We start from the raw sequence: 125,562 nt of genomic DNA, 5'->3' as shown, positions 1-125,562 counted from the left end.
GTCGATCCTTCCTGGCAAGTTCATATAATTCACTGATTATTTGCATTGCCATCATAATGAATTTTCGCTTCATGCACAACCAAGGAGGAAGGTCATAAATACATAGAGTCATGGGCCAGGTGCTATAATTGTTGCTCTGCTCCCTAAAAGGATTAATGCAATTTGCGCTTAACCCAAACCATATGTTCCTTGCGTCACCTGCAAAGTCCCCCTCCTTCTCTCAATTTTTCTCCACTGTGATCCGTCAGCGGATACTCTCAACTTTCCGTCTTTCTTACAGTCCTCCTTGTGCCATCGCATCAACTTGGCATGCTCTTTGTTTTTGAACAGACGTTTCAACCATGGTATTATAGAAGCATACCACATCACCTTGGCAGGAATACTCTTCCTGGGCCGCTCGCCGTCAACATCACCAGGATCATCTCATCTGATCTTATACTGCAATGCACCGTATACCGGACATGCGTTCAAATCCTCGTACGCACTGCAATAGAGGATGCAGTCATTAGGGCATGCATGTATCTTATGCACCTCCAATCCTAGAGGGCATAGCTAGAACCTTGTTTGCTTCATACGTACTGTCGGATAATTCGTTATCTTTTGAAAGCTTCTTCTTCATTATTTTCAATAACTTCTCAAATCCGTTGTCAGATACACCATTGTCTGCCTTCTGTTGCAGCAATTCCAGTGTGGTACCGAGCTTTGTGTTGCCATCTTCGCAATTTGGGTACAACCCTTTTTGTGATCCTCTAACATGCAATCGAACTTCAACGTCTTCCTTTCACTTTGGCATTGTCTCTTTGCATCAACAATGACCTGTGGAATGTCATCATCAGACACATCGTCTGATTTCTCTTGATCTTTAGCTTTCCATGTTGAAGTATCACCATATTCAAGGGGATAGTTATCATCTTCTTCTTCTTCTCCATTGTCTTCATCATAACCCCTCTTTATTCATACTTGGTGCAAACATTATAGTGTGGCATGAAATTCTTCTCAAGCAGGTGGACATGAAGGGTTTTCGAGTCAGAGTAATCCTTCGTATTCCCACAGATAATACATGGACAATACAAAAAACCATTCTGCTTGTTTGCATCAGCCACTTCAAGAAAATTATGCAGGCCCTTAATGTACTCGAAGATGCGTCTGTCACCGTACATCCATTGATGGTTAATCTGCATGCATTATATAATTAAATGTATCAAAAACCATTACAGAGAAGTGACCAAATTAATAGAAATTCATCATCACATTAAAACCAAAGTACAGTAGTGATCAAATGTTATTACTGAAAAAATAAATACATAAAGTCCATACATAGTTCTTATTGAACAACATATAGCTCTCTAGATCATCTAATTAAAACATACATTGAAACTATGTAAAACATTTAAATGCAACAACAAATGTGATCATAATCGCAACTAAGGTAACAATTGATCCAACGACATAATGATATCAAGCCTCGGTATGAATAACATATTTTCTAATCTTTCTCATTTTCAAGCGCATTGCATCCATCTTGATCTTGTGATCATCGACGACATCGGCAACATGCAACTCCAATTCCATCTTATCCTCCTTAATTCTTTTCAGTTTTTTCTTCTGGTAATTGTTTTCTTTTTCAACTAAATTTAACCTCTCGACAAGAGGGTCACTTGGAATTTCCGGTTCACATACCTCCTAGATAAAAATATCTATGTCACATTGGTCGGCATAATTTTCATAAACACCAAATGAAACAAATAGTTATAAAAGATAATATACCATATCCGAATCATAGACAGGACGAGGGCTGACGGGGGCAGATACCAAAACCATGGCACTATATAATAACAAACAATAATAAAAGTAAGAAAGTTATAGAAGTATTTATCTAAATTATACAAGATTTTTTTAATTTTAGAAAGAAGATAAGAACAAGAGGCTCATCATGGTGGTGCCGGCCACGAGATCGGCGCGGGCGATCGACGATGGTGAGGATAGGGACAGGAAAGGACGGACTGCCAAACATAGAAAAATCTTGAGGAAAATGGAGCTGGAGGTCGAGCTTGGAGAGGAGAAAACTTAAGTGTAGCTCGAGCATTTCATCGAACACGTCATGTGCATAGGAGGTGAGAGCAGAGCAACACACACCTGCACACGCTGGCCGGCCAAAAAACAGAGGAGTGAGCGGGCAGGGGCGGGGGTATATATAGGCATACCTTTAGACCCGGTTGGTGGCTAGAATCGGGACAGAAGATTGACCTTTGGTCCCGGTTCCAGCCACGAACCGGCACTAAAGGTGTTGGGCCAGAAGCGAGGCCCATTGGCCTCGGTTCGTGTCTGGCCCGGGTCAAACAAACCGGGACCAATGGCCCCCAAGGCCCGGCCGGCACCCTGGCCTCACGAATCGGGACTGATGCACCCTTTGGTCCTGGTTCATAAGTGAACCGGGATTAATACACTTATCCTGACCTTGACAAAAGCCTTGTTTTCTATTAGTGGTGTCCGCAGTACTTTTAGTTTGGTCCTGTGGTTTTGAGTTCCTAATACCTGATGGTTTCCTAATTGAAATTGAAGAGGGCAGCATCTCTTTTGCTCAAAAATTAAAAAAACTGATGCAGATTTATTTTTTCAATAATCAAAGTTCTCGCACAGATTAAATTGAGAGTAACAATGGAGATTGGAGAGAGAATGTTAGTTGGTGAGGCCGTACTAGCCAAGTCACGTGCTCTGCAACTGCATGGTGCACGCGCTGCTACTTTGTTGAATTTGTTTTCCCAGGGCTAACCAAGATCCAAGAAGGAAGCAAACTTGTCTTCCCAAATTGAGTTAATTAACCAGGAGGGATATGGGATCAGCAGGAGCCCAATGTTTGTTGTCGGTACTGAGGTTAATTTACTTTTTTAGTAAGTCTTTTCAGATATTCCAATGTAAACTACATACAAAGCAAAATGAGTGAATCTACATTCTAAAATATATTTATTATACATCTGTATGTAATCCCTATTGAAATCTCTAAAAAGACTTATATTTAGAAACGGAGGGAATACACTCGTCCCCATAAACACACAGATGCACACCATACTCCTATGAGCATCTCCGAAAAATTGAGCCAGCATATCATGAGATTGACGATGTCATTATAGACGCCTCATTGCCGACCGGAATGTCTCCTCCCACTGAACGCGCATCACCGAAAATCCTGAAATAAATCCAGAATAATGCGAGCACCAGTACTTGAACTCTGATGGGTTGGAAATACCACTCTTCTCTTAACCATCCAACCGCAGGTTGGTTCGCTGTTAATTTGCTATTTGGACTGTCTGTCGGGTGAATCATCCCCAATTAATGAAGTGAATACTTGCAGTGCTAGAAATTGTACGAAAACGCTAAAATCTGACATCAAATTTTTAGGCATGGCATATCAAATGTTATTCATGGTAATTTATATTGGGGCGATAGTTTGCAAGCACGGTAATTTTTCCCATGAAAAACACATGCACATCATATACCTGTGAGCATCTCCGAAAGCATATCGCCGAAAATCCTGAAATAAATTCAGAATAAAAATGCGAGCACCAGCACTTGAACCCTAATGAGTTAGGAATACCACTGTCCACCTAACCATCTCAACCACATATTCTTAATATAGTACTACTCATAGTACTAGAAATTATATATCTCTGCCATAGCATGATTTGGTTGACCATACGCCACCACATAACGTGCCAGGGATCACGCATCTTGCAGCAGTCTTGAATCTCGATCAGCAACCGATGGTGAGTTAATGAGGACGAGACTTGCCTGAGCCTCACGTGTGTGCCCATCCGTGCTCCCGCGTACGTGGCTTAATTTGATTGGAACAAAATAAGACCCGAGCCCACCCCGTTAAAATCAGGATGGGAGCATGTGAAGGGAGCAGGTAAGCCAGATCCAGGTAATGATAAATATTGTTGTTTAATCGATCAGTTGCATGCATCACAGGGGAAGAGACTACACCCATGCATACAGGATGGTTGGCTAGTTAATGGCACAAGGTCAAACCTTATCAACGGTAGTAATGTAATGTTGATATGCCACAGCGTGCGTCTTGATTTTCTTTTTCTTTCTTCTCTCCCGGCCGGCAGAAGAGAAGAAGATCATGTGAAATGGCTTCTGTATGTAGTATGATGCGCGCATCCAAGGTCCAGTTCACCGTCGTTTATATATAACACAAGTCCAGTTCGCCGGCCGGCGGCACAGTGTGTGCTCTCCACTCGCTGTGGATCGAGGATCCCCCAGTTCGTCATGTACGCGCTGAGACATATCCTCGGCTTCTTTGTGGGAGCGGCGATCACGGCGGCCTTTGTGGTGCTATTGCTGCCGCCTTCTCCTTCTCCGTGCCCATGCCCGTGCGGTGGCACGCCGCCGGCAGATCACAACCTGGCGTCCTCGGACCAAGCTGCTCTCAAGAAGCTCGATACGGTAAGTTTATGTTCCTTTTGCTTCTTCTTTCTCATTGTTGATTTGGTTCCCCCAAAATTAATCTGCATGCACCGTCAGAGCTCTGAACCTGCGCTAGCTAGCTGCAGGGGGTGAACAATGCTGCACGGGAACGGGAAGAAGAGGACGACGACGAGAAGCTGGCGGAGCTGCTGCGGAGCGCGGCCATGGACGACAACACCATCATAATGACCTTCACGAACGAGGCGTGGACGGCGCCGGGGTCGCTGCTCGACATCTTCCTAGAGAGCTTCCGCATCGGCGTGAGGACGGAGCCGCTGCTGAAGCACCTGGTGATCGTGGCGGTGGACGGCAAGGCGTTCGAGGGGTGCCAGCGCGTGCACCCGCTCTGCTACCGCCTGGCGGCCCCGGCGGCGGCGGCGGACTTCGCGGCGGAGAAGCCGTACAACACCCCGGGCTACCTGGACATGATGTGGGTGCGGAACAAGTTCCAGGCGCGGGTGCTGGCGCTGGGGTTCGGCTTCGTGTTCACCGACGTGGACATTGTGTGGTTCCGGAACCCGCTGCTGCGCATCCCGGTGGGCGCCGACATCGCACTCAACTGCGACTGGTTCTACGGCGACAACCCCTACGACCTCAACAAGACGGCCAACGGCGGGTTCCTCCACGCCAAGCCGCGGGCGCGGACGCTGGCCTTCTTCGCGGACTGGTACGCGGCGCGGACCCGGTACCCGGGGGAGCACGACCAGTTCGTGTTCGACCAGGTGAAGCACGAGCTGGCGGCGCGGCACGGCGTGACGGTGCAGTTCATCGACACCGAGTACCTCAGCGGGCGGTGCGAGCCCCGCATGGACTTCCGGAAGGTGTGCACGTTCCATGCCAACTGCATCATCGGGCTGCAGTACAAGCTCGAGTATCTCACCGGCGTGCTCGATGAGTGGAAGCGGTTCAAGGCCCAGGAGGAACTACTCGGCACCAACAGCACCACGCTCACCTACTGACATTCTCTCTTTGGTCGCTTGCCAATACTCTCGAAATAATCTGAGCGAGAACTAGTTGGCTGAAGAAAAAAATCGGCTTCAGTTGACTTTCTATACCGTTGGATTAAGATCCAATGGCCGCCCTACTTCTGATCTGGTCTTCCTCTCCCGGCCGTTAACCTCAGGCTTGCCTCTCTCCTTCGGGTGTGACGGTCCTGTCAAGCCTCCCCCTTGTCCCCGTCTGAGAGAGACTCGTTGTCTCCGGTTTCACCTCTTTTTTATCGTCACCGATTCCATTTTCAGGTTCTCAAGAGACCTTGCCCTTCGAAGAGCTTCCACACATCCGTTCTTTCGTGCTTGTCAAAGATGCATGAAAGCATATCAACTCTTTATACAAGGGAAGCTTGAGTATTTAACACTTTAACTTCGAAGTCATTCTTGATGAAGCCGATACTCTTGAAAAATAAATCCTATGCGACCTGGGTCGCACATCCTCATCATGAGACACTCTCCAGCGGAGGAAAGTTGACATAAACCACTCAAAGTAGGCAAACTTATTAATTCTTCAAATCCAGTAACAAATCACTAATCTTGTTCCTTCCATCTCTCCTGTCAGATCGGCTCCATGTGCAAGATGCGGCCTGAAGAATGTAGACGGCGGGGGAGTTGTACGGTTGCCATGGACGGAGTACCGGTGGGGAAGCGACGACGGAATGAGCAGACAAACTGCGCCTGAAGGACGAGCTGCCGGTGCACTGTACGGTGGGGGAGACCAGTGGCGAGCCGTGGCCGCTGCCGTGGCGAGCGAGCTCGAGAAGCACCTGAAGATCAAGTTGTCGGGGCGCAGAGGAACGTCGGGGAGAGCAGTCGAGGCGGCAGCGGCTGCAATGGCGAGCAGCGGATAAAAAAAAGGGATTTCGTAGGGCGGCTGGAAGTTTGGACTTCCGCAAGCTGTGCACGTTCCACGCCAACTGCATCATCGGGCTGCAGTACAAGCTCGAGTATCTCACCGGCGTGCTCGATGAGTGGAAGCGGTTCAAGGCCCAGGAGGAGCTGCTCGGCACCAACAGCACCACGCTCACTTACTGACATTCTCTCTTTGGTCGCTTGCCAATACTCTCGAAATAATCTGTGCGAGAACTAGTTGGCTGAAGAAAAAAATCGGCTTCACTTGACTTTCTATACCGTTGGATTAAGATCCAATGGCCGCCCTACTTTTGATCTGGTCTTCCTCTTCCGGCCGTTAACCTCAGGCTTGCCTCTCTCCTTCGGGTGTGACGGTCCTGTCAAGCCTCCCCCTTGTCCCCGTCTGAGAGAGACTCGTTGTCTCCGGCTTCACCTCTCTTTTATCATCACCGATTCCATTTTCAGGTTCTCAAGAGACCTTGCCCTTCGAAGAGCTTCCGCACATCCGTTCTTTCGTGCTTGTCAAAGATGCATGAAAGCATATCAACTCTTTATACAAGGGAAGCTTGAGTATTTAACACTTTAACTTCGAAGTCATTCTTGATGAAGCCGATGCTCTTGGAAAATAAATCCTATGCGACCTTGGTCACACATCCTCATCATGAGACACTCTCCAGCGGAGGACAGTTGACATAAACCACTCAAAGTAGGCAAGCTAATTAATTCTCCAAATCCAGTAACAAATCACTAATCCTGTTCCTTCCATCTCTCCTGTCAGATCGGCTCCATGTGCAAGATGCGGCCTGAAGGATGTAGACGGCGGGGGAGTTGTACGGTTTCCATGGATGGAGTACCGGTGGGGAAGCGACGACGCAATGAGCAGACAAGCTGCGCCTGAAGGACGAGCTGCCGGTGCACTGTACGGTGGGGGAGACCAGTGGCGAGCCGTGGCCACTGCCGTGGCGAGCGATCTCGAGAAGCACCTGAAGATCAAGTTGCCGGGGCGCAGAGGAACGTCGGGGAGAGCAGTCGAGGCGGCAGCGGCTGCAATGGCAAGCAGTGGATAAAGAAAAGGGATTTCATAGGGCGGCTGGAAGTTTGTACTTCCGGAAGCTGTGCACGTTCCACGCCAACTGCATCATCGGGCTGCAGTACAAGCTCGAGTATCTCACCGGCGTGCTCGATGAGTGGAAGCGGTTCAAGGCCCAGGAGGAGCTGCTCGGCACCAACAGCACCACGCTCACTTACTGACATTCTCTCTTTGGTCGCTTGCCAATACTCTCAAAATAATCTGTGCGAGAACTAGTTGGCTGAAGAAAAAAATCGGCTTCAGTTGACTTTATATACCGTTGGATTAAGATCCAATGGCCGCCCTACTTTTGATCTGGTCTTCCTCTTCCGGCCGTTAACCTCGGGCTTGCCTCTCTCCTTCGGGTGTGACGGTCCTGTCAAGCCTCCCCCTTGTCCCCGTCTGAGAGAGACTCGTTGTCTCCGGCTTCACCTCTCTTTTATCGTCACCGATTCCATTTTCAGGTTCTCAAGAGACCTTGCCCTTCGAAGAGCTTCCGCGCATCCGTACTTTCGTGCTTGTCAAAGATGCATGAAAGCATATCAACTCTTTATACAAGGGAAGCTTGAGTATTTAACACTTTAACTTCGAAGTCATTCTTGATGAAGCCGATGCTCTTGGAAAATAAATCCTATGCGACCTGGGTCGCACATTCTCATCATGAGACACTCTCCAGCGGAGGACAGTTGACATAAACCACTAAAAGTAGGCAAGCTAATTAATTCTCCAAATCCAGTAACAAATCACTAATCCTATTCCTTCCATCTCTCCTGTCAGATCGGCTCCATGTGCAAGATGTGGCCTGAAGGATGTAGACGGCGGGGGAGTTGTACGGTTGCCATGGACGGAGTACCGATGGGGAAGTGATGACGCAATGAGCAGACAAGTTGCGCCTAAAGGACGAGCTTCCGGTGCACTGTACGGTGGGGGAGACCAGTGGCGAGCCGTGGCCGCTGCCGTGGCGAGCGATCTCGAGAAGCACCTGAAGATCAAGTTGCCGGGGTGCAGAGGAACATCGGGGAGAGCAGTCGAGGCGGCAGCGGCTGCAATGGCGAGCAGTGGATAAAGAAAAGGGATTTCGTAGGGCGGCTGGAAGGTTGGACTTCCGGAAGTTGTGCACGTTCCACGCCAACTGCATCATCAGGCTGCAGTACAAGCTCGAGTATCTCACCGGCGTGTCGATGAGTGGAAGCGGTTTAAGGCCCAGGAGGAGCTGCTCGGCACCAACAGCACCACGCTCACTTACTGACATTCTCTCTTTGGTCGCTTGCCAATACTCTCGAAATAATCTGTGCGAGAACTAGTTGGCTGAAGAAAAAAATCGGCTTCAGTTGACTTTCTATACCGTTGGATTAAGATCCAATGGCCGCCCTACTTTTGATCTGGTCTTCCTCTTCCAGCCGTTAACCTCAGGCTTGCCTCTCTCCTTCGGGTGTGACGGTCTTGTCAAGCCTCCCCCTTGTCCCCGTCTGAGAGAGACTCGTTGTCTCCGGCTTCACCTCTCTTTTATCGTCACCGATTCCATTTTCAGGTTCTCAAGAGACCTTGCCCTTCGAAGAGCTTCCGCACATCCGTTCTTTCGTTCTTGTCAAAGATGCATGAAAGCATATCAACTCTTTATACAAGGGAAGCTTGAGTATTTAACACTTTAACTTCGAAGTCATTCTTGATGAAGCCGATGCTCTTGGAAAATAAATCCTATGCGACCTGGGTCGCACATCCTCATCATGAGACACTCTCTAGCGGAGGACAGTTGACATAAACCACTCAAAGTAGGGAAGCTAATTAATTCTCCAAATCCAGTAACAAATCACTAATCTTATTCCTTCCATCTCTCCTGTCAGATCGGCTCCATGTGCAAGATGTGGCCTGAAGGATGTAGACGGCGGGGGAGTTGTACGGTTGCCATGGACGGAGTACCGATGGGGAAGCGACGACGCAATGAGCAGACAAGCTGCGCCTGAAGGACGAGCTGCCGGTGCACTGTACGGTGGGGGAGACCAGTGGCGAGCCGTGGCCGCTGCCGTGGCGAGCGAGCTCGAGAAGCACCTGAAGATCAAGTTGCTGGGGCGCAGAGGAACGTCGGGGAGAGCAGTCGAGGCGGCAGCGGCTGCAATGGAGAGCAGTGGATAAAGAAAAGGGATTTCGTAGGGCGGCTGGAAGTTTGGCTTCCGGAAGCTGTGCACGTTCCACGCCAACTGCATCATCGGGCTGCAGTACAAGCTCGAGTATCTCACCGGCGTGCTCGATGAGTGGAAGCGGTTCAAGGCCCAGGAGGAGCTGCTCGGCACCAACAGCACCACGCTCACTTACTGACATTCTCTCTTTGGTTGCTTGCCAATACTCTCGAAATAATCTGTACGAGAACTAGTTGGCTGAAGAAAAAAATCGGCTTCAGTTGACTTTCTATACCGTTGGATTAAGATCCAATGTCCGCCCTACTTTTGATCTGGTCTTCCTCTTTCGGCCGTTAACCTCAGGCTTGCCTCTCTCCTTCGGGTGTGACGGTCATGTCAAGCCTCCCCCTTGTCCCCGTCTGAGAGAGACTCGTTGTCTCCGGTTTCACCTCTCTTTTATCGTCACCGATTCCATTTTCAGGTTCTCAAGAGACCTTGCCCTTTGAAGAGCTTCCGCACACCCGTTCTTTCGTGCTTGTCAAAGATGCATGAAAGCATATCAACTCTTTATACAAGGGAAGCTTGAGTATTTAACACTTTAACTTCGAAGTCATTCTTGATGAAGCCGATGCTCTTGGAAAATAAATCCTATGCGACCTGGGTCGCACATCCTCATCATGAGACACTCTCCAGCGGAGGAAAGTTGACATAAACCACTCAAAGTAGGCAAACTAATTAATTCTTCAAATCCAGTAACAAATCACTAATCTTGTTCCTTCCATCTCTCCTGTCAGATCGGCTCCATGTGCAAGATGCGGCCTGAAGGATGTAGACGGCGGGGGAGTTGTATGGTTGCCATGGACGGAGTACCGGTGGGGAAGCGACGACGCAATGAGCAGACAAGCTGCGCCTGAAGGACGAGCTGTCGGTGCACTGTACGGTGGGGGAGACCAGTGGCGAGCCGTGGCCACTACCGTGGTGAGCGAGCTCGAGAAGCACCTGAAGATCAAGTTGCCGAGGCGCAGAGGAACGTCGGGGAGAGCAGTCGAGGCGGCAGCGGCTGCAATGGCGAGCAGTGGATAAAAAAAGGGATTTCGTAGGGCGGCTGGAAATTTGGACTTCCGGAAGCTGTGCACGTTCCACGCCAACTGCATCATCGGGCTGCAGTACAAGCTCGAGTATCTCACCGGCGTGCTTGATGAGTGGAAGCGGTTAAAGGCCCAGGAGGAGCTGCTCGGTACCAACAGCACCACGCTCACTTACTGACATTCTCTCTTTGGTCGCTTGCCAATACTCTCGAAATAATCTGTGCGAGAACTAGTTGGCTGAAGAAAAAAATCGGCTTCAGTCGACTTTCTATACCGTTGGATTAAGATCCAATGGCCTCCCTACTTTTGATCTGGTCTTCCTCTTCCGGCCGTTAACCTCAGGCTTGCCTCTCTCCTTCGGGTGTGACGGTCCTGTCAAGCCTCCCCCTTGTCCCCGTCTGAGAGAGACTCGTTGTCTCCGGCTTCACCTCTCTTTTATCGTCACCGATTCCATTTTCAGGTTCTCAAGAGACCTTGACCTTCGAAGAGCTTCCGCACATCCGTTCTTTCATGCTTGTCAATGATGCATGAAAGCATATCAACTCTTTATACAAGGGAAGCTTGAGTATTTAACACTTTAACTTCGAAGTCATTCTTGATGAAGCCGATGCTCTTGGAAAATAAATCCTATGCGACGTGGGACACACATCCTCATCATGAGACACTCCCCAGCGGAGGACAGTTGACATAAACCACTCAAAGTAGGCAAGCTTATTAATTCTCCAAATCCAGTAACAAATCACTATCCTGTTCCTTCCATCTCTCCTGTCAGATCGGCTCCATGTGCAAGATGCGGCCTGAAGGATGTAGACGACGGGGGAGTTGTACGGTTGCCATGGACGGAGTACCGGTGGGGAAGCCACGACGCAATGAGCATACAAGCTGCGCCTGAAGGACGAGCTGCCGGTGCACTGTACGGTGGGGGAGACCAGTGGCGAGCCGTGGCCGCGGCCGTGGCGAGCGAGATCGAGAAGCACCTGAAGATCAAGTTGCCGGGGCGCAGAGGAACGTCGGGGAGAGCAATCGAGGCGGCAACGGCTGCAATGGCGAGCAGTGGATAAAGAAAAGGGATTTCGTAGGGCGGCTGGAAGTTTGGACTTCCGCAAGCTGTGCACGTTCCACGCCAACTGCACCATCGGGCTGCAGTACAAGCTCGATTATCTCACCGGCGTGCTCGATGAGTGGAAGCGGTTCAAGGCCCAGGAGGAGCTGCTCGGCACCAACTGCACCACGCTCACTTACTGACATTCTCTCTTTGGTCGCTTGCCAATACTCTCGAAATAATCTGTGCGAGAACTAGTTGACTGAAGAAAAAAATCGGCTTCAGTTGACTTTCTATACCGTTGGATTAAGATCCAATGGCCGCCCTACTTTTGATCTGGTCTTCCTCTTCCGGCCGTTAACCTCAGACTTGCCTCTCTCCTTCGGGTGTGACGGTCATGTCAAGCCTCCCCCTTGTCCCCGTCTGAGAGAGACTCGTTGTCTCCGGCTTCACCTCTCTTTTATCGTCACCGATTCCATTTTCAGGTTCTCAAGAGACCTTGCCCTTTGAAGAGCTTCCGCACATCCGTTCTTTCGTGCTTGTCAAAGATGCATGAAAGCATATCAACTCTTTATACAAGGGAAGCTTGAGTATTTAACACTTCAACTTCGAAGTCATTCTTGATGAAGCCGATGCTCTTGGAAAATAAATCCTATGCGACCTGGGTCGCACATTCTCATCATGAGACACTCTCCAGCGGAGGACAGTTGACATAAACCACTCAAAGTAGGCAAGCTAATTAATTCTCCAAATCCAGTAACAAATCACTAATCCTATTCCTTCCATCTCTCCTGTCAGATCGGCTCCTTGTGCAAGATGTGGCCTGAAGGATGTAGACGGCGGGGGAGTTGTACGGTTGCCATGGACGGAGTACCGATGGGGAAGCGACAACGCAATGAGCAGACAAGCTGCGCCTGAAGGACGAGCTGCCGGTGCACTGTACTATGGGGGAGACCAGTGGCGAGCCGTGGCCGCTGCCGTGGCGAGCGATCTCGAGAAGCACCTGAAGATCAAGTTGCCGGGGTGCAGAGGAACGTCGGGGAGAGCAGTCGAGGCGGCAGCGGCTGCAATGGCGAGCAGTGGATAAAGAAAAGGGATTTCGTTGGGCGGCTGGAAGTTTGGACTTCCGCAAGTTGTGCACGTTCCACGCCAACTGCATCATCAGGCTGCAGTACAAGCTCGAGTATCTCACCGGCGTGCTCGATGAGTGGAGGCGGTTCAAGGCCCAGGAGGAGCTGCTCGGCACCAACAGCACCATGCTCACTTACTGACATTCTCTCTTTGGTCGCTTGCCAATACTCTCGAAATAATCTGTGCGAGAACTAGTTGGCTGAAGAAAAAAATCGGCTTTAGTTGACTTTCTATACCGTTGGATTAAGATCCAATGGCCGCCCTACTTTTGATCTGGTCTTCCTCTTCCGGCCGTTAACCTCAGGCTTGCCTCTCTCCTTCGGGTGTGACGGTCCTGTCAAGCCTCCCCCTTGTCCCCGTCTGAGAGAGACTCGTTGTCTCCGGCTTCACCTCTCTTTTATCGTCACCGATTCCATTTTCAGGTTCTCAAGAGACCTTGCCCTTCGAAGAGCTTCCGCACATCCGTTCTTTCGTGCTTGTCAAAGATGCATGAAAGCATATCAACTCTTTATACAAGGGAAGCTTGAGTATTTAACACTTCAACTTCGAAGTCATTCTTGATGAAGCCGGTGCTCTTGGAAAATAAATCCTATGCGACCTGGGTCGCACATTCTCATCATGAGACACTCTCCAGCGGAGGACAGTTGACATAAACCACTCAAAGTAGGCAAGCTAATTAATTCTCCAAATCCAGTAACAAATCACTAATCCTATTCCTTCCATCTCTCCTGTCAGATCGGCTCCATGTGCAAGATGTGGCCTGAAGGATGTAGACGGCGGGGGAGTTGTACGGTTGCCATGGACGGAGTACCGATGGGGAAGCGACAACGCAATGAGCAGACAAGCTGCGCCTGAAGGACGAGCTGCCGGTGCACTGTACGGTGGGGGAGACCAGTGGCGAGCCGTGGCCGCTGCCGTGGCGAGCGATCTCGAGAAGCACCTGAAGATCAAGTTGCCGGGGTGCAGAGGAACGTCGGGGAGAGCAGTCGAGGCGGCAGCGGCTGCAATGGCGAGCAGTGGATAAAGAAAAGGGATTTCGTTGGGCGGCTGGAAGTTTGGACTTCCGGAAGTTGTGCACGTTCCACGCCAACTGCATCATCAGGCTGCAGTACAAGCTCGAGTATCTCACCGGCGTGCTCGATGAGTGGAGGCGGTTCAAGGCCCAGGAGGAGCTGCTCGGCACCAACAGCACCACGCTCACTTACTGACATTCTCTCTTTGGTCGCTTGCCAATACTCTCGAAATAATCTGTGCGAGAACTAGTTGGCTGAAGAAAAAAATCGGCTTCAGTTGACTTTCTATACCGTTGGATTAAGATCCAATGGCCGCCCTACTTTTGATCTGGTCTTCCTCTTCCGGCCGTTAACCTCAGGCTTGCCTCTCTCCTTCGGGTGTGACGGTCCTGTCAAGCCTCCCCCTTGTCCCCGTCTGACATAGACTCGTTGTCTCCGGCTTCACCTCTCTTTTATCGTCACCGATTCCATTTTCAGGTTCTCAAGAGACCTTGCCCTTCGAAGAGCTTCCGCACATCCGTTCTTTCGTGCTTGTCAAAGATGCATGAAAGCATATCAACTCTTTATACAAGGGAAGCTTGAGTATTTAACACTTTAACTTCGAAGTCATTCTTGATGAAGCCGATGCTCTTGGAAAATAAATCTTATGCGACCTGGGTCGCACATCCTCATCATGAGACACTCTCTAGCGGAGGACAGTTGACATAAACCACTCAAAGTAGGCAAACTAATTAATTCTTCAAATCCAGTAACAAATCACTAATCTTGTTCCTTCCATCTCTCCTATCAGATCGGCTCCATGTGCAAGATGCGGCCTGAAGGATGTAGACGGCGGGGGAGTTGTACGGTTGCCATGGAGAGAGTGCCGGTGGGGAAGCGACGACGCAATGAGCAGACAAGCTGCGCCTGAAGGACGAGCTGTCAGTGCACTGTACGGTGGGGGAGACCAGTGGCGAGCCGTGGCCACTACCGTGGCGAGCGAGCTCGAGAAGCACCTGAAGATCAAGTTGTCAGGGCGCAGAGGAACGTCGGGGAGAGCAGTCGAGGCGGCAGCGGCTGCAATGGCGAGCAGTGGATAAAAAAGGGATTTCGTAGGGCGGCTGGAAGTTTGGACTTCCGGAAGCTGTGCACGTTCCACGCCAACTGCATCATCGGGCTGCAGTACAAGCTCGAGTATCTCACCGGCGTGCTCGATGAGTGAAAGCGGTTCAAGGCCCAGGAGGAGCTGCTCGGCACCAACAGCACCACGCTCACTTACTGACATTCTCTCTTTGGTCGCTTGCCAATACTCTCGAAATAATCTGTGCGAGAACTAGTTGGCTGAAGAAAAAAATCGGCTTCAGTTGACTTTCTATACCGTTGGATTAAGATCCAATGTCCGCCCTACTTTTGATCTGGTCTTCCTCTTCCGGCCGTTAACCTCGGGCTTGCCTCTCTCCTTCGGGTGTGACGGTCCTGTCAAGCCTCCCCCTTGTCCCCGTCCAAGAGAGACTCGTTGTCTCCGGCTTCACCTCTCTTTTATCGTCACCGATTCCATTTTCAGGTTCTCAAGAGACCTTGCCCTTTGAAGAGCTTCCGCACATCCGTTCTTTCGTGCTTGTCAAAGATGCATGAAAGCATATCAACTCTTTATACAAGGGAAGCTTGAGTATTTAACACTTTAACTTCGAAGTCATTCTTGATGAAGCCGATGCTCTTGGAAAATAAATCCTATGCGACCTGGGTCGCACATCCTCATCATGAGACACTCTCCAGTGGAGGACAGTTGACATAAACCACTCAAAGTAGGCAAGCTAATTAATTCTCCAAATCCAGTAACAAATCACTAATCCTGTTCCTTCCATCTCTCCTGTCAGATCGGCTCCATGTGCAAGATGCGGCCTGAAGGATGTAGACGGCGGGGGAGTTGTACGGTTGCCATGGACGGAGTACCGGTGGGGAAGCGACGACACAATGAGCAGACAAGCTGCGCCTGAAGGACGAGCTGCCGGTGCACTGTACGGTGGGGGAGACCAGTGGCGAGCCGTGTCCGCTGCCGTGGGGAGCGAGCTCGAGAAGTACCTGAAGATCAAGTTGTCGGGGCGCAGAGGAACGTCGGGGAGAGCAGTCGAGGCGGCAGCGGCTGCAATGGCGAGCAGTGGATAAAGAAAAGGGATTTCATAGGGCGGCTGGAAGTTTGGACTTCCGGAAGCTGTGCACGTTCCACGCCAACTGCACCATCGGGCTGCAGTACAAGCTCGAGTATCTCACCGGCGTGCTCGATGAGTGGAAGCGGTTCAAGGCCCAGGAGGAGCTGCTCGGCACCAACAGCACCACGCTCACTTACTAACATTCTCTCTTTGGTCGCTTGCCAATACTCTCGAAATAATCTGTGCGAGAACTAGTTGGCTAAAGAAAAAAATCAGCTTCAGTTGACTGTCTATACCATTGGATTAAGATCCAATGGCCGCCCTACTTTTGATCTGGTCTTCCTCTTCCGGCCGTTAACCTCAGGCTTGCCTCTCTCCTTCGGTGTGACGGTCCTGTCAAGCCTCCCCCTTGTCCCCGTCTGAGAGAGACTCGTAGTCTCCGGCTTCACCTCTCTTTTATCGTCACCGATTCCATTTTCAGGTTCTCAAGAGACCTTGCCCTTCGAAGAGCTTTCGCACATCCGTTCTTTCGTGCTTGTCAAAGATGCATGAAAGCATATCAACTCTTTGTACAAGGGAAGCTTGAGTATTTAACACTTTAACTTCGAAGTCATTCTTGATGAAGCCGATGCTCTTGGAAAATAAATGCTATGCGACCTGGGTCGCACATCCTCATCATGAGACACTCTCCAGCAGAGGATAGATGACATAAACCACTCAAAGTAGGCAAGCTAATTAATTCTCCAAATCCAGTAACAAATCACTAATCCTGTTCCTTCCATCTTTCCTGTCAGATCGGCTCCATGTGCAAGAGCGGCCTGAAGGATGTAGACGGCGGGGGAGTTGTACGGTTGCCATGGATGGAGTACTGGTGGGGAAGCAACGACGCAATGAGCAGACAAGCTGCGCCTGAAGGACGAGCTGCCGGTGCACTGTACGGTGGGGGAGACCAATGGCGAGCCGTGGCCACTGCCGTGGCGAGCGAGCTCGAGAAGCACCTGAAGATCAAGTTGCCGGGGCGCAGAGGAACGTCGGGGAGAGCAGTCGAGGCGGCAGCGGCTGCAATGGCGAGCAGTGGATAAAGAAAAGGGATTTCGTAGGGCGGCTGGAAGTTTGGACTTCCGCGGGGTGTGCACGTTCCACGCCAACTGCATCATTAGGATGCAGTACAAGCTGGAGTATCTCAGCGGCGTGCTCGACGAGTGGAAGTGGTTCAAGGCCCAAGAGGAACTGATCGGCACCAACAGCACCGCGCTCACTTACTGACATTCTCTCTCTGGTCGCTTGGTGTTACTCTCGAAATAATCTGTGCGAGAACTATTAGTTGACTGGAAAAAATTGGCTTCAATTGACTTTCTGTACCGTTGGATTAAGATCCAATGGTCGACATTTTTTTGAGCAGGTCTTCCTCTTCTTGCCGTTAATCTCAGGCTTGCCTCTCTCTTCGGGTGTGACGGTCCTATCAAGCCCCCCCCCCTTGTCCTGGCCTGAGAGAGACTCGTTGTCTCCGGCTTCACCTCCCTTTTATCGTAACCAAATCAATTTTCAGGTTCTCAAGAGTCCTTGCCCTTCGAAGAGCTTCCACACATCCGTTCTTCCATGCTTGTCAAAGACGCATGAAAGAATGTCAACTCTTTATACAAGGGAAGCTTGAGAATTTAACGCTTGAATTTCGAAATCATTCTTGATGAAGCCGATGCCCCTGGAAAAAAATCCTATGCTACCTGGGTCGCACGTCCTCATCATGAGACACTTGACAGAAACCACTCAACACGGGCAAGCCAAAATGGCAAGCTAATTAATTCTCCAAATCCAGTAACAAATCACTAATCCCGTTCCTTCCATCTCTCCCATATGTCCGGCTTCATGTGGAAGATGCAGCCTGAGGGATGTAGATGGCGGGGGAGCTGTACGGTTGCCATGGACGGAGCGCCAGTGGGCAGCGACGATGCAACGAGCAGACAAATTGTGCCTAAAGGACGAGCTATCGGGGCACTATACAATGGGAGAGACCAATGGCGAGCCGTTGCCACGACCGTGGCGAGCGAGCTTGAGAAGCGCCGGACTAGCAAGTTGTCGGGGCGCAGAGGAACATTGGGGAGAGCAGTCGAGGCGGCAGCGGCTGCAATGACGAGTGAGCGGAAGAAGGAAAGGGATTTCGTAGGGCGGCTGGAAGTTTGGACTTCCGCAAGGTGTGCACGTTCCACACAAACTACATCATCGGCTGCAGTACAAGCTGGAATATCTCACCGGCCTGCATGACGAGTGGAAGCGGTGCAATGCCCAGGAAGAGCTTCTCAGCACCAACAACATCGCGCTCACTGACATTCTCTCTCCGGTCGCTCGCTGTTACTCTCCAAATAATCTGTGTGAGAACTAGTAGTTGACTGGAAAAAATTGCCTTCAATTGACTTTTCGTACCATTGGATTAAGATCCAATGGCCGCCCGTCTTTTGAGTTGGTCTTCCTATTCCGGTCATTAACCCAGGCTTGCCTCTCTCCTTCGGGTGTGACAGTCTTGTCAAGCCTCTGCCTTGTCCCCGCCTTAGAGAGACTCGTTGTCTCCGACTTCACCTTCCTTTTATCGTCACTGATGCAATTTTCAGGTTCTCAGGAGTGCCTTCCCTTCGAAGAGGTGCCATACATCCGTTCTTTCGTGCTTGTCAAAGATGCATGAAAGCATATCAACTCTTTATACAAGGGAAGCTTGAGCATTTACCGCTTCAACTTCAAAGTCATTCTTGATGAAGACGATGCCCATGGAAAGTAAATCCTATGTGACCTGGGTCACACGTCCTGATCATGAGACACTCTCTAGCGGAGGACACTTGACAGAAGCCACTCAACGCAAGCAAGCCAAAAAGGCAAGGTCATTAAATCTACAAATCCAGTAACAAATCACTAGTCATGTCCCTTCCATCTCTACCATCAATCCGGCTCCATGTGCAAGATGCAGCCTGAAGGATGTAGACGGTGGGGTAGCTGTACGGTTCTCGTGGACGGAGCACCTGTGGGAAGCAACGACGCAATGAGCAGACGAGCTGCGCCTAAAGGACGAGCTGCCGGGGTACTGTACGGTGCGGGAGACCAGTGGCGAACCATGGCCGTAGCAAGCGAGCTCGAGAAGCGCCTTTATAACAAGTTGTCAGGCCGGAGAGGAACGCCGGGGAGAGCAGTCGACTTGGAAGCATTTGCAATGGCGAGTGAGGAGACGAAGGAAAGGGATTTCATAGGGAGGCTGGATGTTTGGACTTCCGCAAGGTGTGAACATTCCACGCCAACTACATCATCGGGCAACAGTACAAGATGGAGTATCTCATCGTGTGCTCGACGAGTAGAAGCGGTTCAGGGCCTAGGAGGAGCTGCTCGGCACCAACAGCACCGCGCTCACTTACTGACATTCTCTCTTTGGTCGCTTGCCAATACTCTCGAAATAATCTGTGCGAGAACTAGTTGGCTGAAGAAAAAAATCGGCTTCAGTTGACTTTCTATACCGTTGGATTAAGATCCAATGTCCGCCCTACTTTTGATCTGGTCTTCCTCTTTCGGCCGTTAACCTCAGGCTTGCCTCTCTCCTTCGGGTGTGACGGTCCTGTCAAGCCTCCCCCTTGTCCCCGTCTGAGAGAGACTCGTTGTCTCCGGTTTCACCTCTCTTTTATCGTCACCGATTCCATTTTCAGGTTCTCAAGAGACCTTGCCCTTTGAAGAGCTTCCGCACATCCGTTCTTTCATGCTTGTCAAAGATGCATGAAAGCATATCAACTCTTTATACAAGGGAAGTTTGAGCATTTAACCCTTCAACTTTGAAGTCATTCTTGATGAAGCCGAAGCCCCTGGAAAATAAATCCTATGCAATCTGGGTCGGACGTCCTGGTCATGAGACCCTCTCCAGCGGAGACCACTTCACAGAAACCACTAAACGCAGGTAAGCCAATTAATTCTTCAAATCTAGTAACAAATCAGTAATCTCGTTCCTTCCATCTCTTACGTCAGTCGGGTGCCATGTGCAAGATGCAGCCTGAAGGATGTAGACAGCGGGGGACCTGTACGGTTGCCGTGGTCGGAGTGCCGGTGGGCAGAAATGATGGAACGGGCAGACAAGCTGTGCCTAAAGAACAAGCTATTAGGGCACTGAGGAAATTTGTTGTCTACGATGGGGGAGACCAGTGGGGAGTTGTGGCCATGGTCGTGGCGAGCGAGCTCGAGAAGCGCCGGAAGAGCAAGTTGCCGGGGTGCAGAAGAACGCCGGGGAGAGCAGTCGAGGCGATGGTGGCTGCAGTGGCGAGTGAGCGGAAGAAGGAAAGGGATTTCATAGGACGGCTCGCAGTTTGGACTAGTAAGAATTTTTTTTTCTTCTACAAGAATTTTTTTTCCCAATCCTTCTAAGTAGTTTCAGCAGAGATATACCATGATCAAAACTAGTAAGGTATATGCCAGGATAAACATCTTCGAGGGGTTTTCTTCCAACCCATCAATCTTCCCAGAACCTAGTGTTTTTACCGTCACCAATAGATTTTTTGACATGTTGGTAAAAAGATCTTTCACTTCCATAAGACTAGACCAGAAGTGGGAATGTCCCACTTTTGGTTTAATTCCAGAGATACTTCTTCCTTTAATATATACAGGAAGATTAAAAATATACAGCTCCCACTTTTGGTTTGATTAAGATTTGACAATCGTCCTTCTTTTAAGCTGATCTTCCTCCTCCATTGGTTCCTTCCTTGATAATGTGGGACCAAACTCCATGTGTCTTCCACGCCCTTTAACTTCCCTCCACAAGGATCCCCGCGTTCCTTTTAAGATGACCTTCCTCCTCCATTAGTCACAATATCAGAGGGATTTTCTCAAATTTTCTAAGATAAACTGGTTTAAACAATGGTGTGATGAGCGTAAAATTTACACTCATCAGCCAGTAAAACTATCCAGCCCGAGAGCCTTGTCTAACAACACCGCCTCGATCACCTTTTCTACCTCCTCAAGCTGGGACGGCTCATCCAAATGTAACAAGTCAGCTGACGGGATGAGGGCATCGAAATTTAGCGCATGCACGCGCTCCGGGGCAGAGCCAAAAATGTTGTCGTAGTAGTAATCATCCACCACGGTGCGATTTGCTCTTGGCCGGATAAGATATTTCCACCGGATTGTAGCGTCGTGATGGTATTGTTCCGCCGCCGATGATTGGCATGTTGGTGAAAAAACTTCGTGTATAAATCGTCATACGCAAACAGTTTTCCTCTCGTGCCTGGCGTCTGGAATCCAAGCCGCCGCCAGGAGAAGCCAACCTTCTGGCGCCATCCTTCGATAGCTGTCCTCCGCCGACAACCTCGGTCATCAGTGATGAAGGGAGCCACCGGATCCACGCGTGTGGATCATTTTTTGGCCCTTGTAGTCTAGGTTTTTTAGGCCGTTCATCGCCTTGACTTCGGCGGCGGTGCTGAATAAAGATTCTTCAGATCCTTCCCTCACGAGGCGATCGGTCCTATGGTTGGGGATGGATTTGAAAATAAGTCTGTTAAAGTAAGGATGGCATAGCGGCGATGGAATTCTCGTGGTGGACCTGTGTCCTCGGGCTTCGCTATTGCGATGGCATTTGCTCCAGCGTCGGTACGGAGCTTGGGAGGTAGTCTAGGAGTGGATGCATATTGTGGATCGTGTGTTGGGTTCATGGTTCATGGATGGCAGGTATGGTTTTCTCCTCCGACGTCTTAGTCGTGAGGGGGTGGCAGATGTAGAGTTTGATGGCGTGTCTGAGGTGTTGCCCCCATCTGATTCGTTCAACGGTAATGGTTTCTTCTTTGTTGAGCCACCTTGTAGATCTGCAAAGGTGCATATCAGCGATGGATTCGCGTCGTGCTCGAGTGAGGAGGCGACCCGTCATTTTTTTCCTTTGGTGGCCGCTGTGGTGGCACCAGAGGCATGTGACGAGCGTTGATGTCAAGTTCAGAGTATTCTTCGGTCTTGATTTAATTTTTTCCTTCTTGGTTGATGTTCCTTTGTGTAAAGAGTAGCATTATGATGTCTTTCCAGTTTTGCCAGGTCGGTGTGGAAGTGATTTGTACTATGATTCTTATGATATAAATGAGACATGCGTGGAGGAGGATCAGTAGGATTTCTAGCCGCCGCCTCCTCCTCCTCCACAAAAAAGCTACGGTTTCTGCCTCCTGCCGGCGCCAAACGCAGGTCCGCCTCCTTTTCGGTGGTCCTAGGGCCATGGGGGCATGGTGGATCTAGGCAAGGGTCGGCGGAAGGGCTCCGTTTTTAGTCTTTTCTTTCAGTTTTGCTAGGGTTTGTGTCCTACTCAGGAAGATGAGACGGCGGCGGCTCCTTGAAGATGGAATAAAGGTCTCCCCACATAGCCCCCGTTCCGACGGTGCGTTTAGCACCGTTGGTGGGCGTGTGGAGTTGTGTCTTCGACGGATCTATCTTTGGTGGATTTTCTCGGATCTCGTCATTGTTCCTCTACGTTTGTGTGCCTTCGGATTGGATCCTTCTAATCTACGTTATTCTTAATCTGTGGTGGTTGCTGTTCTGGTGCTCTGGTCCTACGGGGCCTTGATGTCTACTACACAACCTTCTTCTTGTAGACGTTGTTGGGCCTGCAAGTGCACAAGTTTGTAGGACAGTAGCAAATTTTCCTCAAGTGGATGACCTAAGGTTTATCAATCCATAGCAGGCGTAGGATGAAGCTGGTCTCTCTCAAACAACCCTGCAACCAAATAACAAAGAGTATCTTGTGTCCCCAACACACCCAATACAATGGTAAATTGTATAGGTGGACTAGTTCGGTGAAGAGATGGTGATACAAGTGCAATATGGATGGTAGATAAAGGTATTTGTAATCTGAAATTATAAAAATAGCAAGGTAACAAGTGGTAAAAGTGAGCGTAAACGGTATTGCAATGATAGGAAACAAGGCCTAGGGTTCATACTTTCACTAGTGCAAGTTCTCTCAACAATAATAACATAGATAGATCATATAACAAGCCCTCAACATGCAACAAAGAGTCACTCCAAAGACACTAATAGCGGAGAACGAACTAAGAGATTATGGTAGGATACGAAACCACCTCATAGTTATTCTTTCGGATCGATCTATTAAAGAGTTCGTACTAGAATAACACCTTAAGACACAAATCAACCAAAACCCTAATGTCACCTAGATACTCCATTGTCACCTCAAGTATCCGTGGGCATGATTACACGATATGCATCACACAATCTCGGATTCATCCATTCAACCAACACAAAGTACTTCAAAGAGTGCCCCAAAGTTTCTACCGAAGAGTCAAGAACGTGTGCCAACCCCTATGCATAGGTCCATGGGCGGAACCCGCAAGTTGGTCACCAAAACATACATCAAGAGGCACATGATATCCCATTGTCACCACAGATAAGCAAGGCAAGACATACATCAAGTGTTCTCATAAAAGACTCAATCCTATAAGATAACCTCAAAAGGGGAAACTCAATTCATCACAAGAGAGTGGAGGGGGAGAAACATCATAAGATCCAACTATAATAGCAAAGCTCGGGATACATCAAGATCGTGACATAGAGGGAACACGAGAGAGAACACGAGAGAGAGAGAGAGAGAGAGATCAAACACATAGCTACTGGTACATACCCTTAGCCTCGAGGGTAAACTACTCCCTCCTCGTCATGGAGAGCGCCAGGATGATGAAGATGGCCACCGGTGAAGGATCCCCCCCCCCTCCGGCAGGGTGTCGGGAAGGGCTCCCGAGAGGTTTTTGATGGCTACAAAGGCTTGCGGCGGCGGAACTCCCGATCTATCTTCTCCGTGGATGGTTTTAGGGTACGTGGGACTATATAGGCGAAAGAAGTTAGTCGGGAGGTGCTCGGGGGGTCCACGAGACAGGGGGCGCGCCCAGTAGGGGGGCGCCCCCTATCTCCTGGGCTCCTCAAGGGTCTTCTGACTTGATCTCCAAGCCTCCAGGATGATATTCTTCCAAAAAATCACGATGTCGAAGGTTTCATTCTGTTTGGACTCCGTTTGATATTCCTTTTCCTCGAAATACTGAAACATGCAATAAAACAACAATATGGGCTGGGCCTCCGGTTAATAGGTTAGTCCCAAAAGTAATATATAAGTGTATAATAAAGCCCATAATCCTTCAAAACAGATAATATAATAGCATGTAACAATCAAAAATTATAGATACGTTGGAGACGTATCAGGCATCCCCAAGCTTAATTCATGCTCGTCCTCGAGTAGGTAAATGATCAAAACGGAATTTTTGATGTGAAATGCTACCTAGCATGATTCTCAATGTAATTTTCTTTATTGTGGCATGAATGTTCAGATCCAAATGATTCAAAATAAAAGTTCATATTGACAAAAGAAATAGCAATACTTTAAGCATACTAATAAAAGCAATCATGTCTTCTCAAAATAACATGGTGATACGTCTCCAACGTATCTATAATTTTTGATTGCTCCATGCTACTTTATATACTGTTTTAGGCAATATTGGGCTTTATTATCCACTTTTATATTATTTTTGGGCCTAACCTATTAACCGGAGGCCCGACCCAGATTTGCTGTTTTATGCCTATTTTAGTGTTTCGAAGGAATATCAGAAAGAATCAAAACGGAACGAAATCAACTGGAGAAGTTAATTTTGGAAGGAAAGCTACCGGATGGACTTGGACCCCACGTCAGGAGCCAAGGGAGGTGCTCACGAGGGTGGGGTCCCCCCCCCCGGGCGCGCCCCCCTGCCTCGTGGGACCCCCGTAGCTCTACCGACGTACTTCCTGCACCCATATATACCTACGTACCCAAAAACTTCCAGAACAGAACCTAGATCGGGAGTTCCGCCGCCGCAAGCCTCTGTAGCCACCAAAAACCAATCGGGACCCTGTTTCGGCAGCCTGCCGGAGGGGGATCCCATCACCGGAGGTCATCTTCATCATCCCGGCGCTATCCATGACGAGGAGGGAGTAGTTCACCCTCGGGGCTGAGGGTATGTACCAGTAGCTATGTGTTTGATCTCTCTCTCTCGTGTTCTCTCTCGTGTTCCTCTATGGCACGATCTTGATGTATCCCGAGCTTTGCTATTGTAGTTGTATCTTATGATGTTTCTCCCCCTCTACTCTCTTGTGATGAATTGAGTTTCCCCTTTGAAGTTATCTTATCGGATTGAGTCTTTTATGAGAACACTTGATGTATGTCTTGCAATCCACTTGATGTATGTTTTGGTGATCAACTTGCGGGTTTCGTGACATTGGGAACCTATGCATAGGGGTTGGCACACGTTCTTGACTCTCCGGTAGAAACTTTGGGGCACTCTTTGAAGTACTTTTATGTTGGTTGGATGAATCTGAGATTGTGTGACGCATATTGTATAATCATGCCCATGGATACTTGAGGTGACAATGGAGTATCTAGGTGACATTAGGGTTTTGGTTGATTTGTGTCTTAAGGTGTTATTCTAGTATGAACTCTATGACGGATTGAGCGGAAAGAATAGCTTTATGTTATTTTACTACGAACTCTTGAAGAGATAGAACAGAAAGGATAACTTTGAGGTGGTTTCGTACCCTACCATAATCTCTATGTTTGTTCTCTGCTATTAGTGGCTTTGGAGTGACTCTTTGTTGCATGTTGAGGGCTTGTTATATGATCTAGCTATGTTATTATTGTTGAGAGAACTTGCACTAGTGAAAGTATGAACCCTAGGCCTTGTTTCCTATCATTGCAATACCGTTTACGCTCACTTTTACCGCTCGCTACCTTGCTGTTTTTATTATTTCAGATTACAAAAACCTATATCTACTATCTATTTTGCACTTGTATTACCATCTCTTCGTCAAACTAGTGCACCTATACAATTTACCATTGTATTGGGTGTGTTGGGGACACAAGAGACTCTTTGTTATTTGGTTGCAGGGTTGCTTGAGAGAGACCATCTTCATCCTACGCCTCCTACGGATTCATAAACCTTAGGTCATCCACTTGAGGGAAATTTGCTACTGTCCTACAAACCTGTGCACTTGCAGGCCCAACAACGTCTACAAGAAGAAGGTTGCGTAGTAGACATCAAGCTCTTTTCTGGTGCCGTTGCTGGGGAGGCTATGTAAAGGGTACTCACACTCCGTCACTAAGCTCTTTTCTGGCGAGGGGAGTGCTTGAAGGTATATCTTTAGATCTTGCAGTTGAATCATTTTGTTTCTTGTTTTAGCACTAGTTTAGTTTATAAAAGAAAACTACAAAAAAATGGAGTTGAGTTTGTCTCATACGCTTCATCTTTTTAATATCTTTCGTATGATGGAAAGGAAAATTATACTCAAGTACTAGAAGAAGAATTACATAGAATTCTTGGCATAAAATATGTGAATGATGAGCATGATTGCAATGTTGTTAGTATGAATTCCTTGAATATCCATGATGCTGATGATATGCAAAGCCACAAGCTTGGGGAAGCTATGTTGATGAATATGATATTTTTAGTCCCCCAAGCTTTGATGAGCAAATTTACTATGATGAAAGCATGCCTCCTATCTATGATGATTATTGTGATGACACGTATGCTTTAAAGAATAATGATAATCATGAAACGTGTCATCTTGATCTTAATTTTCAATCACATGATAGTTATTTTGTTGAGTTTGCTCGCACTACTATTCATGAGAAGAAATTTGCTTATATTGAGAATAGTAAATTTTCTATGCTTGTAGATCATGAAAAGAATGTTTTAGGTGCTGGTTATATTGTTGAATTCATTCATGATGCTACTGAAAATTATTATGAGGGAGGAACATATGCTTGTAGGAATTGCAATGATATCAAGTTTCCTCTCTATGTGCTTAAATTCTTGAAGCTATGCTTGTTGTACCTTCCTATGCTAGTTGATTATTGTTCCCATAAGTTGTTTGCTCACAAAATCCCTATGCATAGGAAGTGGGTTAGACTTAAATGTGCTAGTCATATGCTTCATGATGCTCCCGTTATGTTTCAATTCTTATCTTTTATGTGAGCATCATTGTCATCATCATGCCTAGCTAGAAAGGCATTAAAGAAAAGCGCTTGTTGGGAGAAAACCCAATATTTATCCTTACTGTTTTTGTGTGTCCACATGATTATGCTACTGTAGTAATCATGTTTTATAGCTTTTGTTTCAATAAAGTGCCAAGTAGAACCTTTGGGAAGACTTGGGTGAAGTTTATGTGATCTTGCTGTAAAAAACAGAAACTTTTGCACTCACGAGAGTGGCTTCCATTTCTTACTGGAGAGTGATTTTAGGTTGATTCTTTCTTAAGATGATTAATAGACAAATTACTCAGGTTCAGCAATTTATTTCATAATTTTTGGGGTTCCAGAAGTATACGTTTGATACAGATTACTACAGACTGTTCTGTTTTTGACAGATTCTGTTTTCATTGTGTTGTTTGCTTATTTTGATGCATCTATGGCTAGTATTAAGTGGTATGAACCATAGAGAAGTTAGAATACAGTAAATATTACACCAATATGAATTTAGAATGAGTTTATTACAGTACCTAAGTGGTGGTTTTATTTTCTTATACTAACGGAGCTTATGAGTTTTGTTTGAGTTTTGTGTGGTTGAAGTTTTCAAGTTTTGGGTAAAGATTCGATGGACTATGGAATAAGGAGTGGTAAGAGCCTAAGCTTGGTGATGCCCAAGGCACCCCAAGGTAATATTCAAGGACAACCAAGCAACTAAGCTTGGGGATGCCCCGGAAGGCATCCCCTCTTTCGTCTTCGTTCATCGGTAACTTTACTTGGAGCTATATTTTTATTCACCACATGATATGTGTTTTGCTTGGAGCATCATTTTATTTTGCTAGTTTTTGCTTTATGTTAGTTAGAATAATGTTTTGCATCTTTAGTTCCAATAAAAAAGTCAAGGATAGCCTTTGCCATGCTTATTTTGCTAGTTTGCATGTTGCTGTTTGAAAACAGAAAGTTTACCGCTGTTGCAAAAATTCCCTAGAAAAGTCAGAGCATGGTATAACGTTGAATCTTTATGCATATTAAGCTCTCATAAATTTATTACAGTGGGAATTTTAGTTCATAATTTTTGGAGTCAGGGAAGTATTGATACTCTTGCATTCTTTATAGACTGTACTGTTTTGACAGATTGCTGTTACGGTTGCATTGTTTGCATATGTTTGCTTGTTTAATGATTCTATTTGAGGATAGGAGTATTAAATATGCAGAGGCATTTAGTATTCAATGTTGAATAATAATTTTAGTGATTTGTTACAGTAGAAGATGATAAGGTTTTGCATTGGTTTATACTAACCTATCTTACGAGTTCTTGTTGAGTTTGTCGTGAATGAAGCTTTTGACAAAAAGAAGAGAAACCATGACATGAGAGGAATTAAGGAGACACAAAAGTTAAAGCTTGGGGATGCCCAAGGCACCCCAAGATAATATTTCAAGAAGTCTCAAGCATCTAAGCTTGGGGATGCCCCGGTAGGCATCCCACCTTTCTTCTTCAACAACTATCGGTTAGTATCGGTTGAGCCTAAGTTTTTGCTTCTTCACATGAGTTGTGCTATCCTTGCATTGTAGTTTTCTTTAGCTTTGCTTGCTGTTTGAATAAGTATCAAGATCTGAAATTCTTTAATGAGAGAGAGCCATACACAAATTGGAATTTGCTAGAATACTCTATGTGCTTCACTTATATCTGTTAGAGCACGGTGGTGGATTTGTTTTAAAGAAACTATTGACCTCTCATGCTTCACTTAGATTATTTTGAGAGTCGTTAATAGCATGGTAATTTTCTTAATGATAATATACTTGGTATTCAAGATATGTGAAACTTTCTTATGAGTGTGTTGAATACTAAGATAAGTTTGATGCTCGATAATTGTTTTGAGATATGGAGGTGATAATATCAAAGCAATGCTAGTTGGGGTGATTATGAATTTAAAGAATGCTTGTGTTGAAGTTTGTGATTCTCGTAGCATGCACGTATGGTGAACCGCTTTGTGATGAAGTCGGAGCACAATTTTATTTATTGATTGTCTTCCTTATGAGTGGCAGTCGGGGACGAGCGATGGTCTTTTCCTACCAATCTATCCCCCTAGGAGCATGCGTGTAGTGCTTTGGTTTTTGATGACTTCTAAATTTTTGCAACAAGTGCATGAGTTCTTTTGATTAATGTTGAGTCCATGGATTATACGCACTCTCACCCTTCCACCATTGCTAGCCTCTCTAATACCGCGCACTTTTAACCGGTATCATATACCCACCATATACCTTCCTCAAAACAGCCACCATACCTACCTATCATGGCATTTTCATAGCCATTCCGAGATATATTGTCATGCATTACTTTTGTCATATTGCTTTTTGCATGAACATGTAGTTGACATTGTATTTATGGCAAGGCCACCTTTATAATTTTCATACATGTCGCTCATGATTCATTGCATATCCCGGTACACCGCCGGAGGCATTCATATAGAGTCATATTTTGTTCTAAGTATCGAGTTGTAATTGTTGAGTTGTAAGAAAAATAAAAGTGTGATGATCATCATTATTAGAGCATTGTCCCAGTGAGGAAAGGATGATGGAGACTATGATTCCCACATAAGTCGGGATGAGACTCCGGACTTTATGAAAAATAAAAGAGGCCAAAAAAGCCCAAATAAAAATAGTGGCCATAAAAAAAGAGGGAAAAAAGAGAAAGGCCAAATAAAAAATGAGAGAAAAAGAGAGAAGGGACAATGCTACTATCCTTTTTCCACACTTGTGCTTCAGAGTAGCACCATGATCTTCATGATAGAGAGTCTCATATGTCGTCACTTTCATATACTAGTGGGAATTTTTCATTATAGAACTTGGCTTGTATATTCCAATGATGGGCTTCCTCAAAAGTGCCCTAGGTCTTCGTGAGCAAGCAAGTTGGATGCACACCCACTTAGTTTCTTTTTGAGCTTTCATATACTTATAGCTCTAGTGCATCCGTTGCATGGCAATCCCTACTCACTCACATTGATATCTATTGATGGGCATCTCCATAGCCCGTTGATACGCCTAGTTGATGTGAGACTATCTTCTCCTTTTTTGTCTTCTCCACAACCACCATTCTATTCCACCTATAGTGCTATGTCCATGGCTCACGCTCGTGTATTGCGTGAAAGTTCAAAAAGTTTGAGATTACTAAAGTATGAAACAATTGCTTGGCTCGTCATCGGGGTTGTGCATGATTAAATACTTTGTGTGATGAAGATAGAGCTTAGCCAGACTATATGATTTTGTAGGGATAACTTTCTTTAACCATGCTATTTTGAGAAGACATGATTGCTTTGATTAGTATGCTTGAAGCATTACTACTTTTATGTCAATACGAACTTTTGTCTTGAATCTTTCGGATCTGAATATTCATACCACAATTAAGAAGATTTACATTGAAATTATGCCAAAGTATCATTCCGCATCAAAAATTCTTTTTTTTATCATTTACCTACTCGAGGACGAGCAGGAATTAAGCTTGGGGATGCTTGATACGTCTCCAACGTATCTATAATTTTTGATTGCTCCATGCTACTTTATCTACTGTTTTAGGCAATATTGGGCTTTATTATCCACTTTTATATTATTTTTGGGACTAACCTATTAACCGGAGGCCCAGCCCAGATTTGCTGTTTTATGCCTATTTCAGTGTTTCGAGGAAAAGGAATACCAGACGGAGTCAAAATGGAACGAAATTAACTAGAGAAGTTAATTTTGGAAGGAAAGCTACCGGATGGACTTGGACCCCACGTCAGGAGCCAAGGGAGGTGCTCACGAGGGTGCCCCCCCCCCTGGGTGCACCCCCCTGCCTCGTGGGACCCCCGTAGCTCCACACACGTACTTCCTGCACCCATATATACCTACGTACCCAAAAACTTCCAGAACAGAACCTAGATTGGGAGTTTCGCCGCCGCAAGCCTTTGTAGCCACCAAAAACCAATCGGGACCCTGTTCCGGCACCCTGCCGGAGGGGGATCCCATCACCAGAGGCCATCTTCAGCATCCCGGCGCTATCCATGACGAGGAGGGAGTAGTTCACCCTCGGGGCTGAGGGTATGTACCAGTAGCTATGTGTTTGATCTCTCTCTCTCTCGTGTTCTCTCTCGTGTTCCTCTATGGCACGATCTTGATGTATCCCGAGCTTTGCTATTGTAGTTGGATCTTATGATGTTTCTCCCCCTCTACTCTCTTGTGATGAATTGAGTTTCCCCTTTGAAGTTATCTTATCGGATTGAGTCTTTTATGAGAACACTTGATGTATGTCTTGCAATCCACTTGATGTATGTTTTGGTGATCAACTTGCGGGTTTCGTGACATTGGGAACCTATGCATAGGGGTTGGCACACATTCTTGACTCTCTGGTAGAAACTTTGGGGCACTCTTTGAAGTACTTTTATGTTGGTTGGATGAATCTGAGATTGTGTGACGCATATTGTATAATCATGCCCACGGATACTTGAGGTGACAATGAAGTATCTAGGTGACATTAGGGTTTTGGTTGATTTGTGTCTTAAGATGTTATTCTAGTATGAACTCTATGATGAATTGAGCGGAAAGAATAGCTTTATGTTATTTTACTACGAACTCTTGAAGAGATAGAACAGAAAGGATAACTTTGAGGTGGTTTCGTACCCTACCATAATCTCTACGTTTGTTCTCTGCTATTAGTGGCTTTGGAGTGACTCTTTGTTGCATGTTGAGGGCTTGTTATATGATCTAGCTATGTTATTATTGTTGAGAGAACTTCCACTAGTGAAAGTATGAACCCTAGGCCTTGTTTCCTATCATTGCAATACCGTTTACGCTCACTTTTACCGCTCGCTACCTTGCTGTTTTTATTATTTCAGATTACAAAAACCTATATCTATTATCTATTTTGCACTTGTATTACCATCTCTTCGCCGAACTAGTGCACCTATACAATTTACCATTGTATTGGGTGTGTTGGGGACACAAGAGACTCTTTGTTATTTGGTTGCAGGGTTGCTTAAGAGAGACCATCTTCATCCTACGCCTCCTACGGATTGATAAACCTTAGGTCATCTACTTGAGGGAAATTTGCTACTGTCCTACAAACCTGTGCACTTGCAGGCCCAACAACGTCTACAACAACGAGTCAAATTTGTAGACATTGTTGTAGACGTTGTTGGGCCTGTTGTTGTAGACGTTGTTTGTAGATGTTGTTGTAGACGTTGTTGGGCCTGTTGTTGTTGGGCCTATGTATAGAGTTCGTACTAGAATAACACCTTAAGACACAAATCAACCAAAACCCTAATGTCACCTAGATACTCCGTTGTCACCTCAAGTATCCGTGGGCATGATTATACGATATGCATCACACAATCTCGGATTCATCTATTCAACCAACACAAAGTACTTCAAAGAGTGCCCCAAAGTTTCTACCGAAGAGTCAAGAACGTGTGCCAACCCCTATGCATAGGTTCATGGGCGGAACCCGCAAGTTGGTCACCAAAACATACATCAAGAGGCACATGATATTTCATTGTCACCACAGATAAGCAAGGCAAGACATACATCAAGTGTTCTCATAAAAGACTCAATCCGATAAGATAACCTCAAAAGGAGAAACTCAATTCATCACAAGAGAGTAGAGGGGGAGAAACATCATAAGATCCAACTATAATAGCAAAGCTCGGGATACATCAAGATCGTGACATAGAGGGAACACGAGAGAGAGAGAGAGAGGGAGAGAGAGAGAGAGAGAGAGAGAGAGAGATCAAACACATAGCTACTGGTACATACCCTCAGCCTCGAGGGTGAACTACTCCCTCCTCGTCATGGAGAGCGCCGGGATGATGAAGATGGCCACCTGTGAAGGATCCCCCCCCCCCTCCAGCGGGGTGCCGGGAAGGGCTCCCGAGAGATTTTTGGTGGCTACAGAGGCTTGCGGCGGCGGAACTCCCGATCTATCTTCTTCATGGATGTTTTTAGGGTACGTGGGACTATATAGGCGAAAGAAGTCGGTCGGGAGGTGCTCAAGGGGTCCACGAGACAGGGGGGCGTGCCCAGTAAGGGGGCGCGCCCCCTATCTCCTGGGCTCCTCGAGGGTCTTTTGACTTGATCTCCAAGCCTCCAGGATGATATTCTTCCAAAAAAATCACGATTCCGAAGGTTTCATTCCGTTTGGACTCCGTTTGATATTTCTTTTCCTCGAAATACTAAAACAGGCAATAAAACAGCAATATGGGTTGGGCCTCCGGTTAATAGGTTAGTCCCAAAAGTAATATAAAAGTGTATAATAAAGCTCATAATCCTTCAAAACAGATAATATAATAGCATGGAACAATCAAAAATTATAGATACGTTGGAGACGTATCAGGCCTTAGCACGACGACTTTCCGACTATCAACTACAACAAGTTGTGCCCGACTCCGGGATGGAGGGGCGATGGTGGCGGCGCGTCTTTGGCTCGCTTCAGTGCTTGTAGTCATTGCTAGGTGGTCTACGAATTTGGATGTAATTTCTATTATTTCTAATATTCGTTATACTACCATGATTGAAGATGAATAGATCAAAGATTTTCTTGCAAAAAGTAAAAATAAGTGATACATGTGCCAAAGTCTAACTCTCGACCACGATGGAATATCGACCGCCATTTTGAATACTTATGCAAATCTATCTCAGGAATTTTTTTTTTTGCGGGAACTGAAAGAATTCCAATTGCGCAGACTTCCAATAAAACGTTAGCTCCTAATAGACTTGAGCTCTTCAAAAAAGATCGAGCTTGTTGTACCTGCTCAAAGGGGGTGCAAATACGAAGTTTTTTCACTCTTCCAAAAACTCAATTACCGAAAAAGACTTTCGCCCTGCTTTATAAATAAAGCAAACTGCCAGAGAGCACACAAACAGAGTCAAGTCCACACACACACACACACCCAAGTCTCACAAACAAGTACAAAGGTTTTGCTGAGGGCACGGCTCAACAAGCCCAGAAAAGAAAAAAAGACAGAACACATCGGACAAGGAAATCGCCTAGTCTGGCCCCGGCGGAGGTGGCAGGGGCGGTGGCGACAGGCGGACGGCCATCAATCGAAGGTCAGCGATGAAGGCTGAGATGGTGTCGCGGTCCAGGGGGCGGTTAAGCGGCCGCCAAAGCTGCAAGAAATCCGAGAGTTTGAACAGAGTGTCAGTAGACCGACGAAGAGGAGAGCGCTGAATCACTATCTTATTGCGGACAGTCCAGAGGGTCCAGGCGAGGACCCCAATCTCGAGCCACCTGATGTGGGGAGAGGTCGCGGGGGACATCTGGAGTTCGGCAAATAAGTCCGGAAGTTGGTGTGACACCAATCTCCACCGACCGCTTCGCGAAAATAGCTCCAGAGGAACTGGGCGGAAATGCAGGAGAAGAAAATATGGTTCGAGTCTTCCGGAACGCCACATAGCGGGCAGATGCCCGTCCCTGGGCCATTTCGCTTGCGCACCTCCACCCCGGACGGGATCCGACCGCAAATCCATTGCCACATGAAGATACAGATCTTCAAGGGCAGGCGGATGGACCAAACCATCGAAAGGGGGAGAGGGGCGGCGGAAGGTGCTATGGCCGCGTACAGCGACTTGGTGGAGAATTGGCCCGAAGGCTCAAGGCGCCAACGCACCAGGTAGGGGCCATCATCCACCAATGACTCGTGAAGAGCAACACAGTCAAGCAACTCACGCCAGGCGGCGGATTCCATGGGCCAAAGGCCCGCCGGAAAGCAAGGCGCCCTAAGTCAAGAAGGGCCCTATCAACAGAAATCACAAGGTCGACGGAGATGGAGAAGAGGCCAGGGAAGCGAGCCACAAAGGGGGTGTCCCTGGCCCAACGATTAAACCAGAACAGCATCGATGCACCAGAGCCCACCAAGATGGAGGTCCCGATACGGAGAACCGGAAGAAGCAGGACAATCGACTGCCAGAACTGAGAGCCTCCAGACTTTTGGCAAAAGGCGAGGGGCTATCCGCGCAAGTATTTGTTCCCGATGATGTCAAGCCAAAGTCCACCATGCCCTTGCGAGATTCGCCAAACCCAGCGAGAGAGGAGGGCGATATTCATCCGTTTAGAGCACATGATGCCAAGGCCCCCCTGCTCGCGGGGCTTGCAAATGTCAGCCAACTGACCATGTGATACTTCTTCTTATCGTTGTCGCCCAGTAAAAGCGGGACTGGATCTTGGCAATCTCCTTGTGAAGGGTCTCGTGGAGGCTGTAGAAGCTCATGAGAAACAATAGGAGGCTGGAGAGGGAAGAGTTGATGAGGATAGTCCGGGCCGCTTTGGACAGCCACCTCCCCTGCCAGGGCTCGACACGCGTTTGGAGCTTGGCCATGGAGGGGCGCAAGTCCGCGAGGTGAGCCAGGAGTCACTAAAGGGCGTCCCTAGGTAGGTTGTGGGGAAGGAGCCCATGCGGCAATTAAGCCTGTTGGCGATGGCCAAGGACGCAGCGGGACAGTATCCCATCACCATCACATCACTCTTGTCGAAGTTAATCTTGAGGCCCGACATCTGTTGGAAGCAGAGAAGGAGGAACTTGAGGTTGGAGATATCACCCTCCGAGCCTTCAACCATGATGATAGTGTCGTCAGCATACTGGAGGATGGATATCCCGGAGCCACCGGTGAGGTGGGGAGTAATCCCATGAATATGGCCAGCGGCTTTCGCCTTATCAAGGACGGACGCCAGCACGTCCACGACCATATTGAACAACAACGGGGAGAATGGGTCGCCTTGTCTGACCCCACAGAGGGTGGGGAAGAAAGGGCCAATCTCGCCGTTTATGTTCACAGTCGTGCGACCGCAAGTGACCATCTGCATGACTCTCGTGATCCACCGGTCGTCGAAACCCTTCCGAAGAATGACTTCCCGAAGGAAGGGCCAGCTAACCGTGTCATAAGCCTTATGGAAGTCAATCTTCAGAAAAACCACCTTGAGGTTTTTGGTGTGGACCTCATGGAGGACTTCATGAAGGACTAGGACCCCATCCAGGATGTAACGGCCCTTAATGAAGGCCGACTGGTTGGGGTGCGTCACACGGTCGGCCAGCAGGGTCACCCTATTGGCGTACCCTTTAGCCAGGATCCAGAAGATCACGTTAATGACTGTGATCGGCCGAAATTGACGAATGTCAGACGCCCCAGGGACCTTTGGGATGAGAGAGATGATCCCGTAGTTGAGGCGTTCGAGATCAATGGAGCCAACATAGAATTCGTCGAAGATAGCCATGACCTCCGGTTTAATCACGTTCCAAAAGGACTGGAAGAATTTAACAGGGAGGCCATCCGGTCCAGGCGCCGAGGAGGGATTCATGCCTTTGATGGCATCCCAGACCTCCTGCTTGGAGAAGGGGGCCGTAAGGGCCGCGTTCTCCGCCTCAGACACCAACTGGGCACCAGCCCAACAATCGGGGGCAAGAGAGAGGCCGCTCCTAGGAGCGGCAGAGAATAAGGATCTATAGAATCCGTCGACGTGGGACTGGATATCGCGCGGGTCTTGAAGGAGAGTCTCACCATCCCATAAGAGCGGGGTGGTGTTGCGTCTACGGCAGCCATTGGCAATTGCATGGAAGTATGCCGTATTCGCGTCACCCTTCAAGACCCAAGTCTGGGCACCACGGAGGCGCCAATAGGCCTCCTCATCGGTGTAGATCACGGAGAGCTGGTCTTCCAAGTCGTACCGGGAAAGCCACTCGTCCGGAGAGAGCCTAACCAAATCAGCGCGCAGGTCCAGGGCCTGGATCGCGGATAACAACGTCTTTTTTCGCTCACGAAGGGCACGACCCAAATTAGCGCCCCACCCCTTCATGAACTGTCGTCCGTGCTTCGCGCAGAAGTGCCACGAGTCAATGACCGAGGGGGGCTGAGGTGGGGGTGGGCGCGGGCCTCGAGCCATCGAGCGCCAACCGCATCAATGAACCCGGTTTGGGAGAGCCAGAAGGTCTCAAACCGGAATCGAGGGGTGACTGGCGGACGCTCGTCAGCAGAAGAGAGGAGAAGGGGAACATGGTCCGAGCCAATCCTGGTGATGGCGCGGAGGGAAGATAAGGGGCAACGGAGGTCCCAATCCGGGGACACTAGGACCCGGTCCAGGATGGACTGGGTCAGGGCGGCCTGCCGGTTGGTCCAGGTGAACCTGGCACCAATCCTATCAATCTCGCGGAGATCAAGGTCGGCAATGAAGTCATTGAACATCTGCATCCGAGCAAAGCTGACATTAGCATTGCTCTTGTCTTCCGCCACGCGAAGGAGGTTAAAATCGCCACCGACCACCACCGGAAGGGAGGCTGCGGAGATCTTCCGGTGGAGCTTCTCGAGGAAGGCTGCAGACCGACTATGGTCTGCGGGCCCGTAGACGACGATGACCTCCCACTTGAAGTTGAGAGACCTCTCAAAAAGCTCCATGCTCACAAAGAATTCATCCCGGTCCATGCTTCCCACCTCAAAGGTGGTATCCTTTACGCCTAAAAGGATGCCGCCCGAGTGGCCAGCGCTCCCACTAGAAGGGAGCCAGTGCCACGCAAAGAGGTGGGAGTAAGGATGGCAATGGGTAGGGTATGGGGCGGGTAAAGCAATACCATACCCATACCAGTGTAGTCAATGGATACAAAATCTACCCATGTCCGTACCCATGGGTATGAAACTTTACCCGTACCCATACCCGACGAGTATCCATACCCGTTGGGTACCCAGCGGAAAGATCAAATAGCACACAAGTTATTCATAATTTTACATTCATCCATAGCGCATTTGACAAAAAATATTCAAGTAGATGAGTACATGACAACTATCTCAATTCAAATTGACAATTGATGACAATTATAACATAGGCTCATAAGCTCACGACACACTTCACCAAATAACATCTGACAAGTAACATGTTAGTATAAACGGGAAAGGTATGGGCATATCCATGGGTACAAGTCTATACCCGTGCCCTACCCATGACTTAACGGACAGGGTACGAGTACTATTCGTGGGTATAAAATTATATCCATACCCTGCCCATACGGGTACGGTATTCGCGGATACCCGTACCTATGGGTAAAATTGCCATCCTTAGATGGGAGCTCAGACGGTCAAGCTCAAGGAGCGAGAATTCAAGATGCATGATTGTTGTACCGCAAAGATCGAGGTTGTTGTACCCAAAGTTTCTTTTCTTTCATGGTAACACGTATATACGTGAACAGAATCACCGTCGGTTTCTACTTGCGTCATCGTTGTATTCATGCATACGTATCCGGTTTGAATTGCTAATAGCACTAGTACGTCCTTGTTGAGTAACATGATTGTATTAGGAAATATAGGTTAGACTAAGAAATATTCTGGCTTGCCTTGTACTCCAAATAGATCATGTACTCCTATATATATGCCCACGAGGCTCAAGCAATACATTAAACTATTCCATCAAATCCTTCTCTCTTCCTTCTAATATGGTATCTATCGCAAGTCGATCCTAAACCCTAGCCGCCGCCGCTTCCGCACCCGCGCGCCGCCCCCGGGGTGGTCGGCCTCCATGACCGCCGCCGGGGGCCACGCCGCCCGTACCTAGGGTTCGTCCGCCGGTCGTGTTGACTGGCTGCCCTAGAGAGTCTTTTTCCCGATCCTTTGATCCGGGTTTTCTCTCTCTTGCCGGTCGCTTTGATCGGCGTCTACTTTTTGGTTTTCCGGTCTATGTGATCCGGTTTGCGTCGCCCACCGCCGCTGTCGACCCCGTGCGCCTCTACTCCAACACCGGCGCGATCGGCCGGCTTCTTCACCGACCCGGCGCCCTCGCGTGTTGTCCGTGCGTCTGCCCGCCGGTCTCCCCGACCCGGCGGCCTTGCGCGGCGTCCGCGCGTTGGCCCGCCGGTCGCCCCAACCCGGCGGCCTCACGTCATGCGGTGGCCCTTCGCCGCCGCCGTTCGCGCGCCGGCCCGCCCATCGATCTACGCCGGCCGTCACCGCCCTGCTCCGACCGGGACTCCTGCATCACCCCGACCCGGCGGCCTCGCGTCATGCAGCGGCCAATCATAGTTGCCCTGCTGACCGCCGCCGCCGGCTTCATCTCAGACTACGTCGCCACCACGCCTTCACCGAGCGGCGTCCCCGACCTCGCGCACGAGCGGCTTGATCACCCGCTCCCGCCGCGATCCGACTCATCTACGCCGTGCGACCGACCTGGCCCGTCGGTTACGCGCGCCTCCGCAGGTCCCGTGAAGATCGTTCACGAGTTCAGCGCGCCTCTCCACCGATCGAGCATCGGGCTGCCGTTGTGTCGCCCCGTCAGGCCGCAGCGCCGCCGCCCCGTGGTTCTTCTCCCGGCTGCACCGACCCGCGTCACCGCTGCGTCGCCCCTTCGGGCCATAGTGCCGCGGCCCGCGGTCCCCCGCCGCCCCGAGGGCGTCCGCTCTAGGCCGTCCCGTGGCTGCATCGACCCTCACGCCACCGCTTCGTCGCCCCGTCGGACGTAGTGAGCGTGGCGCGCGGTCCACGCCGCCGTCCCGAGGCCGTCCCCGCGGTTGCACCGACTCACGAACCGCCGTTGCGTCGCCCCTTCGGGCCGCAGTGGCGCGGCCCGCGGTCCCCGCCATCGCTCCGAGGTCTTCCCGCCGTCGCCCCGACCCACCTGCTGCCGCTGCGTCGCCCCTTCGGGCCGTAGCGTGGCGGCCCATGGTCCACTTCGTCGTCCACGCGCGTTGACTTCCCGTGGTATGCGCCGCGCCGTCTCCCTTGGCGCGGGAATGCCACTGTCCGCGCCGGTCTTCGTCACGCTGTTAGGGTTCTTCGCCTACTTCGAGCATCGCCGCCGCGTTTCTAACCTAGCCGCCGCCGCCGCCGTCAGGCCGCCGCCGCTGCTCTTCTTTGGTCGCCGCCGCCGCTACCCACGTAGCCGCCGCCGCCGCCCGTCCACCTTCTTCGTCTTCGTCCAACATTAGCCCGTCGCCAGCGTCGCCGTCATCTACCATGACCACTTCGTCTACTCCGACAACCGTGGGCGACACCGGCCCCGCGCCGATTGGCGCCGCAACCGTCGTCGAGTCCTTCTCTGCTGGCCTCTCCGACTTCTTCGACATGGCGTACAGCTCGTGCAGGTCCCAGTCCACGCATGCCCGGTACTGGCAACACCGCCGCGTGCCTTCGTCCACGACGTGTCCCCGGGCCTGGCAAGCCTGGTGCGGCGCTTCGTCAACTTCGTCTTCGTCCGTCTACGCATGCCCGGTGCTGGCAACACCGACGCGTGCCTTCGTCTATGATGTGTCCCCGGGTTTGGCAACCCCGCCGCGACGCGTCGTCAACAACATCTTCTTCCCGGCGCACCACTACTTCGACACCACTGCGCCCATGCTAACTCGGCGTCTCCTTGCGTCCGCGGCTCCACGGCGACTTCATCGACACCGGCTACCCCGACTCGACATCGACCACGACATTTTTCGCACGTCTACCTTGACCACGGCTCCACCACCATACGCTCTCGGCTACATCGACAAACGGCACAAAGGGCTATCGCCTGCTTGAGCAACCTCGTTGGTTTCCACTCCAGCCACGACTCCGCAATGCGTCGACCGTTACGACTGTGGGGGGTGTCCGTCGGCTTACCTTCGGATTCTTCTTCAGTCTCACCGTCTGCGTCGCTACCGTTGTGACTGCGGGGGGATGTTGAGTAACATGATTGTATTAGGAAACATAGGTTAGACTAGGAAATATTCTGGCTTGCCTTGTACTCCAAGTAAATCATGTACTCCTATATATATGCCCACGAGGCTCAAGCAATACATTAAACTATTCCATCAAATCCTTCTCTCTCCCTTCTAACAGTCCTTGTGCTTGTGTACAAGTATAGACGAGTTGTCCGTCCATATGCTGATCCACGCACACGTACGGCAAGTGAAAATCGCTCCGTCTTTTTTCCGCGTCCTGATAGATCGATGGATCCTCTCGTCGACACCGTGGAAGCTGATCTCATCGTCGACACCAACGTTAACGTGCCAGATAGCTCCAAGCACGGCAGGCCTGATCCCGACGACACGGGCACATGCGACGACGGCGGCAAACTGATGTTGTTGCTCCGGGACTTCCCTGCCACCGGCAACGAAGGTGTCTTTCCTCTGAAGGTCTTGTGCGACATCCTACTGCGCCTCCCAGCCATGACGGTCTTGCGCTTTCGCCGTGTCTCCACCTCGTGGCGTTCCCTCATCTCCCACCCAGGCTTCGTCGACGCTAGGCGATTTTTCAGACTCTAGAAAGATGGTGTAGCCTCATTTAGTAAAGTAGCCCCATTTAGTAAAGGAGTGCCTAGAACTTATCATCCAACTAAGATATAGTTTGCGAACCAATATGTGATTGGATGGTTTAGATGAACGGTGGTATCCCAGCCCGCCAGGGTTCAAATCCTGATGCTCGCATTTATCCTGAATTTATTTCAGGATTTCCGGCGTTTGACTTCATAAAATCTCAAAAAGATATGTCGGCTCAGTCTCTCGGATGTGCTCGTAAGGGTATGGTATGCATGCGTTCATAAGGGTGAGTGTACGTGTGTGTGTGTGTGTGTATATATATATATATATATATATATATATATATATATATATATGTGTGTGTGTGTGTGTGTGTGTGTGTGTGTGTGTGTGTATATATATATATATATATGTATATATATATGAGCGGTTGCGTATGAACTGTTTTAGAAAGTCAAAACTAAGATATAGTTTGGTCGCATTCATGTAATACCGTGTCATGTTATAAAACGGGTCGCTACCCCGTCCAAACTTACTTTATTTTTCTATGGGCTATTGGACTTCTTGTTGGTTGTTGTTGTCACTGCTATTCAACGGGCTTTGTGTAAAAATTATTTAGGCTTGTATTGAAAAACAAAGTGGAAATAAGAGAGAACATTTTAGGCTCGTATTTGGCATTGCCATATGTTGTTTGTACGAACGAAATGGAAGGGGATCTTCACGCAAGCTCCTCCTGCGGCTGCATATATGACTCGTAAATATGAGCTGGTACACAACAAAGACCATTTAGCAACACTCGTAAATATGAGCTGGTACACAACAAAGACCATTTAGCAACGTTTCACGTGTGTCGCGTAAGACCGGTTTTCGTCATGAAAACTACCATGGTGACATTTTTCGGCCGTGATACATCTTCAACGTATCTATAATGTTTTATTGTTTCATGTCATTATATTATCACATCATTTTTGCATGCTTTATAGTTAGAAACTAGTCAGATCTGTAGATAAACTTATCGTAAAACGAGTATAATACTATCCCATATTAGCAGTTGCCCAAACGGACGAAGGTAGTACATGTTTCCTTGGTCAACGTTACAGCGTTGTGCTAGGCTTTCCGAAACATATGGCAATACTAGCAATTTGGGAGCTCAACGCCAGATTGAACGTCACTGAACCACAGAAGAGTCGGACTGAAACCTTTGCTACCGTTTTGATTAATAAAAAGCTAAAGTTTGTATAACAGAGCAATGCGTCCAGCAATCACATGGCCAACTGACAGTGAAATTTGTATCGCAAGTCATCAAGATAGTACATTACAGTCACCAGGGACATGGCCAGGAAGGAGCAATGCAAGAAGCTCAACAGCTAATAATTAGAAAGAATTTAACCACCATGGCCATTTACAATGTGCTTCCAAGTGCTAATCATATGTACGCGGCAAAGGTGGTTATAATTTACTCAGAAAGATCAAACTGTCCAGCATTTAATCCTATCGTACAGATGTCATGTTTACTTTCCTGAGTGCCTAGGTCACCGGAGTTACCAAGAATCAACAAGCGGCTCCAGAATCGCCATATGCACCGCTAGCTTTTCCAACTGTATCATGGTGTTACTTAGATCCAACATGATCGCCCAAACTTATAATTCACAGGAAACTCGTGCCTAGCGAAATATCAGCGAAGTTGGAAAGGATCTGCGCACGGGTAGTCCCAATCTGCTGTGCGATGTCAAGCTGCTCTTCCAACGATAGCATCTCATAGCTGCAGATGTAGAGGGTAAAATGTGGATTAGAGAGGCATGAGAAAAAAGCAATATGACTAAAAAGAATAACAGCTGTTCTACAGCAGAGATTTTAACAGGCCAGCTTGCAGAGGGTGTATGGGAATCAGTCAGGCGTGATATTTGGAGTAGCTGGTTTTTAGAGCTGACCTTTTTTACCAATCATACTGATCTTTTACAATCTAAATTACTCTTAATGTTTGCGGCTAGAAACTTCAACTTACTGTTGCCTATCTAGTCCTATCTAGTATCTACCACCACTGCCCTTCTACCGGCAGTAGCAGCACCCAGACACCGAAGATCAATACATCTCAAATCTTGGCTTGAATGGAATACTTGTACACCCTCTGTCCTCCGTCCCAAAATAAGTGTCGCTGATTTAGTACAAACACCTATTTTGGGACGGAGAGGGGGATTTCTTTATATGAAGAGACAACGCAACATATTTGGAGTGTAACAAGATGTGCAAGAGAGCATAAGGGCCGCATAAGTGGTAAAACAATATAAGCTGATGTGTGGAAGCTTCACTTACTGTGCAAGAAGCTCAAAGTCAATGATGTTATCTGGTCCAGGACGATGTGCCTTCCCGTTGGATTTGAACTGCCTGAATGATCTTGGGTTCAGGCCACACACGTGGGGGACGGCGTCTACAAGCTTCCTCTGTAAGCTCTGAAGCCGGCGGAATGTCAACTCATCAATAGGCGCAATGCATCCAATACCACCATCCAAAGTACCAAAAAGAAGGGCAAAACGATTCGTCTTCTCAGATGCCAATCCTGGAGCGGGAAGCATCTGCAGCCTCATAAACTTGGTCAGATGGGCTCCGACATGAAACTCTGCTCTGGAAAGGAGCTTCTGCCCCTTCCAGCTCTCCACCATTTTGGGAGCATAGTAGAAGATCTGCATGATGGTATTTGTTAGAGTGCAGTGAATAATCAGGTGGACAGGGGGGCCACTTCCATGTTGCACTATATCCAACTAACTCAGGTGTTCAATAGGAAGCATATCCTGTACAAGTCAATCAAGTAGTATCCCCAATTATATTTGCCAACAAAGCACACAAGCTCAGGCTGCTCAGCAATATGTCAAATATCTTTAAATGGTAGATCAACTACTGCAATGTACCCAACCATAACATACTACCATAACAGGGACTTGAAATGGCATTTAAAATTAGTACAGTAATATAATTATTTCCTTGATTCCACAATTACCAGGTGATTTTCTGACATCAAGTCCACAACTAGTTCAAAGAGAGGATGTCTACAGTTATTACTTGATATGTTTATGTTTAAACACTGGTAATGAATGGCCCTAGCAAAGATAATATCCCAGGAACCAGTCCGGTAGTAAGTGATAGTTTGATGCTTCAATGAGTTTTTGATTCAGTATCATCAAAAACTCATTTCATAGTAAATCACTAGCAGATGGATCAAATAGTAGTGAATGAACATCAAACACAAACCAGTAACACAAAAAGATTATAAGAAAGAATGACCTGCAAATTCTTATCAGAGTCAGAAACTGCAAGGTTCAGTGTGCTTCCATCAATTAAGAACTCAGTTGCAAAGCAATCTAGAGATCCAAAATCTTTTGCAAGCAGAGTCAATTGAGAACCTTGCTCCTTCCAGCTAAGAAAATATACGCTTTTATGGATATCGCCAAACAAAACGAAATTTTTGACCTGGAAATTTAAAGAATATCACAGGACTGCACAATTGCTGCATCTCGTATGCAGAATCACAATATAAACATGTTATTAAATCATGCAACAGCCTAACTTAACATACAAGAAAAATTGTATAACGTCATAATGAATATGAAATCAAACCAGTTGGGCAATACATAGTATTCAAATCTGAAATGGATAACAATTATATTATGTAAAGACTGCAAATTGCTGGACCGTATAATTTGCCAAGAAACAAACATTAGGAACCACAGCATTGACAGAGGCCACAGATGGTGAAGTCAAGGAATGACGGAGCTCATACACCTTCTTGAGTAAGAGGAGATCCATAGTGTGATGGCTCTTGGTAAAGAGCAACACAGGACCCATAAGACCAGAGAGAACGCAAGCAGTCGTTAGCCGATGGCAAAAGGCTGCTGGGAGGACAAGGAGATTAGTTCATCACGGAGCATGCATCTGCTCGCAAAGCTGAGAGCGACTGATTGGAATGACACGTTAAGGTGCAATTCAGAGCATCTGCCAAGCAGAGAAGCTCCAAAGCACAAGTCCAGCTGGCTCAAACAGGAGGCCTAAATCATAACATGCTCTGTGAGAAGCACAGAGATGGCAGCAAGAAGAGCGACAGCGGTGCACGCATCCATTGCTGGAAGGGGCGACAGTGTGAGCAGCAGACAAGCTGCAGGGATGAGGAAGTGAGCGTATAATACTGGGTTTGAAGTTTAAATTTCACGTGGATGTAAAACATGTCCCGCCGTACTAGTGCATTTTTCTTCAAGAATCTATAATAAAGTTCTACAAATGAACTCCATGGAATTTGCAAATTTCAAAAAATGTCCATTTGCAAAGGAAATAGCCCCCCAGCAGACAGTCTCTGAGATGGGAAATACTACGGAGGTAGCACAATGGAAAACTTTGAGAATCTGACTGGGTTCCAACAAGCCCATTCATTAAGCACTTTCAAAGCCAGAATAGATCTAGCTGAAACAGAAAAGATCAAGCACAAGCTCAGTATTTCTTTCCCCTTACTAAGTTGTCCTCAAAACACATGAAAGAGTTGGAAACACAAGATTTTTCTATTTGTATGAGGGACTGAGGAAGGTTGATTATAAGGATAAGCATTAAATGTGGGCACAACATGCAAAGGAGCAACATATTCAGAACCAATCGTTGTGCAATACTCACAATATTCAAGCTCACAACATGCAAAGGAGCATCATAGAATGCAACAGCAGTCAATTCAGAACCAGTCCATTTGCTCAATGTGATCTTTGGGCCAGCAGCTATCAGCAGATGACCTTGAAGTGACGCAACAGCTGATACGGCACCTTTACTCTCTTTTGAGTAGACTTCTGTTACCTGGAATTAATGTTTACATGTTAACAAATTAATATAGTACTCCCACCGATCAAAATTAATTGACACTGGCTTAGTACAATTTTATACTAAAGTTGTACTAAGCCAGCGTCAATTAATTTGAATAGGAAGGAGTAGTAAATTGTGATGAAGTTGAAAAAATGCAATAGCGACAGTGTTCCCCTACAGTACCAGATTTTGAGAATTTTCGCTTTTAGTGAAAGAGAACAGAAGCACCCGTCCTCTGGCAGCTACATCCTCCCCTTGAACATAAGCAGTCCCAATGGCCATCAGGGTTTCATTTTCCTTGGTAGTTGTGTTCTGAAGTGGAAATGCAGAACCTTTTTGTGAATAGAAAATACATATGAACATTTAGTCACTGAAGTTTGTGACCAGATAGATTTTAAGCCCAAATATAGACGCTGGCAAATATAAACGTAGAAGCTGTGTCTCCTTGTTCTGTTTAATTTTGTCATAACTAAAGACCAATATCTGAACTAGAGCGAGTCAAAACAGCCTTTAATTTGTTTTAAGTATGGAAGGACAAAAGAAATACATACATGCAATGTAACAATGCGCACAGTCAGAGCATTTTCAAATGATTGCATTGGAATAGTGGACCTTGTCTCCCAACGTCCACTAGGTTTCTCCAACTCTAATACGCGAACTTCAAATTCCTCAACAGTATACGTTTTTTGCAGGTCATCGGCACTAGTAGCATCATTATCCATGTGATGAACCAAATCTTGATCAGCCATAATTGACAGAACTTGATTTAAGGGGCGAACAACCTGCAGAAATATAAACTTAGTATTGAAGTAGTTATCTGAGGATAGTTTATTATGTGATGGTGCCAGACAACCATAATCGAAGATGGCAGTAACAAAACAGTGTTACAAATTATCACTGGAAACAGCGGATACAGACTACTTACAGGAACAGACACGATAAGTGGATACAGAGACTGCTCGGCATAATATGTAACCTGATGAGGGGTACCATGCAAAGGGATCTGCAAAGGTGCAATGTATGAAAAGTCTGCAACAAAACGAGATACAACTTACGCGTACCTAAACAAATTTTACCTTTTGGACAGGCCAGTAGTTGTCATAGTTATATGCTTCGGGCAGTTGACATATCTTCAGAAAACCCTGTTAAACATGAAAAATCACCAGTTTTAAAATTTCCTATTTCTTAAAGTATATGGGAGAGATATATTCAAACAACTCCATACCTGTGATGTAACATATATAAGCCCGTGACAACAGTTTACATTGTGGAGAACAGTAAAGGCTTCAATGGGACCATCACATAACTGCAAAATGGGACAGCTTAGATAGGCCACACTGATGACTAGAAGCAAATATAGTTATAGTTGAAGCTGCATATAACTGCAGATTTCCAGCTGCATGGTACACCATACAAAAAACAAAATAAGATTTGGTTCTAAGAAACACTACATCAAAGTTAGATCGATTTGGTACTTCAGAATCAACTTAAGCCTGAAGAGTTGTGGACATATCTCATCATGAAATAATAAAAAGGACTCTAACAGGGAGAGAACCATAATCGATGTGTGCCCCTTCCGCGAACAATCGTGCGCTCTGGGAGGTTCCCGCAAGCGGACAACGCCGTTCGCTCTGGGATGCTCCTGGAAACAAATGACGCTGTGTGCCCTGCTCATCGAGGCCCCACACTGTCAGCTTATTTACTCAGAGAGTTCGTGCCAGAAACCATTCCCAGGGAACGTTCGCTCATTACCATTTCCGGAAGAAAAAAAGGTGGCATATATGACGATTTAAATCTATGAAGAAACAAAAGAAATGTTTAACCATTCCGATGTCAGCTAAGGTAATTGGCATTGTGGTGGTTTTTCAAAACAGCCTGTTTATTTCTCAATCCAAATTAAAGTTAGTTGAAAGACTCTTTCGAGCAGATGTAACAGCAAAATCTTGCTGCAATCAGTAAAAAAACAAAAATAACTAGATTCCACATCCCAGCACAGCACATTGAACAACAGCAAAGTGAGCCTAACTAGGGAACTATGCATTGTCTGAAAGTGTTGACTCGTCACATTAGCAGCATTCAGAGAGCTAGAGGCATGCAGGTGAGATCACTTTAGTTCATTTATACTCCATCAAATTTGGAAATTACTATACATTTCAACATGCAAAGAAATTAAATAGTGTGAAATACGTGTAAACAAGAATTCGATCGTAGATTGAAACAAGAAACAGGGTCAAATATGTTGAAGTATATTAGGATTGCCCAACCTTCTCCATCGGTTCAAACTGTTGCTTCTACTGGTTGGTACATGAATGTTAATATGATATTAGAGCCAGGAGATCTTGGTTTCAAGCCTCGGCTTTCGCAATTAAATAAAAAAGTTCATTGCCCTCTTTCTGTCCATGTTTGGGCCTTATTGAGCCACACGTGAGAGGGGTGTTGGAAGTATATGAAACTTAATAAACATTGCAAGACAACAAAAACCTCAGCAGAACAACGACATACCTGTGGATGCACCCGAAATCGTTGTCGACAAACCATAACCCAGACTGGCCTCGTGCCACTAAGAAACAATCCCTCATAACCTCCAACATTGTTAAAAATTGTGATTCTCGGTCGTGCAAGACTTGATATGTCTTCTCGTAATGTAATGTCAACAGAAATTCGGTGAAATCTCAAATTTTTTAGTCTCGAATCACTGGCACTGGCAAGATCCACAGAACCAGCAGGTGAAAATGAATTGTCTTTCACATTACTCTCCGAGTCTTCATAGCAAAAAGCATGGTAGCACAAAAATGTCCCATCGTTTAATAAACCAAAAAGGAATGGGCGACTGAACTGGCCAGACCATCTATGCATTGCAAGCTCAACTACCCGAATGCTATCCGCTTCTTTCTTTAGAGAAACTTTAGTGTCATCATGTCTTCCTTTTGAATCAACCAAAAGAGCCTCACCAGAGAAGAAACTTTCCACAGAGAAAACACATCTGAAACTAGGCACTTCAAAAATTTCTAGTTTACCACTTTCATAACAAATGATGCAGTATATATCAGACTGCTCCTGAGATGAACTACCACTGCCATCAATCGGTTCTGCAATACCACTAGATAGCCATGCATCACTACGTGTCTTTCTCAGCCATGGTTCAGGACCTCTATCACAATAAAGTGTACACGCAGATATTTTTTCGCTTGAGCTTGTAAAAATACTGGGAACACTGATAGAAAGAGCACAAGTAGAATGATCTGCATCAGAAAATTAAACATCATGTATTTAAGCTAGATCTTTCCCTTTTACATGATCTCTTTATCTATGAACAAATCTTCACAAAATATACGTCTATTTTGTCTGAGAACTGAGATCACCCTTCATTCCATCCAAACCTTGCCTAAATTCACAAGGTGGCACTGAACTAAGGATTTGAGCTAGAACTTTGCCTTTTACAAACATGTTATGATTGAATACACGAAAACCCTTTTCTGAGCCCGGGCTCATCTGCACCCGTGTTGAATAAAAAAAATCAAAACAAATACTAGGAAAATTCAAACAATTCCAAATTTTTTTCCCATGGTAGACAATTTGATGCGTGAGGCCCGCTCCAATTTTCAAATCATTTGGACAAATGAGCAACTCTCGGCAAAAAAGACAAATTCAGTGTCTGTAAAATAGTTTACTGTTCATGTACTGTTTTGACCTGATTTGTCTTCTTTGCTGAGAGCTACTCAGATGTCCAAATGAGCTAGAATTTGGAGCGAACCTCCCGCAATAAATTTTCTACCATGGGAAAAAAATTGGAATTTTTCGAATTTTTCTTGTATTTTTTGTGATTTTTTTTCTGGCCAGGCGCAGATGAGCCTGGGCACTGAATCGCTGCACTCATACATACACAGCTTTATACATATATATTTATCTAATGAGAAAGCATCAGCTTGCTAACTTCTATCTTCAGCTGTAAGGAAACCTTCGCATGTTAAAGTGCACTAAGAAGTTATACAGAAGCTAGATAAGTATTTTGCGCCACTCACCTTTCAGTTGCCTATTCAGTCGCTACTATGATCTCTGTATAACAATTGTTCTGGAACAAGTTCTCTCACACTACTGTCAAATTTGGCCTATTTTACTATTTGGTTAACTCAAACTTCAAAGCTTGACTGAATTTTATATATAAGGCCACAGCAAGAAAGCATAACTGAAAAATGATGGACTAGTGGATATACTATACCTCCTACAAGAAGTTGAACAGTTCCATCAACCATCTTCAAAAGAACGTATGGATCTGCAATTGAAGCAGATGCCACTCCAAGAGGCTCAGAACTTGACGATGAAGATTCTGAAGAATGCGCAGTAAAGTTTAGCTCCTGTGTCATGAAAGAACCATCAAGCACACGAGCACCCGTGGCGTATACCTGTATGACACGCCGCCTGCAAAGATTCAAACAAAACCAGAATGATAAAGGCTACTAATTATTAATGTCAAACTGTCACAAACATAACTCAATATTAAATTATAAAAAAATTATTTATGATTCTAGAAAGATGTAAAATGCTAAAATGTAAGATCATCTCCAGCTGATCCCCTATCCTATTATTCCAAAATGTATGTCTTATCCCAGAAAGATCAATCAAAAGTTTATACCTTTCAAACCTAAGTTTATATTATATGTTGGTCATGCTCTAGTTCCCTTAAGTGTGGGAACATTAAATAACACGCTTAAGTTTTTGGACAGCACATGTGCATTAATCTCAACAGGGCTGGGTTGTCACACAAAAACTGTGCTACACCTACACATGACTGAAGATATGAAACGTATAAATTAAGATAAATAATATTAACTTCACAAGTTAACAATTTTAGATGTTTTGAGATTGTGGAGAAAAAAAATCATGGAAGAGCATGGAAGCACTCCCCTTGATTTTCTACTTTCTCATATGAAACGAAACCTTCCCATCGGTCTACTACATAGTTGTACATCGAGTAAATGCAATGATAAACTAGACAACCTCAGAGTTGAGTTTGATCTGGTTTTACTGGACCATGCAGACCAGGTAACCAATCACCATTAACATGTCTTGGATCTGTGCTGACCTGGTGGGCTCATGCAGTCCTGGACATCCAATAGCCCAAAGATATATTGGTTGTGTCCGTTACTATAAAACCACCGAGGTTTTTAACATGAATGTGTTGTGATGTATGAATTCCACGACAGATGATGCCAAGCTAGTATAAGTAATTGAATACATTAAAAATATTAAGGAGCAGCATACCTTCCGAACAAGTTACCAGCAGCAATGGTCGCCCCTTGAACATAATAATCAACTGTTTCAGTAACTTCTCCTAGATCATCACCTGTCTCAAGTACCTTCCATAACGTAATAATGTCATACAGTCAGTAATCACTTCATCAGAAGAAACTAAAGAGGATCAAGAACAAAGCCACAAAGGCAATAAACTGAATACATATGTCAAAGGCAAAACGATGTAACACTGAAGAAAAAACTTGGAAATTTCAAATTTTGAAACAATCCCATATTACAGCCCAAGAAAAAGAAAAGGTCTACTTGCCCCTGGAATTGGAGACAGCATAAGAGTATCTCCCCTTACCCTAAAATTCCTTGATTCCCAAAAACCTGACGTTTTGGGACCATCCCCTATGCCGACCTTTAGCTTCTGTGTGGGGACTTCAATACGATCTACCTTGAAGCCGACAAGAACAACCGGAACTTGTGTTAGAGAAATCCTTGCAGCAGTCAGTCAATGAGTCAAGTCTTTTCCTTGGGTAGTAAGCTAGTTAGTCAAGTTTGTGTCTTATGTACAAGTCTGTGGGTCAAGTCAAGATGCCTTGGGCTGTAAGAAGTGGTTCTGTACTAGTTACTTTCAGCTATAAATAAGGAGTGAAGCCTCACCAGCTGCATCCATCGCAGCCCAGAAACTAAGTCCCAAAACAGAACCTGTACTAGTTGCTACTAACAATTGGCATCAGAGCTGGTTAAGGTGAGGATCCTGAGAGATGTCAGCTTCAGGTCAGGGTGCTGCCTGCAGTCCAGCTCCCCAGCTCCCCTTTCTCACCACCAAGAGGACCACGTCACCGTATATCTTTGCCACTGAAGTTGGTGCTATTTACAAGCAAATTGCCACCACGTCATCACCTCCGCCTCCCCGCCCAAAAAAGAAGGAAAAGGCTGATTCCAAATGTTGCTGTCACTCAGCATGGATTCTCAGGGATGGCTCACCCCTCACCCGCCACGCCCCACAACGCCTCCGTCCCGAGCAGGCAGCAGCGTGCCCTACAGCTCCTCTCAGAAGGACCCCGACAGCAAATTCAACCGGAGCCCAGCTCCAATTCCCCATGCCCAGGACCAGGACGCAGTGACAATGCAAGCCGGACATCCCCTTGCCGATGCCACACTGACCTACTCCAGCTGTCCTCTGGCAGCTTCCACCTGCTATTGTTCCTAGAGCTCCCCGACCAAGCTCGTCAAGGTAAGCAACTCTGCGACCTCCCCCCTTGCTTTGTCTCATTTCTGTTCTTAATTTCATTACTGTTTTCGCTCTTTTCGTCAGCAATCCTATGCTGATCTATTTTCTTTCCCAATTGACCTTGCTGTTTCCTTCCGTTACTCGCTAAAAAGACGGGCATGGCTGAAATTGCCGAATCAGCATCCTAGTAGGACTGGACACGGCGATACGGCCAGACATGCTACGCGTATCCCACAGTATCCCCTCTTTTCAAATTAAAAAGAAAGAAAAAATAGGGATACAGCTGGGATACGTCAGGGACACGCTGGGGACTCGGGAGGCCCAGTAACACGCTTGGCCTGATATGAACCCTAATTTTTCAGGCTGCTCGGCCGCGAACGCCACAAAGGGGTTCAACCTCAAACCTGCTCCAGGCTCCAGCTAACATGCCACTGCGGTATCCGTGCTTCTTAGGTTGTATCACCGTGTCTGTGTCTCCGTATCCATGCTTCTTAGGTTACTAGTAACCCAATGTTGTTACTACAAACAGTAATTGTAATGTAGATTAACCCTGTACATATGCCGCATATTTACTGGAGTACTTGCTAGGATCAATCATGCTACTGATTGATTGATGGTTCTGTCTCCAGGCTGGGGGTGCAGGAAAATGGCTGCTGCAGTTCTCACTGGATCAGTAGCATCGACGTTGTGTTTGAGATGTATTTTCTGTACAAATTTTGTTGTTGATGTTGGATGAATCCAGAAATTAGATGAATTCAGAAAGACAATCGTTCATGTTCAGAGAAGGAGATGCAATTGTCAATTTGTGCAGTGTTCAGGCTGCAGTTCAAGAATATGGATTAGAGTGATTATATGAAGATGTGTATGCAAAGAAAACAATGATTCTTGTATTATTGAAGGCAAAACACTTAAAATTTGTATTATGAAATTTTGTGTGTGTGTGTGTGTGTATTATTGAAGGCAAAACACTTAAAATTTGTATTATGAAATCTTGGTCCTTTTGATTTAGTGGATAATTTGATTAACCATGTCCATTTGCCACATCGACCTGAACCCACATATCTTCAGTTAAGTTTCTTATCTTCCCTCTCCATCGCTCTGGCAACTTCAAAAATATGTCTCCTTCCCGTTTTCCTTCACATGGTCTTTTTAGCAAAGCAGATAGGAGTAGGCTCCGATCTTGTCTGTTTTTTGTCAGGCTGTTGGTTCTGTTTTAAAACTAGGCCTAGTGTGCCCTATAGCCATGATTTTTTACAAGGATTTTGGGTCTTTTCAATGTCATAATAGCTATGGGGGTGGTTAGCTTCCACTCAAAATACTATGTCGAAAAAATCATAAGCATTAAACTTCAGTATACAGCTGCAAGGGAAATCAGCAAAAATAAAATTTCTGTTACCATCATACCATGGTCCGGCTCTCTAGACTTATTATCAGATATGCATGATATTCATTATCTTCACTGGTATGTGCACGGGAACTCTTATAGTACACTGTCCAAATACCTCTGCAACTTGGTAATTCCACCTACACAAGTACAGAACAAATGTAAGTCAAGATAAAGTAGGTAACATAAAAATTTCCGTGTAAGAAAAATGACTAAACACCACTAAAACGCAAGGGATTAAAGTTTGAATATGTTGGTCAAGTTCTTCAAAAGGCATTGGTGGAATATTTGGGGTTTGAGCTGAACATTGACATACAACTCACTGGTCAAACTCATTATTCCTATATTATGTAATAACTGGGATGAAAAGGGGAGAGAAAAATGTACCTCGGTAATTAAATCAGGGCGAATAGATTGTTGTAGGACAGAAAGTGCTCCGTTCTTTCCATGACCAGAACAGCACACCTGAAATAGAGTCAATACTGTCACAAAGAGTATCTAAAATGCAGAACAAAAAATGCTTCTCGGTAATTAAATAACAAATAGATTGTCGAACTTCTTTTCACTGATTCACTGAAGCAACAGAGATATTGGTGCAAAGGTGGTAAACTGGTAACAGGATGTAAATTGTTAAGGTCACATATGAGGAGCTAATGATAGACACATTTGTGTCGGATGTGTGATTTCAATAGCATATATTGACACAAAAACAACTATTCTGATGATACAACGTTTCTCATTTATGTGCCCATTTTTTTCTCTTACACTCTGACAGGGTTCAATCTACTCATTCTGGTAGAAGTCCTGGAATCCCACACGGAAACCATTAACAGCCCTTCTCACAAAGACTCCAACAATGTGCTCTCTTGATTCATTTACCTTTCTTATTTTTCCGATTTGTTTCCCTGACCTAATCGTGTGAGATCGTAAATTTGAAATAGAACCTAATTCCCCTAGCAGGCTAGCACTAATCCCATAAATCACCAGGATCTCCGATTACAGGCAAGTTACAAGCACGACTAGGAACCTGAATAAAATATACAATACCCGTTCTCCAAATCAATAATGAATCATGTACACATTCAACAAAAAAAGCTAGCCCAGCTGGAACAAAATGGACCTAATTATAGCCAAAGACGGAGGTGAAGTCTCATGCAACTGACCAACTCATAATTGCTTTGCTTTGCATTTCCTGTTGCATTGGCATCTGCATTGACTCTTAAACCGTATGAAAAATCTTTCAGAGGGCCAACATTGATCAACTTATCTCTCACGACATATGAGATTTTCTGTGAATAATAAGTGAAACAAATTAGTGGCAAGAAAGAAGCAATAAGCAAGCAATTACTAAATTATGCAAAGGAAATTCATGATGTATACATTTTAAGAAAACCGTAAATTGAAGTGGTAACTAACAAATGGCAGTAAAAAGAATTATATACACAAGAACATGATTCTATCACTACAGAGTTGCATATAAACGAATAACAACCATGCAACTGGAAGTAACATTTTCATACCTGTGCTGATTCTATACTGTTTGGCAACATGTTATTCTGAAAAGAAAGTTCCTCAACACTGGTCACATCCTGTAAAACGTCAGAAGGCACCCTCTTCAGGCGCTTCGGAAAAGGCAGGTCGCCTTCAATATCACCAGACCGCTGCACAAGTAGATCACCATATATCACCAGTCAACGAAGGAACCATAGTTAAAAAAGGCGCGCCTAAGCGAGCGCTTAAGCGCGCCTAGGCTCTAGGCGTTGGCAAAACGCATTGCGCATAACTACGCTTAATCTGTGCATAACTGCGCATAAGCATGCGCTTTGGTCAGTAAAGCGCAAGGCGGTGGCAAAACGCACAATTAACGCCTATCGCTTTTTTGAACTATGGAAGGAACAGTGTTTGCTTCATTTTACAAGAGCTTAGTACAGTGTGGCCGACAAATTCAGATATATCGGCACAACTTTGACTATAAACTTTATAGTAATATAGTAAACCTATAAAGTATAATATTGATTAATAAACATGTATTGGTAAACATATATGTAACGTGTGGCTTAAGGTAGATGTAACATTTCCATGTCTACTCCATAGGTCATTTCCATCAAAGAAACATATGAACATCAATGACTAAGATCCCATTCTAAATATAGCAGACAGGTAACACATTCAGTCATGTCCTCAAAATTTATGCATAGAATTCATTTTGAGTGAGATGCCTTATTGGTTGGAATCTTTGGTGCTTTGACATATCCGAGGAAAACAAGCCGGTGTACTCCATGCTTCTGGACTTTTCCGGTTTAACAGGTAACCATTTCTAAAAATCTTTGGGTTTAGGCGTTGAGCAACTATGCTTAAAACATTCAACGGCACGCTATTTCTAAAATAAATATTTAGACCATCTACAGTACTTGCGAAAAGTACTTCCAGCGGAATGGCACATTGACAAAGGTATCTCAAGAGTCAAAAGTACCTCGTCTATTAGATCTGGTAAGACAGATGTTGCCACACCGCAGGAAAATTGCACAAGAAGGCTGTCTCCCAAACGGCTACCAAGGAAGAAGAATGAACTTCCAATAGTCGTAGCACCCTGCGCACAGATGGGTCAATAACATAAGAGGGGTTGGTAATATTAAATATGAAAAGGTATATAAGCACAAGAAAAGTATGAGCAACCAACCGAACTGATGACAGATGCTTTTGACTTCATAAGATCTAATCTTCGCACAGTTCTGCGAAAGAAAAAGAAGCAGATAATGATCAACTCTATCACGCCTACGAAAGCTAAAACAGCTGCACAACAATAGGACAGATGATGATCCATAGAGTTACCATACCTGCCATCGTAAACTACTGTAAGTAACAGCATTTCTCCGGTCTTTGTCGAGAACATTACAATATCATTGGATAACCATGTCGCTTTAGCTGCATCAAGCTCCACATGAAAATTTAATTTAGGAATTTCTGGACTGCAAAGACAAGGAAAAGGTCACCAGCTTTGACATATACTGGAGGGGAAGAAACTAAGACATATCAAATATATGGTAGAAACTTAGTGGTTGGACAAACATGCACTGTACATGTAAGTCAATTTTATACTCTTAGGTAGAACCACCATATCTCGATTTAAGAAGATACGGTTTGCTGTTAATAATTATTACCATATATTTCACAGCAAATGTCCAGCTGGACACATTCAGGATTAAGCGAACCACACCAAAACTAGGTTCAGTTTTTCACCTGCTCATCTTCAAAAGCATTTCTCCGGTTTGATAACAATGGCACAAGTCACAATGTGAAAGAGATATTCAATAGCAGAGAATTTGGTTTAGTAAATTGCACCTGTTAACACCGGTTGACCCAAATAAAGGGTGGAGGTGGAGGTGTAGGTACAAAATAATCAATAAATGCAAGTGTCCAACAGTTCCGCATGGGAGCATATACAAGCATTCCCTTGGCAAAGTATGGTTGGATAGGTATACCAGAAAACACAAGAATCAAAATATGAAGTTCTGGATTCCTCAATTCGCTATTACATCCATTCTTCACGAATAATTTAAACTATATAGTTCAAAGTTTACATGTTTCTCTCGATGCTTAATTCATAATCCATACACCATTAGTCTTAATTTTTACGTGCTTCACCATTGGTTTGAATAGGAAGATAATAATGTTTCTTGGGCAAGCAGGGATACTATTCTTAGGGGCCAGCCAAGTGAGTATTCGCTATACAAGGGCATGCTTGGCCTGAAAGGACTAGAATCCCTACATGACTAGACCATAACATATCCTAATCTTGCTATTTAAATCAATCGCTTGCCTAACTAATATCTTCCAACTAATAAAATTGTATTTTTATCTCCAAAGAAGGTACAATATGCTGTCACGTTCCTGCATTGTACGCACTTAATATACCGCGCACAAGTAGCTACAGAATTAATCATAGTTCATACCGTATGGTAGGACCACAGGAGTACCTGGCACACTAGCACATATGCTGGCCTGAGTGGCAAGAAACTAAAGTTCACATACAATTTTTTTCCTGTGTGTCGATTGTTGAATGGTATACATTCATGCATGGTGTTTATAAGCATAATTGGTTTGCTGCCAATATTTGGCTTGCCAAATATTAGCAATACCAAGACTTGCCAACTATTGGCAACTTTATGTGAGATAGACAAGACCAACCAAGTAGTAGCCAATATTTGGCACAATGCCAAACATTGGCATGCCAATTTTTGGCAGCAAACCAATTATGCTCTATGTGTTTTTGTGTGCCATGTTCATGTTAAGGTTTTTTTAGACCTGCAAGTTGGCATAATCTTGACAGTTGCATGCTGAATGACACGAGATATAGATCCCATTTGTCACGTCGTTTATACCATTTGTCACATCGTTTATATAAGCTTCGAGCAACTTAAGCACATGAGCATCATGAGATAGGTTTTACATATTTGTTAGTGACATAAGCACCACGAAAGTTATGCACACGTGAAATCAACCACCAATCAAGTTATTTGTTAGTGACATATTCACTTTACATTCACCCAGTTCACATCTTTCAATTACACTATTACAGATCGTGTATTCAGGTGGACTCTGTCTATTGACTGTTGGACTGCATAACACCATGAGCATTAATGACTTGTAGGTTGCGAGACAACCATTATATTACTCCCTCCGTTCCAAAATAGATGACCCAACTTTGTACTAAAGTTAGTACAAAGTTGGGTCATCTATTTTGGAACGGAGGGAGTATATGATGAGTCCAAGTTGAAAGATGATGATATGGAGCTTGGAAACATAAGCAGCTACAAGCCTACAAGTACGAAACAAAGTTTCTGGGAGATGCTTACGAATACAGTTGGTTGGTGACAGTATAATTCCTTGAGTAACGATGATATAAACTTTTTCCAAACAGGCACTGTTCATTTAGTGGTGTGCATGTAACTGTATTAGGTGCTCGAGATCTATAGATATCTTAGGATAATCAACCAGAATGAAGACATTACATTTCGTTAATGAGATAAGAGAGAATGGACAGGCAAAAGCTATGAAAGTCGTCAGAAATGAAGAATTTATAGTCTTAACCTATATCACAAAAAGTACCTGCCATCTGGCTGTGATGAAAAACTGTTGAGGGCAAGGGAACAAGAAGTGGACTGCAACAACAAAGACATTCACAATTCAATGACTCAGGATCAGCAAATGAAAAATAATGTAAGCCTGTACACCATGTGTATTTAGAGGGACCAAACCTGACTATGATAGTGGATAGAATTTGCACAGACGACAAGAACACCACTAATAGGTGGAGGCACAGAAAGAATTTGGTATGCATCATGCGGTAGGTTCTGGAAGCAAAAAACACTTTGTGGTTATAATTTCAATTTTGTACATTGGAGCCAAATGGAAGGCAGATAATGTGCAGAAGACAGAAAACACCTTGGTATATTACAACATTTATTAATGAAAGATAGATGTGGAAGATACAGAAGACAGGAAATGTCAAAGCTGACAATCAATGTCATATACTTACAGCAGCAGACCATATCACTGGGTGTTGCTTCAGTGTCATGCTTATACTAAATGCTGATATCATACATGTATGGTGCTTTGATGAGATACGCCCAGCCCATGTAGGCTCTCGCTCATGTAATATGACCAATACAGGCTCAATATAACCTGAAGAGATCATAGAAGAAAATGGCATGAGTGGTGCCGTTTCACATTTGGATAGTTGTTACACTTGTGGTGAACATATAAATGAAGTGAACTAGCACCATTATCAATTTTCACGAAGATACCGTTTTGGATCACCTTTTCAGAATTAAGGAGTAATCTTATGGAGAAATTCTACAAAAATCCTTAGTTAATATCTGCAGGATATAAACTTACTGGACTATTTGAAACATTTATGACTTCTTATGCATCTTCTGTCCTTCAAAGTTATGTAGAACACTGGAGATAAAACATGCTGATGCGCTGCACTGTGGACTTCTTAGCAACAGTTATGGTGTACTTAATATGCTAGATCTTTCAATGGTTTGTTGTGTATCAAGTAGCAAGCACATAACAGGTGTAAACACCATAGGGTGGATGGCCAGTGGAGTGGCTTGGTTGGAAAACAGATTAGATCGTAGACGACAGAGACAAACTTGGAGGGATGATCAACTTATCTCAAGCAAGCCATCTTCAAATTAAGGTAACAGACCTTATATAACAGGAAACTAAAATTCAAATCATAAAGAGATAAGTAATTGCCCGATATGGGTGTAACTGTTGCCATACACGCTGTTTTAGCAAATTTAGATATGCCTAAGAACTATCCCCTAGTGCCATGCTTACTTACGCATTGAAGCTCAACAGAGTTCAGAAAAAAAGCATGGAATTTTATGTTGAAGATGTAGGGTGTGCAACAAATTTATATGCAGAAAGAGATCTTATCTCACCATGTACAAATGTAAAATCTTTGACATGATTTGTCTCTAAAGCTCGTAAGTCAATCAAATATGATGACTCGACACGGACAGCACTAGAACTCAGTGCACGTGTAGGTTCATCTTCTCCCACTAAGCTCTGTCCAACCTAATATTGTATAAAAAAACATAAGTTGCCAATCGATATGGAAAACATAGGAAAACTGGAGAACAATAATATATTGGTGATTCTACTGGACTAGAGAAGGGAATCATGGTGCACATGACTAAAATTTTAAATAACAAATTCCAAATCTAAACACAAATTATTGAAAATATTGAAACCTGCTACTAAAGAAAACAAGAGCCAGAAAAAACACCAAATAATTCACACTTGTTAAAAATATGTAATGCAGTGAAATATAACCTGGGCAGCTTTCAGAATGGCCATTTGTAGTCCATAAATAAGTGCAGCGCCACATCTGCCTAGCGGGTCAGATTTTATGACAGGACCCCAAGCAAATGATTCCCTGCCTCTTTTTAGATGCTGCCATTCTGGGCCCTCAAAGCAATGCATTGAGCTGAAATATTATGAAAAATAAGTTGATAAAATAGCAAGTCCATTCATAGCAAGTGCGAGATAGCAAACTAGATTCAGTAAATAGAGAAATGCGGGTCCTCTTCCAATTGCACCATAGAATAAATACAGGAGTCGTTCCAGGTGTTTGAGTAAATGAAAATTTTCAGTTGAAATCGTGGTACTAATGAGTAAAGACCACCAAGGAAAATCTCCTATGGAATGCACTCTTACAATCAAATAACCAACATAGGAGGAACTCCTAGGAATCAAAGAAGCCCTGCTTACTTGCATTTATCGGCATCGAAAAGAGGGGTAAACAAAAATGAATGGCACTAATTGTAGTGCTATCTACATGTGAGACAAACAAAAGGGATGGTACTGCTATAGTTCAACCACCAGCCTCTTGATCATGTATAAGGCTGTGATACATTCTAACAAGGTACAATACTACAGAGATGTTATTCTCCGAATAAGTGACAAAATTTGTGCTTGTTGCTCCGTGATTGGAAAGTTCCCCCTCTGCCAAAATTACAAGTTTCGAACAATAACAAGGTACTACCTCCGTCTCATAAGTGTCAAAAAACGCCCTACATTATGGGACGGAGGGAGTACTAAAGAGATGTTATTTTCCTAATATAATTGACAAAAGAAAAATGTTTGCTTCTGTTGTGGTTGAAAGGTTCTCCCTGTGCCAAAATTACAAGGCACTGCATTTTTAAGCTACATGTTTCTGTGCAGCTATGACAAAAGATAAAACCCTATTTCACAACAATCAAATGTTTGACGGTTACAAGAATGAGCGAGCAACTGTGCATACCTAGTCCGCAGTCCATGGATGGCGTCGTCGAATTCCAGGCAGGTTATCTTGGCGTCTCTGAAAGCGAGCGCAATGGAGTCTCGCCTGTTCTCCGCCCCATCCGACAGCACGGCCATCGACTCGACGTTCCCATGGAGCCTGCACGCCACTCAGAGGATTATATTCAACTGAAAGTCTGAAACCACCACACACATCTCCAATTTCTGAACTGAATACAGACTGACTGAAAGATGAAACGCAGGGACAGCCGGGGCGCGCACCTGTAATGGCACACGAGCTCGAGGCGGGCCCCGAGGACGCCGTCGAACGCGGCCCCGTCCTCGGCGGCGGGCGCCGCCTCGGCCCTGACGGCGTAGACCTCCAGCACGTTGGCGGCCGCGACGACGAGGTTGGGGGTGGGGCCGCGGCGCCTCGCGGAGGAGGAGTCGGCGTCGCTGTCGGCCCCGGAGGAGGCCGCCGGCCCCGCGGCGGGCGCGGGGAAGGCGGCGGCGTCGGAGGGGCGGTGCGCGATGAAGCCGGCGGCGCAGTGCTCGATGCCCGTCGGCCAGTGCTTCATCTTGTACGCCGCATAGCTCATCCTCGCGGGCGCGGGGCGGCGCTAGGGCTCTTCGCCCCCCTCCGCGGCCGGCCTGCTAGGGTTTTGCGGCGTGGTTTCGGAAACTCGGGGGGAGAGGCGCCGCGGAGACGACGGAGGGGGGAAGGGAAGGGGGGAGGGGGCAGCTCGAGATTTGGCAAAAGCCCTACCGCCTCCGTCCCGTTTCACTGCAAAAGTTGGTTCTTTTTACATGTACAAAGCACCTCAGCAGTAAAAGAAATTGCAACCAGGTCCTTTGACCAGCAGACTACGAACTCTGTGAAAATGGATGAAACTGCCCTTCTTTGAAACTTCAACACGAAATGACCCTAATCTGAAAATATTTCACAAACTGGCCATTTTGCATGATGCCCGGAGCTAGGATGCCATGCTAGAGGTGACGTGCTACATGTCGCTACCACGGCGCCCTAGTCCGGGGCGTCATGCTATGTAGCATGGCGCCCCAGCACCAGGGGTCATGTAAAAAATGCAAAAAGGGGCCAGTTTGAGAAAAAAATGGGCCGGTGAGCGTCACAGCCTCCCACTCTCCCTCTCGCAAAAAAGCCTTCTCCCCGCCGACAATGCTTATAGAGGAAACTTTAATCCTAGACCATTCCTTAGTAATTCCTCTAATAATTATGGAAATTCCTGTGATTTTAATAAGATGCCCTGTGATTTTCAAAATAGTGTGAAAGAATTTTTGGTCTCTCAAAAGAATTTTAATGCCTTGCTTGAACAAAAATTGCTTAAAGTTGATGATTTGGCTAGGAACGTTGATAGACTTTCTCTTGAAATTGATTCTTTGAAACTTAGATCTACTCCTCCTAAGCATGATATCAATGAGTCTCTCAAAGCTATGAGAAGTTCCATTAACGAATGTAAAGAAAGAACCACTAGATTGCGTGCTAAGAAAGATTGCTTTGTTAAAGCGTGTTCTTCTAGTTTCCATGAAAATAATGATGAAGATCTTAAAGTTATTGATGTGTCCCCTATTAGACCTTTGTTTTGCAATATGAATCTTGATAATTATGGGACTGGATATGAGTCAACTTTAGTTAAAAGGCGTCCCAATAATTTGGAGTTTTTAGATCTTGATGCTAAAATTGGTAAAAGTGGGATTGGAGAGGTCAAGACTTTAAATAGCATTGAACCCACTAACTTGGATTTCAAGGAATTTGATTATGATAATTTTTCTTTAGTAGATTGTATTTCCTTGTTGCAATCCGTGTTGAATTATCCTCATGCTTATAGTCAAAATAAAGCCTTTACCAAACATATTGTTGATGCCTTGATGCAATCTTTTGATGAAAAACTTAATTTGGAAGTTTCTATACCTAGTAAACTTAATGATGAGTGGGAACCTACTATAAAGATTAAAATTAATGATTATGAGTGTTTTGCTTTATGTGATTTGGGTGCTAGTGTTTCCACGATTCCGAAAACTTTATGTGATATTCTAGGTTTCCATGATCTTGATGATTGCTCTTTAAATTTGCACCTTGCGGATTCCACCATTAAAAAGCAATGGGAAGAATCAATGATGTCCTCATTGTTGCAAACAGAAATTTGGTGCCCGTTGGTTTTATCGTTCTTGATATAGATTGCAATCTTTTTGCCCTATTATTCTTGGTAGACCTTTCCTTAGAAGTGCGCGATTATTGATATGAAGGAAGGGAATATTAGATTCCAATTTCAATTAAGGAAAGACATGGAGCACTTTACAAAAAGAAGATTAAATTACCTTATGAATCTATCATGCGAGCTACTTATGAATCAAGTGCCAAAGATGACACTAGTTAGATCTATCTTCACTTTTATGCCTAGCTAGGGGCGTTAAACGATAGCGCTAGTTGGGAGGCAACCCAATTTTCTTTGTGTCCTTTGTTTTTGTTCCTGTTTAGTAATAAAATTTGCATCTACTTTTCTGTTTAGATGTGTTTTCATGTTTTATTTAGTGTTTGTGCCAAGTGGAACCTATAGGATAACATATCGTATGAGTTAATTTGATTCTGCTGAAAAACAGAAACTTTGCGCTCACAAGAAAAAAATCAATAAATCACAGAAACGTGCTTTTGTATTGATTCTTTTTGCTATAGATCAATAGACAAATTTCTTAGGATGTCCTATTTTGGTAGGATTTTTGGATTTCCATAAGTAACCGAAAGTTACAGATTGCTACAGACTGTTCTATTTTTTACAGATTCTACCTTTCGTGTGTTGTTTGCTTATTTTGATGCATCTATGGCTAGTATGTAAGGGTATGAACCATAGAGAACTTGGAATAGATTAGGTTTAACACCAATATAAACAAAGAATGAGTTCATTACAGTACCTTATGTGGTGGTTTTTCTTTCTTGCACTAACGGAGCTTATGAGATTTCCTGTTGAGTTTTGTGTTGTGAAGTTTACAAATTTTGGGTAAAGATTTGATGGACTATGGAATAAGGAGTGGCAAGAGCCTAAGCTTGGGGATGCCCATGGCACCCCAAGATATTCAAGAATAGCCAAAAGCCTAAGCTTGGGGATGCCCCGGGAAGGCATCCCCTCTTTCATCTTCGTTCATTGGTAACTTTACTTTGAGCTATATTTTTATTCGCCACATGGTATGTGTTTTGCTTGGACCGTCGTGTATGATATTAGTCTTTGCTTTTTAGTTTACCACAATCATACTTGCTGTACACACCTTTTGGGAGAAGCCCACTTGATTGAAATTTATTAGAATAACTCTATGTGCTTCACTTATATCTTTTGAGCTAGATAATTTTTGCTCTAGTGCTTCACTTATATCTTTTAGAGCACAGCGGTGGCTTGATTTTGAAGAAATTGTTGATCTCTCATGCTTCATTTAAATTATTTTGAGAGTCTTTTAGAACAGCATGGTATTTGCTATGGTTATAAAACCGGTCCTAGAATGGTAGGCATCCAAGTTGGGTATAATAAAAACTATCATAGAAAATGCATTAAACACTAGGATCAATTTGATGCTTGATAATTGTTTTGAGATATAAAGGTAGTAATGTTAGAATCATGCTAGTGGGTAATTATGAAATTGAGAAATACTTGTGTTGAAGTTAGCAAGTCCCATAGCATGCACGTATGGTAAAAGTTGTGTGACAAATTTGTTGCATGAAGTACTCTTTTGATTGTCTTCCTTATAAGTGGCAGTCGGGGACGAGCGATGGTCTTTTCCTACCAATCTATCCCTCTAGGGGGCATGCGTAGTAGTACTTTGCTTCGAGGGCTAAGTAGATTTTTGCAATAAGTATATGAGTTCTTTATGACTAATGTGAGTCCAGGGATATACGCACACTCGCCTTTCCACTTTGCTAGCCTCTATTATATCACGCAACTTTCGCCGGTATCATGCACTGATGTCTACTACACAACCTTCTTCTTGTAGACGTTGTTGGGCTTGCAAGTGCACAAGTTTGTAGGACAGTAGCAAATTTCCTCAAGTGGATGACCTAAGGTTTATCAATCCGTGGGAGGCGTAGGATGAAGATGGTCTCTCTCAAACAACCCTGCAACCAAATAACAAAGAGTCTCTTGTGTCCCCAACACACCCAATACAATGGTAAATTGTATAGGTGCACTAGTTCGGCGAAGAGATGGTGATACAAGTGCAATATGGATGGTAGATATAGGTTTTTGTAATCTGAAAATATAAAAACAGCAAGGTAACTAATGATAAAAGTGAGCGTAAACGGTATTGCAATGGTAGGAAACAAGGCCTAAGGTTCATACTTTCACTAGTGCAAGTCCTCTCAACAATAATAACATAGATAGATCATATAACAATCCCTCAACATGCAACAAAGAGTCACTCCAAAGCCACTAATAGCGGAGAACAAACGAAGAGATTATGGTAGGGTTCGAAACCACCTCAAAGTTATTCTTTCGGATCTATCTATTCAAGATTCCGTACTAAAATAACATGAAGCTATTCTTTCCATTCAATCTATCATAGAGTTCATACTAGAATAACACCTTAAGACACAAATCAACCAAAACCCTAATGTCACCTAGATACTCCATTGTCACCTCAAGTATCCGTGGGCATGATTATACGATATGCATCACACAATCTCAGATTCATCTATTCAACCAACACAAAGTACTTCAAAGAGTGCCCCAAAGTTTCTACCGGAGAGTCAAGACGAAAACGTGTGCCAACCACTATGCATAAGTTCACAAGGTCACTGAATCCGCAAGTTGATCACCAAAACATACATCAAGTGAATCACGTGAATATCCCATTGCCACCACAGATAAGCATGGCAAGACATACATCAAGTGTTCTCAAATCCTTAAAGACTCAATCCGATAAGATAACTTCAAAGGGAAACTCAATCCATTACAAGAGAGTGGAGGGGGAGAAACATCATAAGATCCAACTGTAATAGCAAAGCTTGCGATACATCAAGATCGTGCCAAATCGAGAACACGAGAGAGAGAGAGAGATCAAACACATAGCTACTGGTACATACCCTCAGCTCCGAGGGTGAACTACTCCCTCCTCGTCATGGAGAGCGCCAGGATGATGAAGATGGCCACCGGTGAGGGATCCCCCCTCCGGCAGGGTGCCGGAACAGGGTCCCGATTGGTTTTTGGTGGCTACAGAGGCTTGCGGCGGCGGAACTTGTATTCGACCGTTTTAGGGTATATGGGAATATATAGGCGGAAGAAGTCGGTCGGGGGAGCCTCGAGGGACCCACGAGATAGGGGGCGCGCCCAGGGGGTGGGCGCGCCCTCCTATCTCCTGGCCTTCTTGAACCTTCCCTGGCTTGTACTCCAAGTCTCTCGGATCATATCCTTTCCAAAAATCACGCTCCCGAAGGTTTCATTCCGTTTGGACTCCGTTTGATATTCCTTTTCTTCGAAATACTGAAATAGCCAATAAAACAACAATATGAGTTGGGCCTCCGGTTAGTAGGTTAGTCCCAAAAGTAATATAAAAACGTATAATAAAGCCCGTAAGTATTCAAAATAGATAATAATATAGCATGAATGCTTCATAAATTATAGATACGTTGGAGACCTATCAGCATCCCCAAGCTTAATTCCTGCTCGTCCTCGAGTAGGTAAATGATAAAAGAAAGAATTTATGAAGTGTGAATGCTAGCAGGTGCACAAGTTTGATCAATGATAATTTCAATCACCTTTTCTAGCATGATTATATGTCATAACAGTAGTTCATCTCATAAAACTTCTCAAGATCAAGTAACAAGCTATTCACATGTTAAAGCATAGACCATAAACTTTCTTGAAAACTAGCAAACTTCATTCTTAGTCATCAAACAATTACAATTCATCTTATTTTCAGGAAGGGTCTATGTCAGAGTTTGGATTTAGCAAACTCCACATACTCAACTATCATATAGTCTTCTACAATTGCTAACACTCATGCAATACTTATGGTTATGGAGTTTCAATCGGACACTGAGAAAGATAGGGGCTTATAGTGTTGCCTCCCAACGTATTCACCTTTGTGTGATGTCAACAATAATAGTTCATGCTAACTTACATCCAATTGGATATATATATCAGGATCTTTCTAACACAAGGTGCTTGCCAAAGGATAAAATGAAAAAGGGAAAGGTGAACATCACCTTGACTCTTGCATAAAAGTAAAAGATAGGCCCTTCGCAGAGGGAAGCGGGGATTTGTAGAGGTGCCAGAACTCAATTTTGAAATAGAGATAAATTATTTTGAGAGGTATGATCTCATTGTCAACATAACAACCAAGAGTTCCCAATATCTTCCATACTACATACATTATAGGCTGTTCCCAAATAGAATGGTAAAAGTTTTTACTCCCCCTCCACCAACAATCATCAATCCATGGCTTGCCCGAAACAACAGGTGCCTCCAACTAACATCAAACCTAGGGGAGTTTTGTTTGCAATTATTTTTGATTTGATTTTGATCTTTTGATCATGGGACTGGGCATCCCGGTTGCCAGCCATTTTTCTCGTGCATGATGAGCGGAGTCCACTCATCTTGAGAATAACCCACCTAGCATGGAAGATACTGACAACCCCTAGTCGCTACATGAGCGATTCGGGCATACAAAACAAATTATTATTTGAAGGTTTAGAGTTTGGCACATGCAAATTTACTTAGAACGGCAGGTAAATACCACATATAGGTAGGTATGGTGGACACTCATGGCAAAAGCTGGGTTTAAGGATATTTGGAAGCACAAGTAGTATCTCTACTTGGTGCAAGGAATTTTGGCTAGCATGAGGGGGAAAGGCAAGCTCAACATATTTGAATGATCCATGACAATATACTTTAACTGAGATGTGAGAAAACATAACCCATTACGTTGTCTTCCTTGTCAAACATCAACTCTTTAGCATGTCATACTTAATGAGTGCTCATAATTATAAAAGATGTCTAAGATAGTATATTTATATGTGAAATCTCTCTTCCTTCAACATTCTTTCATGGATTTTTCAAATGATCAATACAATGCTTGCTAACCTTAAATAAATTTACAACCTGTACTTCTTAGATGTGAAGTCATTACTCCCCATGGGATAAGCAAATGAAACATATATAATTTCAGATTTATGACATTCAACTCATTCAACCATTTACTCATAGGATATAAGTGAAGCACAAGAGTAAATGACAAACTACTCCAAAAAGATATAAGTGAAGATCAATGAGTAGTTAAATAATTATGTAACTATATGAAGACTCTCTCTCAATAAAGAATTTCAGATATTGGTATTTTATTCAAACAGCAAGCAAAACAAAATAAAATGGCATTGCAAGGATAGCACGACTTATGTGAAGAAGCAAAAAACTTAGGTTCAACCGATACTGACCGATAATTGTTGAAGAAGAAAGGTGGGATGTCTACCGGGGCATCCCCAAGCTTAGGTGCTTGAGACTTCTTAGAATATTATCTTGGGGTGCCTTGGGCATCCCCAAGCTTGAGATTTTGTGTCTCCTTAATTCCTTTTATATCTCGATTTCCTAAATCTCGAAAGCTTCATTCACACCAAACTCAACAAGAACTCGTGAGATAAGTTAGTATAAAACAATGCAAAAGCCTTATCATTTTCTACTATAACAAATTACTAAAATTATTATTCAACATTGAATACTAAATGTCTCTGCATATTTAATACTCCTATCCTCAAATAGAATCATTAAACAAGCAAACATATGCAAACAATGCAAACATAACAGCAATCTGCCAAAACAGTATAGTTTGTAAAGAATGCAAAATTTATCATACTTCCCTAACTCCAAAAATTATAAGAAAACTACTACGCTGTAGAAGATTTATCAGAGCTCATTATGCAAAAATATTCAACATTATATCACTCTCTTACTTTTCTAGGGATTTTTTGCAACAGCGGTAAACTTTCTGTTTTCAAACAGCAACATGTATACTAGCAAAACAAGCATGGTAAAGGCTATCCTTGACTTTTTATTGAAAATATAGATGCAAAACATTATTCTAAATAACAGAAAGCAAATACTAATAAAATAAAATGACGCTCCAAGCAAAACACATATCATGTGGCGAATAAAAATATAGCTCCAAGTAAAGTTACCGATGAACGAAGACGAAAGAGGGGATGCCTTCCGGGGCATCCCCAAGCTTAGGCTTTTGGTTGTCCTTGGATATTACCTTGGGGTCCCTTGGGCATCCCCAAGATTAGGCTCTTGCCACTCCTTATTCCATAGTCCATCGAATCTTTACCCAAAACTTGAAAACTTCAACCACACAAAACTCAAAACAAAACTCGTAAGCTCCGTTAGTATAAGAAAATAAAACCACCACTTAGGTACTGTAATGAACTCATTATAAATTCATATTGGTGTAATATATACTGTATTCTAACTTCTCTATGGTTCATACCCTCCGATACTACTCATAGATTCATCAAAATAAGCAAACAACACATAGAAAACAGAATCTGTCAAAAACAGAACAATCTGTAGTAATCTGTATCAAACGTATACTTCTGGAACTCAAAAATTTCTGAAATAAATTGGTGGACCTGAGGAATTTGTCTATGAACCATATTCAAAAAGAATCAACCTAAAATCACTCTCCGGTAAAGAATGGCAGCTATTCTCGTGAGCGCTAAAGTTTCTGTTTTTTACAGCAAGATCATAAAGACTTCACCCAAGTCTTCCCAAAGGTTCTACTTGGCACAAACACTAATTAAAACATAAAACCACATATAACCAGAGGCTAGATGAATTATTTATTACTAAACAGGAACAAAATGTAAGAAACAAAAATAAAGTTGGGTTGACTCCCAACAAGCGCTATCGTTTAACTCCCCTAGCTAGGCATGATGAAATGATGCTCACATAAAAGATAAGAATTGAAACATAAAGAGAGAATCATGAAGAATATGACTAGCACATTTAAGTATAACCACTTCCTATGCATAGGGATTTTGTGAGCAAACAACTCATGGGAACAATAATCAACTAGTATAGGAAGGTAAAACAAGCATAGCTTCAAAATTTTCAACACATAGAGAGGAAACTTAATATTATTGCAATTCCTACAAGCATATGTTCCTCCCTCATAATAATTTTCAGTAGCATCATGAATGAATTTAACAATATAACCATCACCTAAAGCATTATTTTCATGATCTACTTGCATAGAAAATTTACTACTCTCCACATAAGCAAAATTCTTCTCATTCGGAATAGTGGGAGTATCATAAGAGACTTGAATACTATAAATTGTTTCCACATTAAAAGAGTAATGTTCAGAAAAAGGGTAATCATAATCATGACAAGTTTTATAAATAAAATCATCACTACTCTTTATAGCATAAGTTTTATCACAATAATCATCATAAGTAGCAACTTTGTTCTCATCATAATCGATTGAAACCTCTTCCAAGATAGTGGAATCATCACTAAATAAAGTTGACACTCTTCCAAATCCACTTTCATATTCATCACAATAAGATTCAACATCCTCCAAAATAGCGGGATTACTACTTCCTAAAGTTGACACTCTTCCAAACCCACTTTCATCAATATAATCATCATAGGTAAGAGGCATGCTATCATCATAACAACTTTGCATATCAAAACATGGGATGCTAAAAATATCATCTTCATTAAACATAGCATCCCCAAGCTTGGGACAAACATTAATTTCAGCAAATATATTCTCAAATATGTCATCCTCATCAAACATAGCTTCCCCAAGCTTGGGCCTTTTCATATCATAAGCATAATCACTCTCATCATTAATAGTATGGATAGCACCAATAGTATAGCAATTATCATCATCACAATGAGTAGTAGGAGCAACATCATTTGGGAGGGATACCTTTTTACCTTTGTTGCTCCTTCTTTTATTTTTCTTCTTCACATTATGTGTGGGTTCAACCTTCTTCTTTGAGCTCCTTATTGATGAGATTAGTTGAATAGAAAGCTCCTCCTCGTTACCTGATTCATCAAAAGAAATAATAGGAGGATATTGGGAAGTCTCTTCCCTTTCATTAGTACTATCATCATCTTCTATTTGCTTTCTTTTCTTTTTGTAATTGGCAATATAAGGATTTTCAATGCAATTCACCGCACAATACATATAAATCTTCTCTAGATCAAAATCAAGAAATCTATCAAGATTAAATTTTGGAATACCCTTAGTTATACGTTTCATTTCTTCATACCCCAAAAGAAGATTAAGCTCTTTATGATGCCCAAGGGTAATCAAGTTATCATAATTTTTGGACACGATTCGATCATGAAACAATTTGCATTGGAGATCTAAATGACCACGTTCATTGCAAAGTTCACAAGGGGCACGAAAAATATTGAATCTTTCAGCACAATCATCAAGACTTTCTTGCAAACCTTTAGTTTCTAAATACTTATGCCTCTTGCAATATCTATCTTCCCTATTTGGTGTGTACTTGCAAAACCAATCTACTCCGCAAAAATCAACATGCTTATAAGAGACATTTTCACCATAACTAGTGCAATCATCATTAGTACTTTGGATATTCAAAGAGTTCATACTAACAACATTGCAATCATGCTCATCATTCAAAGATTTAGTATCAAACATTCTATAGATTTCTTCTTCTAGCACTTGAGCACAATTTTCCTTTTCATCATACTCACAAAAGATATTAAAAAGATGAAGCGTATGAGACAAACTCAAAACCATTTTTTTGTAATTTTCTTTTATAAACTAAACTAGTGATAAAACAAGAAACAAAAAGATTCAATTGCAAGATCTAAATATATACCTTCAAGCACTCACCTCCCCGGCAACGGCGCCAGAAAAGAGCTTAGTTGATGGGGTGTGAGTGCCGCTTGCCGCTTACCTAGCCTCCCCGGCAACGGCGCCAGAAAAGAGCTTGATGTCTACTACACAACCTTCTTCTTGTAGACGTTGTTGGGCCTGCAAGTGCACAGGTTTGTAGGACAGTAGCAAATTTCCCTCAAGTGGATGACCTAAGGTTTATCAATCCATGGGAGGCGTAGGTTGAAGATGGTCTCTCTCAAACAACCCTACAACCAAATAACAAAGAGTCTCTTGTGTCCCCAACACACCCAATACAATGGTAAATTGTATAGGTGCACTAGTTCGGCGAAGAGATGGTGATACAAGTGCAATATGGATGGTAGATATAGGTTTTTGTAATCTGAAAATATAAAAACAGCAAGGTAACTGATGATAAAAGTGAGTGTAAACGGTATTGCAATGGTAGGAAACAAGGCCTAAGGTTCATACTTTCACTAGTGCAAGTCCTCTCAACAATAATAACATAGATAGGTCATATAACAATCCCTCAACATGCAACAAAGAGTCCTCCAAAGCCACTAATAGCAGAGAACAAACGGAGAGATTATGGTAGGGTTCGAAACCACCTCAAAGTTATTCTTTCGGATCAATCTATTCAAGAGTCCGTAGTAAAATAACATGAAGCTATTCTTTCCATTCAATCTATCATAGAGTTCATACTAGAATAACACCTTAAGACACAAATCAACCAAAACCCTAATGTCACCTAGATACTCCATTGTCACCTCAAGTATCCGTGGGCATGATTATACATGCATCACAAAATCTCAGATTCATCTATTCAACCAACACAAAGTACTTCAAAGAGTGCCCCAAAGTTTCTACCGGAGAGTCAAGACAAAAACGTGTGCCAACCCCTATGCATAGGTTCCCAAGTGTCACGAAACCCGTAAGTTGATCACCAAAACATACATCAAGTGAATCACGTGAATATCCCATTGTCACCATAGATAAGCACGGCAAGACATACATCAAGTGTTCTCAAATCCTTAAAGACTCAACCCGATAAGATAACTTCAAAGGGAAAACTGTTGGAAATATGCCCTAGAGGCAATAATAAATTAGTTATTATTATATTTCCTTGTTTATGATAATCATTTATTATCCATGCTATAATTGTATTGATAGGAAACTCAGATACATGTGTGGGTACATAGACAACACCATGTCCCTAGTAAGCCTCTAGTTGACTAGCTCGTTGATCAATAGATGGTTACGGTTTCCTGACCATGGACATTGGATGTCATTGATATCGGGATCACATCATTAGGAGAATGATGTGATGGACAAGACCCAATCCTAAGCCTAGCACAGAGATCGTGTAGTTCGTATGCTAAAGATTTTCTAATGTCAAGTATCTTTTCCTTAGACCATGAGATTGTGCAACTCCCGGATACCGTAGGAATGCTTTGGGTGTACCAAACGTCACAACATAACTGGGTGGCTATAAAGGTGCACTACAGGTATCTCCGAAAGTGTCTGTTGGGTTTGCACGAATCGAGACTGGGATTTGTCACTCCGTGTAACGGAGAGGTATCTCTGGGCCCACTCGGTAGTACATCATCATAATGTGCACAATGTGACCAAGGGGTTGATCACGGGATGATGTGTTACGGAACGAGTAAAGAGACTTGCCGGTAACGAGATTGAACAAGGTATCGGCATACCGACGATCGAATCTCGGGCAAGTACAATGCCGCTAGACAAAGGGAATTGTATACGGGATTGATTGAGTCCTTGACATCGTGGTTCATCCGATGAGATCATCGTGGAACATGTGGGAGCCAACATGGGTATCCATATCCCGCTGTTGGTTATTGGCCGGAGAACGTCTAGGTCATGTCTGCATGGTTCCCGAACCCGTAGGGTCTACACATTTAAGGTTCGATGACGCTAGGGTTATAAAGGAAGTTTGTATGTGGTTATCGAATGTTGTTCGGAGTCTCGGATGAGATCCCGAACGTCACGAGGTGTTCCGGAATGGTCCGGAGGTAAAGATTTATATATGGAAAGTTGTTGTTCAGGTTCCGGGAAAAGTTCGGGTTTTTCCGGTATTGTACCGGGAAGCTTCCAGAAGGTTCCGGAGGATTCCGGAGGGGTTCGGATGTCCGGAAATTGTTCCACCATGTCCAATACAGCAGCATGGGCTGTAGGGGGGTGCCCTAGCCTTAATGGGCTAGGGGCACCAGCCCCCCCAAGGCCCATGCGCATGGGAGAGGGGAAACCCTAAGGGAGAGGGCCTCCACTTGACTTGGGAGGCACTCCTCCCCCCCTTGGCCGCCGCCCCAACCCTAGATGAGATCTAAGGGGGCCGGCTCCCCTCTCCCCCCACCTATAAATAGTGGAGGGGTGGGAGGGCAGCCGCACCCCAAGTTCTGGCGCAGCCCTCCCCCTCTCCCAAGTCCTCCTCCTCTCCCTTGGTGCTTGGCGAAGCCCTGCAGGATTGCCACGCTCCTCCACCACCACCACGCCGTTGTGCTGCTGCTGGATGGAGTCTTCCTCAACCTCTCCCTCTCTCCTTGCTAGATCAAGGCATGGGAGACGTCACCGGGCTGTACGTGTGTTGAACGCGGAGGTGCCGTCCGTTCGGCACTAGGATCTCCGGTGATTTGGATCACGATGAGTACGACTCCTTCAACCCCGTTCTCTTGAACGCTTCCACTTAGCGATCTACAAGGGTATGTACATGCACTCCCCTCTCTCTCGTTGCTAGTTTCTCCATAGATAGATCTTGGTGACTCATAGGAAAATTTTGAATTTCTGCTACGTTCCCCAACAGTGGCATCATGAGCTAGGTCTATTGCGTAGATTCTTTGCACGAGTAGAACACAAAGTAGTTGTGGGCGTTGATTTTGTTCAATATGCTTACCGTTAGTAGTCCAATCTTGTTTCGACGGTATTGTGGGATGAAGCGGCCCGGACTGACCTTACACGTACACTTACGTGAGACAGGTTCCACCGACTGACATGCACTTGTTGCATAAGGTGGCTAGCGGGTGCCAGTCTCTCCCACTTTAGTCCGATCGGATTCGATGAAAAGGGTCCTTATGAAGGGTAAATAACAATTGACATACCACTTTGTGGTTTTTGCGTAGGTAAGAAACGTTCTTGCTAGAAACCCATAGCAGCCACGTAAAACATGCAAGCAACAATTAGAGGACGTCTAACTTGTTTTTGCAGGGTATGCTATGTGATGTGATATGGCCAAGAAGAATGTGATGAATGATATGTGATGTATGAGATTGATCATGTTCTTGTAATAGGAATCACGACTTGCATGTCGATGAGTATGACAACCGGCAGGAGCCATAGGAGTTGTCTTAATTTATTGTATGACCTGCGTGTCATTGAACAACGCCATGTAAGTACTTTACTTTATTGCTAACCGGTAGCCATAGTAGTAGAAGTAATGAGTTGGCGAGACAACTTCATGGAGACACGATGATGGAGATCATGATGATGGAGATCATGGTGTCATGCCGGTGACGATGATGATCATGGAGCCCCGAAGATGGAGATCAAAAGGAGCAATATGATATTGGCCATATCATGTCACTATTTGATTGCATGTGATGTTTATCATGTTTATACATCTTATTTGCTTAGAACGACGGTAGTAAATAAGATGATCCCTCATTAAAATTTCAAGAAAGTGTTCCCCCTAACTGTGCACCGTTGCGAAAGTTTGTCGTTTCGAAGCACCACGTGATGATCGGGTGTGATAGATTCTTACGTTCACATACAACGGGTGTAAGGCAGATTTACACACGCGAAACACTTAGGTTAACTTGACGAGCCTAGCATGTACAGACATGGCCTCGGAACACAAGAGACCGAAAGGTCAAGAATGAGTTGTATGGAGGATACGATCAACATGAAGATGTTCACCGATGATGACTAGTCCGTCTCACGTGATGATCGGACACGGCCTAGTTGACTCGGATCATGTAATCACTTAGATGACTAGAGGGATGTCTATCTGAGTGGGAGTTAATAAGACGAACTTAATTATCCTGACCATAGTCAAAAACCCTTTGCAAATTATGTCATAGCTCGCGCTTTAATTCTACTGTTTTAGATATGTTCCTAGAGAAAATATAGTTGAAAGTTGACAGTAGCGATTATGCGGACAGTAGAAAGCTTATGTCCTTAATGCACCGCTCAGTGTGCTGAACCCCAAACGTCGTCTGTGGATGTTGCAAACATCGGACATACACGTTTTGATAACTACGTGATAGTTCAGTTAAACGGTTTAGAGTTGAGGCACCAAAGACGTTTTTGAAACGTCACGGAACATATGAGATATTTTGAGGGATGAAATTGGGATTTCAGGCTCGTGCCCACGTCAAGAGGTATAAGACCTCCGTCGATTTTCTTAGCCTGCAAACTAAGGGAGAAAAGCTCAATCGTTGAGCTTGTGCTCAGATTGTCTGAGTGCAACAATCACTTGAATCGAATGGGAGTTGATCTTCCAGATGAGATAGTGATGTTTCTCCAAAGTCATTGCCACCAAGCTGCTAGAGCTTCGTGATGAACTATAACATATCATGGATAGATATGATGATCCCTGAGGTATTCACGATGTTTGACACCGCGAAAGTAGAAATCAAGAAGGAGCATCAATTGTTGATGGTTGGTGAAACCACTAGTTTCAAGAAGGGCAAGGGCAAGAAGGGATACTTCATGAAACGGCAAATCAGTTGCTGCTCTAGTGAAGAAACCCAAGGTTGAACCCAAACCCGAGACTAAGTGCTTCTGTAATAAGGGGAACAGCCACTAGAGCAGAATTACCCTAGATACTTGGTAGATGAGAAGGCTGGCAAGGTCGATAGAAGTATATTGGATATACATTATGTTAATGTGTACTTTACTAGTACTCCTAGTAGCACCAGGGTATTAAGATACCGATTCGGTTGCTAAGTGTTAGTAACTCGAAATAAAAGAGCTACGGAATAAACGGAGACTAGCTAAAGGTGAGCTGACGATATGTGTTGGAAGTGTTTCCAAGTTTGACGTGATCAAACATCACACGCTCCCTCTACCATCAAGATTAGTATTAAACCTGAATAATTGTCATTTGGTGTTTGCGTTGAGCATAGACATGATTGGATTATGTCTATTGCAATACGGTTATTCATTTAAGGAGAATAATGGTTACTCTATTTATTTGAATAATACCTTCAATGGTCTTGCACCTAAAGGAATGGTTTATTGAATCTCGATCGTAGTGATACACAATTTCATGCCAAAAGATATAAGATAGTAATGATAGTACCACTTACTTGTGGCACTGCCATGTAAGTCATATTGGTATAAAACGCATGAAGAAGCTCCATGTTGATGGATCTTTGGACTCACTCGTTTTTGAAAAGTTTGAGACATGCGAACCATGTCTATTGGTGTATACGCATGAAGAAACTCCATGCAGATGGATCGTTTGGACTCACTTGATTTTGAATCACTTGAGATATGCAAATCATGCCACATGGGCAAGATGACTAAAAAGCCTCGTTTTCAGTAAGATGGAACAAGATAGCAACTTGTTGGAAGTAACACATTTTGATGTGTGCAGTCCAATGAGTGCTGAGGCATGCAGTGAATATCGTTATGTTCTTACTTCATAGATGATTCGAGTAGATGTTGAGTATATTTACTTGATGAAACACAAGTCTGAATTATTGAATGGTTCAAGTAATTTCAGAGTGAAGTTGAAGATCATTGTGACAAGAGGATAAAATGTCTATGATATGATCATAGAGATGAGTATCTGAGTTACGAGCTTTGGCACGCAATTAAGACATTGTGGAAATTGTTTCACAATTAATACCGCTTGGAACACCATAGTGTGATGGTGTGTCCGAACATCATAGTTGCACCCTATTGGATATGGTGCATACCATGATGTCTCTTATCGAATTAGCACTATCGTTCATGGGTTAGGCATTAGAGACAACCACACTCACTTTAATAGGGCTCCACGTAATTCTGTTGAGACGACACCGTTTGAACTATGGTTTGGAGAAACCTAAGTTGTCGTTTCTTAAAAGTTTGGGGCTGCGACACTTATGTGAAAAGTTTCAGGTTGATAAGCTCGAACCCAAAGCGGATAAAATGCATCTTCATAGGACACCCAAAACAGTTGGGTATTCCTCCTAATTCAGATCTGAAAGGGATAGGGATTGTTTCTTGAATCGGGTCCTTTCTCAGGAAAAGTTTCTCTTGAAAGAATTGAGTGGGAGGATGGTGGAGACTTGATGAGGTTATTGAACCATCACTTCAACTAGTGTGTAGCAGGGCATAGGAAGTTTTCATGTGGCACCTACACCAATTGAAGTGGAAGCTGATGATAGTGATCATGATGCTTCGGATCAAGTCACTACTGGACCTCGTAGGTCGACAAGGACGCGTACTACTTCAGAGTGGTACGCAATCCTGTCTTAGAGGTCATGTTGCTAGACAACAATGAACCTACGAGCTATGGAGAAGCGATGGTGGGCCCGAATTCTGACGAATGGCTCGAGGCCATAAAATCCGAGAGAGGATCCATGACTTTGGAAGAAATACTTGATGGTCGTAAGGCCGTTGGGTACAGATGGATTTTAAAAGGAAGACAGACAATGATGGTAAGTATCACCATTAAGAAAGCTCGACTTGTCGTTAAAGATGTTTTCCGACAAGTTCAAGGAGTTGACTACGGTGAGGCTTTCTCACTCGTAGCGATGCTAAGAGTCTGGTGGAATTGGATTAGCAGTTACTGCATTATTTATGAAATCTTGCATATAGGATGTCAAAAAACATTGTTTCCTTGACAGTTTTCTTGAGGAGTTGGAATGTATGCTTTGATGAGATGATCAAAGTTTTTGGGTCTATACAAAGTTTATGAGAAACTTGTATTTCCAAAGAAGTGGGTGGGAGCACTATAGAATTTCTGATGAGTATATGTTGTTGACATATTGTTGATCAGAAATGATGTAGAATTTCTAGAAAGCATATAGGGTTGTTTGAAAAGTGGTTTTCAATGGAAAACCTGGATTAGGCTACTTGAACAATAAGCATCAAGATCTATAAGATAGATCAAAATGTTTAATAATAGTTTCAAATGAGCACATACCTTGACATAATCTTGAAGGTGTTCAAGATGGATCAGTCAAAGAAGGAGTTCTTGCCTGAGTTGTAAGGTATGAAGTTAAGAGTTAAAGCTCGACCACGACAGAAGAGAGAGAAAGGACGAAGGTCGTCCCCTATGCTTCAGACGTAGGCTCTATAGTATGCTATGCTGTGTACTGCACCAGAAGTGTGCCTTGCCATGAGTCAGTCAAGGGGTACAAGAATGATCCAGGAATGGATCATTGGACAGCGATCAAAATTGTCCTTGGAGTAAATAAGGACATGTTTCTCGATTATGGAGGTGATAAAGAGTTCGGCGTAAAGGGTTACGTCGATGCAAGCTTTAACACCTATCCGATTGACTCTGAGTAGCAAACCGGATACGTATAGTGGAGCAACCATTTGGAATAGCTCCAAGTGGAGCGTGGAAGCAACATTTACAATATGACCTAGAGATTTACGAAGTACATACGGATCTGAATGTTGCAGACCCGTTGACTAAAACCTCTCTCACAAGCAAAACATGATCAAACCCCAGAACTCATTGAGTCTTAATCACATGATGATGTGAACTAGTTTAATGACACTAGTAAACTCTTTGGATGTTGGTCACATGGCGATGTGACATGTGAGTGTTAATCACATGGCGATGTGAACTAGATTATTGACTCTAGTGCAAGTGGGAGACTGTTGGAAATATGCCCTAGAGGCAATAATAAATTAGTTATTATTATATTTCCTTGTTTATGATAATCGTTTATTATCCATGCTATAATTGTATTGATAGGAAACTCAGATACATGTGTGGGTACATAGACAACACCATGTCCCTAGTAAGCCTCTAGTTGACTAGCTCGTTGATCAATAGATGGTTACGGTTTCCTGACCATGGACATTGGATGTCGTTGATATCAGGATCACATCATTAGGAGAATGATGTGATGGACAAGACCCAATCCTAAGCCTAGCACAGAGATCGTGTAGTTCGTATGCTAAAGATTTTCTAATGTCAAGTATCTTTTCCTTAGACCATGAGATTGTGCAACTCCCGGATACCGTAGGAATGCTTTGGGTGTACCAAACGTCACAACATAACTGGGTGGCTATAAAGGTGCACTACAGGTATCTCCGAAAGTGTCTGTTGGGTTGGCACGAATCGAGACTGGGATTTGTCACTCGTGTAACGGAGAGGTATCTCTGGGCCCACTCGGTAGGACATCATCATAATGTGCACAATGTGACCAAGGGGTTGATCACGGGATGATGTGTTACGGAACGAGTAAAGAGACTTGCCGGTAACGAGATTGAATAAGGTATCGGCATACCGACGATCGAATCTCGGGCAAGTACAATGCCGCTAGACAAAGGGAATTGTATACGGGGTTGATTGAGTCCTTGACATCGTGGTTCATCCGATGAGATCATTGTGGAACATGTGGGAGCCAACATGGGTATCCAGATCCTGCTGTTGGATATTGGCCGGAGAACGTCTAGGTCATGTCTGCATGGTTCCCGAACCCGTAGGGTCTACACACTTAAGGTTCGATGATGCTAGGGTTATAAAGGAAGTTTGTATGTGGTTACCGAATGTTGTTCGGAGTCCTGGATGAGATCCCGGACGTCACGAGGAGTTCCGGAATGGTCCGGAGGTAAAGATTTATATATGGAAAGTTGTTGTTCAGGTTCCGGGAAAAGTTCGGGTTTTTCCGGTATTATACCGGGAAGCTTCCAGAAGGTTCCGGAGGATTCCGAAGGGCTCCGGAGGTCCGGAAATTGTTCCACCATGTCCAATACAGCAGCATGGGCTGTAGGGGGCACCCTAGCCTTAATGGGCCAGGGGCACCAGCCCCCCCAAGGCCCATGCGCATGGGAGAGGGGAAACCCTAAGGGGGAGGGCCTCCACTTGACTTGGGAGGCACTCCTCCCCCCCTTGGCCGCCGCCCCAACCCTAGATGAGATCTAAGGGGGCCGACCCCCCTCTCCCCCCACTTATAAATAGTGGAGGGTGGGAGGGCAGCCGCATCCCAAGTTCTGGCGCAGCCCTCCCCCTCTCCCAAGTCCTCCTCCTCTCCCGCGGTGCTTGGCGAAGCCCTGCAGGATTGCCACGCTCCTGCACCACCACCACGCTGTTGTGCTGCTGCTGGATGGAGTCTTCCTCAACCTCTCCCTCTCTCCTTGCTGGATCAAGGCATGGGAGACGTCATCGGGCTGTACGTGTGTTGAACGCGGAGGTGTCGTCCGTTCGGCACTAGGATCTCCGGTTATTTGGATCACGATGAGTACGACTCCTTCAACCCCGTTCTCTTGAACGCTTCCGCTTAGCGATCTACAAGGGTATGTAGATGCACTCCCCTCTCTCTCGTTGCTAGTTTCTCCATATATAGATCTTGGTGACTCGTAGGAAAATTTTGAATTTCTGCTACGTTCCCCAACAAAAACTCAATCCATTACAAGAGAGTAGAGGGGGAGAAACATCATAAGATCCAATTGTAATAGCAAAGCTCGCGATACATCAAGATTGTGCCAAATCGAGAACAAGAGAGAGAGAGAGAGATATTAAAACATAGCTACTGGTACATACCCTCAGCCCCGAGGGTGAACTACTCCCTCCTCGTCATGGAGAGTGCCAGGATGATGAAGATGGCCACCGGTGAGGGATCCCCCCTCCGGCAGGGTGCCAGAACAGGGTCCCGATTGGTTTTTGGTGGCTACAGAGGCTTGCGGTGGCGGAACTTGTATTCGACCATTTTAAGGTATATGGGAATATATAGGCGAAAGAAGTCTGTCGGGGGAGCCTCGAGGGGCCCACGAGATAGGGGGTGCGCCTAGGGGGTGGGCGTGCCCTCCTGTCTCCTGGCCTTCTCGAACCTTCCCTGGCTTGTACTCCAAGTCTCCCGGATCATATCCTTTCCAAAAATCACGCTCCCGAAGGTTTCATTCCGTTTGGAGTCCATTTGATATTCCTTTTCTTCGAAATACTGAAACAGGCAATAAAACAACAATATGGGCTGGGCCTCCGGTTAGTAGGTTAGTCCCAAAAGTAATATAAAAACGTATAATAAAGCCCGTAATCATTCAAAACAGATAATAATATAGCATGAATGCTTCATAAATTATAGATACGTTGGAGACCTATCATGCACCCATTATTTACCTTCCTCAAAACAGCCACCATACCTACCTATTATGGCATTTCCATAGCCATTCTGAGATATATTGCCATCCAACTTTCCACCGTTCCGTTATTATGACACGTTCCATCATTGTCATATTGCTCATTGCATGATCATGTAGTTGACATCGTATTTGTGGCAAAGCAACCTTCATAATTTTCATACATGTCACTCTTGATTCATTGCATATCCCGGTACACCGCTGGAGGCATTCATATAGAGTCATATTTTGTTCTAAGTGTTGAGTTGTAATTCTCGAGTTGTAAATTAATAAAAGTGTGATGATCTTCATTATTTGTCCCAAGTGAGGAAAGGATGATGAAGACTATGATTCCCCCACAAGTTGGTATGAGACTTCAGACTTTATAAAAATAAAAGAGGCCAAAGAAGCCCATGAAAAAAAGAGGCCAAAGAAGCCCACCAAAAATAAAAAAAATAAAAGAAAAAAAGAGAAAGAAAGAAAAAAAAGGGAAAGAAAAAAAATGAGAGAAAAAGAGAGAAGGGACAATGCTACTATCTCTTTTTTCACACTTGTGCTTCAAAATAGCACCATGATCTTCATGATAGAGAGTCTCTTGTGTTGTCACTTTCATATACTAGTGTGAATTTTTCATTATAGAACTTGGCTTGTATATTCCAATGATGGGCTTCCTCAAAATGCCCTAGGTCTTCATGAGCAAGCAAGTTGGATGCACGCCCACTTAGTTTCTTTTGTTGAGCTTTCATACATTTATAGCTCTAGTGCATCCGTTGCATGGCAATCCCTACTCACTCACATTGATATCTATTGATGGGCATCTCCATAGCCCGTTAATAGCCTAGTTGATGTGAGACTATCTTCTCCCTTTTTGTCCTCACCACCACCACCATATGCCACCATAGTGCTATGTCCATGGCTTACGCTCATGTATTGTGTAAGAGTTGAAAAAAGCTGAAGCGCGTTAAAAAGTATGAACCAATTGCTTGGCTCGTCATCGGGTTATGCATGATGGGAGTATTTTGTGTAATGATAAACCATGGCCTAACTATATGATTTTGTAGGGATAAGCTTTCTTTGGCTATGCTATTTTGATAGGACATGATTATTTGTGAGTATGCTTTGAGTATTGCTATTTTTATGTTTTATAAGCTTTTATTTTGAATCTTTTGGATCTGAACATTCATGCCACAATAAAGAAAATTACATTGAGAATTATGCTAGGTAGCATTCCACATCAAAAATTCTTTTTTTTATCATTTACCTACTCGAGGACGAGCAGGAATTAAGCTTGGGGATGCTTGATACGTCTCCAACATATCTATAATTTTTGATTGTTCCATGCTATTATATTACCTGTTTTGGATGTTTATGGGCTTTACTTTACACCTTTATATCATTTTTGGGACTAACCTACTAACCGGAGGCCCAACCCGTATTGCTGTTTTTTTGCCTATTTCAGTGTTTCGAAGAAAAGGAATATCAAACGGAGTCCAAATGGAATGAAACCTTCGGGAGCGTTATTTTTGGAACAAACGTGATCCAGAGGACTTGGAGTGCAAGTCAAGAAGCTCCCGAGGCGGCCACGAGGGTGGAGGGCGCCCCCCCTACAGGGCACGCCCCCTATCTTGTGGGCCCCTCGGGCATCCACTAACGTACTTCTTCCTCCTATATATACCCATATACCCTGAAACCATCGAGGGAGCAACCAAAAAACTATTTCCGCCACCGTAACCTTCTGTATCCGCGAGATCCCATCTTGGAGCCGTCGCCGGCGTTCTACCGGAGGGGGAATCCACCACGGAGGGCCTCTACATCAACCCCAAGGCCTCTCTGATGAGTTGTGAGTAGTTTACCATAGACCTTCGGGTCCGTAGTTATTAGCTAGATGGTTTCTTCTCTCTTTTTGGATCTCAATACCATGTTCTCCCCCTCTCTTGTGGAGATCTATTTGATGTAACTCTTTTTGCGATGTGTTTGTTGAGATCCGATGAATTGTGGGTTTATGATCAAGTTTATCTATGAGAAATATTTGAATCTCCTCTGAATTCTTTTATGTATGATTGAGTTATCTTTGCAAGTCTCTTTGAATTATCGGTTTGGTTTGGCCTACTAGATTGATCTTTCTTGCTATGGGAGAAGTGCTTAGCTTTGGGTTCAATCTTGCGGTGTCCTTTCCCAGTGACAGCAGGGGCAGCAAGGCACGTATTGTATTGTTGCCATCGAGGATAAAAAGATGGGGTTTATATCATATTGCATGAGTTTATCCCTCTACATCATGTCATCTTTCTTAAAGCGTTACTCTGTTCTTATGAACTTAATACTCTAGATGCATGCTGGATAGCGGTCGATGTGTGGAGTAATAGTAGTAGTTGCAGGCAGGAGTCGGTCTACTTGTCACGAACATGATGCCTATATACATGATCATGCCTAGATAATCTCATAATTATTCGCTTTTCTATCAATTGCTCGACAGTAATTTGTTCACCCACCGTAATACTTATGCTATCTTGAGAGAAGCCTCTAGTGAAAGCTATGGCCCCCGGGTCTATCCTTTATCATATAAGATTTCAATCTACTTTTATTTGCATCTTTACTTTTCCAATCTATATTATAAAATACCAAAAATATATTTATCTTATCATATTATATCTATCAGATCTCACTTTCGCAAGTGGCCGTGAAGGGATTGACAACCCCTTTATCGCGTTGGTTGCGAGTTCTTTGTTTGTTTGTGTAGGTGTGTGGGACTTGTGAGGAGCCTCCTACTAGATTGATACCTTGGTTCTCAAAAACTGAGGGAAATACTTACGCTACTGTGCTGCATCACCCTTTCCTCTTCAAGGAAAACCAACGCAAGCTCAAGATGTAGCAGGCATACTGCTACCTCTTGAGCACTGCGTCGGATTTCCCCGAAGAGGAAAGGATGATGCAGTAAAGTAGCATAAGTATTCCCCTTAGTTTTTGAGAACCAAGGTATCAATCCAGTAGGAGATCACGCACGAGTCCCTCGTACCTACACAAAACGATAGCTACTCGCAACCAACACGATTAGGGGTTGTCAATCCCTTCACGGTCACTTACGAGGGTGAGATCTGATAGAGATGATAAATAATATTTTTGGTATTTTTGATATAGAGATGCAAAGTAAAAAGTAAAAGGCAAAATAAAAACAAAGCAAGTAATAAAGTAATGGAGATTGATATGATGAGAATAGACCCGGGGGCCATAGGTTTCACTAGTGGCTTCACTCAAGAGCATAAGTATTCTACGGTGGGTGAACAAATTACTGTTGAGCAATTGATAGAAAAGCGAATAATTATGAGGTTATCTAGGTATGATCATGTATATAGGCATCACGTCCGAGACAAGTAGATCGAAACGATTCTGCATCTACTACTACTACTCCACTCATCGACCGTTATCCAGCATGCATCTAGAGTATTAAGTTAAAAACAGAGTAACGCCTTAAGCAAGATGACATGATGTAGAGGGATAAATTCATGCAATATGATAAAAACCCCATCTTGTTATCCTCGATGGCAACAATACAGTACGTGCCTTGCAAGCCTTTCTGTCACTGGGTAAGGACACCGCAAGATTGAACCCAAAGCTAAACACTTCTTCCATTGCAAGAACTACCAATCTAGTTGGCCAAACCAAACGGATAATTCGAAGAGACTTGCAAAGATAACTCAATCATACATAAAAGAATTCAGAGAAGAATCAAATATTGTTCATAGATAAGCTGGATCATAAACTCACAATTCATCGATCTCAACAAACACACCGCAAAAAGAAGATTATATCGAATAGATCTCCACAAGAGAGGGGGAGAACATTGTATTGAGATCCAAAAAGAGAGAAGAAGCCATCTAGTTACTCGCTATAGACCCGAAGGTCTGAAGTAAACTACTCACACTTCATCGGAGAGGCTATGGTGTTGATGTAGAAGCCCTCCATGGTAGATGCCCTCTCCGGCGAAGCTCCGGAACAGGCCCCAAGATGGGATCTCGCGGATACAGAAAGTTGCGGCAGTGGAATTAGGTTTTTGGCTCCGTATTTGATCTGACGGGGGTACGTAGGTATATATAGGAGGAAGGAGTACGTCGGTTGAGCAACAGGGGGCCCACGAGGCAGGGGGCGCGCCCAGGGGGCGCCCCCACCCTCGTGACCTCCTCGGTTGTTCCTTGGAGCAGGGTCCAAGTCTCCTGGATCACGTTCGGTGAGAAAATCATGTTCCCGAAGGTTTTATTCCGTTTGGACTCCGTTTGATATTCTGTTTCTTCGAAATACTGAAATAGGCAAAAACAACAATTCTGGGCTGGGCCTCCGGTTAATAGGTTAGTCCCAAAAATAATATAAAAGTGGAAAATAAAGCCCATTATAGTCCAAAACAGTAGATAAAGTAGCATGGAGCAATCAAAAATTATAGATACGTTGGAGACGTATCAAGCATCCCCAAGCTTAATTCCTGCTCGTCCTCGAGTAGGTAAATGATAAAAAAGAATTTTTGATGCGGAGTGATACTTTAATTTCAATGTGAATCTTCTTAATTGTGGCATGAATATTCAGATCCGAAAGATTCAAGACAAAAGTTCATATTGACATAAAAGTAATAATACTTCAAGCGTACTAATCAAAGCAATCACGTCTTCTCAAAATAGCATGGTTAAAGAAAGTTATCCCTACAAAATCATATAGTCTGGCTAAGCTCTATCTTCATCACACAAAGTATTTAATCATGCACAACCCCGATGGCGAGCTAAGCAATTGTTTCATACTTTAGTAATCTCAAACTTTTTCAACTTTCACGCAATACATGAGCGTGAGCCATGGACATAGCACTATAGGTGGAATAGAATGGTGGTTGTGGAGAAGACAAAAAGGAGAAGATAGTCTCACATCAACTAGGCGTATCAACGGGCTATGGAGATGCCCGTCAATAGATATCAATGTGAGTGAGTAGGGATTGCCATGCAATAGATGCACTAGAGCTATAAGTATATGAAAGCTCAACAAAAGAAACTAAGTGGGTGTGCATCCAACTTGCTTGCTCACGAAGACCTAGGGCACTTTTGAGGAAGCCCATCATTGGAATATACAAGCCAAGTTCTATAATGAAAAATTCCCACTAGTATATGAAAGTGACAACATATGAGACTCTTTATCATGAAGATCATGGTGCTACTTTGAAGCACAAGTGTGGAAAAAGGATAGTAGCATTGTCCCTTCTCTCTTTTTCTCTCATATTTTTTATATTTTGGTGGGCTTCTTTGGCCTCTTTTTTTTATTTGGGCTTCTTTGGCCTCTTTTATTTTTCATAAAGTCCGGAGTCTCATCCCGACTTATGGGGGAATCATAGTCTCCATCATCCTTTCCTCACTGGGACAATGCTCTAATAATGAGGATCATCACACTTTTATTTTTCTTACAACTCAACAATTACAACTCGATACTTAGAACAAAATATGACTCTATATGAATGCCTCTAGCAGTGTACCGGGATATGGAATGAATCATGAGCGATATGTATGAAAATTATGAAGGTGGCCTAGCCACAAATACAATGTCAACTACATGTTCATGCAAAAAGCAATATGACAAAAGTAATGTGTGTCATATGAACGAAACGGTGGAAAGTTGCATGGCAATATATCTCGGAATGGCTATGGAAATGCCATGATAGGTAGCTGTTTTGAGGAAGGTATATGGTGGATGTATGATACTGGTGAAAAGTGCGCGGTATTAGAGAGTCTAGCAATGGTGGAAGGGTGAGAGTGCGTATAATCCATGGACTCAACATTAATCAAAAGAACTCATGCACTTGTTGCAAAAATTTAGAAGTCATCAAAAACCAAAGCACTAAACACATACTCCTAGGGGGATAGATTGGTAGGAAAATACCATCGCTCGTCCCCGACTGCCACTCATAAGGAAGACAATCAATAAATAAAATTATGCTCCGACTTCATCACAAAGCGGTTCACCATACGTGCATGCTACCGGAATCACAAACTTCAACACAAGCATTCTTTAAATTCATAATCACCCTAACTAGCATTGCTTTGATATTATCACCTCCATATCTCAAAACAATTATCAAGCATCAAACTTATCTTATTATTCAACACACTTAAAAGAAAGTTTCACATATCTTGAATACCAAGTATATTATCTTTAAGCAAATTACCATGCTATTAACAACTCTCAAAATAATCTAAGTGAAGCATGAGAGATCAATAGTTTCTTTAAAACAAATCCACCACCGTGCTCTAAAATATCTAAGTGAAGCACTAGATTAAAAATTATTACGCTCAAAAAGGTTTAAGTGAAGCACTATGAGCAAAACTATCAAGCTCAAAAGATATAAGTGAAGCACATAGAGTATTCTAGCAAATTCTAAATCATGTATGGCTCTCTCAAAAGGTGTGTACAGCAAGGATGATTGTGGTAAACTAACAAGCAAAGACTCAAATAATACAAGACGCTCCAAGCAAAACACATGACATGTGGTGAATAAAAATATAGCTCCAAGTAAATTACCGATGGAAGTAGACGAAAGAGGGGATGCCTTCCGGGGCATCCCCAAGCTTTGACTTTTTGGTGTCCTTGGATTATCTTGGGGGTGCCATGGGCATCCCCAAGCTTAGGCTCTTTCCACTCTTTGTTCCATAATCCATCAAAAGAATTCACCCAAAACTTGAAAACTTCACAACACAAAACTCAAGAGAAATCTCGTGAGCTCCGTTAGTGAAAGAAAACAAAAGACTACTTTAAGGTACTATAATGAACTCATTATTTATTTATATTGGTGTTAAACCTACTGTATTCCAAGTTCCTTATGGTTTATAAACTAATTTATTAGCCATAGATGCATTGAAATAAGCAAACAACACACGAAAAACAGAATCTGTCAAAAACAGAACAGTCTGTAGCAATCTGTAACTAACGTAAACTTCTGGAACTCTAAAAATTCTACCAAACTAGGACGTACTGGAAAATTTGTTTATTGATCAGAAGCAAAAAGAATCAACGCAAAAGCACGTTTCTGTGATTTATTGAATTTTTCCTCGTGAGCGCAAAGTTTCTGTTTTTCAGCAGAATCAAATCAACTATCATCATAGCTCATCCTATAGGTTCTACTTGGCACAAACACTAATTAAAACATAAAACCACATCTAAACATAAAGTAGATGGATTATTTATTCCTAAACAGAAGCAAAAACAAAAAAACACAAAATAAAATTGGGTTGCCTCCCAACAAGTGCTATCGTTTAACGCCCTTAGCTAGGCATAAAAGCAAGGATAGATCTAGGTTTTGCCATCTTTGGTAGGCAATCTATAAGTGGCTCTCATGATATATTCATATGGTAATTTTATTTTCTTTCTAGGGAAGTGTTCCATACCCTTTCTCAAGGGAAATTGGAATCTAATATTCCCTTTCTTCATATCAATAATTTCACCAATCGTTCTAAGGAAAGGTCTACCAAGAATAATAGGACATGAAGGATTGCAATCTATATCAAGAACAATAAAATCTATGGGCACATAATTCCTATTTGCAACAATAAGAACATCATTAATTCTTCCCATAGGCTTTTTAATAGTGGAATCCGCAAGATGCAAGTTTAGAGAGCAATCTTCAAAGTCGCAGAAATCTAGCAAATCACACAAAGTTTTGGGAATAGTGGAGACACTAGCACCCAAATCACACAAGGCATGAAACTCAAAATCTTTAATTTTAATTTTGATAGTAGGTTCCCACTCATCATAGAGTTTTCTAGGGATAGGAACTTTCAACTCAAGTTTTTCTTCATACGATTGCATCAAGGCATCAACAATGTGTTCGGTAAAGGCCTTATTTTGACTATAAGCATGAGGAGAATCTAGCACGGATTGCAACAAGGAAATACAACCAATCAAAGAATAATTTTCATAATTAAATTCCTTGAGATCCAAAATAATGGGTTTAGCAACATCGAGATTTTTATTTCTTTCAATCCCGCTTTCATCAATTTCATCATCAAGATCTAGAAACTCCGAATTCTTAGAACACCTTCTAGGTAAAGTAAGATCATATTCAGTTTCATCAAGATTCATATTGCAAAACAAAGATTTATTAGGGGACACATCAATAACTTTTAGATCTTTATCTTGATTTTCATAGGAATTGGAAGAACATGCTTTAATAAAGGCATCTTTGGAAGCACGCATCCTAGCGGTTCTTTCCTTGCACTCATCAATGGAAATTCTCATAGCTTTGAGAGACTCATTGATATCATGCTTAAGAGGAATAGATCTAAGCTTTAAAGAATCAATTTCAAGAGAAATTCTATCAACGTTCCTAGCCAAATCATCAACTTTAAGCAATTTCTCTTCGAGCAAAGCATTAAAATTATTTTGTGAATTCATAAAATCTTTAACACTACTCTCAAATTCAGAGGGCATCTTATTAAAATTTCCATAAGAGTTGTTGTAGGAATTTCCATAATTATTAGAAGGATTACTAGGATAAGGCCTAGGATTAAAATTCCCTCTATACGCGTTATTTCCAAAACTATTCCTACCAACAAAATTCACATCCATAGATTCATTATTATTCTCAATCAACGTAGATAAAGGCATATCATTGGGATCAAGAGAAGTATTTTTAGTAGCAAACATCTTCATAAGTTCATCCATCTTTTCACTCAAAACATTGATTTCTTCTATAGCATGCACTTTTTTACTAGAAGATCTTTCGGTATGCCATTGAGAATAATTAGCCATAATATTGTCAAGCAATTTTGTAGCATCTCCTAACGTAATTTCCATAAACATGCCTCCCGCGGCCGAATCTAAAAGATTTCTAGAAGCAAAATTTAATCCGGCATAAAATTTTTGTATGATCATCCATAAATTCAAACCATGAGTAGGGCAATTGCGAAGCATCAATTTCATTATTTACCAAGATTGGGCAACATGCTCATGATCAAGTTGTTTAAAATTCATAATATCGTTCCTAAGAGTGATGATCTTAGCGGGAGGAAAATACTTAGAGATAAAAACATCTTTGCACTTGTTCCAAGAATCAATACTATTTTAGGCAAAGATGAAAACCAAATTTTAGCACGATCTCTAAGTGAAAACAGAAATAACTTCAATTTGACAATATTGTTATCCGTATCTTTCTTCTTTTGCATATCACACAAATCAACAAAATTATTTAGATGAGTAGCGGCATCTTCACTAGGAAGGCCGGCGAATTGATCTTTCATAACAAGATTCAGCAAAGCGGTATTGATTTCACAAGACTCATCATTATTAAGAGGAGCAATCGGAGTACTAAGGAAATCATTATTATTGGTATTCGAGAAATCACACAATTTGGTATTATCTTGCGCCATGGCAACAAGTAATCCAACACACAAGCAACAAAAAGGCAAACGAAAAAAACTGAAAGAGAAAGAGAGGAAGAGATTGGGAAAGAGAGGGCGAATAAAACAGCAAGGGTGAAGTGGGGGAGAGGAAAACGAGAGGCAAATAATGTAATGCGAGAGATAGGGATTGTGATGGGTACTTGGTATGGTTGACTTTTGCGCAAACTCCCCGACAACGGCGCCAGAAATTCTTCTTGCTACCTCTTGAGCACTGCGTTGGATTTCCCCGAAGAGGAAAGGATGATGCAGTAAAGTAGCGTAAGTATTTCCCTCAGTTTTTGAGAACCAAGGTATCAATCCAATAGGAGATCACGCACGAGTCCCTCGTACCTACACAAAACGATAGCTACTCGCAACCAACGCGATTAGGGGTTGTCAATCCCTTCACAGTCACTTACGAGGGTGAGATCTGATAGAGATGATAAATAATATTTTTGGTATTTTTGATATAGAGATGCAAAGTAAAAAGTAAAAGGCAAAATAAAAACAAAGCAAGTAATAAAGTAATGGAGATTGATATGATGAGAATAGACCCCGGGGCCATAGGTTTCACTAGTGGCTTCTCTCAAGAGCATAAGTATTCTACGGTGGGTGAACAAATTACTGTTGAGCAATTGATAGAAAAGCGAATAATTATGAGGTTATCTAGGTATGATCATGTATATAGGCATCACGTCCGAGACAAGTAGATCGAAATGATGCTGCATCTACTACTATTACTTCACTCATCGACCGCTATCCAACATGCATCTAGAGTATTAAGTTAAAAACAGAGTAACGCCTTAAGCAAGATGACATGATGTAGAGGGATAAATTCATGCAATATGATAAAAAACCCATCTTGTTATCCTCGATGGCAACAATACAATACTTGCCTTGCAACCCTTTCTGTCACTGGGTAAGGACATCGCAAGATTGAACCCAAAGCTAAACACTTCTCCCATTGCAAGAACTACCAATCTAGTTGGCCAAACCAAACGGATAATTCGAAGAGACTTGCAAAGATGACTCAATCATACATAAAAGAATTCAGAGAAGAATCAAATATTGTTCATAGATAAGCTGGATCATAAACTCACAATTCATCGATCTCAACAAACACACTGCAAAAAGAAGATTACATCGAATAAATCTCCACAAGAGAGGGGGAGAACATTGTATTGAGATCCAAAAAGAGAGAAGAAGCCATCTAGCTACTAGCTATGGACCCGAAGGTCTGAAGTAAACTACTCGCACTTCATCGGAGAGGCTATGGTGTTGATGTAGAAGCCCTCCGTGATAGATGCCCTCTCCGGCGGAGCTCCGGAATAGGCCCCAAGATGGGATCTTGCGGATACAGAAGGTTGCGGTGGTGGAATTAGGTTTTTGGCTCCGTATTTGATCTGACGGGGGTACGTAGGTATATATAGGAGGAAGGAGTACGTCGGTGGAGCAACAGGGGGCCCACGAGGCAGGGGGCGCCCCCCACCCTCATGACCTCCTCGGTTGTTCCTTGGAGCAGGCTCCAAGTCTCCTGGATCACGTTCGGTGAGAAAATCACGTTCCCGAAGGTTTTATTCCGTTTGGACTCCGTTTGATATTCTATTTCTTCGAAATACTGAAATAGGCAAAAAACAGCAATTCTGGGCCGGGCCTCCGGTTAATAGGTTAGTCCCAAAAATAATATAAAAGTGGAAAATAAAGCCCACTATAGTCCAAAACAGTAGATAAAGTAGCATGGAGCAATCAAAAATTATAGATACGTTGGAGACGTATCATGTACCTGGAGCACCAGGCCCGTTGCCGCATCGAGGAGGGCGGCGTAATCATCATCGACAATGACGAAGAGGGCGAGGTCGGGCCATCAAGCGCCCCGCCACGTGTCGGTGACCCCGGCCAGGGCTGCAACAGGGACGTCGCAGGTGAGGCACGCGACGACAACGGCGGTGGCGACTACACCCGCTTCTACAGGCTGCTCGACATGTTAACGACGGCGGCGGCGATGGCTTTTTAGTTTGTTTTTAAGTTAGGCATAGTTCTTGCATGTTTTTACGTTTTTGTACAAATTTCAATGCAATATGGCCGAGTTCCTGCAAAAATTCGCCGGGTTTGCAAAAATTTGAAACGAACTTCGCCGAACCCACGGCGACCGTGGGCCTATGACTGGGAGCGAACCGAACCCCGGGGCCCAATCTAGCACCGGTTCGCCCCCTGGCCACTCTTTTTTGGTGCCCTGGGTGGCCGAACGGCTTGAGATGCTCTTACCCCAGAGCACACCAACTCGCCGGATCAACAGATCCGCGAGACCATACTACTAGACACTTGCCGGCTCCACCACAAGGGCCTCGCGCAGCAAAGGCGAGGCGTCGGCACCTTTATTCCACCTCGACACCGCCTCCCACACATCAATAAAGCCGCCAAGAAGATCTATCCTACTGTCGCTAGATGTAAGTGCATCTAGTGCCCCTTAGTGATTTTGGTGTATTGAAAACTTATAGGTTAAGGGACTGATGTGTTTGTGAGTGTACACAGGTCTATAAGTCTATGAGGAGTTTGATAATTATAGAGAAAGTCAACCCCTAAAAATGAAGTTCTTCGCTTGAAGACTTTGGATTTCTGAAGACTTTCTGAAGACTTTGAAAGTGAAGAAATTGGTGTGACCTTGAAGACTTGGCAATCATTCAAGGAACATGAAGCGTGAAGACTTTGTTTTTCATTGTTTCATTTTCTCTTTCTTGAGTCATAGGAAACACCGTACCGTTAAAGGGGGTCGAGGAAATACTAAGGAAAAATTTCCATGTGATGCTTAACTCAAAATCCTACACCTACCAATCCCTTCGAGTGAAGTCATTGGAAATCTCATACAGTTCAGTCATATTCTTCAGTGACAGAGACGAAGTTCTTCTGGTCTCTGAGGAATTTGTTCTGACTGAGGAGTTAGGAATTCGCCAGTGCGGATTGCCTACACAATGAGGAACATGATAACCCTGAGGAATTTGAGACTCAAAATTCCGACCATTGCTGTGCTACGCGCCAGCTGTCCCAAAATATCTACCCACCTAATGGTCATATTAGACAAGGGCATTTATGTCTTATCATGCCGGGCTGCTCCCTAGGCTATAAATAGCCGCCCCCTACAACCACTAGTTGGTTGGCTGCTCCAAGAGAAACTGACACTTGTCATTTGAGAGCATCCCATCCTCCGAGGACTTTGAGCGAAAATCATCAAGTGAGGAAAACCCAAACCCAAACCTTCAAAACCCCAAAGTGATTGAGCATCACTGAAGAGATTGATCATGCGTGGATCCGACGCTTGTTACCTTCGAAGACTGTGCTTCTTCCAGACGATTAGGCATCAAGGTCTAGAGCATCCAAGAGGAATTGTGGATCACCGAGTGACCAAGTTTGTGAAGGTCCAGAAGTCACCTGAAGACTTACCACGAGTGATTGGGCGAGGTCTGTGTGACTTTAGCTCAAGGAGAATATGGTGAGGACTATGTGTCCGGGACTGTGTGTCCTCGAGTTTAAATACTCAGCCGCTCCAACCTGATGTACAACTGAGACAGCAGTTGGAACTGGTCTACCAAATCATTGTCTTCACCGAGCTTACTGGTTCTATTTCCTCAACTCTTTCATTTCTTCATTTCTGTTGTTGTGTTCTTGTTCATATCTATTTGAAGACTTTGACTGAAGACTTTCTCAATTTCCTTAGTTCAATTTCTTCAGTCTGTCCGTCTTCATCTTGTGTTATCCTGTGCTTACGCTTTCTGTACTCTGTGCTTGTCTTCATTTCATCATGACGAATGTGCGTGTGTTCTGTTATGTTTACTTTTGAGTACTTATTCCGCTGCAAGTAGTTCTTCATTGGAATTTCCTCACCAGCAAATTCCTTAGTGAAGAATTCATAAAAATCGCCTATTCACCCCCCTCTAGTCGATATAACACACTTTCAATTGGTATCAGAGCAAGGTACTCCCTTGTTCTGTGTGATTTTGGTTAACCACCTGGAGTTTTAGTTATGTCGACCGCAGGTATGATCAAGGTCTCTGCTAGGTGTCCTACCTTCAATGGAACGGACTACCCCTACTGGAAAAATAAGATGCGAATGCATCTTGAGGCAATTGATAACGATCTTTGGTACGTTGTGGAAAATGGTGTTCCCTCTGTCACACCTTCTCTGAGTGTTGCTGATGTGAAGAGATTCAAGCAACTCGATTCTCAAGCGAAGAACATCATATGTGGCCATCTGAGCAAAGGGTAATATGGTAGAGTGAGTGCTTTGGAAACTGCTAAGCTTATCTGGGATAGGCTCTCCAAATTAAATGAAGGAGTCTCAACTCAACATGACTCTCGTGTTGACGTTCTTCGCAATCTCTTCAACCGCTTCAAAAGACTCGACAATGAAAACGTTCAGCAAACCTTCGATCGCCTCACTAATATCTCAAATGAGCTTCAAGCGCTTGGTGCCACTGACATCACCAACCATGAGGTGGTGAAGAAATTGTTGAGATCACTCGATTCCTCATTTGACACTCTGGCACTGATGATTCAAGAGCGTGCTGATTACAAGTCACTTGATCCCGCTGATATCCTCGAGAGGCTAAACACTCATGAGTTCCAGCTTGCTGAGAAGAGAGATCTTTATGGTTCGAGCTATGGCAAACCACGTGCTCTGTAGGCCAAGGCAGTCTCTGAGTCTGAAGAAGAGGACTCCACTAGCAGCCTTGGTGATCCTGAAGAACTGAGCCAGGAACTAGCACTGATCGTGAAGAAATTTCAGAAGTTCTCAAGACGTGGTCGCTTTGGAAAATCCTCAAGGAGCAATGATTCCTCATCCAATGACTACAAGAAGATGCTATGCCACAAATGCAAGAAACCTGGTCACTACATTCAAGATTGTCCTTAGTGGGATAAGGAATTAAAGAAGAAGAAATATAAGGATTACAGTTCTGATGATGCCAAGAAGAAGAAGAGATCTTCAAAGTCTTCATCATCAAAATACTCAAAATCTTCATCTCACAAGAAGAGCAGCTCCAAGAAGGCTCAAGCATTCATTGGCAAGGAAATGGACTCTGAGGCTGAATCTGAGGAACATGAGGAAGAGGAGGCATCCGAGGAGTCCGAGTCTGGTGTGGCAAGCCTAGCTCTTGCTACTGCGTTCGTCAGCAAGTCTATCTTCAACTCTGAAGAAAATGGCAACACCAACAATGTTGATGAAGGCAATGATGACTATGCTCCCACCTATTGCTTCATGGCCAAGGGTGCCAAGGTAACTAAATACCCCTCTTCTGAATCTAGTGAGGATGAATCTGATGAAAACCTCAAGCCCAGCTACTCTAAACTTGCTAAGATTGCTGTGAAACAACAAAAGGCTATTGAAAAAATTCAAAATATGCTAGACAAAAGTGATGATATGTTGGGTGAAAAAATGGATCGCACCAAAGACTTGACTGAAAATCTTCAGAGACTTCAGTCCAAGTTTGACAATCTTCAAGGTCATCATAACACTCTCTTATCTGATCACGAGAAGCTTTCTTATGAATTTCTTCAAAGAAAACAAGATCTTGAGAAGCTAAGAGTGAGTTATGAAGATCTTTAGAAGGAGTGTGATTCATTACTTGCTCAACAAATCAGCGCTACTCAGGAAGAATTTGTTCCTCCATGTCTGAAGTGCATTGAACGTGAATCTGCTAATTCTGCACCTGAATGTTCAAATGCTTCTAATGCTAAAAATTCTTCACATGTATCTGCTATCACTAATTCCTCATCTGAGGACATTGCTAGTATCACTGATGATGCAGGGATGAAGGAATTGTACATGACAGGCATGTACAAAAGCCTCAAAGGGCATCAGACTCTTTATGATGTGCTTAAAAAGCAGATCCTCAACAGGAACCCTAGGAAAGAGGGTATTGCCTTTGAGAGGAAACTCAATGTTGATGGAACATATTGGAAGCCTGAGCAGTACCCCAAAACCTCATGGGTTGCTACAAAGGGACCTCCAGTTGATCCATCCAATTTATATGGCTTTACATGTGAATCTCCTCATTCTTCTAATGAGTCATTTGACTCCAACTATAAACTGTTCAAAAATCAGAATGGTGAAGTATTTGCTAGATATGTTGGCACTAACTGCAGGAACGGTTCCCCTATGAAGAAAATCTGGGTTCCCAAAAGTTGCCTTGAAAGTCTTTAGGTGAATGTCCTCATGACACCACCTGTGAAGAATAGGAACCCCGGATCAAATTCGTCATATGGACCAAATTCTTCATATGGATCAAATTCCTCAACTAGATCAAAATCCTCACATGATCATCATCGTGCTAACCCCTCTGTTTCGCAGGGTAGAGCTAAGGGCTATGAATATGAGCATTATTCTTCAAATCATTATGTTCATAAGTCCTCGAAGAATTTCTTTGCTTATTCATATGCTTACCCTAACCCCTCACATGTGAAACGAAGCAGACTTGCTTCTATGCCACCTTTCTCATATGGTGCTCGTAGAGTGATGAATTCTTTGCCATCCCTTCAAATGTGGGTGGTGAAGAAAAAGAACCAATCTCTTATGCAGGGTCAGGTCTCCAGACGTGCTCAAAACGTCTGAAGAATTTGCTAAAGACCTGAACAGTGCCTGACGGGATGCAGGCCAATCATGAAGAAATGAACTTTCATTTCTCATGTCCTCCATACTGATTTACCTGTGCTATTGCTTGATGAAATTGATCTGATGATATTGATGTCATATTCTTCACTGATGAAGTATATGAGTTCGTAAGGTGCACTAATTCATTTGCAGGATGATCAACCCAAAGCCAATGAGTGGGTCCTCGATAGTGGATGTACAAATCACATGACTGGTGACAAGAATCTATTGATGGATGCTCCATTATCACCGTCACATCTGAAGCATATCATCTTCGCTGACAAAGGCAAAAGTCAGGTATTGGGTCTAGGTAAGGTTGCGATCTCAAAGGATAGACACATGGACAAAGTCATGCTTGTCGAATCCTTAGGATACAACCTCATGTCTATCTCAATGCTTTGTGATCTCGATATGGTTGTTGTCTTTGGAAAATATCGTTGTGTTGTGATCATGGAAGCTGACCATTCCAAAGTCTTCGAAGGCTTTAGGAGAGGAGACTTGTATATCGTTGATTTCTCTACAGGACCACCACCAGCCATATGCTTACTTGCAAAAGCCTCAGAAGGCTGGCTATGGCATCGATGACTTGGTCATGCTGGCATGAGGAATTTGCACACGCTTGCGAAGAAGAAGCATGTCATTGGCATTGAGAATGTCAAATTCCTCAAGGATCACTTTTGCGGAGCCTGTGAAGTAGGAAAGATGACCAAGGTCAAGCATCCAGTGAAGACTATCATGACAACCACTCGACCATTTGAATTGCTTCACATGGATCTTTTTGGTCCCAATCATTATTCTGCAATTCAAAATGATGCATCTCTATATGGTTTTGTTATTGTTAATGATTATTCTCGTTGCACATGGGTGCACATTGTCACTTACAAACATGAGGTGCAAGAAGTCTTCAAACAATTTTCCTCGAGGGCTTCAACGAACTTTGGTGTGAAGATGAAGCACATCAGAAGTGACAATGGGACCGAGTTCAAGAATTCTGGTCTTGATGGCTATCTTGATGAACTTGGTATTACTCATGAGTTATCTGCTCCTTATACTTCTCAGCAGAATGGCGTCGTGGAGCGCAAAAACAGGACCCTTGTTGAAATGGCTCGCACCATGCTTGATGAATACAAGACACCTCGTCGCGTCTAGATTGAGGCCATTGATACTGCATGCTACATCATCAACAGGGTATATCTTCACAAATTCTTCAAGAAGACTGCCTCTAAACTCCTTGTCGGTGTCAAAACCGGCGGTTCTTGGGTAGGGGGTCCCGATCTGTGTGTCTAGGCTGATGGTAATAGGAAGCGAGGGACACGACGTTTACCCAGGTTCGGGCCCTCTCGATGGAGGTAAAACCCTACTTCCTGCTTGATTAATATTGAAGATATGGGTAGTACAAGAGTAGATCTACCACGAGATCATAGAGGCTAAACCCTAAGAGCTAGCCTATGATGGTATGATTGTAATTGTGATCGTCCTTCTAAGGACCAACCTCTTCGGTTTATATAGACACCGGAAAGGGCTAGGGTTTACACGGAGTCAGTTACAAGGAAGGAAACACAATATCTGGATCGCCAAGCTTGCCTTCCACGCAAAAGAGAGTCCCATCCGGACACGGGCCGAAGTCTTGGGTCTTGTATCTTCACGCTTCAATAGTCCGGATGATGTATACAATCCGGCAGTCCGGATACCCCCTAATCCAGGACTCCCTCAGCAGCCCCTGAACCAGGCTTCAATGACGATGAGTCCGACACACAGTCTTGTCTTCGGCATTGCAAGGCGGGATCCTTCTCCAAATACTCCAAAGTAATTTATCGAACACGTAGACCGTGTCCGGATCCGCAAAATGATCTTCACACACCGCTGTAGAGAGAGAACGATATTTCACAGATGCAATCTGCCGACAACTTTTTAGACAACGTGACATGTCATTAAGATCGGGTCATTATTCGAACCGTTTTCCTACAACCAGTCACAGTGCATATTGCGAGGCGGTTTCCTTGACACGTCTTGTCAAAGCAGAGATCGTGTCCCCTTATCACGAGATTCTCATCAATACGGGTATGGGTAATCCCACCATGCCATCAATCGTGGCGCTTGGGAGGTGAGCGATTCCCAACGTGCAAGTGGGGAGGCGCACCGCTTCCGTCGCCTCTATAAAGGGATAAGAGTTCCCCATTTTTACCCACGCCTTCTTCCTCCTTTGCCCACTCTTGCCCCCTCGAGCTCCAGCACCCTAGTCCAAGTCTTCTCCGCACAACTAAACATGTCTGAAGCAGGAGGCAAGTGGGTGGCTTCCACCATGAAGGAGAAGGATATCGCGAATCTTCGGGCGGCCGGATACTTGGCCGTAGACATAGTGCACCGGCTACCAGACGACGGGCAGGTCATTCCAACCCCAAGACCCCACGAGAGGGTCGTGTTTCTCGCCCACTTCGTCCGTGGACTAGGGTTTCCACTTCACCCCTTCGTCCGCGGGGCTTATGTTCTACTACGGGCTAGACTTCCATGATCTAGCCCCGAACTTCGTCCTCAACATCTCGGCGTTCATCGTCGTATGCGAGGCCTTCCTTCGCATCAAGCCTCATTTCGGCTTATGGCTGCAAATATTCTGCGTGAAGCCGAAGATTGTGAGCGGCCAGCAAGCGGAGTGCGGAGGAGCCATGGTGGGCAAGATGCCTAACGTCACCTGGCTTGACGGCTCCTATTCGGAAACCGTGAAGGGATGGCAGTCGGGGTGGTTCAACAACACCGAGCCGCGTGACGCTAACTGGGCGGCGGCCCCCGAGTTCCGATCTGGAACCCCCATGCGGCTCACCTCCTAGGAAAAGAAGATCCTGTCCTGGGGCGAATCTACAGAGCTGACCGGACTCCAAAACTACATCAAGAGCATGAAGGACAATAACATCAAGCTTGTCAACATGATACAGGCCATGCTCGTTAGCCGGACTCTGCTGTGCCAAAGGCGGGCATTCAATCTATGGGAGTTCGTCTCGCCCGAACACCAGACGCTTCAGAGGCTCTACGGCATGAAGCACAAAGACGCGTGGAAGGTGTTGTTCAAGGCCTCTGAAGTACCTCCTCCCACATCCGAGGACCATGGGCTCCACGCCCGCGGCCTCCTAGTCAGGTGAGTTCTCAGGCTACCACCGGATTCGGTTCTTCCCAATATATTCATGGGGGAGCCTTAAGTAATTGTGCATATTTGTTCAGGATTATGTGGAGACAGCGGAGCAGATTGACTGTCCGGCTCCGCTGCCAGAAAGCCCAGCTAATGCTCTCCTGACGGAGATGCTGGTCCTAGCGCCCTACAAGGTGATGGAGAAGAAGGCCGATAAGAAGGCCCCGGGGATCCAAAAGGGTCTCCGACGTAAGGTTACGCCAGAAGCCTCGTCCGAAGACGACGAGGCACACTCCTCCCCCGAAGGGGAGGAAGAAGAAGAAGGGACCGCCCCACCCGGAGAGGGTGAGGGGCCCGAGAAGGCGGACCAGGGGGCGGAAAAGGCCCTCGGTGCAAGGCCGTCATACCCATGTCGTCTGATGACGACGAGACAGATTCCTCCCACGGAGGCGGGGGGAGCAAGAAGAAACTCTACCTCCCTGCACTGGGGAGGAGAAAAAGAGGAAAGCCGCCCTGGAGGGGGAGGCTAGGTCATCCAAGAAGGGAAAAGTGTCCCTTTCGGACTACTCCGCCACGGCCGCCCATAGCAAGGAGGGGTGGCTGCCCAGGGGGAAGCCCCTAGCGCGGTCGTAAGTATCCGCAACCTGTAATGACTTTACTTCACAGTCTTTTTATAACACCGAACGTATATGCAGTCCGGCCAGGGTTCATCTCGAGGTATCTTCTTCGGATGGATCCCTGAGCGATTCGGAGATGAACTCGCTCCCGACGGCCACCACTCCTCAACCCGCGGATGACATGGTGGTGTTGTCCCGAAGGCTCCTAGAGCGGGGGGAGGCGATTCTGGAGACGCCACAAGGCGGAATTCCAGATGTTGGACACGCGGGGTTCAAGATCCCCGCGGATCGTGTCGGTGAGAGCCACAGTAGGCCGGGCTCTCAGCCGAACACTGTTCTGGAGCCTTTAGTGGTTCCGGACTCAGGCGGGCAGCCCCTCGTTAGGGAGGGCGAGCCGTCTGTGTCGAGGACTTCCGTTGCGCCCGAGGCGCCGGATTGTCTGTTGGAAGCGCTTCGCGGCGCTTCCATGGATGAAGAGCACCGTACTCTTATGAGTGTGGTGATTCATAAGGTTTCGTCCGCCAAGAGTGGGCTAACCGAAGCTTGCACCAGCCTCCTGACAGGCTTTGAGGTAAGTACAAAATATGTGGAATTACCACCCGATAGGTAGTAGCCCTTGATACTCTGTTTGGTGTTCGGAAAGAAAAACCAAACGGAGGGTCAATTGTAATCCGCAGGAGTATAATAATAAGTGTTAATGTGAATAAGCAGGCTGTGCTGCTTGCCGCTGCTGTCCGCATAGCGGAGATCACCGGACTAAAACGGGATCTGGAGCAGGCGCAGGGAGAGCTCGACCTCACGAAGAGGCAGCCCGAAGAGAGCAAAGGTGAGTAATTCCCCACTCTCACATAATGAAGGGTATATAAAATTAGTTATTCTAACAACAAAGCGTCACGATTTTGTAACAGGGGCCACCACCTAAGTGGCCTCTCTGAAGAAAGCGTTGTCCGAGGCCAAAGACAAGGCGGCCTTGGAACGCACAGAGCGCGAGAAGCAAGATGCCAGAGTGGGCGAGGTACAACAAGAGCTCTAGGAGCTCGGCAAAAAGTTCGAGTCCGTGGAGCATGAGCTTAAGGCAAAAGAGGCTGAGCTTGTGAAGGCCCTTGTTAGTATAAAAGACGCCAAGGCCTAAGCCGAGAAGGCACAACAGGAAGCCCAGGAGGCCAAAAATATAGCGGCGGGTAAGAATTTTTTTATGCAAAGCAAACATGTGGAGGAGGCGTTTCTTTTACTTACCCGAGTTCGGAGCTCTCCAGGGGCATTCGCAGATCTGCCACGCAGCGTATCAGATGCCGTGGAGTTCTACCGTGCCCAGGAGGGGAGCTCAACGGAGAAGCTGTTCTGGTCCCAGTATGCTGGGGCCGAACATCCAATGCCTCTAAGTGACCAACTGAAGCAGTTGGTCGAACTCCACAGGGCGGCCGAAACGGCTATGAAAGATTTCATAGTCCGGCTGTGGCCTGGTGAGCCCCTGTCGGCTAGCTACTTCGGCCTGATCAAGCAGATGGTGAATGCCTGTAAGCGGCTCAAAGTCATCAAGCGATCCGTTTGCATTGAGGGTGCCGGCCGGGCCTTTGCCCGCGCGAAGGTGCATTGGGGCAAGTTGGATGCGGAGAAGCTGGTGAAGGACGGGCCGCCGGAGGGCAAGGCGCATCGCTATCCGGAGAAGTATTACGATGGCTTATGAAGGGCGCTCGTCTCGTGGCCGATGAATGTACCAAGGACACAATTTTAGAATGAATTCACTTCTGTCATGTTTGTAATTTAAGGACGAAGTTACTTGTGCTATGCAGCGCTTTTGTTATTTAAAATATTACCTTCTGTGTGGCTGTTTATAAAATTCTGAAAGTAGGCCAGTCGTCGGCTTCCACCCCCACGTAACTAGTACTGGGGTGTTCGTGGAAACCCGGACACTCTTTATCCAAATGTTTGGTCCCTTAAGGAGGTGTCCGGCGCAACGAACAAGGCAATCGGACTATGCGGCTTTATAACTTTCACTTAGCCATAGAAGTCTACAATTTTAAATTTCGGCGAAGCCCCTAGAATCTGGAAGGACGAATTGGGGTGCTATATATGCCTAGATCGGACGAAGCCGATTTATCGCCTAAAGCGGGAAAATCTTTAAGGATTTTAAGACCTCTCGAACAGCGACTAGCTCTCGCCACATCATGCCGGTCAGTTTTCGGCTTTCTCTACTAAGGTGCTCGTCTAGAAGAACCGGGACACAATCGCAGTAGTTCTCCCTGCGCTACCTTAGCCGATATAACGGAACGTAAGGTACCAAAACAAGGGAGCCAGGCTAACCCAACTGTAGACCCAAGACATGATTCGGAGCTGATGCATATAGTGCTATAAGTTTGGGGTGCCGCACTGTTGAAAGTGTTCGGACTTGTCTTGCCATATTATGGGGCGCCATCAGAAGCCCCTGGCAAACTGAACGTACCAAGGTGTACGGATGCAATATCAAATAAACATTTGCGAGAAAAAAATGCTCAAATAAGACTGATAAGCTGATGCTATATGTGATCTCCCATTGATGAATAATATGTTTAAGCGTATGTTTACAATGAATGCATTAAGCGGAGATAAATAGGACTATTTGACATGTCCTATCCAGGGGTAGGTCACGTACAGATAGATAAAACAGGTATAACGATCGTAAATAGATTCCACCTGGGTGTTTCCTTCTGTGCGCAAAGCCTGTTGCCTCTTTGGTTTTCTCTCCTATGTAAGTCCGGCAATCCGGCTCTTCTGAAGAGGCTGCACTAAAGCAATGTCCTGAAAGGTAAAAGGGAAAGATTATGAAGGTATGTTGCGGTGATACCGCACTGTTGACTGAGTCACTGCTGCGCCTCCGCCTGTGCCCATGGTATTTTGAGTGCGTAATTGTGTACGCGTGGCACGAATGCTGCTTTAATGGGGTGTGAGCGGAGGACGGACTGCTAATCACGCTCTTGGCATGCCTGATGATCCTGTTGCGGGGTGCTCTGGACTCGCTTGATGGTGCTTGAGGTTGTCGTCGCTGGATTGGTGGTTTGCCGAAGGAGGCCGCATTGTACCTCTGCCGCGAGGGCTGCAGTATGCTCTTCTGTATGGAGAGAGCGGTCCATGTTTCCGTTAACTGTTATGACCCCGCACGGGCCTGGCATCTTGAGCTTGAGGTATGCATAGTGTGGTACCGCATTGAATCTAGCGAATGCGGTTCATCCGAGCAGTGTGTGGTAACCACTACGGAAAGGGACGATATCGAAGATTAACTCTTTGCTTTGGAAGTTGTCCGGAGATCTGAAGACCACTTCCAATGTTATAGAGCCCGTACAGCGGGCCTCTACTCCAGGAATTACACATTTAAAGGTGGTTTTGGTGGGCTTGATCCTTGAGGGGTCAATGCCCATCATGCGCACTATGTCCTGATAAAGCAGGTTTAGGCTGCTGCCGCCGTCCATAAGGACTCGCGTGAGGTGGAATCCGTTGATGATTGGGTCTAAGACCAATGCGGCTGAGCCGCCGTGACGGATGCTAGTAGGATGATCCCTACGATCAAAGGTGATCGGACAAGCTGACCATGGGATGAACTTGGGGGCGACTGGCTCCATCGCGTAGACGTCCCGTAGTGCTCGCTTCCGTTCCTGCTTGGGAATGTGAGTGGCGTAGATCATGTTGACCATTTTCACCTAGGGGGAGGGGCATTTCTTCTGTCCCCCCGTGTTCGGATGCCGGGGCTCCTCGTCATCGTCGCTGTGCAGCCCCTTGTCCTTGTTTTCGGCATTTATTTTGCCGGCCTATTTGAATACCCAGAAGTCTCTGTTGGTGTGGTTAGCTGGCTTGTCCGGGGTGCCATGAATTTGGCACGAGCGCTCCAGTATACGGTCCAGACTAGACGGTCCCTGATTGTTTCTTTTGAATGGCTTCTTCCGCTGACCGGACTTGGATCCGCCGAATCCGGCGTTTACTGCCGTGTCTTCAGGGTTGTCGCCGTTGTTCCGTCGCTTATGTTTGTTGCGTCATGGCTTGCTGTTACTGTCGTGGACATCCGAAGTGCCGGAATGTGGCGTGGTGCCGCTGCGAGCCAACCAGCTGTCCTCGCCCGCGCAAAAGCGGGTCATTAATGTTGTGAGAGCTGCCATGGACTTGGGTTTTTCCTGTCCGAGGTGTCGAGCGAGCCACTCGTCATGGATATTGTGCTTAAAAGCCGCCAGGACTTCGGCGTCCGAACAGTCGACTATTTGGTTCTTTTTAGTTAGGAACCGGGTCCAGAATTTCCTGGCTGACTCTCCAGGCTGTTGATTAATGTGGCTCAAGTCATCGGCGTCCGGTGGTCGCACATATGTGCCCTGGAAGTTGTTGAGGAATGCGTCTTCCAGGTTTTCCCAACTGCCAATGGAATTTGCTGGCAGGTTGCTTAGCCAGTGCCGGGCTGGTCCTTTGAGCTTAAGGGGAAGATACTTGATGGCGTGTAGATCGTCTCCGCGGGCCATGTGAATGTGGAGAAGGAAATCTTCGATCCACACTGCGGGGTCTGTTGTGCCATCGTATGATTCGATGTTTACGGGTTTGAACCCTTCTGGGAATTCATGATCCATCACTTCATCAGTGAAGCAGAGGGGGTGTGCGGCGCCTCTATGCCGGGCTTTGTGGCTACGCAGTTCGAATTGGTCTAGGTTGCTTTATTCGGCCCGACCGGACTTGTTGATAGTGTATCCGGCGTGACGGTCATCGTCGCGCGCTGGGGCACGCCCCCGCGGTCCGTAGATCAATCTTGGCTGTCCTGCTTTGTTTTCCAGTATATCTTGCAGGTCTTGCCTTTTGCCCCGGGCCGTAGTGTATTGGCGTAGGGGTGCGAGCTAGTATTCGGGCTGGTATCCCGTTTTATCCCGGCCACGGGGTGGCCGGTCAGCCGTTTGGCGCTCGAGTCCGTATTCCTCGGCTGCCAGGACTTCAGTCCATCTATCTGTGAGCAGGTCTTGATCAGCCTGGAGTTGCTGCTTCTTCTTCTTCAGGCTCCTCGCAGTGGCAATAAGCCGGCGCTTGGAGCGCTCCTGCTCCACGGGATCCTCGGGCATGCCGAACTCGTCGTCGTCGAGGCTAATCTCGTCTTCGGAGGGGGGCATATAGTTGTCCTCCTCCGGATATCCGTCAGTCGCCTGTTCGTCTGGGCTGACCTGCTCATCTTCCTGTTCGGCATGCTCGAAGGCGGGCTGGTCAGGGTTGTATTCCTCTTCGGCACTATCCAGATTGCTTTCATCTTCGGGGCCAGTATTGCTGTGGCGGGGCTTGGAGCGGCGCCGATGACGCCCATGCTTTGCTTTTCTCCCTGAGGGGTTATCCTCCGTTGCCTCGTTGCCATTGGTTTCCTTCGGAGTGTCCACCATGTATATATCGTATGAGGAGGTGGCCGTCCACCGCCCTGTGAGCGGTGGCTCCTATACTTCTCCTTCATCGTCATCCATACCGTCGATGTCTTCGGAGTTGAAGTCAAGCACGTCGGTTAAATCGTCGACCGTGGCAATGAAGTGGGTGGTGGGTGGGCAGCAAATTCCTTCGTCGCCTGCTTCCCACTCAAGCCGGACATAGTTCGGCCCAGAGCCTCCTGACAACGAGAGAGACTTTAATGAGTTCAGCATGTCGCCAAAGGGCGAGTGCTGGAAGATATCCGCAGCGGTAAACTCCATTACCGGAGCCCAACCTGGCTCGGCTGGCTCGAGGGTGTGCGGACCGGAACCAACAACCGGATACGAGTCCGGGGGCCCGGGGTTACAGGCCTCCACAGAGGTGGGACATGTGTTCGGCTCCTCCGCCGATGAGTATGCGGCCTGCGGGGCGGGGTCCACCCCTCCGTCCTTAGGCAACGCAACCTCCTCCGGATTTAGATCCGAGCCTACTGCGGGGGTGATATCCCGAGCTTCGTCCGACAGCAGGTCTAACCCGTGCTCATCCTGACTGTTCGGTGCTCCTGGCGTAGGCCCAAATCCGTCGAAGATCAAGTCTCCGTGAATATCCGCTGTGTAGTTCAAGTTTCCAAACCTAACCTGGTGGCCAGGGGCGTAGCTATCGATCTGCTCCAGATGGCCAAGCGAATTGGCTCACAGTGCGAAGCCGCCGAACATGAAGATCTGTCCGGGGAGAAAAGTCTCCCCTTGGACCGTGTTGTTGACGATTGAAGGCGCCATCAGACTCTGCAGCGACGACACAGAGGAACTCTCAATGAAAGCACCAATGTCGGTGTCAAAATTGGCGGATCTCGGGTAGGGAGTCCCGATCTGTGCGTCTAGGCTGATGGTAACAGGAAGCGAGGGACACAACATTTACCCAGGTTTGGGCCCCCTCGACGGAGGTAAAACCCTACTTCCTGCTTGATTAATATTGAAGATATGGGTAGTACAAGAGTAGATCTACCACGAGATCATAGAGGCTAAACCCTAAGAGCTAGCCTATGATGGTATGATTGTAATTGTGATCGTCCTTCTAAGGACCAACCTCTCCGGTTTATATAGACACCGGAAAGGGCTAGGGTTTACACGGAGTCGGTTACTAGGAAGGAAACACAATATCCGGATCGCCAAGCTTGCCTTCCATGCAAAGGAGAGTCCCATCCGGACACGGGCCGAAGTCTTGAGTCTTGTATCTTCACGCTTCAATAGTCTGGACGATGTATACAGTCCGGCAGTCCGGATACCCCCTAATCTAGGACTCCCTCACTCCTCACTGACAAGAAACCCAATGTGAGTTATTTCAAAGTCTTCGATGCTAAATGTTGGATTAGAGATCCTCATCACAGTTCTAAATTTGCACCGAAAGCACATGAGGGTTTTATGCTTGGTTACGGAAAGGACTCGCACACCTACTGTCGGTGTCAAAACCGGCGGATCTCGGGTAGGGGGTCCCGAACTGTGTGTCTAGGCGGATGGTAACAGGAGACAAGGGACACGATGTTTTTACCCAGGTTCGGGCCCTCTCAATGGAGGTAAAACCCTACTCCTGCTTGATTAATATTGATGATATGGGTAGTACAAGAGTAGATCTACCACGAGATTAGAGAGGCTAAACCCTAGAAGCGAGCCTATGGTATGATTGTTGTATATATCTCTATCGACTAGCCTAGCCTCGGTTTATATAATGCACCAGAGGCCTAGGATAACAAGAGTCCTAGTCAAATATGCCGGTGGGGGAGGAGTCCTTGTCTTGATCGCCAAGTCTTGCGGAATCTTCCTTGTATGCGGCAGCTGTCCGGACTGGCCCATGAGCATACGGCCATGGGGGTCCTCAGCCCAATTTAACAGATCGGGAGATGACCTGGTGAGTACCCCCTAGTCCAGGACACCGTCAGTAGCCCCCTGAACCGGTCTTCAAGTTAGGGACGCTCCTTGATTCTTCCGAACCGTTCTTCATCTTCAGTCGTCGGTCTTGAAAACTGGTTCAACAAATCTTCTCATCTTCGATCTTGAGGATCGCCGAAATGCATTCGACGAGTTTACACGTCGGGTATCCGAGGCGCCCCTTTAAGTTTCCGGCCTTTATCAATGCATTGTTATTTTTATGCCACACATCGGGTTTGAAGTTGTTCCCGGGCGGCAGCGTCCTCTTGCGTCCGAGCTCCAACGTCAGACTGCATTCGAGGTATCTTTTGTAGCCGAGCACCAATGCCGGACTGCTTCCCAGCTCTAACGCCGGACTATGTATCCGAGCTCCAATGCCGGACTTTATCCGAGCTCCAACGCCGGACTATGTATCCGAGGTGTCGTAAATCACCTTGGTTCAAAGAAGTTTGAAGGAGTTTAGCCGAGCTTAATGCCATAAATGCCCTCTATGGAGCCAGCCACTAGCGCCCGAGCTTTATGCCGGACTGCTTCCGAGGTGGTGCACCACCCCGAATGTGGGCCAATTTTTGTCAATATTTTTGATTGGTGCAATGTATTCTCTGCCGAGATACATAGCCAGTAGCCCTCAAGGTGGGTATCGGTCTAAAACCCGAGATGCACATGAAGGATGACATAAGACCGCTGATCCCCGTAGCCGCTGAGACTCAGGTTGATTTGCAAAATCGGTCTAAGGATCAAGTCCTAGCTCGGCAGACTACTTCGGGACACAAAAAGCGGCGTGCTCAGTCCTCAAGACTCAGGTTGGGTGCGGCCGACCAACCTGAGGATCAAAATCTCCTCGGAGACTGTATTAGACTTAAAATTTTCTGCATTGGACAGGCAATGCAGTAGCCCCCGAGACACTGGTCGGGTGGCAACACCAGATCAGGGGATCGATGTGCCCCTTTAATATTTGTAAATAATAAGCCCGAAGCCCAGTAGCCCCCGAGCCTTAATGCGGGCACGGGTGGCCGAATTAAGGATTGATATCCATAATAAAATCACAAATTATGTGTAATGACTCTATGTATCCAAGTACTTTACGTCATTAATGCTCGGATCCGCATTGTACAAAACTTTGTTGACCGACCATCGGCTTCCACCTCCTTGGCCAATAGCCGATGAGTGCTTGTCCTACTTTATAAAGCCTTTATGAGGGCAAAGATTTATAACAAACAAGGCAATCTGGCCATACGGTTTTATAAACAAAGGTACGTAGAGAGATATGTTATATTACTGTTTAACAGAAGAAATGTCTTCCAAAGAAAATAGTCCCGCTATCGGTTCCTTTCTTTGGGTTGTCATGCTAAGCATGATCATGAAACCTCAGCTCTAATGTAAGAGTAAAAATCGAGGATTTAGTTTGGGAGGCCAGTTAATAGCCCCCGGTAGTGTTCGGCGACAGTCGAGGTCAAGCCGTAAACACTTCGGCCATTGTTATGAATGGCCCGTTGTTTAACACTGTCATCGGATCGCCGACCAGTTTACGCTTATTGTGACAGTTAGTTTTCAGCTTTCTCCACTGAGGTGCTTAACCATGTGAGCTGGAAGCACAATCACAGTGGTTCTCCCTTTGCACACCTAGCCGAACAAAGCGGAACGTAGGAGGCAAGCGCAGTAGCCGGGCAACCCAACTATTGACCGAAGACACAATTCGAAACCGATGCATCTATAGCAATATCCAAGAATGTTTTTGCCAAATCTCTAAAGGTGTCCGGCGTTGCACTGTGAGACTTGTGCTGAAAACACACAAATAGTTTAAAAAGTGCCATAAGCTTGGAAAACCAAAAAAAACGTCAGTAAAAACTTGACGTCCGAACGAGATCAAGTGTTCGGTGCCAATCCGAAAATTGGCCTTAGCAAAAGAAGTGCTTCTGTCGTGCTTTAACATGATACATCCTATCTCAAGACTTCAAGCGGGTCAGCCTACGGCTTCAACCTCCTATCCCGAGGGCGGAGTACTTCTCATTAGGCCAATTTAGCAAACTAAACTCTAGCGGCTTTGAGAGATAAATTAGGCCCCCCGGCTAGTGACCACACGCTCGTGTCGAAAAAAGGAGTGATAGATAATAATAATAATAATAATAATAAAACTTTGCAACGACTAAGAAGAAGAACACTTATCATAAAACGACTCATATAAATTTAAGAGCCCCCAAGTGACTTGGGTAAAAGAATGATTGCATGTACCGAAGTACTTATATCATATCTATGTTCAACCGAACTTTAAACGCGTCTTAACCGACCGTCGGCTTGTCCCTCTTCGGTCAAGGACCGAAAAGTGTTATGTACTCCATCTGTCGAGAATATCGACGGTGTTTCCAATAACCAGGCAATCAGGCCATAAGGCTGTAACAGACAAAGCGCGCTCAGGGAACTTATGCTATATTACTGCAAAGTGTAAGAAGCATCTTCGAAGAAAATAGTACCCCCACCGATACCTTTCATCGGTGCTCATTGTTATTATGAGACTTGTGCAATAGATTTTGTGTACTCATGAGTTCCGTTGTGTGCCGACCATCATTGAAAACTATAAGAGCGCTAGCTTTCGGCTTCACCCAGTCTGAGGTCCGGCTCGGATGACCCGATCGTGACAATCGTAGAGGTGCTCCCTTTACTCCCTAGCCGAACAATCGGGAACGTAGGGGTAAACACAGGAGCGAGGCAACCCAGCTTGCAAATCGCTTAAGTCAATATGGTGCATATTGTGGCGTAATACACGAACAAGGAACGAAGCCGTACAAGTATAATCATATGCAAGAGGAAAAGCTTCATGAAGGAAGCCCCCCAAATGAATTGGGTATTTGAATTTATGCGTCACAAACAAAGTTTGGACAAGAAAATTTTTTACAAGCAACATTTTTCCAAAAAGGTATAATGCTTGGTCGAACCGAACACAAGTTAGAAATTAAAGCTTTGAGCATGAAAGCGACTTAGCTGGTTAATGTGTTCGGTATTGATGACGCGGTCCGAGCTTGATACGGGACAAAGTTCCATCCCCCAAGCCGGTCCCAAGGTGGCGGAGCGGAGAGCTCGACACGCCGAAGTGGTGACATAGCACGGTCAATGCAGACCGACAGAGTGACGCCGAAGTCCCCGGATCATTTTCCTGTGCACAAAAAATGGTGCAAACCAGGGATAATAGTAATAATGATAATTAAAAAATTCGTTGCATAATAAATTATTTATGCAAAGTGAGTAATAAAAGAAATATGGCCTGGCGCCGAAGTCAATGTCGATGCAGGGCGTCAGCGTGATGCGGTAAAGGCGTGGCAAAGCCTGAATTCACAGGTCGGTCCGAGCTCCGGATGCGGCGTTCGTCGGACTATGTACGAAAACTGACCGAACCACCATGCGACTGTCGTTAATGCGGCCACCATTTGATAGACCTGTGTACATATGATGGACAAACCAGAGTAATAATTCCTTGGGAAAAATGAACCCAAACAAGCAAAAAATACTGGGATTAATAGCACCTGGTTTATTTGTTGTAGCAATCCGAAGGAAGGTGATTCCCAAAATTGGGACTCGATCCACGCACCCATTGCCTGATGGGCGATAAAACGACGGCATGGCAATGCTGGCAAAGGTTGGCTCGCCGAGGCAAAGCCCTCGATCCAGCTAACGTGACAGAGCTGGTCGGCTAGCGACACCGAAGTGTCCGGAGTAGGTTGATGAAGAGATGGCGAAGCCCCCGGTCCAGCCGAGATGTCAAAGTAGGTCGGCGTGATGGACACCAGCTTGAAGAAGCAATAGTGCGGCCCTGCCGATGCAGGTCGTGACGTGGTCGATGCCGGCTTGATGAAGTGACCGTGCGGCGATGCCGGTATGCCCGCTCCGTGTAATCCATGGGGCGGCGATGTTGGTGATGATTTATCCTTTGCGATGCCGGACTCTTGTTCGGCTTGCCGAGATGATGATCCGAAGAAGTTGAGCTCGGCTCAACAAAGTGACGACGTGTCTAGCGCAGGTCGGCAGCCATGAGCAATATTGCCGGACTGGTTTGACACCAGCATGATGTTGAAGATCATGTTCAAAGGATTTTAAAGTTAGTGGGATGTGTTCGGGAACAAAACTCAATACCCCATACAAAACTTCCTTCAAAAAGGATGTCCGAAATCCCGTTCGTAAAAAGGACGAACTCAGGTCGGATTTGTTTTCACGCAGAAAACAGATCCGAAAAGTGATGCACTAATCGGAAGGTTCCCAGAGTTTGGACGCTCGGATCGAGCTGAAATCTTGACGGGTGGTAGATATAGGAATTCTGTAGTCAATCAACAGTTGGATCTTCCAAAGGAGGTCCGAGCTAGAAGCTGGACACCACGCCCTAAAATCGTCCAGATTCTCATCTAGATTTGACAGGGCTCCGGTATTATCGTAGATTGTCGGAGATTCCTCCATCGGAACTCGAGGAAATTTAGCGTGGCTGTTGTAGACGTAATTCCGCACTATTCGACCGAAGCAATCGTCAAACCGACACTCAAGGAGGCGGTGCCGGCGGATACAAGTTCGTTGTCCAGAAAAACAGCACGGCCGCCCGAGGGCAATGTTGACGTTGAGCCTCCGAGCTCCCTGGATGATTCCTCCATGATCTTGATAGAGATCGGAGCTGATGTTGATGAAGGCCCTCATTCGAACATGACGATCGGAGATAGGGCGCAGTCCTTGGTCGAACCAAGGTGACCAGTCGAGCTGGTGATGAAGATGCTGAAGTCGCAGTTGATCTGCAGGCGAGCCATCGACCTTTTGCCGAACACACAGAGGAACTCTCAATGAAAGCACCAATGTCGGTGTCAAAACCGGCGGATCTCGGGTAGGGGGTCCCAAACTGTGCGTCTAGGCGGATGGTAACAGGAGACAAGGGACACGATGTTTTTACCCAGGTTTGGGCCCTCTCGATGGAGGTAAAACCCTACTCCTGCTTGATTAATATTGATGATATGGGTAGTACAAGAGTAGATCTACCACGAGATCAGAGAGGCTAAACCCTAGAAGCGAGCCTATGGTATGATTGTTGTATATGTCTCTATCGACTAGCCTAGCCTCGGTTTATATAATGCACCAGAGGCCTAGGATAACAAGAGTCCTAGCCGAATACGCCGGTGGGGGAGGAGTCTTTGTCTTGATCGCCAAGTCTTGCAGAAACTTCCTTATATGCGGCAGCTGTCCGGACTGGCCCATGAGTATACGGCCATGGGGGTCCTCGGCCCAATTTAACAGATCGGGAGATGACGTGGTGAGTACCCCCTAGTCCAGGACACCGTCACCTACAAAGTCTTCAACAGTGTTATTCACAAAGTTGTTGAAACTGTAGATGTGCGGTTCGATGAGACTAATGGCTCGCAAAGAGAGCACCTAGCTCAAGGCTACACACAGGTTGAAGGAATTGATTTCGATGAAACTTTTGCACCTGTTGCTAGACTTGAGGCTATTCGCATATTACTTGCTTATGCTAACCATCATATAATATTACCTTATATCAAATGGATGTGAAAAGTGCATTCCTCAATGGTAAGCTTGAGGAAGAAGTATATGTTGCTCAACCCCCAGGTTTTGAAGATCCAAAGAATCCTGACAAAGTCTTCAGACTCAACAAGGCCCTGTATGGCCTCAAGCAAGCCCCTCGGGCGTGGTATGATACTTTGAAGGAATTCCTCATGAAGAAAGGCTTCAAACCCGGTTCACTCGACCCAACTCTTTTCACTAAGTCTTATGATGATGAATTGTTTGTGTGCCAAATATATGTTGATGATATTATCTTTGGCTGTACTGATCAACATTATAGTGATGAATTTCCTTATATGAGTGAAGAATATCAAATATCTATGATGGGAGAGTTGAAATTCTTTTTAGGTCTTCAAATTCGTCAACAACGCAATGGGATATTCATATCTCAGGAGAAATACCTCAAGGACGTATTGAGGAAATTCGGCATGCAAGATTGCAAAGGGGTCAAAATTCCAATGCCCACAAATGGCCATCTATGCATTGATGAAAATGGTAAAGACTTCGATCAAAAGGTATACCGCTCCATGATTATTGTACCTATGTGCATCTAGGCCGGATATTATGCTTAGTGTTTGTATGTGTGCCCGATTTCAAGCTACACCGAAGGAATCACACCAAAAGGTTGTGAAGCATATTCTTTGATATCTAGCTCACACACCAACACTTGGATTATGGTATCCCAAGGGCTCTTCATTTGATCTCATTGGATATTCAGACTCTGACTATGCTGGCGATCACGTGGACCACAAGTCAACGTCAGGCACATGCCATTTCCTCGGACGATCTTTGGTCTGTCGGTCCTCGAAGAAACAGAACTGCATATCACTCTCCACTGCAGAAGTTGAGTACATTGCTGATGGATCATGTTGTGCTCAATTACTATGGATGAAGCAAACACTCAAGGACTATGGCATCAACGTGAAGAATGTGCCTCTCTACTGCGACAATGAGAGCGCTATCAAGATTGCTCATAACCCAGTTCAGCACTCGAAGGCCAAGCACATCGAGATTCGTCATCATTTTCTTCGTGATCATGTGTTGAAGGGCGATATCTCCATCGACCATGCAAGCACTGAAGATCAGCTAGCCAATATCTTCACTAAGCCCTTGGATGAGAAGAGATTTAGCAAGTTGCGGTGTGAGCTAAATATCCTAAAATCTTTGAATGTTCTCTGAAATGGACACACATCCTAACACTTATGCTGACTTGATGAGTTAGATGCGCAACACACGAAGTAATGTTTTTCTTCAATTGATGAAGACTAACCCTCTAAGTGTGAAGAAATTAATGAAGAAATTGATTCTCAAAGCCCTACGACAATTGTACGCGGCGTATGAAATCAGCTTTCTTATACGGTGGGTTACGCCACCACCCAAAGTTGAAAATCTTTAATCTGGAATTCCTCAGTTTTTCAAATTCTTCAACTTTGCATTGTGTTCACTCTTTCCGGTGTCGTTCTTCATTTGAATACATATATATGAGTTTTTATGTCCTCTACAGCATTCACTTATTGCTAATTCTTCAAGTTGATTTCTTCTACTAAGTGAATGTGATCGGACCCTTCCCCCTCTATGCTAAACTCAACCTAGTCTATTCACAAATTCTTCATGTGCGTTCTATTTGAAACTCGTCCAAAATCTTCACTGTGTCCTTGACAGCTGAAGAAATTGCGAATGGAAACTTTAAATATATCTGATCTGAATTTTCGGCTTTGCCGCTCAAACCATTCCGCATCCCACGACAACACTTATCTACTCACCCACGATCCTACACGATCACCACCTCTCAGTGCGTGGGTGACACATGTCATGCGATTGAGAAGGGCCAGGGGCACGTTCGTCCAAAATCCTCGGGCGCACAGTTTTTTCACTTCCACTATAAATACCCCTGCCTCTTACTCACTTCGCTTTTACTTCACTCGCTCTCACTCCCACTCGAGCTTCCCAAACCCTAGCGCCGCCGCTACTTCATCGTCGCCGGTGAGGAAGAGCTTCACTGCCTTGACCTTGTCGCCATCGTACTCGCGCCGGTTGCGGATTTCTTCACTCCGCTGTCGTCGTAGTCGTCTTCCTCTGCTGAGTTAGGGCGTGGAAGATCTGAACTGATGAACTTCACATCTACACTTCTCAGTTCGTCGTGTTCTTCATCTCGAGTAATTAAAAGTTACTTTTACTACCCTCTTTGATTCATATGTTTTCTTGAAAATATTCAAAGGTGTTTGTTCTTCAACTCTTCACACACATGAACACCTCACATGTCATCTGTTCTTGTTCCGTTTCTCTGAGCGATGATTTTCTTCAAGATTCCTCAATTGTGTGGATTTTCAATCTGTACAACTCTGGAACCTAAGATTAAGAACGCTTAGTGAAATTCTTCAAGACTCATCTGGTCAAATTCCTCAAACCTTTTCTTTTTGAAAATCTTCTGAGAACGCATATGACCTCTCCAAATTCCTTGCAACTTGATGACCCACAAGTATAGGGGATCTATCGTAGTCCTTTCGATAAGTAAGAGTGTCGAACCCAACGAGGATTAGAAGGAAATGATAAGCGGTTTTCAACAAGGTATTCTCTGCAAGTACTGAAATAAGTGGTAACAGATAGTTTTGTGAAAAGATAAATTGTAACAAGCAACAAGTAACAAAAGTAAATAAAGTGCAGCAAGGTGGCCCAATCCTTTTTGTAGCAAAGGACAAGCCTGGACAAACTCTTATAATAGGAAAAGCGCTCCCGAGGACATATGGGAATATCGTCAAGCTAGTTTTCATCACGCTCATATGATTCGCGTTCGGTACTTTGATAATTTGATATGTGGGTGGACCGGTGCGTGGGTACTGCCCTTACTTGGACAAGCATCCCACTTATGATTAACCTCTATTGCAAGCATCCGCAACTACAACAAAAGTATTAAGGTAAACCTAACCATAGCATGAAACATATGGATCCAAATCAGCCCCTTACGAAGCAACGCATAAACTAGGGTTTAAGCTTCTGTCACTCTAGCAACCCATCATCTACTTATTACTTCCCAATGCCTTCCTCTAGGCCCAAATAATGGTGAAGTGTTATGTAGTCTACGTTCACATAACACCACTAGCGGCTAGACAACATACATCTCATCAAAATATCGAACGAATACCAAATTCACATGACTACTAATAGCAAGACTTCTCCCTTGTCCTCAGGAATAAACGTAACTACCCACAAAGCATTTTCATGTTCATAATCAGAGGGGTAATAATGTTCATAAAGGATCTGAACATATGATCTTCCACCAAATAAACCAACTAGCATCAACTACAAGGAGTAATCAACACTACTAGCAACCTACTAGCACCAATCCCGGACTTGGAGACAAGAATTGGATACAAGAGATGAACTAGGGTTTGGAGATGAGATGGTGCTGGTGAAGATGTTGATGTAGATTACCCTCTCCCGATGAGAGGAGCATTGGTGATGACGATGGTCATGATTTCCCCCTCCCGGAGGGAAGTGTCCCCGGCAGAACAGCTCTGCCGGAGCCCTAGATTGGTTCCGCCAAGGTTCCACCTCGTGGCGGCGGAGTCTCGTCCCGAAAGGTTTCCTTCTATTTTTCTCATTGAAAGACTTCATATAGGAGAAGATGGGCGTCGGAGAACCACCAGGGGGGCCACGAGGTAGGGGAGCGCGCCCCAGGGGGGGCGCCCCCACCCTCGTGAGCAGGGTGTGGGCTCCCTGACCTTCATCTTTGGCGATGATTTTTCTTTATTTATTTTAAGATATTCCGTGGAGTTTCAGGACTTTTGGAGTTGCGTAGAATAGGCCTCCAATATTTTCTCCTTTTCCAGCCCAGAATTCCAGGTGCTGGCATTCTCCCTCTTCATGCAAACCTTGTAAAATAAGAGAGAATAGCCATAAGTATTGTGACATAACGTGAAATAACAGCCCATAATACAATAAATATTGATACAAAAGCATGATGCAGAATGGACGTATCAACTCCCCCAAGCTTAGACCTCGCTTGTCCTCAAGCGAAAAGCCGATAACAATAAATATGTCCTCATGTTTAGAGGTAGAGGCATCGATAAAAAATAAAATACAGGCATGAAGGCATCATGATTATTTCCATAACAACAACATGTAGAGATTTTGTCATATGATTACTTATATTCAAGTGATGATCTTTTCACAAAGGAAAAAGTATGAATCAGAAACCTTATTGAGCACCAACAAATTATAACCTCAGTCATTGAAGCAATTGCAATTTATCATAACATCGGAAAGATTCTATGTCAGAGCTTAAAAGCAAGTCCACATACTCAACTATCACTTAGTCCTTCATAATTGCTAACACTCACGCGATACTTATGGTTACGGAGTTTTAATCGGACACAGAGAAAGATAGGGGCTTATAGTTTTGCCCCACAACCTTTTACCTCAAGGGTAATGTCAACAATAATAATTCATGCTCCCCTACATCCAATTAGATATATATATATCATGTTCTTTCCAACATGCTGAGCTTGCCGAAGGATAAAATGAAAAAGGAAAGGTGAAGATCACCGTGACTCTTGCATAAGGTAGAGGATAATAATAAAGGATAGGCCCTTCGCAGAGGGAAGCAGAGGTTGTCATGCGCGTTTAGGGTTGATGCACAAAATCTTAATGCAAAAGAACGTCACTTTATATTGCCCCTTGTATGTGGACCTTCATTATGCAGTCTGTCGCTTTTATTACGTCCACAACAAGTTCGTACAAAGCTTATTTTCTCCGCACTAATAAGTCATGCATATTTAGAGAGCAATTTTTATTGCTTGCACCGATGACAACTTACTTGAAGGATCTTACTCAATCCATAGGTAGATATGGTGGACTCTCATGGCAAAACTGGTTTAAGGGTAATTGGAAGCACAAGTAGTATTTCTACTTAGTGCTGAGAATTTGGCTAGCATGAGGGGGAAAGGCAAGCTCAACACGTTAGAGGATCCATGATAACATACTTTATCTCAGATATAAGAAAACATGACTCATCATATTGTCTTCCTTGTCCAACCTCAACTCTTTAGCATGTCATATTTTAGTGAGTGCTCCCAATCATAAAAGATGTCAATGATAATATATCTATATGTGAAACCTCTCTTTCCTTATTACTTCCTATTAATTGCAACGATGACCAAAGCTATATTTGCCAACTCCCAACAAATTTTAATCATCATACTCTCTCTATGTGAAGTCATTACTTTCAATAAGATCAATATGAACTCTTTGATTCTTTTTATTCTTTTCTTCTATTCACCCAAGATCATGGCAAAATAATCAAGCCCTTGACTCAACGCTAATCTTTATTATATAGCTCACGGACTCGATTACATAGAGGGATCGTAAAGCAAAACTCAAAACTATATCATGCCATGACTTTATTCTACTAAATCAAGATACTACTAATAGGATCGAACTAAGAAAAACGGTAAAGATAGGAGTTGTGATGATGATACGATACCAGGGCACCTCCCCCAAGCTTGGCAGCTGCCAAGGGGAGTGCCCATACCCATGTGATTATGTCTCCTTCTTTGTTGTTGGTTTAATATTCTTGGCGATGATTCCCCTCAAGATACAGTTCTCCTCCTCGAGCTTATTGACTTGCTGCTTGAGGTCCATTATTTCCTTGCGAAGCTTTCCTGTAACGGCTAAAGCTCCTTGTACCCAAGGGTGTTTCATAGCTGCGGGAGAACAAGAGACACTCCTCCTCATATTTTCATAAGAACGAAATATAACATTGGAAGGGATAACCGAGTTTGGAATAGCTGAGCTCTGTAGTTCCCCCATCGTAAACCCAGTTCGGAGGCGAGAGGTGACTTCTTGATCTTCCATGGCATCTACCCTCATCAGGTCAGCCTCCATCTCTTCCTCCGTTGCTGGACCAAAGTGGTCAGCATCGCTGTTTGCCCTTGGTTCCGGTGCCGGATTAGATATCCAACTCTCCCCGACTGACTCTTGAGAAGACATCTTGCTCAAATCTATAGCAGGAACAACTCAAAATGAAAACAGCAGATATTTGTGTGATACGAGAGTCAAAACCTTTGAAAGTATATATAATGAATTTTTACCGACCAAAATATGTATCGTACAAGAAAACAGAGTCCGGAGAGGACACGAGGTGCTCACGAGGTAGGGGGGCGCGCCCAGGGGGGTAGGGCGCGCCCTTCATCCTCGTGGAGGCCTCGTGTCCTTCCCGGACTGCCACTTATTTTTCTATTTTTATAAATATTCCAAAACAGAGAAATATTGCCTTAAATATTGTTTTGGAGTCGGTTTACTTACCGTACCACATACCTATTCCTTTTCGGAGTCTGAAGCGGGCTGGAAAGTGTCTCTTATGTATTCCTCTGGGGTTACGGTTTCAATAATATTGGTTTCAACATGTATAGGATTACCTGAGATATAATGTTTGATTCTTTGACCGGTTACCACCTTCGAGTTTGTGCCTTCAAAGTTGTTGATTTTTATGGCACGGGAACGATAAATCTCCTCGATAACGTAGGGACCTTCCCATTTGGAGAGAAGTTTTCCCGCAAAAAATCTTAAACGAGAGTTGTATAGCAATACATAATCACCTAAATTAAACTCACGCTTTTGTATCCTTTTGTCATGCCATCTTTTAACTTTTTCTTTAAACAAATTGGCATTTTCATAAGCTTGGGTTCTCCATTCATCAAGTGAGCTAATCTCAAATAACCTCTTCTCACCGGCAAGTTTGAAATCATAGTTGAGCTCTTTAATAGCCCAATATGCCTTATGTTCTAGTTCGAGAGGTAAGTGACAAGCTTTTCCATAGACCATTTTATACGGAGACATACCCATAGGATTTTTATATGCAGTTCTATAGGCCCATAATGCGTCGTCCAGTTTCTTGGACCAATTCTTCCTAGACCTATTGACAGTCTTTTGCAAAATTAATTTGAGCTCTCTATTGCTCAATTCTACTTGACCACTAGACTGCGGGTGATAAGGAGATGCAATCCTATGATTAACGTCATATTTAGCAAGCATTTTACGGAAAGCACCATGAATAAAGTGTGAACCACCATCAGTCATTAAATATCTAGGGACTCCAAACCTCGGAAAAATAACTTCCTTAAGCATTTTAATAGAAGTGTTATGATCAGCACTACTAGTTGGAATAGCTTCTACCTACTTAGTGACGTAATCAACATCAACTAAAATATGTGTGTATCCATTAGAGGCAGGAAAAGGTCCCATATAATCAAAGCCCCAAACGTCAAATGGTTCGATAACAAGTGAATAATTCATAGGCATTTCTTGACGTCTACTAATATTACCAATTCTTTGACATTCATGGCAAGACAAAACAAACTTACGGGCATCCTTGAAGAGAGTAGGCCAATAAAAACCAGATTGCAATACCTTATGTGCAGTTCTATCTCCAGCATGGTGTCCTCCATAAGCTTCGGAGTGACACTTGCGTAGGATTTGTTCCTGTTCATGCTTAGGTACACAACGTCTAATGACACCATCTACTCCTTCTTTATAAAGATGTGGGTCATCCCAAAATTAATGTCGCAAGTCATAGAAAAACTTTTTCTTTTGTTGGTATGTGAAGCTAGGTGGTATAAATTTAGCGACAATATAATTAGCATAATCAGCATACCATGGAGTGCTACGAGAAGTGCTTATGACATTTATTGCTCATCAGGGAAGCTATCATAAATAGGTAGTGGGTCATCAAGAACATTCTCTAACCTAGATAAGTTGTCTGCAACGGGGTTCTCAGCTCCCTTTCTATCAACAATATGCAAATCAAATTCTTGTAGCAAGAGAACCCATCTAATGAGTCTAGGTTTTGCATCCTTCTTTTCCATAAGATATTTAATAGCAGCATGATGAGTGTGAATAGTTACTTTAGAATCAACAATATAGGGTCTGAATTTATCACAAGCAAATACAACTGCTAAAAGTTCCTTTTCGGCAGTAGCATAGTTTCTTTGAGCATTGTCTAGAGTCTTACTAGCATAATGGATAACATTTAATTTTTTATCAACTCTTTGCCCTAGAACAGCACCTACAGCATAATCACTAGCATCACACATAATTTCAAAGGGTAAATTCCAATCAGGTGGCTGAACAACAGGTGCACAGACTAATGCTTTCTTAAGTATTTCAAATGCTTCTACACAATCATCATCAAAGACAAATGGTACATCTTTTTGTAATAAATTAGTCAGAGGCCGAGAAATTTTTGAGAAGTCCTTAATGAACCTCCTATAAAATCCGGCGTGACCAAGGAAACTTCTTATACCTTTGATGTCCTTGGGACATGGCATCTTTTCAATAGAATCAACCTTGGATTTATCAACTTCAATACCTCTTTCAAAAACTTCGTGCCCCAAGACAATACCTTCATTAACCATAAAGTGGCACTTTTCCCAATTCAAGACAAGATTCGCTTCTTCACATCTCTGTAAAACTCGAGCAAGATTGCTCAAGCAATCATCAAAAGAGGAACCGTAGACGGAAAAATCGTCCATAAAAACCTCACAATTTTTTTCACAAAAGTCAGAGAATATAGCCATCATGCATCTTTGAAAGGTAGCAGGTGCATTACATAAACCAAAAGGCATACGTCTATAAGCAAAAGTACCAAAAGGGCATGTAAAAGTAGTCTTTGATTGATCTTTAGCCGACACAGGTATTTGAGAGAAACCAGAATAACCATCTAGAAAGCAATAATGTGTATATTTGTATAATCGTTCTAGAATTTGATCAATAAAAGGTAAGGGGTAATGATCCTACTTAGTAGCTTTATTCAATTTGCGGAAATCAATTACCATCCTATAACCTGTGATAATTCTTTGCGGGATCAATTCATATTTATCATTAGGGACAACTGTAATACCTCCCTTCTTAGGGACACAATGGACAGGACTTACCCACTGACTATCAGCAACGGGATAAATTATACCTGCCTCCAGAAGCTTGAGTATTTCTTTTCTTACCACTTCTTTCATTTTAGGATTCAAACGTCGTTGAGGATCACAAACTGGTTTGGCATCCGCTTCCAAATTTATTTTATGTTGACAAAGTGTGGGACTAATGCCCTTAAGATCATCAAGTGTATATCCAATAGCGGCACGATGCTTCTTCAAAGTTTTCAATAATCTTTCTTCTTCATGCTCTGAAAGGTTGGCACTAATAATAACAAGATATAATTTATTTTCATCAAGATAAGCATATTTAAGATTATCGGGCAACGGTTTAAGCTCAAACACGGGATCACCCTTGGGTGGAGGAGGATCTCCTAGAATTTCAACATGCAAATTGTGTTGTAGAATAGGTTCCTATTTAAAGAATACCTCATCTATTTCCCTTCTTTCATTCATGAACATATCATTCTCATGGTCTAGCAAATATTGTTCTGAAGGATCACTAGGAGGTACGACAATAGAAGCAAGACCAATAATTTCATCCTTACTTGGCGATTCTTTCTCACGATGTTGTTTACTAAATTTAGAGAAATTAAACTCATGAACCATATCATCCAAACCAATAGTAACAACATTCTTTTTGCAGTCTATCCTAGCATTAACAGTATTCAAGAAGGGTCTACCAAATATAATGGGACAAAAGCTATCTTGTGGAGAACCAAGAACAAGAAAATCAGCGGGATATTTGGTTTTTCCACACAAGACTTCAACATCTCTAACAATTCCCATTGCAGATATAGTATCTCTATTGGCAAGTTTAATTGTAACATCAATATCTTCTAACTCAGTAGGTGCAATATCATGCATAATTTCTTTTTATAAGTCAATGGGTATTACACTAGCACTAGCACCCATATCACATAAGCCATGATAACAATGATCTCCTATTTTAACTGAAATAACAAGGACTCCTACCACATGTCTATGTTTATCTTTATCACAAGGTTTAGCAATTCTAGCAGTTTCACCCTGGAATTGAATAACATGCCCATCGATATTATCTGACAAGAGATCTTTAACAATAGCAATACTGGATTCTACTTTGACTTGCTCAGAGGTGTATAAGTTCTAATATTGCTTTTACGAACAACAATTGAAGCTTTAGCATGATCCTTCATTCTAATAGGGAAAAGCGGTTTCTCAACATAAGAAGTGGGAACAATA

At 44.5% G+C, this 125,562-nt stretch overlaps 2 protein-coding genes across 3 annotated transcripts; one reads left to right on the top strand and one right to left on the bottom strand.

Moving 5' to 3' along the window:
- The first annotated feature begins 4,169 nt into the window (after window positions 1–4,169).
- On the top strand, window positions 4,170–6,508 carry LOC119367050 (uncharacterized protein At4g15970-like). 2 transcript variants are annotated; one of them, XM_037632682.1, is made up of 3 exons: window positions 4,170–4,449; window positions 4,557–5,291; window positions 6,360–6,508. In XM_037632682.1, the coding sequence occupies exons 1-3, from the start codon at window positions 4,273–4,275 to the stop codon at window positions 6,495–6,497; spliced, it is 1,050 nt and encodes a 349-aa protein (XP_037488579.1). In that variant the 5' UTR covers window positions 4,170–4,272; the 3' UTR covers window positions 6,498–6,508. The 2 variants fall into 2 exon arrangements, with proteins under 2 accessions (XP_037488579.1, XP_037488578.1); XM_037632681.1 differs by lacking the exon at window positions 6,360–6,508 and having other exon boundaries at window positions 4,557–5,607.
- Window positions 6,509–42,364: 35,856 nt separating this feature from the next.
- On the bottom strand, window positions 42,365–62,314 carry LOC119362033 (probable cleavage and polyadenylation specificity factor subunit 1). The gene is made up of 26 exons (XM_037627204.1): window positions 61,881–62,314; window positions 61,621–61,758; window positions 60,651–60,804; window positions 60,257–60,392; window positions 59,344–59,489; window positions 59,063–59,158; window positions 58,914–58,966; window positions 56,642–56,773; window positions 56,485–56,536; window positions 56,278–56,394; window positions 55,325–55,465; window positions 54,968–55,093; window positions 54,192–54,269; window positions 53,825–53,944; window positions 51,208–51,302; window positions 50,165–50,364; window positions 48,448–49,187; window positions 47,171–47,251; window positions 47,022–47,087; window positions 46,871–46,948; window positions 46,497–46,727; window positions 46,129–46,257; window positions 45,766–45,939; window positions 44,392–44,577; window positions 43,426–43,793; window positions 42,365–42,874 (listed from the first exon to the last, which is right to left on the bottom strand). The coding sequence occupies exons 1-26, from the start codon at window positions 62,195–62,197 to the stop codon at window positions 42,760–42,762; spliced, it is 4,269 nt and encodes a 1,422-aa protein (XP_037483101.1). The 5' UTR covers window positions 62,198–62,314; the 3' UTR covers window positions 42,365–42,759.
- Between the last annotated feature and the right edge of the window lie 63,248 nt (window positions 62,315–125,562).

Source organism: Triticum dicoccoides, chromosome 2B (genome assembly GCF_002162155.2).
Source record: "Triticum dicoccoides isolate Atlit2015 ecotype Zavitan chromosome 2B, WEW_v2.0, whole genome shotgun sequence".
In the NCBI taxonomy this organism is placed as follows: domain Eukaryota; kingdom Viridiplantae; phylum Streptophyta; class Magnoliopsida; order Poales; family Poaceae; genus Triticum; species Triticum dicoccoides.
This window is presented reverse-complemented; position numbering and strand designations above follow the sequence as displayed.

Coding starts and splice junctions, on each gene's coding strand:
- LOC119367050 (XM_037632682.1), top strand. CDS start 4,273: ATGTACGCGCTGAGACATATCCTCGGCTTCTTTGTGGGAGCGGCGATC. Junction 4,450..4,556: donor CTCTCAAGAAGCTCGATACG/GTAAGTTTATGT, acceptor AGCTAGCTGCAG/GGGGTGAACAATGCTGCACG. Junction 5,292..6,359: donor CCCGCATGGACTTCCGGAAG/GTGTGCACGTTC, acceptor GACTTCCGCAAG/CTGTGCACGTTCCACGCCAA.
- LOC119362033 (XM_037627204.1), bottom strand. CDS start 62,197: ATGAGCTATGCGGCGTACAAGATGAAGCACTGGCCGACGGGCATCGAG. Junction 54,270..54,967: donor AGCAAAGCAATTATGAGTTG/GTCAGTTGCATG, acceptor ACTCTATTTCAG/GTGTGCTGTTCTGGTCATGG. Junction 53,945..54,191: donor GCCCTGATTTAATTACCGAG/GTACATTTTTCT, acceptor GTACTTGTGTAG/GTGGAATTACCAAGTTGCAG.